The sequence below is a fragment of the Melozone crissalis genome, unplaced genomic scaffold (genome assembly GCF_028551555.1).
Source record: "Melozone crissalis strain CALT ecotype California unplaced genomic scaffold, PUWL_Pcris_2 ptg000081l_1, whole genome shotgun sequence".
In the NCBI taxonomy this organism is placed as follows: Eukaryota; Metazoa; Chordata; class Aves; order Passeriformes; family Passerellidae; genus Melozone; species Melozone crissalis.
Window position 1 is genome coordinate 13132182 of NW_026535858.1, and position 144179 is coordinate 13276360.

The window sequence follows — 144179 nt, forward strand, 5'->3', positions numbered from 1 at the left end:
ACAGATTTGTTTCCTAAATGGAAAAAAACCAACATCCTTTCTGGATGGTGCTGTCCTAAAAGAAAAACATGGTTTTGTAATGTCTTTATTTACATTGTTTCAAAACATATTTTCCTTTCCCTGAAAGGAAATGTTTATGAGGTTTGGCTTTTCTCTCTATATTTCCTAGGCAGCTGCTGGTGCTTTGCTCTGCCTGCCTAAGCCCAGCATTAACTCCAAATCTTTAGTATTATTTTATTCAGCAGGAAAAAAAATAATCTGAATTTTCTAGCTCATCTACAGCTCCACAGAGGGGGCGTGAAGCCCTGATATTTCATTTGGGCAACATTTAGAAAACTTTCTAACAACTTTGCAAAGTTATAAATAATTGTACAAAAGGTGCAAGGACTTGCAGAGACAAGCCAAGTGTATGAGGCCCAGAAACTGAGGGAATTAGAAATTTTTCCATCTGCTTGGATGAGTTTTGGTTTAAACACTAGAAAGTCAGATCCATCTGAACATGCTGGATGAATGGAAAAGTTACAGAGCTGTGGACAACACCATGCATTTCACTCCACAGAGGCTGGTGAATAAGGCAGAGAGAAGGAAGAAACATGAGCAGATTCTCTACCAATCTTTTCAGCAAAAGCACAAAACAAGCAAGAGCAGAAGGAGCTCAGCCACCTTGTGAACCCCTGTAGAAGGGATAAATTCATGGTGAGGATGAAGGAGAAGCTGTGCCTGTGCTCACAGCACCTGGAGCAGGAGAGAGCAGGGAGCACAACCTGGAGAGCACAGAGTACATGGAGAACATGGAAATCTCCTGCATCCAACATGCAGCCTGCAAGGTTTGGGTTTATTTTGTGGTTTGTTTTTTTTGTTGGTTTTTTTTTTTTTTTTTCCCCAAGGCCATGCAGCTGTAAAGGGGAAAGAACTGAAGGCCTGGAAAATTCAGGAAGTGAAAGGACCAGTTTCAATATTTCTTAAGTGTAGAATTAATAGAAGGCAGAGATACACTGCTTAACCACTAAGATGCAACTAAAAATGAAACATTAAAGGTTAATTCTTGATTATTTTCAACAACTGGAATTAGTGAATGAAATTGCTGATCACAATGCATCTGCCTTTAAATTTTAACGAGGATCTCACAGGATAAATTTTAGTGACACTCACAGGATAAAGCCATGGGACTGTCAGCACATGGTGGCTCTAGGAAGAGATGGAATCCAATCACTTGTGTGTGTAATATTTTTTTTTAACATTTCAAACCAAGTAAAGAAAAATGACATTTATTCATTAAAAAGGATAAATTTTTGGGAGCCTGATACAAGCCTCTGGACCACCAATAAGAAGGGAACTTGTGTGTGCAGAGCAACTATCATCTTCAAACAGACTTGCTGAACCTGGGCCCAGAAATTATGAATAATTGGGCAGTCTTATTTGCAAAGGAAGACTGGCATTAGCACACAGAAAGTGTTAAAGTGGTGAAATAAAGGAAAGGGACATTGGAATAAAAGGGAGGAATTGGCAAGGACAAGGTTCTGTGGCACTGGGATCTGGCTGCAATAAGGCAGAGGGAGGAGGGGATATCTCCTGTATAGGAAGAAAAGAAGTTAAGTCTGCAGGTTACAAATGGATGTAATATGAGATGGAAGCCATATGTTGTCATTTCCACTCCCCCTGCAAAAGACATCCTCCCTAAAGTCTTGATCAAGGAGTGGGCTGTAAATCACAGAAGAGGCAGGATGCAAAGTTCAGTAATTTCCATTAACTGACACCAGGCTAGCACTGTAATTGGTAAAAAAGTGGTTTGGGGCAGTCTATTAACTTCTACTTTGCTGCTCATCATTCCCACCAGTTCACAAGAGAGTAAAAGGCAGTCAGATACCCAGCTGTCTATTAATAATTGATTTCATGTAATTCATGAAGTGTGAGTAATCTGTTTCCTTGTTTCTCTGTTTAATATAATCCATGAATCATGGTGACCAGTAAAGAGGCTGATTGACCACTCAATGCTAAGTTTTTTTGCTAATTCCAACAATTGACTTGCATTTAAGAAAGTTAAATGGCTGCTAAATACTTTGTGGTTATTACAGGAATGCTGTGGAAGAGGGAGACAATTAGGCCGTTCATTAGATAGTGTTCATTTTTGGATAAGACCTTGTAACTCTGCCTTGTGCTGCTTCCAGTAGTCCCAAGTCTGCCCAACATTAGATACTACAATAATTGTTGTCAAACACAGACCTCTCTCTTTTTGGCCCAGTGTCTTGTCTCTCCCAGACCCAAGTAAAGGTTTAACTTGCAGAAGTCACTTTTATCCTCACCATATTGCTACAGGTATCAGCATCATGGTATCTATTTACCCCACAGTAATCACAAAAGATCTCCTATTTTCAATACCTTTTCAAGGTGAGGAACTGCTACTCTTCCTCTTTTACTCATAGGGAAACAAGGAGCTGGGAGTGTGTCAAGAACCTGGCTTTGCTAATTGTGCTATTTCAGGCACTTCTGCTTGTGAGCATATGTGTGTTTTCCACCAATGCCAAGGTTTTCACTCACTGAGTGTCACTTCCTTTGTTAGCTCCAAATGTGCAGAGGCTGAAAGGGCATCTTTACTAGTGAAAAATCTCTCAAGAACTCTTATAAATCATTCAAGCTTCTGGTTGAAAATGTTTCCTTTCACACACTTCTTAGTGCCAAATACAGGCCCATCTGGAATCATTATTAATTGTGTTGAACTGTTTAATTCCAAATGGTTCTCTTTTTTGTTTCTTTTTTCTTTTTTTTTAAGAAAGACTTGATTCAGTATTTTATAACCATAATTGGAATAGCACATTAAGACTCAACAGCTCATTTTTTTATTCCAGGAAATGGCAAGCAACACATCTTGTACTCAATCAGTCACATTAATAGAGCAATGCTAAAAAATCTTGTAACATGCAGCTACCCACTAGTTTAATTCCTCTTACATATTTGTTTGCCATACAAACAGATTAGAATGAAAGCTTCTTAAACAATTTGGAGCACTCCTCTGTGTATGCTTTGTTGAGCACATCAGCCAGAGAACTGGAAGAATAGGTGCTCTGCTACTGAAATGGCTGAGCAAAGTGCAGAGCGTGCTCCTCCAGATACAAACTCACATCAAGACAGTTATTTCTGGTTCATCATCAGGACTGAAAAATTAAATTCAGTTTGCAAGCAAAGACCCATTCACATTTCAAAGAGAAAAGCACCAAAAAAAAAAAAAAAAGCAGTGGTTTTGTGCAAACCTGCTTATTTAACCTGTTTTTGCGTTAAACATTGCTTCTGGGGTTTGAATGTTCGTGTTGAAGGGAAGGGAACTGTGAAAACCTTGGTGTCATTTATGTCAGCAGCACAATTCCTGATGAGTAACACTCAGGACAGCTGGGAAGTTCTCTGCACAGTTCTCCACATGCAGCTGATGTGGTGGGAGACGCTTGGGCTGCACTTTTGGCTCCCCACACTTGCTCTGAAGAGCAGTCACAGACCCCCAGAGCTCCGTGGGGCTGCTCAGTGCAGCAGGCAGGCTGCAAACACACAGCCAGGCACCCTGGCTGCCCACTGCAGGGCACAGCTGGCATCCCCCACGAGCTGGGCATGAGAGCTCAGGAAGGTTTTCATCCCTGGAAGCTGGTGATTAATGTTCGTAGGTATGGAACCAGCCAGGGCTCAGAGAGATGCAATTAGAAATTCATAGCCAGACTGTCATGATACAAATTAGCCTCAGCACTCATTTTCTTTGGCAAAACTCCCATTCTTTGGATGCCTTTCTGGTGAAATTTACTGTGACATGAAAGATATCCAAAATACAGATAAAAGGAGTAGTTTTCCAAGTGCAAAATCCACTGGAAGTGTTCGCTTTAAACTCCCCATAAAATAAGCTGGAAGGCAGCTTTCATGTCTGGTCCATACTCCTGCTCAAAACAGGGTCAGCTTTGAAGTGAGATGGAGGTACTCAGGGCCTCATCCAGATAGGTTTTGAGTATACCCAAGAATGGAGAGCTTACAACCTCTCTGAGCACTTATTCTAGCACCAGATCTTCTTTACCATGAAGTTTTTCTCCTTTTTTCCTACTGGGATCCACCTTGCTGGGGTTCACTGCCCCTTGCCTTTCATAGTGCACCCCCAAGAGGAGTCAGGCTCCATCTGGTCTATAATCATTTAATAGGTAGTTACAGGGAGCAATTAGATACTCCCTGAGCCATCTCTTCCCCAGATGAACCACCAGCTCTCCCAGCCTGTCCTTGTACTCCATGCAAGGAGTACTCCATGCACTCCATGTGCCCCTGCAACCTGAGCATCTTGGTGCTTTTTGCTGAACTTGACCCAGCACAGGATCATACAATGGTTTGATTTGGAAGGGACCTTAAAGATCACATCGTTCCAATCTTTGAGCAGCCTGGTCTAATGGACATCTTCCATTAGATCACTCAAAGCATCACCCAACCTGGCCTAGAGCACTCCCAGGGATGGGGCAGCCACAATGGCCCTAGGCAACCTCACCACCAAACTGTTGTCCACCAGGAGCCCTGGGTCTTGCCCCGAAAGCTGCTTTCTAGCAAGCCCTGCCTGAGTTGTTGCAGGACATTATTCCTTACTGGGTGCAGGACTTTGCCTTTATTGGACTTGGTGAAGTTTCTCTCAACCCATTTCTCCAGCCAGCTGTCATCCCTCTTCAATGTCCTGGCCTTCAGTGCATCCACTCTTCCACCAGTTTTGGGTCATCAGTGAACTTGGAGAGGTTCCATCCCACTCCATTGTCCAGCTTTAATGAAGAACATCCAACTCTGCAGTGAACCCTGATGAACACCACCAGTAACCAGTCTCTACTTCAGCTCTGATCTGCTCCATGGAATACCTGGAGCCCTGTGGTCCAGTCAATTTTCCACTCCTCCTGTTACCCTCCTGCCCAGTGCTGGAATCCAAAATGCAGGGAACTCTCAGAACTTTGGGCCTGCAAGCCAAAGCTTAGAATTAAACACAGGATTTGATCTGAGACCTTGGAAAGGGCTTCCAAACTGAGGTGCTAGAAATGAGAATGTGGATTTATAGTTTAAAGCAGACATGTTAAGCTAAGTAGAGGAAAGTTTAGAGTTTTAGAGTACACTATTCTAAGGTTGTGTGTGATAGTGTGATTGGCTAAGAAAGTTTACACTGTAGCATGAGTCCATAAGATGAAATATTTAAGGATTGGGTCAAAACCATCATATCCTTGTTAGCAATGTTTTATTGCTTAATAAATCCTTAAAAACTCTTGTAACTAGAGGTCTTGTGGCCTTCTGAGCCATGTGGTGAAGCTGTGAGCCAAATTCACCCTTCCTGCCTATGCAGAAGATAATAAAAACAAATCACACAATCTAAAGCAACTCAGAGGTCCAGTCTCTAACTCATCCAAAATTCCTTCACAAATCCTCACTCTCAGTCCCCTTGTCTCCAGCTCAGCACCCAGGAGGCTGCAGGAGGCTGTCAAAAGCCTGGTTGAAGTTCAGATAAACTTCAGAAGTTCTCCCCAGTGCCTGCTGAGATGGCCATGGCCCTCTGGCACTGCCCTTTCAGTGCCCATTGGCATCACTGCCCACAGTGCTGTCCCCAGGTTTTGTCACAGTGGCCATGTGAAAGGATTCTAATGCCCTTGGTCTCCTGGTACAGCTGATACAGCCATGAGGACCTGGTTGAATACCAATGCCAAGAGACAGCAGCAAAGTAAATTCTGTTTGGAAATACTGCTGCAAAATCATCACATCCATAGAGAGGGGTTTGATGTATTAGTAATCAGCTTCTCTGGAATATTCCTGGAATTGTTATGGTTCCTTAGGCATAAGGAAACAGTTTTCTGGATTTGGATCACTGTGTTAGTTAGTCTGACAAGCCCAAAATACAGTAAATTTTCACACATCAATCATTAGCATATTTGCCTAAGAAACAGTGTGCAGAATCCATGCAAAATCAACAGCTTATTCAAGTAAATACATATTCATAATTATTCCATGTGAAATATTGCTTTCTGAGTTTATTCAGAGAATGCCAACTACATTCCTAACAAACATACAGAAATAACAGTTCCCCTGTTACTATGGAGAGGGAGAGGAGAAGGTATTGTGCTGGAGGACTAATTGTAAAATTAGTAAGAGTAAGAACAAGGGAGTGTGGTTCGCTCAGATACAGTAATAATAATTCAGCAGCCCAAGGTTTTACATTCAAGGGTTTTACATTCAAGGGTTTGGAGGGAGCTGCTGAGGAGCTGGTCGGGAGACGCACCAAAGGGGTGTTTCGTGGGAGGGACATTTTCCATCACTCCGAGGTACAAGAAGGGAAGGTGAAGCGAAACAAACACAGGAACAGGTTTGCCATGAGCATCTGAAAAAAAATGCATCCCGAACAGGTTTGCATCACGAACAGGTTTGCATCACAAACCTGCGCTGCATCTGGAATTGCTTCGAGCTCGCCGGACACTGAGACCCCATCCCCGCGACATCCCCTGCAGCCCAGGCGGCACAGCCGGGCCAGAATACATTATATCCTTATATCCGTGCAGGAATCAGCGTGCCCATGTGGCCCCTGCGGCCGCTCGGATCCCCCATCCCCACAATGGCATTTGCTGCGCTCCGCCCTGCGCTGCATGGCTGCATTCCCTGCTCCCGTGCATTTCCCTGGCTGTGGGAAAGCCAGGCTGCAGAGCCATTGCTCACAGAGGCAGGAGGAGTTACCCTGCACTGTGGAGCAGTGAAACACGGGATTTGATGTGAGACCTCGGGAAAGGGTTGCTTTTTCCGAGCATCACCAGGGAGGGAGCGCAGCGCTGCCCGGTGTCACTGCAGCCAGGCACGGACAGCGCTCAGCGCTGCACCAAAGCAAGGATGGACACGCTGCATTTACTGCAAACACCTTGCAAATTCACTAATTTACACCTTTCCCCCAAAGATTTCCAAGCATTCCGCCCATATTCCTGACGTGCAGGCTCCCAGAGCCAGCGTGTGGCAGTTTTCCATATGGCAGAGGGGCTCTTTCATCCCGAACAGGGCGCTGCACTCATTATTATGCAGCAGATCTTTTTTGTTTCGCTGTACGCCAGGCCTGGGATCTTACAAGGAGGTGATTATACTTGCCTAAATAGAGATTCTGGTGACAAGATAATTTACAACGCTCTGTTGCATAATCATTGAGGCAAGGTCAGGGGAAGCATTGATGCAGCACAGGCAGGGCAGCTGTAAATAAACCCCACATCAGGAAAGGGGCTGCAGTCAGTGGGAACAGACGGACAAGAAAGGACAGAGAAGAAAGAGCCTCCAGCTCTCTCACCGTGGTAAATTCTTACACCCCTCCCTTATCTCCACAGATCCCATGGTTGGCTAATTAAAGAAGGAGGTGTAACTATCAATCTAATCTCACTTGTTCTCAAATTTACCATAATTTCTACACTTGAGAGGCTGGTGGAATGAAACAGCACTACTAGAATTTCCCATTCATCAGCAGGAAGCAGAACAACTCTGGGAATTGGGCTAAAAATAATTAAGAAGCAGGATCAGGTGCTGTGCACATGCTGTACATGGGCATGCAAGCACACAAGCATTTACTGGAGGTAGAAGCAGAGGCACAGGGGGAGATGAGCACCACCAGTAATTTTATCTTAACATATGAATGCTTGCAGATGTACTCACAGCATACTTATTAGAGCAGCAAAAACGCCCAAGAAAGCTGCCATCAAATTATGCCACAAACAAAATCAGCTTTTTAAGCAGCTAAAACCACCAGCAGCACTTCAGGAAACACTGGGGAGCTGCTGGGGTGGCCAGAGCACGCAGGGTGCTCAGCACATGGCCCCTACCCCAGCACACTGTGGGCACAGAGCAGGTACACCCCCTCTGAGCAGGAAGGTTGATATATTCTGGAAGCATCCATGTTATTTCACATGCTTTGCTGTGTTTTGCCCTTGTGCAGTAACACTGGAGCTGTTCAGAAAGGGCTGGGAGGGAGGTGCTGCTGGGGCCGTGCTCTGCCCAGCACAGGGAGGGTGCAGCTGGCCCAGGAGCTCCTCCAAAAGAGAGGCTGACCAGGCACACAGATATCCTGGATCACCAAAGATGCTCTCCAAAATCCACTTTGATTTCAAAGGGATAGCTGACAAGGAAGATGTACCTGAGAGGCAGGGCTAGGATGGAGGATTTAACTAAATAAGAGGCTCCTACCTGAGGAATCAGCTGTCCAGCAGAATTGATTTTTGAGAAAGATTCCCCAGCTTTACTACCAGTCAGCCTAAACACACAGTTACAGGAAAAGCCTTTATCTAGTTTGCAGCTCCTCCAAGAAGGGTACAAGGAGATGGTGATGGGCCAAATCCTCAAGCCAGTGCAAATCAATGCTATTTGTCTGCCTCTGCTGGAAGCCCACTCTCTATTACAGCTAAGAGCTAACACACAGCAACTTAACATCCATTTGTGTTGATATTTGCACTTTGCAGGGTTTGGTAGATTGCGTGGCTGGCACATGTCTGGCTGAATGTCACTTCCAAAAGCTGGGGGATGTCACTTCCAAAAGCTAGGGGATATCACTTCCAAAACTAGATGTCACTTCCAAAAGCCAGGGGATGTCACCTGCAAAAGCCAGGGGACCTACTGGAAATTGCCTTTAAGAGTGACTAGCTGACCACATGTTGCACCTCTCTTAGAAAAGCCTTCCCACCTCAAGCACCTCCTTGTGATTAATCTTTCAACTAGACAGTACACATGACTGTCTTAAAAAACTCAGTTTCTAAGGACAGAATGCATTAATGAACAGAGGAAAATGTGAACAAATTAGTGCCTTCAAGACACAGGGAAAGACACACGGACAGAGTGGCTGGGTCCCTTCAGAGAGCTCAGCAGTGGCTGTGGTGCCTCCTGGCAGCATTCCTGCATCCAGCCCTGGAACCCAGACCCCATGCCAATCACTCCAGAGCATTGTTAAGATGTTCCAGAGCATTGTTAAGAATTGCATCTTGGTGCAATTCCAATCAAAGCTTCTGTCCTGCACATTGGAGTGGGATAGGTAGCAAAGGTTGATGTAAAAAAGTGAGCAAGCAGCAATGATGGGGGTTTGCACCACACAAGCTTAATAAGAAGCTAAAATAAAAAAATGTGTGCATTATTGCCTTTGACACTTAATCTGATCTTGCACTACCAGACAACTCAAACTAGGAGTATCTGGCAGAATTCAAGATCATTTTGCAAAGATTTTTCCTTCTCCTTCACCAGATCTCTCTCAGTAAGACCTGATGGAGAGGGAGTTGGAATACATCATATTAGAATGGATATAAATGGTAATGATCATGCTCCTCCACAGCACTTGCACTTTAAGGAATCACTTAATTAACCCTGAATTGAACAGGCTTGCCAGTCAGGAATAGAGCAGTTCAATTGATAAGAGCTTCCTGACCCCTCCTTCTCAAGGGCAAGACTCACTAACCCTTATTTATGTTAAACATTAGCTTACCCTGTGAGGAACCTCCAGAAATCAATAGGAATTGCACCACATGAGTAAGACTGGCAGAGTCTGATACCAATTATAAACTCAGATTGGCCCTCAGCTGGGTATTTCTGTCTGCTCTTTTCTTTTTCATTTTTTTCCTTCCATATTCCTCCTCCCCCATGTCTGCATCCAGGAAAATACAGAACGTTCCCTCTTATAAAAGGCACTTGAATGGCTGCTTCTCCTCTTTCCCTTTAATCCAAAAAGTATGACTATTTCTTGTTAAAGGAAGGTAATGTTTGACAAAACTTGGCAGATTTAAGTGTATTTCTAAACCTGGAAGGAGCTCAGCCTTTTTGACAAAATGGAAGCCACAGTTTGTGACTTTTAAATGTGAAGTGGTTTATTTCTTTGTGAAGGAAAAAGTCTAGCTGGAACCACTAGAGAAAGCATTAAGGGAAGCAATCTGGACTTTAAAAAAAAAGATATATAAGAGCTACACTTTTTTCTTTTACCAAAGCATGTGAGGGAAGAGGTGGATAGAAACAAGGAGACGTATTTTCTATTTGCAGCTCCTTTCCCCAAATTTTCCCAGAAGCAGAACAGGCTGTAGCTGGGTAGAGGAACTGAAAGCCTGAAGACACTGCTGAAGAGAAAAATACCCATGTGATGCAAAAGCGAGGTGGGAGAGAAAAATCCTCCAGCCTTTTATTTTGAGTCAGCTCAAAGTTAAATTACATCTTGCTGCACAGGGAAACCACATCTCCTGAGAGCTGCAGCCTGGGTTTCTGTGTCTCCTCTCTGCTCTGGCCTCCCACACTGGACTCCCTCTCCCAAAATGTCACTGCCACACACCACCTACAGCAATCTCCTTGACTCAGCCAAGAACAGCCTGCTTTGCTGCTGGAGCAGTCATTGGGAATGGGGGGACTGCAGAATGGCAATCCAGCCTTTAACCTTCTAGCTCAACAGGCTGAAGGACAGTAAGGTTGGGCAGCCCTAAACACAGGACTTTTTTTTATATGGCCTTATGAAAGAGTTGTTAGTGCCTTAGAGTTGCTCATGTGGCAGAAACTGCATTTTTGATCAAAAACATGGTTTTAATGGGAAATTTAGAAGCAGGTCTATTCTTACTGAAAAAGGAATAGCAAAAAGCCCCAGTGGAATCTCAGGAATGAAATCATGCAGAAATCATCCTTCCAATACTGATGTGCAGGCACAATAGATGTTGGTGTTTTCTTCTTCTCAATGGCTGTTACTCATGCTGCCTTTTCCCAAGCCCAGTGACAGATTGTGCTGGGATTAGATGGGAGGCATTGCTACCTTGGAGCTGTGTGTCTCTGACTTTACAGCACAGCTTCAAGTTTCTATTTTCCCCCAGTTTAGTAGGTACTTTTCTGCATGAATTAGATGCTTCCAGATTTTTGGAAGCTTGTTTTTTTGCATCAGACAGTGTCTGATTGCCTGAAACTATTGGATACCTAGCAAGCTGGGGAAAGAAAAGAAAAAAAAAAGACAAAAAAAAAAAAGAGCTGTGTCTGGCTCTGGTATTGTTTTCTGCTCATGTCCTAAAGCCATGTCAGGTTGAAATAAGGTACACAGCATCCCTCCCATCCTCCTTCATTGGCAGTATCCCAGCTTCTGTGGAAAGGAAAACCTGGAACGTGCACTGACAGGGAATTGCAGCATGGTCAGATAGGTTTCTGTTGGAGAAGAGTGGGGCAGCAAGCCTGCAGGCTCCTCCCTGGCTGCAGACAGAGCCTGCAAGCCAGGAGCTCCTTATTTGCTCTGTAGGCACAGACAAGGAGATTTACTGCTTGGTGCAGCATTGCCTCTGGGGCTGCAATTGGATTTCTCCCCAAACTGTTACTTCCTTTCAAGCTCCTCTTCTGTGCAGAAAATTTTAGGAGGAAATGCCACTGGATTACACAGCTGCTGTCTGCCTGGGCTTTACATATGCCAATTTGCATCAGTCTGTAGGCAGTGCTGAGAACAGGCTGGAAGGGACTGCAGCCTCCCTATGCTACTAGTGGCATCTTACTTGCAAATCTGAAACAATTGAAGGGAAAAGGTGAAGCAGGACTAGAGACAGCCGGCTCTGAGATACTACAAGAACCCCAAATTCTTCTTTTCTTCTGAGAAAAGCATGTGTGAAACACAGCATTCTTGAGGGATGTCCTGCTAGACATCAGGACGAAGCCTCAGTAACTGATGGAAGCAAAATGAAGTACAAAACGTCCCCATGAAGTAAAAATGTGAAACTGATCATGCTGGGAATGAAAATCGTTGAGAACAAACCTGTCACTAAACACATTGAAAAAAATTTAAAGATAAATTGTAACAGTAACAGTGCACTATGAGAAAGCTGATTCCTACTTGTTTTGGAGAAAAAAAATTACTAGGATAAGAGCTCAAGTGCAGAAATGCTGGCCAGAAGTGAAGTGCTAAAGGTTTGCAATTCCCTTTTCTGTTAACAGATAAGCAGGGACACTGCCATGGGAAGCATCCCCATGCAGCACCACCACAAAGCCCTCAAATGTTACCTTTAAATGTGCAAGCGGGTTCCCATCTCTTAGAGAGACCTGCTCCTTGCTGCTCAGAGCTTGGGTTATGCAAGGACTTTGTACCTTGGCAGGCTCAGGAGAAGAGGAGGCAATGTGCGCAGCCTGGAATCTGGCTGCCTGCCCTGCTTCTCACTGAAGCAATTCTGCTGCTGGGAGCTGTCACTGGGGAAGCAGACAGAGATGTTGGGCTGGGACTCCTACACGAAGGAGCTGCCTCAGATGCTGGCTGTACATCCTCGCTTCGGGACTGGGATGTATGAGTCAAGTGACTCAAATTTAGAACTCCCTCAGACTTCTTCTGTGCCCAAAGGAAGGCATGAGCATCTGCTAGTGGTGCACAAGACACCCAGATGTTAGAAGAGAACTTCAATTTACTGTCACCTGCCCTGCTTTGTAGGAGAGACTTTTAAAGGGTAGAGCACATGAAAACCCCTGCATGTGCTCAGTGCTTCCTCAGAGGAGGGTAAATAAACCCTTTAGGCCTTGTTGAACCAAAAACAGCATAAAATATTTAGTAATCACCATTCTAGGGGTGCCAACCTTTGCTGAATGGTAACATTATTTCAAGACATTTCTAAATATTTATATCAACACTGTCATGACTGCAATATGAGCTGCTTGAGTGCCTCTCTCCTCAATGGCACGTGCTCCAGTTCAGCTGGCACGTTTGAGGAGCTGTGTTCAGTGTCTTGGGTGAAGAAGCACTTAAAAAGGCATTAACTAGTAAATTAACATCTCTGTTTTCAAAGGGACGTGTGAGAGGAAGAAAAAGGCAAACTCTCGAGTTAGCACTTAAAAACATAAGTGAAATCATACAGAATTTTTTAAAGAAACTAACTTGGACAGCTGCTGTTATGATTATCTTATGAGATTCATTAAAGCCCTGTTTGACGTTCAAATAAGTTCTTGTTTCTGGTGGTAGGAAAGAAGGAGAGTATGTACTTTAAAGAAATTACAGGATTTAGAAATGAAGATGAAAGATTCAGAACTACCTTGTAGTTACTTTCTGCTCCCTCTGCCCTCTTATAAACTGGAAATATTATGACAAGAGGCACAGTGACCTCTGATGTACTGCACAGGAAGAAATGAGAAAGTTAATAGGGGAAGCACCAAATTAGACACCTGAAAGAACAGGATTAAAAGATGAATAAGAATATTATATCACTTGTCAGCATGGCATTACAGAGTCCAACTTCATCTTTTTTTCAGCTTTCATTAAGGAAATGAGTGGATGGGGCTGCTTCTTTCCCAGCCTTGCACAGCCTAGTGAAAAGGCAGGATACATCCACTCAGCAACTGCATTCCAACAATGCGCAAAAAGAAATTATTCCATGATGGTCCTATGGATTTGCACTGCACCTCTCTCCCCCATTTTTACTGGGCACAAGTGCTCCATGCAGCTCGTTCTGGGAGTGCGACTGAGCTTCCCAGAGCTGCTCACAGGCACAGATGCTCCTGGTGCTCCCTTCATTAAACACACACAGCAGAGGGGTTTGTATCACCTGAGCTACCCACCTCCCTCTCTGGCTCTGCCCCACTCACCCTTCCCATGGCAGCTCAGAAGATCAGCCACAAGTTCCCACCACAGCTTTAGAGACACACAACTAAAAAATGTGGGTGCATTCTGCTCCTCATTTCTTCTCCAGCAGCACCCAGGCTTCAGGTGTGCATCTGCCTGAAGCAAGATCAGAACTTTAATAGTTCCTTGTAAGTATTAAAGATGTCATTAGCCACCCAGGCTTATTCCTTTTGGACTCCCATTTGTTCCTGAATATCCACCAGCCATATACCAGAGCATTTCTTTCCATATGTGGTCCGTAGGTGGTAATGATCAAATACTATGATGATGAAGATGCTCTAAAAATATACAAAATCTAATCCAGTTTAGATTTGACTAAAATAAACATGGACAAGGATATGCTGGGAGATGATCCTTTTACTTGGAACTTTCACCTTAGCGTGGTAAGAATCAGATTTTTTTCTTTCCTGGTGTATTATAAATCTTGTGTTTTTCCCTAGGCAAAAAGATGTCTTGAGAACAGAGTAAGTGGGTGAAAAATATAAGAATTGGCAGACTGAAGTGTCATGGATGATGTTCTGCTTTTTATCAGCTTATTATATTTGATTTTGTGCTGGTTGTAAGCCTGCGAAAAACACATTTTATAAATTAAAAAATCAGAAAAAACCTAGCTGTTGCAATATGTCCTCACCTGTTATAGGCATGCAAAATCTTCTTAGAAATGGATTCTCACATTCTGAGTGGCTTCTAAGAAGATGAGTTTGACCTTTACAAGAAATTTTAGTTATATAGAAGTTTGGAAGTGACACACATTAAAGATTGAGATGTTCAGATATTGTAGTAGCTGGACTGACTGGCTCAATATCAGAAACCATTAGGGTTTTCCTCTTTCTTTTCAGCTTGTACAGGTTTGTATTGCGTGGCACCTTGCATTAGAATTTAGCTGAAAATAAAGCTGAGTCCAAAACCCCTCTTATCAGAGTGAATTCCAAATGGTTTGGAGGATGATTTGGTATTCAAGTACCTCCATTCCCACAAGCACTCCTTTCTAGAAATAAGAGGCTGAGTTTTAAGTTAATTAAACATGAGACAAGATTCTAATTGGTTTGATTTTCTTTCAGAAGGCTTGATGTGCCCTTCACAATTTCTGGCACGTGCCCCTAAGTAAGCAATATGTCACATCCCTGCTGCCATGCTGCCTCTGTGGGGCTGAACCAGCAAAGCTTTTACAAAGGGATGCTCAGCCCAGGCCACTGAACTCCTGTTCTACATGTGTGATCCCACTTGGATTTACCAAAGGCTGCTTCCTTAGATATCTGCTTAACCTGTCTGAAGTGACTCACTGGAAATATTCTTAGCATTTGCCTTAGGGAAAAAATGAAAAGAAGCAGAAGAGTGGAAGGAAAATAAAGAGAGAAAAGGCAAAATATCTGTTCTGTGTTAGTTAATCTCTCAGAGCTTCATTTCATCTTTCATTTTGTCACTGTAAACCTCTCAAGTATTTAACTACTCATTTTTTTTCTGGTTTTGTTATTTTTATAGGGACTGTGCAGATTGATCTGGAGGATTTCTATTTTGGATGCCATTAAGTAAGTATTATCTGTTCATTCTGACAGCTGATCTCTGACAAGAAATCTGCTGTTATCATTCCTCTGTCTTTTTCCTGGGTTCAGATGGAAACATTTCACTTGAAATATTCTCACTGCAAATATAAGAATTTTTCTTTACACCTGACATTATCTCATGTATACTGGCTCTCTGAGAAAAATCCCAGGGTCTTTTTAAACATCTTTCTTACAGCCTGCACTTCAATAAAGATGAAATGTTTATCTGGGACACATCCATGCAACAGGGGAGTGCAGTTGCAATGCTGCAGCAAGGATGTTTAATGCCCACATGACTGTCATAAAGATTGATTTAGTTTGGTCAATGTATTTGATGCTTCCTTTTTATGTGGGGATGTTCCTAAAAGAGTGTTCTGAACTTTGGGAACACCCTTATGTGCCATGTGATCTGAATTCATCCTCTCCCATATCACAACCTCTAATTTGCCTTTCCATACTTTCTATTTCTTCTGCTGAAAGTTTCAGAGGAAGAAAGAATCACAGCAAGCCTTGTTTCTTTGCTTCTTATCAAGGCTACTGTGTCTCTTGGAATCAAAATGCCATAGTGGAAATTTTCAGCTCCTTTTATTTTAGATTCAAGAAACACATGGGCATCCACATGTATTTATCCAAAGATAAAACCCCTTTCCCCATTAAAGCAGGTTTCTTAATCTGCTGCCATGACACCAGGAAATTGTACCCCGCCCCTCACACCCTCCTGGCTTCTCCCCTGCTTCCAGCTGCAATTTGCGCTTCCAGGGGCTCCAGAGCAGCCCCATTTCTATGCAGAGTCACCTTCCTGCCCATCTCCAGCCCTGTGCAGCAAGCCCTCCCCAGCAGGTCCCTGCTCACTGAAGGGTCACATCCCTCCTAGGGCATTTTGGTACCTCCAGCTTCATCTTTGTCTGTCAGGGAGGACTTCAAAGCATTGCTGGGGTCAGGGTTCAGATCCTTCTCTGGAAAAACAAAGGAAGGTTCTAACTGTAGCTTATGAGGAATGATGCAAAGCAGCTGATTGCATTTTGTCAAAGAGAATGAGCTAAGCCCGGGCTACCCAATAAACAAATCAGTTAAAACAATTTGCAAGTCATATTAACTCCACATTCTTTCAGGGGGTATCCTGAAGGACTTCAGAGAGACATTTACAAAGGAGTTGTACCTACCAGGAGACAAAGCATTGACTGAAATACTAAAAGACTACCAATGAAATCTAAGTAGTTCCATACTGGACGGAATTTTCTTCCTTTTCTTGAAATGCAGAAATTTCAAAGTGCTAAAGTGCAAGCAAAGGCAACGGGAGCAGAATAGCATAAATCACTCCTTCAGGAATTCCAGACACAATCTATCATGCAAGTAGGTACCCCTACTAAACTGCAGAAAAGAAAAATGTTGCAGAAAAGGAAGGGAAATGCTAGCCATGTACACTTGTCCATTGTTGAGTTATAATTTATTCACCAGAAAAAAAATATTAATCTATAACCAATCTTGAAAATATGAGGAGAGCTGACCAAGTTTCCAGTTAACAACCAGACCACCCAATTGTTCCTTGTGCCTGGATAAGATTGAGCAAAGGGAGTATAAAATATCCTGAAGGATGCTGAGATGTTTCAGGGGGTGTTTACCACTAAGCAGAATGGAAAGCAGCAGAGGCAAAAAGGTTGGTGACACAAGCTGGACCTGAGACAGCTGGGAAGAAAGGTTGGTTTGGGTAAGTTTCTCAGTGATCCTTCTGATGCCATATGCTTAGAAAAAACAAGTAAAGACAACCTGAGTTCCTTGGACAAAATCCCTTGCCTTAAAGCCAATTTGCTCTAATGACATTAAATCTTGTTTTGAAACTGATGAGGTTATACAGGGTGAGGGCAGAAACTGGATCCCTGTCCAGGGAGATGCTTACAGCTCTCCAGAGGATGATCAGTAATGACACAAGAGCAGTTCTTACTCTCTAAACCTGACATCAGTAATGGCAAGCTATTCCCCTTCCCACACTCTGTTGCAGCTCCTTGTTTTTGTGTTGCTGATAACAGCTGCTCTGGGTGCAGCAGCCTGGAGATGTTCATCAGGCTCAGCCCCATGTGCTGAGGGCTTCACACACACCCAATAAATGGAACTTGCAGCCTCCCCCTGCCCAGGAGCTCAACTTCAACAGCACAAAGCAACCAAATGGCAGCAGGAGACCAGAGAAATACGGGAAGGGAATCAGGCAAAGGTCACTCTTGGTGTCAGGAGGACAAGCAAAGCCAGGCTGTGCTGGCTGCAGTCCCTGGAGCCCTGGCTGATCTGCACTGGTGCCGCTTTCCCAGAGAGCTGACTCTGACCAGGCTGGCTCTTCCAAAACAGAACCCACACAAATCCCCAGATTTCTTGCCCATCACTTGCATTTTGTGATGCAGATGTTCATTTGCCCCTCACAGCTGAGCCAGGTTACCCAAACAAGTTGATTGATTGTTTTTCCTCGCTGATACTTGGTAAACCACTGCTGAGCCATCTGGGCCCTTGGTGCCACTGAGCAGGACAGCTTTGGCTCTGTCTCTGATCCATCTCTTTCTCTGCTCTCTCCTGCTATTAGCTGGCCACTGACACAGGCAAACCACTGCTGCTCCCAGCTCCAGCTGAAGGCAGCAATGCCCAGCAAGAGATCCAAAAGAATTTTGATACAGCCTGAACATCAGCCTCTGCTGGAAGGGAAGGGTCAGCAAAGCACTTTCCAGGGCTGATTAAAAGAAAAGCCCTGCTCAGCTGCAGGAGGGTGGGAAATGGCAGCCAGGCTGACAGCTGGCACATCCTCACTGCAGAGGGATGGGGAGGTGGAGGTTTCTGTCAAGGGTAGGAACACAAATCCTTCTCGAAACCAGGAGTCGTAAAATCTGTAACAGTGAATTAGGAGAGAACAAACCGGTTTTGTGCCTTTTTAAAATCCCTTTTAAGAGAATTTCAGCTGTTTGTCGTGCATAAAATACACAGATATAAACTTGGACAGCCTGGAAAAACTTAAAATAAATATATTTCAGGGAACTGAAGTGCTACAACATTTGTAATCCACCCCTCCTCTCCCCCTCCTGCTCCCAAAAAAAATACCAAAACAGAAAAATAATGAAATTTTAAGAGGAGTCAATTCTATTTCTTTGGGGATTTTTTTTTGCATACTCCACTCACGTTTTCCAACTCCTCAACTGCAGATGCCAGAACTTACTTTTTTTTTTTCTAGAAAGTGGTATTTGAACATTACTAAATTATAGCTGAAGTGGGAACCGACACAACACTAAATAAGAACACCAACAGGCACAAATGCCAATGCTGGTGATGCAGAAAACCACTAAGCCATTTCATCTGACTGAACAGCATCAGAAACAAAAGCCTTGGAATTGCTAACAAGTTAAATCACAAATTGTAGGGTTTGCCATTAAGTATGATATACCACAAGAAACTTTATCACAAACTATTAGAGCTGGCATTAATTTGTGCTTGGCTTCCACTGCATAAAGCCCAAGTGCACCCCTGAGAGGGGAAATCCTTGTGCCTGTGGAAAATAGCTGTGAACTTTGCCCTATGGCAAGTTTGTAAGAGGCTGACACAGGAAAAAAGAAGTGAGTGGAAAGGATCTGACTGGAAACACAATAGCAGACTTAAAAGGCTCTGATAAATGAAAAGTCATTCCGAGATTAGGGTCTCATTCAAAAAAATAACAAAGACATTTTCTGGTATGTGGCTGAAAATAGGTTCCATATGAAAATGCTTAGTAGAGCTTATCAATACTCTTCATTCTCAGCAGTCTCTGAATAAATGCAGCAATTTTAAAAACTAAAATGGCATTTTCAAAACGTTCTGTAATTTAGACTCGGAAGCTACACAACTAATGCCTTTATTTTTCCAAACCAATAATGCAGTTTTAAAGATTTTGATCTTACAATTCCTTCACACTTTTTCCCCCCTTCCATCTGCCTGATCTTGTCCTCACTTCTTGTAAAAACACTACCAGCCAGGAAAAAAGAAAACAACTTTCCTTGCCTGAAAACTGAACCAGCTTAGAGTCAGTTGATGCAAATGTTTGAGAAGCTTTGTGGAAAATTTAGAGAAAGCACTGAGAAATGTTTATCATTTTTGTACAACCTCTAGTATCCAATGAAACTTTGAATCTCCATTTGCAGGGTGTATGTAATATTCCAAACTCTGTAAAGGAGACTGCTGTGGACAGAATTTGTTTTTCTTTTCTGTTAAAAAAAAAAAAAAAAAAAAAAAAAAAAAATCCCAAAACCAAAAACCCAAAACCAAACCAAACCAAAAAAAAACCCCCAAAAGCAAACTGATGGAATATTTAAAGCAAAATTAAAGCAAATTTTGCTTTGCATCTGGAGCAAGTAGATGGCTCCCACCAGCAAGCTAGCTGAGAATGGGAATTGTATTTGAAAATCCTATGAAGCAGAGAGGCATCATTCTGAAGAAATTTGTTTCCAAGATTTTACTGTAAAATTAAAAATGCTTTCTGGAAAATCAGATGACAAAAGAACTATTACTAGTGCTGCAATTCATCTTCTTGTTCTGTTTCAACTAACTAGACCGGATAGCAACTTTCTTATTTTTCTACACTTCTGGTAACTCAGTGCTGATTGATAGTGTAAGTAAAATCTGAGATTCCATTTTTGTAGGGCTTTTGGAATAGATTTGGAATAATCTATTGGTGAAGCTGTGTGACAATAACTTCTTTCTAGCAACATTTAAAATTTTTAAAGCAAATTAAAGTTTTCTCAGGTTGTCTAACATTTGTTCATGGTGCAGCAAGTAATAATGATTAATTTAACAGCAGGAGCACACTGGGGGAGGAGGTAAAAATCCATTATTCCATTGATACACTAGATATCAAAGCAGTACAGAGGAACTGTATTTGAAAATCCTATGAAGCAGAGAGGCATCATTCTGAAGAAATTTGTTTCCAAGATTTGACTGTAAAATTAAAAATAATTTCTGGAAAATCAGATGACAAAAGAACTGATACTAATGCTGCAATTCATCTTCTTGCTTTGTTTCAACTAACTTGACTGGATAGCAACTTTCTTATTTTTCTACACTTGTGATAACTCACAGTGTAACACAGTGCAGATTGATAGCGTAAGTAAAATCTGAGATTCCATTTTTGTATGGGTTTTGGAACAGATTTAGAATAATCTATTGTTGAAGCTGTGTAACAATAACTTCTTTCGAGCAACATTTAAAAGAATTTTTAAAGCAAATTAAAATTGTGCTCAGGTTGTAAAGTAAGTAAGTAAAGTAAGTAAGTAAAGTAAGTAAAGTAAGTAAGTAAGTAAAGTAAGTAAAGTAAGTAAGGAAGTAAAGTAAGTAAAGTAAGTAAAGTAAGTAAAGTAAGCAAGTAAGTAAAGTAAGTAAAGTAAGTAAAGTAAGTAAGTAAGTAAGTAAAGTAAGTAAAGTAAGTAAGTAAAGTAAGTAAGCAAGTAAAGTAAGTAAAGTAAGTAAAGTAAGTAAGTAAAGTAAGTAAAGTAAGTAAAGTAAGTAAGTAAGTAAAGTAAGTAAAGTAAGTAAAGTAAGTAAGCAAGTAAAGTAAGTAAAGTAAGTAAAGTAAGTAAGTAAGTAAAGTAAGTAAAGTAAGTAAAGTAAGTAAGTAAAGTAAGTAAAGTAAGTAAAGTAAGTAAGTAAGTAAGTAAAGTAAGTAAGCAAGTAAAGTAAGTAAGTAAAGTAAGTAAGTAAAGTAAGTAAAGTAAGTAAAATAAGTAAAGTAAGTAAGCAAGTAAAGTAAGTAAAGTAAGTAAGTAAGTAAAGTAAGTAAAGTAAGTAAAGTAAGTAAGTAAGTAAAGTAAGTAAGTAAAGTAAGCAAGTAAAGTTTTTTTTCTCAGTCTGTCTAACATTTGTTCATGGTGCAGCAGGTAACAATCATTTATTTACCAGCAGGAGCACAGCAGGAGGAATTTACTCTGTGGCTACAGCGGATATTAAAGCGCACAGAGCTGGGCAGGGGCTCGGAGCTCCCACGTTTCTCCCGGAGCACCGGGCAGCGGAGCCGCGCAGCGATGGCACACGGGCGGTGCTGCCCCGCTCCTGCAACCTCCGCCAAGGAAACATCACCCAGCAGCGGTTTCGCTCTGGAAATCCCGGATTTGCTGCTGTCCAGCCCTGTGGCTGCCACGCTCCCTCCCCGGAGCGCAGGGAGCCGCTGCCAGCGCCACCTGGTGCCGCGGGAATGTCCCCAAGGAGCGACACCGGCACCCGCCCGCGGCTCCATCCCACCGAACAGCGGGCCGAGTTTGCGGTGGGAGCGCTGGGTTCGGGTTAAACGCATCCTCTCTGTGTTTGCAGCCGGGCAGGTCTGCAGTTTGAAGGGAAGAACAGCCCCAAGACAATTACAAACACAGTCAAAACCTCCTTCTTAATCAGCCTGACCCCAATAACAATCCGCATCCACTCTGGAGCAGAAAGCCTCGCCTCCTTCTGAGAATGAAAATTCATTACAAACTTCAAAATCCCCATCAGCCTAAAAATAGACTTCTAGTCCCTTACCTTCTTCCCCATTGCACTGTTCGTATCACAGTTTATCCTACAATTTCCAATATATGGCCTCAGACCCCTACATTACAAAATTTTTCACCTACCTGCTATTCTTCCTAATCGCCATTCTCATCCTAATCATTGCCAACAACCTATTTGTCCTACTCATTGGCTGAAAGGGAGTTGGAATCATGTCCTTCCTATTAATCAGCTGATCAGTAGGAAGGACACCTAAACTAAACACCTTCGGAGTTTGCGCTTCTGCTAAACGCGCGGTGTAGGAAATCTGGGAATCCAAACCTCCAAAAAGTCAGCTCTGCGGCCATGACTCAAGTGAATAATCATGAGGCATCTGTGGGACTGCTTCCAGGAGTGGGAAAAGCAGCATATGTCTCCAAAAGTGCTTAGAGCAGTGCAATTCTGCCAATTCTGTCGTGCATCTCCTAGCTGCTGGTTGAGGACGCAGCTCTGGGAGTCAAGTGCTTCCATCTGAATCTGAATTCTAGCCTAAAAAGAAAAACAAACGTTTAACTCTGTCAGATAAAAAAGCTTGGGGAGGTATGAGACATGTGAGCCCGCAAAACTAGATAACACCACAAGTAATAAAGCAGTATATTGTTAAATTTTTGTGAATATCACCCAGAGACTGTGGGCATGGGTGCCTGGAGATGACAAAACTGAGCAAACTCTGGAATTTGCTCTTGGATGCAGCAGCTCAGTACATCAGCCTGCCAGAAGAGACCACCACCACCACCCCCAGACACCCCAGGCTTGCACTTCACCTTCTGCCCTTGCTGAGCAACCCTGTGCAAGAGGCTGGAAAACAGCTCTGAATCACTTAGGGGAGGAAGGGGAAGAAGAGGGGATACTGACAAATCCTATTTATTTTCACAGATCAAATATGGCAACGGTGGGTAATTACAATTGTATTAACTTACATAAATGGTAACTACAATGTACCTCCTTCACCAGAAAAATAGCCTAAATGCAGATACAGCCACAAAACCACCATGTACTGTCTTACTCCTCTTTGTGCTTTTATGAAAAATTATAAACCAAAACACAAATCTAATTTATGGTTTGTTTCTTCTCCTTTCCAAAATGATCCCAGGTTTTCTGCAAGAATAGAACGAAGCAACCTGAAGTAGCAAATGTTCTCTCTTTGTTGTCTGAAATTGGGCAGCTCATAGGGTTCCTGTGTGATGCTACAGGAAACTTATTTTACAGTTCTTCTCTTGTGGTTTTCACCCTTATGAGATATTTCTTTTTTTTTTTCTTTTTTCCTTGCTGTTCAGGCCATCTTGTATCTTCTAGCAGGAAGTCAGAGCAGCATCTCGACTGCATCTTCAAACAGGACTTTTGCAAGCTGATGCTCACAAGGGGCTCTGTTTAGAGGTTTGTTCCTGTGGGGAAGCAGGCAGCTCCTCCTGGTTCCTTCTGAAAGCATCTCTTCACTGCAATTTCCATCTGCACTGGCTTCTGTTTTAACCACTAAGGTCAAGTCTGTGTGGTTTTCCCACTCTGCCTGTTGCCTGAGTGGCACTCTGGAAGTGAGACTTGCACTGGATGGGAAGTGTTTGGTGAATTTTTAAATACCATTATTGATTTCACATTAATTTTCTTTATGAACCAGAGAAAGCTCTTATTCGAGGGTATAACAGCCAAGAAATATTTGACAAGTTGTTTAAAATCTATTGCCTGGAAGAAGCCTGATAGATCAATTAATTTATTTCCCTGCTATTTCAGTATATCCTTTAAACATATTTTCACTGATTGTTATTATCCATCCTGAAGTATACAGCACAAAAGCAATCATATATTACCTGCAGCAGAGGTGGCTGCCTCCTGGATCTCTGCCACAAGAGATATGGATATTTTGCCCAAAGCTGGTTTTTTCCTTGCCTTCAATGAAACATGATTAGAACATAATGATTTTGCCTCTGCACCAGTCCACACCAACTCTATGGCTTATGTTTTAGGGCATCAAACCTGTAAAAAGGGCAGATTCTTTTATATATGCAAACTTCTCTACCTGTTACATCAGTTTATTTCACATTCCACCAGTGCTCCTTTGGATACAGATTATTGATTGCTCCCTAGTGAATAACTTTTTAGTCATTCTTTGGCCTCAGAAAATTACCTTTGAATGTTTTATGCAAGAGTATTCATTATGAACAATTAATGTACTGAAAATGTCAGCACCTCAAGAAGGCATTTTATAAAAGATGAGTAAATTTATGGTAATGCATCATTCAAACTTCCTGCACTTTTCATTCTTTTAAAATTTATGTCTTACATTGTAGTTCAATAGCTTGTAACAATTTGATGACCTGAGCGGAATAATGTCAAAAATGTCTGTGTATTTTAGAAAAATTTTAGAAATTAAGATTTTTCTTTTTGCTACCACTATTTTTAGGTATGGCACAGCTTTATAGTAACACGAAGTATTTGCTTTATGACAGCTCTTCACATGCTTTTTAATCAGAAGTGAAAAAAACTTGGTTCAGAGGAAGCTTCAGTCTACACAGATCCATTCATAGAAAGTGAGGAAAGTCTTTTGTATCAACTGGAGGGTGGAAGGATTACTTGTACCCATTTATATTGATATTTAAGTTTTATAATGTAGAGCACCCTGAATTTAAACCTCTTAAACTTTTCCCTTTGACATGTGGAACGACCTCAGATTGTTTCACTTATAGTAAGCTTTAAGCCTTGAAAACGAAGCACGTTTCACATCACTGTCCAAATGCTCTAAAAAAGTATTTTTAAGGTACTGCCAGCTAATTACCCAAATCCAGGAGCAGCAGATTTTAGTCTAATTTCCAGCACCACTTGGAGTAACAGTCTCAGAGCAGCTGTTTGCAGTGCTGGGAGGGAGAGGCCACTCCAGGCGATGAGGGCAGCACACACCCCTCTCCTGAGTCACAGCACCACGCCTGGGAGAGCGTGAGCAGGGCAGCTCAGGGGCTGGTTCCTCCTCGGCAAGAACAAAGCTCCCCCCAAAACCAAAAGAACATTCAGCTCTGAGCTTTGCAAGTATCAGCTTCCTGCTCTGATTTACACAGTCACTCTTCTAGGTCATGGTGCCAGTGCCATCTTTGTACCTTTGTGAGGGGACAGGCACAAGAAACCTTTGGTTTATGAAAGAAAGTTTTGGGTTTTGAGCTTTATTCATCTTTTAGCTGACAGAGGTAATTGCTAAGTTTAATACTGAGTCAGTACCGAAGTACTTTGGATTTTAGACAAAAGTCATCAGTTGCAGAAAGATTAGGAATAAACACAACGCCAGATGACTCTCACTCATACACTACAATAAGGGAAATACTGTTGGAATGGGATCTTTATTTCAATTCAATTATACTTGGCAGCTCAATTAGAATTGCTCACTATAATACAGATATTTCCTCTGTCAGTGTACTGTAGTAATGGATATTCTTCCCTTTTTATCTCACATATGAGTGATGAACAGGATGTTTCTAATTAAAACCAACGCCAAACATTCCATTCCCCAATCTTCACCTTTTTATGTTCCTTCACTGACTGCTCTTCCACACCTCCAAAAATTGACTCATAGATTGGACTGCCACCTCCTTTTTCCACACCTCACAGGCTGAGTATGGAAACCCTGCACACACACACCACACCAGAGTGTGGTGCAACAGAACCAGTCACCTCTTGAGATGCTCACGCAGGCTGTGGAAATTCTGGGATTGTGAGAGCTGGAGCTCCCTTTTCCACCCAAACGTGTTCAGAGCTATGCAAAATTGCAGCACTGAGCAGCCACAGCCCAGTACTGCCCAACAGTGACTACTGCACCCAATGTTATGTTGAAACAAAGCATAGAGAGAGAAAATTTGATTTCATGCTTTTCCTTCTTCTCAGTTCGTTTCTGCCTCACTAAAAAAAAAAAAGTAAAATACCTGAGTACATTTTTTGTTGTGAACAACTATTAATTACTCCATACCCAAAGTGGTTCACAGAAGAAATGCCATCTACACAGATGTAAATCTGAAAAAACCCAACTTGCATCAAAATATACCTGGCTTTGCCAAGCAGCTTACAAGACAAAGTCATCCATTTAATCACACACAGTAATAAGATGACCAGTTTGATAAAAACAAAGACAAGGATCAGCTATTAAGAAATGAAGATTACAAAACAAACAATAAAGGTTAAACATTTATAAACTTCTAGAGTAACAGCTTCTCTACTGATGTTGAACATGAACTTAGAATGACAGCCAGTAATCTGTTTCCATAAAACAGCATAGAGATATCACTTCCCTTTATCCAATTTCCAAAAGGAAAATTCTTTATAATATTACACTAGCCTTACTCAAGTTTTCCTTCTCATCTTTAGCTGAGACTTGAAAATATATGATAATCTTGATTTCCCATTTTTCTTTTCTGATTTGCTGTGTAAGAAACATAAAAACTTAAGCAACAAGATTTAAGACTGAGGAACTCAGTGACTCAGTAAATCTGAGTTTGTAGTACTGGACACAGCCAAGTGGAAGAAAACCAGATTTTATTTAACATATTTAAATCAGTTGTTCTGTAAGCTGCCCTTACAGCGAATGTGCATTTACATATACTATATAAATTTTGTTAAGGCCTAGATCACACTCATGCTCATCACCAAGAGTTGGTGGAGAGGATTTTACAGTGCCATTGATCTCATTTATAAACACATGCTTCTGAATGGATGATCTATCCTCTGTGTCTGCTTATCAGCATAAAATAAGATAATGATAAGAACCTGACACATTAGGGATTCACCACAGAAACAGGGTCATCGGGGAATCAAAATGATCACAACCAAGCCTTTGGTGAGATAAAGATGGGATAGGAAAACCTTCTAGATCTGGAATAACCTAAGATGACAACTGAGTAGACTCAAAAAGGGATACCTGCAGCATGCTACCCTTGAAATCTATTCTATTTTGTCAGTTGCTCCTAGGAAACATATTCTGCTGTTGCTTAGCTGACCCTGCTGAGGTGTAGGAATGTGTACATTGAAAATGGAGGATAAACAGAAGCAAACATATCTTCACCATGTGGATAACTGCACAAACCATGCAGCACTGGAGAAAGTCACCTATAGATACTGGCCTGTAAGACATTTCTTGCCAATTTATCTGTCATGTGCCCTCAGCAGCAGAAGTCCAAAGCTCCTTGAAGGCAACAACAAACATCACCACCACGTGGCAACAGAGAGAAATGAACTGCTTAAAGTCATTGCACAGGTTAAAGTCTCTGTGTGCTCCAGAGCTGGTCATCCCTGGAGCGTGCTGCCTCCTGCCTGGATGCACTGCTCAAGCACAGAGCAGAACGTGGGGCTCCAGCAGCAGCCCAGACAGCTCCTACAGCAGCACAGCCATGGCTCAGAGCATTCCAATAAAACAGATCCGGTTAGGAATGACTTTCCCAGGCCCAGGGAAATACTAAAGGCATGCTTCCAATCTGTCTGCAAGCTTCCTTCATGGAAGGGCCATCCTTTCCCACCCTTTTCTGCACTAGCATTGTGCATGTCTGTAAAACAGCTGTGCCTTAGCTGGATTAGTTTGCAGTCATTTTCCCTCCTTGACCTGCCTAACTGTGCTGCTGCAGAAATGCTGGTGGACAGAACAGGGTACAGGGTAGGGGCAGCAAAAATGTGACTGTGAAAAGCAGGATTGCTTCTTTAGGGCAACAGCAATTTGGACTCCAATTGCCAAACACTCTTCAGGGCATCCAAAAATGCTTTCTGATGAAATATCTCTCGGTTGTAAGAATAATTAGACCTTACCCCCACTTATCAGATAGGGCACAACCAAGAGGTCCACCTGAGGCAGCAAGATGGAGAAAAAGGACCTAATTTCATCTTTTCTACCTGCTCCAACTAGAGGAGCAAGCTGGCAAGACATATGTACACAATATGCTACACACTTTTTTTTCTGGCCAGGTCCAATCTTTATATACTGAGAGAACTCTAATGGTAGGAAAGGATACAGCTTTGGAGCAGGACATTTAAAATGGCATATGTCTACCAGGCAGCAAAGTGAAAAACTGTAATCTCTCTCTTTTTACCATGAAGAACTTGTTCCCACCAGTTAACAACAGCAGTTGCTGTTGGGGTTAAAACTGTCAGTACCAATAAAACCCACACCCAGCTGCTCTCCAGATTGGAAGTGAAGGCAGTTGTATTCACGTGCTGATGGTGAGACCACTTCTGTCTTCCTGTCTTCAGGACTGAAACAGCATCCATTCCCACTGCTGACCCCTTTCTGTATGGAGATACCAAATCCCATTCAAGCACCCACCTCTGGATGCTCTACAATGCTGCCAACTGTTTGACACATTGAAAATGAAGACTGGCATTCCTCATAATTTCATATTAGCTGTTCATAACAAAGGTGAAGCAAAATGTCCCCAACTGCTCCTGCCCCTCTAGGCCTGTGATAGACCAGCTTCAGGAAACTTAAGGACTTTGTAAAAATGAGGAGCTCAGAATCCCACTGAAATGTTTCTAGGGAAGGACTACCCCCTAAACAAACAAAAAATTTCATAAAGAAGCCATTATTTTCCTTTCCTACATCTAAATCTGGAGCCAGGCCCTCATATTACTCCAGCCTCCTGGTATTAAATGATTGATTTTTCCAGTTGGGAGTATTGGATGTACTTCTTGTAAACACTTCTCATTTGGGACCTGACTCAATTCATTATGTTGAAAGATCTCTTCAGGCTGCATCCTCTCCAAGGCAATATAAACACCCACACCAGCCTTATTTGGGGGGCAGAAAACCCCAGCTCTAAAGACAGAACTCAGCATATGGACACACTGCTGATGCAATGTGCAAAACAAAAGTAGGCTCCAAGGAATAAAAACTGAGTGTAGCCCATGCTTGATCTCTGTGCATGCATGTCTGAAAATGAACAGTGAGAAGCAAACCTTGAGTGAATGAGACCCACCAAGTCAAAATAATACATCATCACCCATAAAAGTATGTGATTTATCCCAAATATATTTTAATTAATTTTAAAAATCAAGCCTTGTATCAGGCTTGCCTTGTATTCAGACTATGTGAAGCATCTAAACTCAGTACAATCCAGAGGACCAAGTTTGGGGGTTTCATTGCATACTGTCAGGAAAAATGGGCTGAAAATATAGTATGGATACTTGAAACAGCTCCATACTCCCACTCCCTCTCCCTCCCTGAACATACAAAAAAATCCAGAAGGCAGATGTGTAGATATTATCTAGCCATGAAAATTCTACCAAGACAGCAAATAATGCTTTAAAACTCAGACACAACCCCTCCAGGACTTTATTTAGAAGTTATTTTTATTTAAAAAAAAAAATAATGAGAACTGAAGTACCACTCTCTGCTTCCAGAGAGCTTTTGTTAGGGCAGAATTAGAATTAATATGTTAGATAAACATGTTGCAACAGTCATATGAGCTTATAGGAAACAACACACATTCCCCACCCCGAGGTCTTTATTTTTAGTGCAGAAACCAGGTTGGTATAGCAACAGAAAACATCCCAGCCACAGACATTCACCCAGAAGGCAGCCCAGGAAGGTCAGCTAACATCAAGCTGGATTTCAGGAGACAAGAATTCCAGGTAAAAGCAGGAGAGATTTAAGTCTTTTTCTGCTAGAGTGGGAAGATTCTAGATGCAAGAGATGGGCTGTAAAACACAATTAAGAGGAACTGAGGGTCAGAGACATTGCAACAAAATGACATTGGAATTTTTGAGCTGCACAGCAAGCACGTTCAACCAGTTCTAGGCATCCTGAGCTATTTCTGAAAGGCCCACATCTCCCCATCTCAGCAGAAACATCCCTCTAAGTTTAAAGAGCTACAAGTCAGAAATTCACACTGGGTCAGTCCCAAGTCTTCAATGCAGTAATTTTAGTCCAGGGACATATTAGCAGCATATGAGATGGCTCAAAATAATAGACAAAATTGTTATCCTTCTGAAAGCAGTAACATGACACCATGGAGAAAGCCTTAGGTAAGGACTCCTGTACCCTGAGTTCTGTTCACACCCTGTTAATGCTCTTGGACAAGTCATTTCTACCCTTTCTGCTTCACTTTCATCCATACAGAGAGGGAGAGACATGTGGCTCCTTTGCAAAACCACCTGAATCGATTAAAAAGTACAATTAAAAAAAAAAGACTCCTTGAATTTCTTGTTCAAATCCACAAGCTGTAGGTAAAGGCTCTGTGGTGGGTTTTGTATAATTAACTATAACCATGCTCTCAAAACATTTCTTGTTCTCCCACAAATATTAGGAAGCAAAAGCTAGGGAGAATACTGTCCATTTGTACTTAATTAAAAGTCACCAATTAATTTGGGGGGGTGTTGGGTTTTTTTTCAATTTTCAAAATTTTTGTTTCTGAATAATTTTGAAGTAGAGCTTTAGGCCATCATACACAAGTTGAAGGCTGTCCTTACTTGCATTTTGTGAACCCCTTAGAAGTAATTCACAGATCACAGATTCATTGACATCTGTTATCCTAGATTTGTTTTGATCAACTGTTAAAGCAATACCCACATCTTCAGGGTAAGGATGGGTCATGACAACTTAAATGAATCTGTCCCATAAAAAGCATTTCTAATAAGCTCTGAAGCAAGGCTTTTCAGGTTGCTAGCAGACATATACATTAAATAGAATAAAATAGTGGTGATTCCTGCAGATCACCTCAATCAGCCTTGTTGCTTTACCACTTTGCACTGTCCCAGAGTAATTTCCCAATCCTGCTTATTCTGTGATCCCCACCACCTCTAATCTCACAGCAATACTCTGAGATTATAGAAAAGAAACAGTGATTCACTATCTTGATATTTGTTTTAACTTTCTTCACTTTAGAGAAAGTCAGCCGACTCAAAGTGGCTCTTCTGTCCCTGCACATCACCCTCACAAACGGGAATCCCCTCCATGACAACCTGCACTAGATCCCTCTGTGAAGCTGCCTCATCTCCAACTATTCTATGCTAACACATAATTAACAAGTTACTGTTATCACTAAGCACTCTGTGGCATCTCTCCCTTCATGCAGGAAGGAAGGTGATCCCTTCAAAGCAGCAGCCAACTCTTCAAGAAACAGAGAACCAGTTATCATTAACATTTAAATACACACTCATTTGAAGTTCAGTGCAGCTCAGAAGATGGCCTGAATATGATGAGCTAGCACTTGACAGCTCTGTCCAAATTGCTTATGCTATAAATGCTCCAAGCAAGCTCCTCACCCGGGTCTTGCACCTTTCTGTTCACAATGTGAGGCTGTTCAGGGGTCACCAAAGGGTGATTTGTGGCCAACATAACCAGCCCAGCAAGCATTTCTATTGCTGACAATTATGCAAAAAGATCACTGTACAGTTTAGCTCCACTTCCCATTCCCTCTCTTCCCAATTTAAATAAAGAAAAAGCTGTCTTGACAAAGGCAAAATTATCTTGCCAGTATAAATCACACCCACATTCAGGAATGGCTTATTAGCACATCATACAGGATGGCTTAAAGCACCTCCACAGTGGTCAACACAATGAAGTCCAAATTATTAATTTGGGCTTTCAGTGCCATTTCCATCACAGAATGGTGCTTTCCTTCTCAGAGGCTTTCCAGCAGCAAGGGAGTCACAGGATGGCTAAGGAGAGCATTTTGAAGACTGACAAACAAACCTGAAATTATGGCCAAGTCCCAGACAGGATACATTTAACAGCTATGAGAACAGATACAGAGATTTAGTCAATAATGTTTTGATGAGTTTTCAGGCTTTCTACAGTTTGGCCTTCTAGTACAGCCAAGAATGTCAGACAAGAGCACTGCAAGTATTTCTTTATTCCGTGCCTTGTAAGCAAACACTGAATACTTAGAGGAATCACTTTTTCTGCACCAGTAATTTATTGAGTTACTGAATCAAGTCTGTATAATTCAGCATGAAGTTTTCATTGTATCAACTCAGAGCATTTATCCCAAACTTCTGCATAACTTCTATAGATTGCCCTCAATGTATTCTGGTTGTCAGTGAGAGTACACCTTGGACCTTAAGAAGCTAATTACAGAAAGTTTTTGTAGGCCAAGAGACCATTCAGTTTCAAACTACTGCAAGACTTCTTAAGGAATTTTAGAGTTTGCTTCAATTAAATAAAGTTTTATTCTAGTATCAGAACCTTTAGATTCTTGAAGGCTCTCTGTGAAAATCAGCTGGTCATCCAGCCTTGAACAAGCTCTCAAAGACTCAGAGTACTAAAAATTTGAGTATACCTACATCGAGTAATTTCACGTAATCTTGTGACACCAAGAATTAATTTGCTTGGTGAAGAGAGCACAACTAGAACAGCTGAACAGAAATGGATTCAATCAGTTGAAACACTCCAGTTTAAAATTAGAAGTTTCCAGTGAGGGGAAAAAACCCCCTAACCATGACACAGTAAGTTCAGCACAATACCTGGGTATGATTATTCTTCCCATTCAAGAGTTAAAGCAGAGTTTCACAACGCCACTACCAAAAATAAAAATACTTTATTGATATTTACATATAATTATGTAGCTCTACAGAATGTTCAATACAGTAGCCTAGTAATCACTATGACAGAAACTGGTCCCAAACAGATTGATTTTTTATATTCTTTTTTTCCCTACGAAGTTCTTCTCACAGGAGCTCAACTTCATTACCTCTTCCCCTAATATCAGGGAAGTTGGCAAGAATTATTTCTCTTGGACATGGAAAAACATCCTCTCCAGAAACATCCTCATGTTTCTCCAGTCATTCTTTAGGGCAACAAAATGTTAAGTCTAAAAGGTGCTCCTTAACAACTACTGAGATTTCTCACACATTTATATTTGGTCTAATGTGAACTGAGAATTAGAATTTCACTGTCATTTCCTTTGGAATCACAAGTGTAAGTGTTTTTAAAGCTTTGTTCTTTTTAAAAGCTGTCATTTCCTTTAGCTATATTATACCTTCATTTGTCAGCTTGAAACGAGCTCCTACCTAATGTGTTTTTAATTACCATCATTTATTTACATTTTATACCAGATAACACTCTTGCTTTTCAGGCATAGACAAGGGCCCTGGTTCCAGAAGCTCCCAGAGCTCCGTTTAAGTAGGACTCCACACAAACCCACCTTCACAACATTAGAAGCAGATTCCTGAGTAACCCCACAAAGAGATGATCTCCTCCTTACTGCCTGGGTTATGCCATCCATTTTATTAAGTGACTCCTGAAAAGGAAGAAGACCACAGCTAGCTTCGCTTACTTCTTTTCCCTGCTCTGCGGCCATCAGTTGAGCACCAACACAACAAATATAATAAAGGAGGAAAAGCCTCATACACTTGTCTGAAGCCCAAACTAAAGAGCGTTATCGTTGTATTGGGAAAAGACAGCACAAACAAGACCAGGCAGGCCGGCCAAGGAATATACACAAATCCAGAGGGGAAAAAATGGTTAACAAGCAGCCAGGAAGCCGAGACGAGCCGGCACCCACAGCACGGCTAATCCCAGCCCAGGCAGGGTTACCAAGGCGCACGGCACCACAACAAGGCATCGCTGCCAGACGCCCGCCCTCTCTCCTTCGCCACACACGGCCTGAGCGGAGCCTGCCGGACCCCTCCGCTGCCCGTGTGCTGCCGGTGGATTTCGGGCTGCCGTGGGCCCGGCTCCCGCGCCGGTTCCTCACGGGCGGCGCCGCGGCCACAGCCGGGCCCGGGCGCCGCCATTGCCGCCCCACACGCGCGGCCCCGGCCTTTTATAGGCACCGCGCCGCCCCACCCCGCGCCGTGCCGCCCGCCCGCCCCTCCCCAACCCGCGCACCGATAGTACGGCAGCGCCCATTGGCCGCGCCGGCGCCGGCCGTTTGTGTGGGGCGCGCCGATTGGCGGAGCGCGGCCGCCCAACGGCCGCCCGCTCGCGAGCGCGTCCCTGGCGGTGTCAATGGCTCCTCCTGCCACGGAGCAGCGACGGGCCTGAGCCGGGCAGGACCGCGGGATCGCCGGGGGCCGGGACGGGGGGGCGCGGCGCCATCGTCCCCCACAGCACCGCTGAGAGAGCCGGCGGCTCCTTTGCCTTCGAGCGAGCCGGCAGCGGCGGCGGGACCCGCGCTCGGAGATTTCCCCCCCGCCCTTCCCTGCTGCCCGCGCCTGCGAGGCGGCCGCCCCGGGGCTCCCTCCGAGCACCCCCGTCCCCGCCGAGGCACCGGTTGCCGGAGGATTCCCCCCCTCCCCTCCCGCCGCCCACACGAGCCGGCAAATGAACTCGGTCCGAGCCGCCAACAGGAGACCCAGGCGAGTGTCCAGGCCGCGCCCGGTGCAGCAGCAGCAGCAGGAGAGGAACAACGCCGCCGCCGCCGCCGCCGGGGATCGGGGTAAGCCGGGCTCGGGGCCCGCCCTGCGCGGGGACCGGCAGGAAAAGCCCAGGCTGCTTCACCCTTGGCTCCCGCTCAGGCCGCGCTTTGTTTGGCTCGGGCTCTGCCCCGGCTCGGGGGGAGGCGGGGGCTCGGCCCCTTCCCGGGCCGGGGAGGGGGGAGCGGATCGCCCGCGGCCCCTCGGGACAGGACACCCCCCCGAGCCCCCGCCCCGTCTCCGGAGACGGCGAGCGGGCGAGCCGCCCTCTCCCCCCGGGAACACCGGAGCCTCCCCGCGGGGAGCGGCGGGCCTGGCCCCGAGGGCCGCGGGGGGAAGAGCGCCCGGGGGGCTGTGGGGCGGGGGGGAAGCGATGGTGTCGGGCCGCTCTCGGCGGCACCTTCCCCGAAATGGTGTCCGGGGGCGGCGGCCCCTGGTCTGGCCGAGGCTCCGCGGGGCCGGGCCCGCTGCGCCGCGCCTGCTGCGCAGTTCGGGCTCCGGCTCCAGCGCCGGCGGGGGGGCCGCGGCCCATCGGCCATTGATCCCCCCCGGCCACGCCGCCCCCGCCGCCCCGAGCGGAGCGGGGGCTCGGGCCGCCCGCAGCCCGGCCCTGCCCGGCCGGGGCCTAGCGAGAAAATGTTGACAATTGGGAGCTAGCGGGGGAAAGCACCATTGTGTGAGGGCATGAGGAAGCGGCGAGGTGGGATTGGCCCCTCATGGAGCCCGGAGCGGGGTGCGGGGGGGCTCGGGGGTGGCGGCCCCTCGGGCCTGGCGCTGTCGCCTCGGTGGTGGCTCTGGGGGTGCCGCTGTGCTTGTGCTCCGAATGTGCAGGGCTGATGGTGGCTGGGCTTTTTTTTTTTTTTTTTTTTTTTTTTTTTGAAGGCGAGATGGGGGTGGGATTGGAGGAGACATTTTGCATGTCTTATCTGGTGGATTGGATTTTAATTTTTTATGCATTACCTGTCACAACTCCGGCATGATAAAGAAGACTGATCCGTGGTGCGGTCTTAGGTGTACAAATGCCTTTTTAAAATTAAAAAAAAAAAAAAAAAGCTTCATTGTCAGCTGAATGTCTTTTGTTTGAATATCTAGGATATCGCATTGAGAACAAGGTGTTTTAACTACGGAGATGCGTCGCGATAAATATTTTAGTGCATTTTCTGCAATCAGAACATTTTAAGTAAATGAAGTAAAGAAAATTTAATCTGAGGAAGTATTTTTAATTCTCCATTCCTCTCCCTCCCCTCCCTCCCCTTCCTTCCCCCGCCCCCCCTCGCACACATTGGTCAGAGCAAAGAATGTTACCCAGACCAGATTGCTGTGTATATGACCAGAGGATGTGATGTCTTATGCCCAATTATGGGTCTTGTGTAAACCTTCCAAAATCTTCAGTAATTATATGATTAAAATGACTTCTCTGGTATACTGACATTTAAAAGAAAAACAACAACACAGAAAATAAAGCAAAACAACAACAAAAAAAAGAACTTCCTCTCAAAGACATGCACTGAAGGTTTTCATCGTCGATGTTCCATATGCAGAATATAGGCATTTTTCCAACCCCATGGCTTACTTTGCCTTTTAAACAGATGAAAATACAACTTATAAAAGACATCCAGAATGATGTGCTTATGGATTAAATGCAGTGATTATTCAGTTTTACGTTGGACTGCCACTGTTCATATGTTACTAATTTGGTAAAGATACAGGCAGAAACTTTCTCCATTAAAATGTGAGGCTGCAGTGTATTTGTATTTCTCTGACATTTCTGGAACTCTGGACTCACCTATTTATTTTTTTTTTTCACATTGTTCTTCTGATTCACATGGCTGACCACTCAGTGGTGATGAAATTATAACAAAATCAGATTCCATGGTTGTGGAAATTACCGTTCCATGTGGATCACTGCTAGCTTTTTCCTTGCATTTTTGAAGGTCAGTTGTGCTAGGTCTCACTTGGCTAAAAATGTATCAACAGCATGAAGGTTTTTTGTCATTAGTGTTCCATCTGCATTTGGGGGTGTCTGTAGTGCAGTTTCTGTTCTGTCTCAGGATTTGCAAGGTCTTATCCACCATATCTGGAAGGTAATTTCGGTTTTACCTCTGACTTTGATGGCTTTGTGCAGGGCTATTGCAGTAAAGGCTGATGAATAATGCTACTAAATTAAAAGCCAATATGCTGGGGTTAGACTGTGCCATGCAAATCAGTGTTGACTTTTTTCACCTTTATTCCCAAGCAATGTAGGTCATCCTAAAAAAGGCTGTACAAAAGAATCAGTATAAATTATTAGGAAAGGGTTTCTATTGAACTCAGATTTAAATTTGTTAATAAAACCCTCTTACTGGATACTGTGAGTGCAGCTGTGACTGAACAAAAATTATTTTTTGTTACTGTTAATTTCTTTCCTCCTTCATATTACAGCTCTGTGCTTATAGGCACAGATATCATGGGACAGAGTTGATAATACAGCTTACAGTTAATCTTTGGAACTTCTTGTTTCATATCATTAAATTGCTTAGTAAAACATGTACTAGGTCTTGAGCTTTATTTATTATTTAATGCTGCGTAAGTAGACAGTGTTTTACAACTGAGTAACAGCTGTTACATGTTCACTGCTGGGTTAAAATCAAGTTATGATGCCTATTGTTAATAAATAGACCACTGAGAAAAAATACTTTTCTAAAAATCCTTCCTCAGAGGCTCCTTATAAGAATTCAAAAATCATACAAAGCTGTTCTTTATACTGAAGTAATTTTCGTTTTATGTGTGTAGTAGGAACAAATCTAATGAATATATAACCATGCTGTCTATAATATGCATTGATGAACAATACCTGTGTCCCTGTGTTCTGCTTAGTGGGGAAGGGAGATCATAAATGATTGCAGATAAAAATGTTTTCTCCCCCAGACTCCCTGTGTTGTTCAGCCAAGATAAGATGTCATCAGGATACACTTCCCAAGATGTTTTGCCTTATGCTCTGCTGTTCACACCTCCCTCCATCTAAGTTAGCCACTCTGGCTGCACCATGGCACTTCTGTTCTGCCTTCTCCCTCCTGATCTCTCCTCGGTTACCAGTGGTTTATTCAGTGGTTTTGCTATTCTGCATGAATGATACAGAATAGATGTGTCCTTTTATTTTCTTTAGGACAAAGGTCTACCCAAAAGGAAATCTGGGCTCAGTAATGTTTATGATTAAATATTCCCATGTTTGCTTATAGTGCTGTTTTTTTCTTCCTTGATTGCATAGGTTTGGCTAGTTTTGCTAGGAAGAAGACAAGGTTATACACTTATTTTAAAAGACCAAAAGATCTTGTCCAGAATGCAGCTGAAATTGTCAACCTCAGAGCTATCATATGAATATTTTTTTTCTTGTTTCTGTTCTTCTCAAAATAATAACTCCATTAGTGCATATGTACCTGTGTAAAAGCAGCACATCATTGGCTGTAGTGCTAATGAGGTTCTGAGCTGCATGTCCAGAATTAAGTGCTCTTAGGCTGGGCTCCTGTGTGCTGATAAGTCCCCAGCTGCATCTGCCACGGTGCTGCTGTTCCTGCTGCCGGCGTCCATGTGACACGGCAGGGGCTGGCTCTGAGCTGCCTGCACCAAATGCTAACTGCCTTTTTTTTTTCCCAGGTTGATTTTTGGCACGAGTGCTGCTACAGGGAAGGGATAACACTGAACGCCTGTGGGTGTGGTGGGACTGTGGCAGCTCCATTTTAGATTGGGTTAAGCTGGGCCGATACTTTTGGAGCTGAGGCGAATTTAATACGTGCGTGCTGTAAACCTACCTTGCAAGTTTGCTTCCCCTCCTAGCCCCAATCTATTTTCCAGTAAAAGCAAGATAGATACACCCATACAGTCTGTGTGTCACTCTGCAGCTTCTGAACTTGTTAGCTCATTTAAACCAAAGTTGACAAAGGGGCGTGAAGTTAAGTTTTGTGGCTGGGCAGAGGACGAAGACAATGAGGGAAAGACATTTATAACTCACCCTCTTCTACCCATGCCAAGAAGCAACAACCAGCTGGCCTGTCAGCACACAAGGTAATTGAATTAGTCATTTGTCTTACAGGGGACACGAGGGCTTGACGGACTGGGAAAAAGAGTGGGGCAGGCTGTGTAAGACAGACATGTAGAAACTAAACTCCAGTAGAGTTCTTGCTCACAACGTTTGAATTTTGTAATGTTGAGATAAATATCTTAGGAAAGGTAAGGAGTCTTTATTTGGCTCTGTTTCAAGTGTGTGTGTGAAAGCATGTGCATTATTATATATGATTTTTTTTTAGTATGTGCTAAAGGCTTATTTGGTGAGTGCAGGGCAGTAACAGTAACTGAATTAAATTATTCTTATTCTGAAGCAAGTGCACAGACTTGCATCAAAGCATCTAAATGGGTTTCAGTTTTTGTAGGGTCATCCCTTAAGGCAAGAAGTCAAGTCAGGCATCAGTTGCTCCACATGGAAAGAAATCTAGTTAAGGCTTTTCTCTTATTTCTTGAAAGTGAGTCATGGGCTGGGAAAAGATATGGAAATAAAATTCTTGGTTTTGCAATGAAAAGTTTCCAAAGTCTGCCTTACAGATAAAAGTTTGGAGTCTATAAACTTGGTTCTTCAAGTACAATTTCTGTTTCCCAAAGCCTCATTCTGAATTAGGAGTACAAAGGAGTATCCGTGTACCTTTGTTGTCCTTCATATAGGACAAGTGCCTAAACCTATGCTAAAGCTTTCTATTTCAGTTGGAGAGATCAAAATCAAGTGTATTTGTTCTTGGCATACACAGTAGTGTTCATTGCCTATAGTCATGGTATATTTTAGTCAATCTATTAACATTAACATCAGTTATAGTTTCCCAGAAATACCAAATCTTTTTTTACTTTCTGTGTGACAAAAACTTGGAGCCCAGTGGTTTAAGAGATAATGAAGCCTCCTCCATGGGTCTATTTTATATCTTTGTGCTTTGGGGGAAGGTTATGCTCTGTGCCCTCTCCTTGCTCTGGTGCTTCCTGGCACAATCACAGCTGCAGAGTAGACCAAAGCTTGCAGTGTATGTCAGGCTTTTACTGCAGGTGTGCAGGCATGAAGCATCTCATTTGTTGAGCATAAATAAACATTCCATGCACTGGCTCTGAGGCTTTGATGCATATGCATGGAAGTGGAGCCCTAGGAAGGCTCTGTCAGGCCAGCAGCTGCCTGGGAGGGTCAGGCTGGCAGCCTGCTTCCATGGCAGCTCCCTCAGCAGCGTGTGAGCCCCGTGTGCCTCAGCAGTGCTGAATGTGCAGAGCCACTGCTGGGCTGGGTGTTGGCTCAGCACACTGAGCACACACACACACAGACTGACAGACAGACACACACACACACAGACAGACACACACACACACAGACACACAGAGACACACAGACACAGACACACAGAGACACAGACACACAGAGACACACACAGACACACAAACACACAGAGACACAGAGACACACAGAGACACACACAGACACACACACAGAGACGCACACAGACTCGCACAGACACACACAGAGACGCACAGACACACACAGACAGACACAGACAGACACACACAGACACAGACACACACAGACACACAGAGACACACACAGACACACACACAGAGACACGCACAGACACGCACAGACACAGACACAGACACACAGACACACACACACACACAGACACACAGACAGACACACACACACACACACACACACACACACACACACACACACACGGGCATCCCAGGGCTGCCACTGCAGCCAGGACAGCTCTGGCCCACGCTCTCCTCTGGTCCCTGGGTAATTGGAAGGAGGATGCACCAGGTGCGTTGTTAACCTCCATCACCTGTGGCAACACTTAAACTTCCCCTTGCAGGCCTTGCCTCTAAACTCTTTGGTCTGCTAGGAAGAGGAGGTAGTGTGCTTTTGTAAGGTTTTTAAGTTGCATTGATTAGTGATTAAAGGTATTTAGTCTTACACGTTACAACAGATGCAATAGGAAAATTAACCCAGAGCTGCACAACATATGGATAAAAAAAGAAGCAGAGGTGAGCTGACTGAACTAACAGGAATTGAGAAAATGGAAGGTTTGTCAGTTGAATTTGTCATTGCCTAATCTTTTCATGGTTTCAGATTATTAGGTATTTCTTTCTGTTTCTTACTTGTGTGATGTTTCTGCATTCAGCACTTGGATTGGGAGGGGAGTAAAACTTGGTGATTCTTGCTCATGATGCTAAGCTGTAGTATCTGAATATAATCTAGCTTTTAGTCAGAGTCCTGCAGTTCTTGTGAAATGGGGGCCAAGGAGGGGGAAGGGAAAGAGAGCAAATTAAAAGCATGCAGTGAAATTACAGAGTATCAAAATTCTGCTTTTGTAGTACATTATTGCTTTTAAATTTTTGTAGAAGAAAAGAATGAGTTCTAGATGTGGGTTCCTAAGTAAAGAAGATGCTCTAGAGGCATCCTCTATTATGTGCCTTGTACTTCTTGTTAGAAAGTTTAATTAACTTTTCTTGAGGTGATTAAAATATATGAATCTGAAATCCTTCATAAAAGATAGCCTGAATAGTAGTTGTTGTGGTTCCTCTCAATAACAGTTTTCCTGATTATAAAAATCAGGAAATTCCCTGTTCTTAAAATTATTATTCATTTGTGGGTAGAAGCTAGGCTAAACAGGCAATGAGCACTTATAAAACCTGGAGTTCTTTCAGTAGGCTTTTGGGGCCTATTTTTTGTGCTCTCCTCTGAGAGACTTCCTTTTCTTGCATTTTTCCAAGAGAGCTAAGTAATGGTAGAGCCTGTTTGTTAGAGAATGAGGTTGTCCTGGTTCTCCTGCTTCTAACTTGATGCTCAGCCTTTGCCTTGCTTTGTCACCCTTAGCTCCCTGAACCATATCACCACAGAAACCAAGCCTCCAAAACACTGGGAGCAGTTGCTGCTGCTTTAGCTGTTGGAGCTCTCTCCCTGCAGGGCTGGGTGAGTAAGAGACCTGCCCATCAGTGGGACTGGCCCTTGCCTTCCCAGGTCACCCCTAGATCAGCTTGGCTGAGCCTGCCCCCGTGCCTGGTGCCAGTGCTGTGTTTGAGAGGAGCTGTGCAGTGCTGCTGGGGCTCTGTGCTGTGGGACATACAATGAAACCTTCTGTTCCTTGTAACAGAAACCTGCAGTTTCCATTCCGTTGCCAGGTTTGTCAGGTCCCTCTGATGTCTTATATGTGAGAGTTCAGGCACTGCTTTGTTCTGGGAGCTCAGACTGCTGCATGGTTGAGCTCTGCCTGGAAACCTTGTCACTCAGGCTGCTGGGTTTGTTTCTGTTGAGCTCTGTACCTTGGCTCTATGTAGGTTGTTCCACAGAAGCCTGTGGAGATATGCTTCCCATACATACCGGATATCTCTGGTATTCCAGTATCAAAATAATAGCGGTGTTTATCTTCTTGCACAACCAGTTCTGTGTTCCAAAAATCTGATTCAGCTGTACCATGTGAGTGCCAGTCTAGTGCTGGTAGAGCCTATAGAGCTTTCCCTCACTTTTTCTGTGCTGATTGACTGCATTGAGCTTGGTAGGTACACACAGCATGGAGAGATGAGCACTCCTGAGAATGAGATTGGAAAACAAAAGTTTGGGTTTTATCCTACTTTGAATTGCCACTACATGGCAACAAGGCCAAATCAACAACTGTACTTGAAATTCCTATACTTATTTTAAATAACCACTGTCCACACCAGCAGAAGAGCTGAATTTGCAGTCTCATGGTCATCATACTGTGTGTATGGTTTTATACTGAAGGGCTGGTTAACATTAATAGGTCATGTTACAGTAACTATTTCCTTTTGGTAATCCCAGTTTGTAGTATTTGGAAACAGCCTGTTTACCTTAAGGGCTCTCATCTGTGGGTTCTCTTCTGTTGCTTGTTTTCAGTTTATGCCTCCAGAAGCAAAGGTTCCAGGGTTTAGTGTCTTGCTTTCTGAGTAGGGATGAGCTGTAGCTCTACAGCAGGTCTACATTTCAAGCTATCTTTGTGTTTGGATAGGTATTGTAGGATGACAGGTACCATGTGTCAGCTGATCTGGGGTGTCTGATTCACAGTAATTGTTCATGTGTATGCTCTTAGCCTGTGGCAAATGCAAGGTAATTTGAGTTAGCTTGACCCTCTTTCATTATGCTCTTGCAAGGCACTCCCTTCTCCACATGGATTGTTAGACCTGCTGAAGAGCCTTGGCTAAAACAATAATGCAGTTTCTGTCTCTCAGATAGTTTGGCCGTAGAACAGCCGGATGAGGACTTCACCAATTTCCTGTGTTGTTGTGGTTTTGAGGCCATACCTTGCTGAAGAAATAAATCCTACAGAGATGCTTTCCTGAAAACCAGTCAGATGTTACAATTGCCAGGTGTGTTTTTCTTTAGCAGAATATACAGAGCTTTATTAGTGCATTTATAAACATATAAAACAAGTTGTTTATTTCACAGTATCTTGGTATACTTCTTTCTTGTTTTTGAAGAAGTACATTTTACCTTGATTTCTCTCAGATGATGCTTGGTAATTGAAATAATTCTAACGCTGCAGTAACAATTTTCGATGTTCTCATTCAAAGCCTATTGAAATCCCAGCTAACTGAAAAATTCCCATTTGCTTCAAATGGCACTTAAATTTGATCTGAAATGACATGAAAGGTAAAACAATTGATTTTCTTTTTAGTGCCTAGTTCTTATTTGAAATTTGATTTTGCAACAGCAAATCCAGTCCAGTCTGGTTCATCAATAATTGTTAAAAATCTAAAATACTACTTAAATGTTTATGGGAAAATATTTTTCAGTAGTGTGATACTGCCATCCTCTCTTGCTGCCTTAGTGAATTCTTAAGGCTCCCAGAGAAACTCAGAACTGTCTCTTGAATCTATTCCATTTCCTCTTCTTACACAGATTAATCTCTTTACTTAATTACTGCATTACTGATCCTGTGTGTATATAAAGTATCCTTCCTATTTTTTCTTTCTTATTTGGTCAATAAATGTTTTTTTCTAGGAGATAATTGGGTAAAATTTACAGTTCCCAAGCTTCTTGTACTTGGAAAAGTCAGAGGAAATGTGTAAATTTCTTCTTTAATTGAAATTTGAGACGTAAGCCTTGGTGCAGACTTGTTGTAGTCCTGTGAGAAATAAATAGTTGGGGAGTTTATCAGCATACCTTTGGAAAGTTAAGTTTGTCAACATACCTTTAGAAAGAAAATTATGCTGCAGAAGCATGGGAAAACCTCAGATTTTAGTCATTGTTTCTATGAGCTGAGGACAGAATTGAATGCTTTGTCTAAATAAGCCTTTCCTGACAATTGGGAAAGCAGGAGCCCAGAAAGGTGACCCAAATGCTGTTGGGTCATCAATGTAAATTGTGTGTAGTGGTTGCTCAAATTAATGTTTACCATTTCCTTCAGTTGTTGCTGTCTTGACCAAGGACTACAGCCCTTGGATGGTTGTTACATTAATCCTTGTCAAGGTGTGATGCCTCACCTTTCTCTGCAGGTGGTAGGATCTGTGACCATGTCCTTGGACATTCATCCACAGTCTTTGAAGAGCAGTTATTCAAAATAAACCAGTTACTCTGAAGTTTTGTTTGCTCTGTTTGGGCCTGTGTTGGCTGCAGCTGTCCAGGATGAGACCATGGGTGGGGACAAGAGGTAGCTGAGCTCCATCTGTTATGACCTTGGAAGAGCCAAAGTCTGGGGCAGTTGCCATGTATGAGGGTGTGTAGTGGTTTTTCCTTCACAGAAGAATCGCTTTTCATGGAACCACACGCTGGTTTGGGTTGGAAGAGACCTTAAAAATAATTTAATTTCAATTTCTTATTTCCCTCTTGTATTAAGATCCATTTGGAGCTTCCTCTGGTTCCATTTTTAAGTCTCCCTAAAGCTCTACAATAATTGGGCCTCTAAGGTACGTGCCTTGGATTGCTGTTGAGAGAACCTCCTTCAGCACAAGAGTTGTTGGGCCAGCCAGGCATCAGTGGGAGGAGAGAGGATCAGTGCTTTGGGCTACTGTTGCTGTCAGGATGACTAGAAGAGGAATGGGTGTGATTGTGATAATGGGTGGTACCTGAGCAGCTTCAAGTGGCCTTTGATAACAAGTTTAGAACCTTTCATATCTTGCCAAATATCTTCTCATTGGTCAGCAGCTTGTGATCAATAATCTACTTGACAGTATCAGTATGGTTGTTAGTCATTGTCAAATTTTACCTTGGTTTGAAAGGTTTAAGTAACTGAAAAAGGCATATCCCAGTAGGTTCAGTGGGTGTCTAATGAAGCTCAGTTCTGAAGATCAGTTCATCACAGTACTTGTCAGTGTGATGTTGGATCTCCCATTTTGTCTAAATAATGCTTGAACCTCTGAGCTTGTTAACTTTAAACAGGAAATAATGTTTACTAACACCCCCATCCCTCTAAAACTGTTTTTTAAATGTCAGAAAAGAAAGAGGAGGTGAAATTATTTTGATTTTTCGGTTACAGACAACCTAAATTTAGTATGTAAGTTTAACAGAAAATGTATTGATCATACTAAAATTGAAACCTGTAAATTTGTAAAAATGTGGGGAAAAGAGAGACAACAGAAAATCAGTTTCAAACAAATTTTTATTTTAAAATTTCAGTCTCAATAGTATGTGGTGTTCCAGTTCAAGATCAGTTTTCATTAATTCATTTCAAAAATTCATTAATTTTTCTGGATAACTTTTTTTAGAAACAGAAGCTTTGAGTTTTCTCTCTGCTGTGGGTTGCTCGTATGCTGATTAATGCAGTGGAAGTTAAAAGTAGGTAGTGTGTGGAAAAAGCATGATTTTTAACTCCTCTTTTTCAAAGGCCTGCCAAACAATACCTGTTATCCATTGGTGCTGAGAGTGAATTCATTGCCATGTTCTTGGGTAAATCCCAGCAGACTGAGTGCCTAGTTGTTCATTAATTTCAGTATCAGAGAGTGCAAGAAGCTGCCAGTATATTTTTGTGTGTAAGATCTAGAAGTGTTGCACAATTGTGTGGCATCAAGAACGTTACCTGAATCATAGTGAGTTGGGCACAGAGATTTTTCAGACTAAATACACTTCAGTTGTTATCCCAATGTTTCTTCCCTATCAGCAGCCTTGGCCCTGAGCGTTCCTCTGGGCTACCACTATTAGCAACCAGGTAGTCTGGTGAAGTGGTGCTGTAATGGCTGTGAAAGGCAGAAATTTTCAACTCTTTATGTCACTTGCATGGTAGAAATAATTGCCACTTTCATAATGAGCAAATTTTAAATAGTAGAACAGACAGTTTCTTTTTCTTATTATCTTTATGATGTTTTGCTGCAGATGTAGTCAGTAAAATTATGTATATATACTGAGTACTAAACATTAACTAAGATTTATTTCTTGTAACGTGTAGGGTCCTGTTGGCAGAAAGATTGTTTTGCATTGATATAAATGCTGTGTGCATTATGGTGGCTGGGGTAACTGCTTGAGCCTGGTTAAGATTTCCTTATGATTTCTGGGACATATTTTCTTCTTCCCAAATTTAAAAGTACTACAGAAATGGCCAAGTACATTACAGAAAATGAATTTTAATTGGTCTAGCTTTTGAAATCTGTGTATGGCTTGAGAAAGGGCAAAGGCATCAGAAGAGCAGGGTTTAAGAATGTGTTATCCTGCTTGTGTTGAGTTTTTTTCTCAGTTAAAAACAAAAATCAACCTGCTCTTTTTTTAGTAAAACAGAGAAGTGATATATTTCCTCCCAAGCCTTGCCTCTTCCTCCCCTCTGTCAGGTACTTTTCACCATATATATGGAGACAATTCATAAGTATCCCATTCTGCAAACCCAGCTGGCAAAAGTCTCCCCATCTAGATAAAATTTCTTAGAGACAATCACTGTAGTAGACTTACTGACCTTAAGAGTTTAAATTAAATAAGAATTTCTTTTAAGAGTGGATTTGCATGCATGTGTGCATATTTAATTTTTAAAGTGAGAGGAAAAAATCAGTAGTTCTTTGTTTCCTCTTTTAGTATTTCTAGTAACAGCCCTGCAGTGGGTGGAGTAAGACTAATGAGCAGTTTCTAGTCCAGAAGGTTCCTGACTTACTGATCTTTTCACAGAAATCCTTACTCTTGTATATGCTCAGAGTTTACTTGGGAAAGAGCTGTTTAAGCATCCAGTGATGTAAAAAGAATACTAATCAGTGCACTCAACTTTAATCCTTCCCTTCTGCCTGAAGGTCTTGTGTTGGAGTTGCAATAAACATGGGGAAATATCTGTTATCCTGCCACTAGTGATTGCCTAGAGTAATTTCAGCTGCTGGTAAAGGATCCCCTTTGTTTTACTAATTTGGATATTTGTATTGCAGAGCTCGTGTGTGTTGCAGGCCTTCAGTGGAGTCTGTGCTGTCATTGCACACCTGGGATGTTGTGATGTGCCATTGTTCTGACATCAGCACTGGGAAACGAAAGCATGAGGAAATGGCAGAGCTTGCCCAAAGTCACCAGGGAAGCCTGTAGGCACAGTTTCACTGATATTTTAAGGAGTGTGATTGCAAATGGCTACCAGAAGGGATTTTCTCAGTGATTTGCTTCTTCCTTCCTTTGTTTTAATGACTGTGTACCTGTACAGTCACTCCCACTGTGTGTGGGAGCTGGTGGGAAAAGGTCTGCACCCTCCTTTCGGGCAGTATTATACACGCTAAATTGTTTTATCTTTATCATGGAACCACATCTGTGGCAAAGCACACAATTGAATGTGATGTCCTTGGGTTCCTGTGGTTGGTACTTCAGTTGTGAACCATGTTGGTGTCTCTTAGTACACAATACCTGTTTTCTTTCTGGACTTGCTAGTGCTCATCTTGTCCCAGGCTAAAATCTGGATGGGTGTGCTGGGAGTTGTTGCTCTCAGTTGCCCTTTGTTCTGTGCTCCCAGCTGATCCTTGTTCAAGGCAGGGATCACTGAATGGCTCAGGATATGGCTGTGGTGGTGCTTTAATCTGTCAGGGCAGCATATGAAGGTAAAGGAGAGTTGCAGTTGGTTGGATTAATTATGCTGGGCTGAAAACTGGAGCTGCTCTTGCAGTGCCACGTGAGCTGTATGGCCATCTGTCATTGGGGCACCAACTTACATTCTAAGGGGCAGCTGTCAGGGGTGAGGCTTGCTTTGCCTGGCAGACTTTTTTTCTTTATTTGCCAGTGTGTGTCAGTCAAAGCCCTTATTTGTGGGTAAGGCAGAGAGCAAGGCTTGTTTTAACTGTTTGTGCAATTAACTTTAAAAAAATCCCAGGAGGAACAGTGGGCATTTCTGTGAGTATAAATAATGTTCTTATAACTTGCATTCTGTGTCCTTATAGACTCTTTTTTGTGCTTTTGAGATACAACATTGTGACAGTTGTGAAGCCATAGGTGTGCCTGTGGGTGCACTGAACCATACGGATGGCACAAGAAAATGACACATTTATACTGAAATGCAGTGTGACATTGGGAAAGCACAAATACCAAAGGAAGTGCATTGAGAGATACCTGCAGCTCATGTGGAAGATTTAAACTCTGAGATTTTGCTCTGGTTCTTGAGGAACTCCAGCATAGGCTCTGAGTAGTGATGTGGGAACTCCTAATGGTATTGATCAGATTAGCACATTGCTGTGACAGAAAGAGAAAAAAACACTGATAACATTTTATCTGAGGAAGACTATGTGAGTTTATAAAAGGTAATGGTTGGGAAAATAAGTAGCTGGAGAAAACACTGCAGTTGGCAATCAAACAGTATATGGCTTTTAATTTGAAAAGCTTTGAATATTTTTATCAGAAAGGGAAGTACTGCTCCCTCTCTTTTTGTTTGGTGGTTGGCTCTTTTGTTTTTTCAAGACTAGGCATGAGTTAATAGTTGAGTGATTCTGGAAACTCTTAGCAAGTTCAGCATTTACCTTGGCTTTACCTGCTGTAACTTGGTCATGCCCACAGCCCTTTGATGTGCTGGGGGGAGAGGCTAGGAAGCAACAGAATTTAAATAATGGATTCCTGGTACTCAGAGGTAATCTGGACTGCTACAGATGATGTTCTGCTCCAACTTGAACCTGCTACTGGCTGCCCTGAAAGGACCTTTATAAAGATGGTACCTGGCATATGGGCGCTCTATCCACTTCTGTCCACTTCTCCATCCATTGGGCCAGAGATTTTTAAAGGGAATATGTGCAACATGCATTGCTCTGGTATGAATCCATAGTTTGGTCTCAGAATCTGTCACAGTGTTGATTGTGCCTTTCTCAATCATTTCTAGGAGTAAATGGTAGGGCTTCCAGGCTGTTAGGGTTGAAGTTTTATGAATGTGCAATAGAACATGTCTGAGACATCCCCTCATTGCTACATGTAGCTCAGCGAACAGTCTGGAATTCAAATTTTCCTTATATCTGTCCTACTAAATTATGTTGTTTGCTAGGGGAAAGCAATTTTTTTTCTTGTACATGTGATGGAAACATTTGACTTTAATAATTGCTTCAGATTTGCAGGAAATTATATTTAGTTCTCTGTACTTTTCAAAGTTGATTTAAAAAATAAAGCTGTAATGACTTGGAATAAAATGTTACAACTGTCCAGAAAGGGCACTGACAAAATATTGTACTCATTTGTACTGGCAAATTGAAGTTCAGTGACACTTTTACAATTACTCCCAGTGTAATTATTTCTGATAAGGAACTTGACTGATACTGTCTGTATTTTGAGATGTTCAAGTCCATGACTTAGTTGCCTTGCTTTTGATCTTTCCTTGGGCACCATGCTCCCCAGTGGGAACACATCAGAGATAACTTCATGTAGGGACCTCCTGTCTGAGCCTGTCCCATTGCAGGGGGGACTCCTGCTATTAGTATTTTTTTAGTATTTTTAACTTGTGTTTTAATGCATATGTGCCTCCAGTATCATTTGTGACCGAGGGGGGAGGAATGTGGTGGTGGGACCTGGTCCCTCCTTTATATCTCAAGTCTGTTCTATGCTGGGAAACCAGAGATCTTCTGTGTTTACAGTGAGCCAAGTTGACAATAAGGTTTGGCTTTATTAAAAAAAAGGAAAATTAATTTTGAGCTGCTCTGTAGTGAAGATGATTGCACCTCTGTATTTGTCCACTACAGGCACAAAACAGATATTTTTGCCACTTGTGTTGTTGACAGTTTTATTCCTGTGTTTGTTCTAGAAGTTTTCACTTTTTAAGATTTTCTTCCCAACACTGTCATAGCTGAAGGTTTTCAGGACTTCAGCCACAGTTGATAACTTTTCATTAAGGGAAATCTCTCCTTTTCCATTTGTTTCCTGAAGAACATAAAATATTAAAATAAGGGTTTACTTTTGGCTTAAAATCTAAGCTTAAATAGCCAAACTGGGTTTTGATTTTGAGATGCACATGACTTCTTTTATTGTTCTTCTTAAGTTTGAAGGCTCTGGTTCTCAAGTGTGAAAGGTTATTAACAAATTTTTCAGAACTTGTTATGTCATAGCTTTTCACTTTGTTCCCAGGGACATTTTCTGCCTAATAGATGGCATTATGTGTAGCAGAGATGGTTCTTGCTCTTGGAATGCAGAAGACTCATCTGCTGTGAAAGATAGTTTTAGTCTTTCCACCTAAGTGCTGCTCTTAAAGTCTTGTTAGCATAATACTGATTTTGTGTCCTTAATCACATGCATTCAGCAGTTTACTGCCTGGTAACAAATCTAGCCTGAGCTCTAAATATGACTTTTACTCTCTCAGCCTAGGTTGTTATAAATGTTTAATATTTTTTCATTCTGATAACTGCATTTGACTAGTGCACTTGATCAGAAAGTATCTAATTTGTTATTTCTGTGCACTGTATTTCTACCAGGGCTCAATCTGGTCCTGCACAACTTACTCCTCTGCATATTTAATTAAAGGAGCAGGTATATGTTGCTTATAGGAGCCACCAGCCTCTTGCCTGGAGGCATTGCCTGGAGCTGCTTGTGGACTGTTCTCCTGGAGAGTGCCTCTGTTTTTTGAGGAGTATGGATTGGTAGATTGCCCATGTCAATGAAGGTAAAAGTTCTCAGAAGCAGCATTTGTTCCTGCCAAAATACTGGTTTGTGAAGCTGTGAACTAAACCTCAGTAATCAACTAAACCTCAGAAAGTGAACCCAGCATCTGGATGTAGGATGGGTGGTTGGATATGTGGAGGAAAATAAATAAAGGTTGCTGTAGGTAACTTCTTGATTAAATTCAGAATGGTGAGACATAATGCAGTATTTTAAAGAATCGTTCTTAAAATACATACTTTGTGTAAAACAATCATAAAATTACATGTGAACAAATTATTCAAATAAATACAGTACCATTTATTGTATGTTTATTCATTCAACCTATAGAATATGAACAGTTTGTTTTTCAAATTAGCCATAGTTTGAGAATAAACATGTCAAAAATTCAATCTGACAGTTGCTTAGAATACATCTTAAGACAATTTTTTTAGCTATGTTGAGCATGAATATAACAAAGATGACTAATACTCCATGGGCTCAACCAAAATAAAAGGGGAACATGGCAAAGCTCAATGCACTTATAAACTGTCTTTGATATATATTAGAATGTGGAGAACACCCCAGTTTTGCCTCTAGAACAGAGATGTAAGAATGCTGTACTTGATGCAGTGTAATTAATATTTGACAAGTATTGTATGTTTTAGTTCAGTGAGGGAAAATACCCATTTATTTAGTAGGCTGATTTTAACTGTGTTCATGACCCTTGTGGCATACTTGAAGTTGAGTGCACAAAATATATTTCACTTGCTAGAAATGTTTTGAATGCTTGTGATTTAAGAACAACTCACAAAGGATTCTTTTCTTTTGAGTCTCTAGTGATGCTGAATCTGCTTGTGTCTGTGCTGGCACTTCAAATCTGACAGACTACATAAATGTAGTTGTGTAATGGGGGGCTTTTTGTGCTTGCAAATGGACAGGGTCTTGCACATTCTACATGTGTAGGATTTGAACCTCACTGTGATTTGTTGTTCTGAGTTTGCATCTGTGGTCTTGCCGTCCCATGGTGGGTGTTGGTCTGTGGAGAAGGTGGATGTGGAGTGGCTGTATAAAGACAGGATCATCAGCCTGTAGATGCTTTGCATGCAAGGTTTTCCTCTAGGAACACTTAGACACTTCAGAGGCTCCCTTCAAGGTAAAGATGCTAGGTAGTCAATAAAAAACCTCTTGTGTTTAGAGGTGATGTTTAGTACTAGATTGGTGCTGAGTTGTTGGCATTGACCCGTGTTCCCTGAAGCACTGCAGTTCTCCAGGATTAAATTATACAGGAAATGTGAAAAGACAGGAGCAGAATGAAGTGATTCTGACTCTTGATTCTTCTAAGAATTTAAGGTTGGTTCTTATTTTGTTTTTAATTAGCTAGCATATGTATGCAGACATGTGTAGCTCTTGCTATGTGACAAGAATCTTGAACTTTGCCTCCACCAAAGACAGGACCTCCTGTGAGTCCTTTGAGAGTCTGAGATATAAAGTAGAATATCTTTTTCTGGAGATATTTTTCTACATGTGGCAAATGAGAGCCATGTGTTGAGGGAAGGTCATCTCTGCAGCGGTGCCTCAGCTTTGTTTACTTGTTGATTTCTGGTTATAACTGGATATTCCAACTGCCATAATATTTTCCCAGAATATCACTGTAGATAGTGCAGTGCATCCATCCATGAGTGTCTATTGTCTATCATATGGAAGTAAAAATTATTTCCACCATAGTTCAGTCACTGGCCTGTTTCTCATCTTGTGCCAGTATCAGAAATGCACACAGCACTGGCGTGAAATAATTCCCTGACTGTTAAGTGCTACACTTCAAAGACAGCAGCCTGATTTGATGTCAGGCCTCATAGTTTTTCAACCATGGTTTGACTGATGCACCAAAATTTCTTTGTGTTCCTTACTTGTTAGTCATCAGTGGTGGCATATGCTCTGACATCTAAAGAAAAAAATATTGTCAAGCAGCTCCTGTACAGTGACAGGAGTTCTTCCAGGTGTATTTCTCTGTTACCTGCCTTCTAGCTGTGCTGGCTGCAAGCTTTTGGATTCACAGGGTTTGGATAACACCCACTTCTCCAGCCCTTAGCTGGGAGTATAGACTCCATGGGCTGTGTGTTTTCTTGCCCAGTTTAACTGCTGCCCAAAGCCCTTCTGGGAGTGGTGTTTCAGAAGCACAGGAGTGGCATTGAGATGGTTTTGGTAGCTTTGGGTTGGAGGGAGGAGGTGGCTGCTCTATGAAAATTTCAGCTGCACAGTAATGAGTGTGACTGTGTAGTTGTCCAGTTCAGTAAAGAAAAATGTGGGATAAGTGTGATTAATGGAATTAAGGACTTTTGGTACTGAATTGATCTCCTCCTAAGTGCTAACACAAGGTAAAGTAATTCAGATCAAACATTGGAAAGTGGTTCACTAGATTCTCCTTTGTTTTCACAGTCATTTTTAGTAATATTTAAATTCAAATGAGTTAATGGAAAATACTTTTTCTACCCTTGCTTTACAGTAATGATGTCTGAAAGAAGCAGCAGGTGAAAGAATATGTGCAGCAATGTCTTTTAAATCCTCCCCACCTACTTTTAAAGATGTTAATCCTTTAACTCATGAATCAGGCAGAGCGTGCCAAGATGGCAGCAGCCAGCTCTGGTTTGGCTCCAGCAGTTCCAAGCAAGTTTGTGAGTGCTGAGTTCTTAAACAATGTGCCTCATCTCATCCCAGATTATCAATCAGGAGAAGGAATGGCTGCAAGCAAACCAGCAGGGAAAGAGCAGTGAGTGTTGTTCATGTAACCCCAAAGCACTGCACAGACAACACACCAGTCTAAGCCTGCGTGAAAACAAACTCACTGTGCCTGTGTTGCCTTACTTTCTCCTGTTCTGGCCTTATTGCAGCTGTGTCCATGAGCTCTTCAGGGTAAGTTTGAGTTTTTCCCCTCTGCCCTAAGTGCTTGAAGTGACTGACTTGGCTGAGTCTCTAGGTGCTCCTGTGCATTAATAACAGTGGAACAATTGAGTAGTTTGCAGGTGTGTCAGATTGGTAAATTCAGAACAGGTGAAACTGTGACAGGATGATTTGATGAAGGAAGCTGAAACTGAGGTGATGATTACAAAGACTGACAGAAAATAGGGCCTGGAAAATAAATTCAATTTGCTGATGTTATATAACCATCTTAGTGCAGCCTGTAGATTCATTAGTTTGGGAACATACTTTGTAAGGGAGAGTGATTGTGTGTGGCTTTGCTTTTAGCAAATTGACAGTAATTTAGAGTGAAGGTGTAGGAGGTAGAATATATTAATACTCTGACTTTCTAGCTGGTGTGATCTTGTCTAGCAGGTGAGTTTTTCAGCGTGTTCAGCCAGCATGTGTTCCAGCATACTTCAATTTACAGCTGCAAAGGTCCTTGAAACCTTGAATTGGCACAGTAGCACTTCTTGATTTTTTTTTTTTTAATTTTATTTTTATAACTGCTGAGAGCTTAATAATATGGAGAAAGAATGGTTGATCTCTTTCTGTACCAGTGACATTCACAGGATTGTCAAAGATGGTGCACAGTAATAGTGTAAGTATTACCTCATTCCAGGTGGAAGACCTGGGGGTGGGGGTCGACGCTGTTTTGAAGGTCACCCTTAAGTAGGTGGTGCTTGTATGTCATTCCTCCTGGTGTGAGCAGAAATGACTGGAAGAAGCTGAGATGGGGAGAGGAGGAGCAGGAAGCGAGCGTAGCTTGCTGCAGAGAGCCCAGAGTCCTTTCTGAGCCTCGGGAGAGCCCAGCAGGCACAGCCCAGGGGTTCCTGCCATGGCCTCTGCTCAGCTCACTGTGCCTGGGGGGCTTCACTTCTGAAGAGAGCTGGGGGTTACCCCTGCTCTGCTGCCACCCTAGCAGTGCAGATTTTGAAATCTTCATTCTCTTAAACAAAGGTCTGGTGGGTGTCTTGGAGTTTGTCTTCCCTTCTTTGTCAGCTCTAGCAGTGAGGGATTAATCTTCTCCTGTAGCTCTGTAATCAAAGCTTTTATTTTGGTTATAACCACGTTTGAGCAGTGTAAACAAGATCACACAGTCAGGCAGGGGTTTGTTTACTTCATGCTGGTCTTCCAGGTAAACACTAATACTCATTACCTTTGGGTCTTTAATGTGGAAAGATGAGGAGAGAAGCAGCTTGAGTCCTCATCTTTACAATTTCTGCACATTGGCTTTGAGACTGACCTCTTAGATTTTTTTTTTTTGTACATATAATTAAAGAAATTGAAAAGGAAGGATGTTTCTGTTAGTTAATCATCAGCATTCAACTTCATAGGAACGTTGCTGTTTCTCTAAAACATCTTTTTGTTACTAATATTTTATCAGTTGCTGTCCCTTTACAAAAACACTGTTTATTTAAAAACAAATGGATAAAGACTTGGTGATGTTCCACTTGCCTGGTCAAGTGTACAGAAGGGCCCTGGGATGTTTTACAGCCTAACTCTGGGTCAAAATGCACAGCACTGGTATTTTTCTGCTCTCAAGTCTTTGGACCAGGGTGATGATGAAATGAAACTGAGTCTGACAGTTGGGAAGGAATGATGTAATGTGTGTATTATGGAAATGTAAGAGAAGGACACAGTTTCTATTACTTTAACAAGTTATATTTTAGCACTTCTAATCAAATCTTTAAATTGCAGTGCTGAGGATGCTTTGATTTAATTTAACATAGTATTTCTTCATAATAGATTTTTTTGCTGACAAAATACATTCTGATACAGATTATTTGACAACTTAACATAGTAACACTGGTGTGGAAAATATCCACATTTATGTAGCAGTGTAGTTTTACATGTGGTCGAAAATACTGAGGTCTGTATTCCTGTCCTAATGTCACCATGTCTGGGATTTTTAGAAGTGTGGAGTACTCAGCAGAATTAATATGGGCTGAGGTTTTTGAGATGCTGAAATACTACAAATTTATGTTTTATAGCAAAACAGTTGGATTGGAGCTAAAGTGAAGGAAAATGGTAAGGCCTTCTGAAATCTGAAGAGTAAATACTTCAGGTGTTAAGCAGGAGTGGGACAGCATTTACCTGATGAGAATGCTGGAGTCAAGCAGTGATTGAATTGCTCTCCCATGGTGCCTTCTGCCTTTGCCACATTAACAAAGCCATGGTCATCTTGGAGAGGGCTCACATAGTTTGGAGACTCCACAAACTCCAGGCAACCTGTGCTGCTGCTTAGTCACCCTCACAGTCAAAAAAAGAAAAAAAGTCTCCTTATGGAAATCTTTTTCTTATGTACTTCCAGTGCTTTAATGCTTTTTTACCTTATTTGTGTACAGCTGTAAACTCTGTGAACTTCTTCCATGCTTTGGGCCAAGCAAGTCTTTGTTTTTAGTTTGAATATTTGAGCAGTTTGTCCTGCAGAAGAGATAATTATCTATAAGATTATTTGTCATACAGAACTTATCTGGAGGTTTGTTGACCATCTGTCTTGTTTGTAATACGATGTTCCTTCTTAATGTTAATACTCTTTATACCTGCAGCTTTTTAAGGATATAGGCAGATGACCTAAAAACCACAATAAATTAGTACTGTGAAATGGCAGCCCTCCTCAACCAAGGTATTGTGACTCATGTAGCCTGTTGATGCACTAAGTAAAATTAGTTTGGCTGAACAAGGGATGTTTTGTGTTCTGGTGGATCGGTGTGTTCAGAGCTGTATCAGGTCTGCACACCCCTGACTCTTCTCTCACACTGTGTTTTTGTGTATATATCAAATTAGGCTCCAGAAGATTGCCTTGACAGCTCTGTGTACACACAAAGCTACATTTTTTGTACATGTTTGACTTCTCATCAACACTAAAAATTATTGAAAGAGACAAGATCAAACTGTGTAGGCTCCTTGGGAATGTGGGGGTGACAGGATAGTCAGCACTAGTCAAGGCATGAAGGGGAGCCTCACCATGGGGCAGCTGTCAGGCCACATCTTGACATCTTTGAATACTTTCTAATCACTCTTTAAATTTTTAAAAATCTTTCTTTGGATAAAAAATAATTGGGAAATGTAGGTAAAATAACCATAAAAGAAGTTTATTTATTCTGTTTTTTTCTGCATGTGTTTTGTCCATGGACTCTCCAGAGTGCCCTGGTCTGTAAATACACTGCTTGGTGTAGATATCTGAGACAAAACATTAGAGGTCAGTGGGTAATGACAGAACTGTGGAGACATGAAAAGAGAAAATTGACCATCTTAATGTGCAATTTCTAGATTATCTTTGATTTTTTGGCACAGTGAGAAAGAACATTCCTCTTAAAACCTCTTTAGGTCCTTGTGGCCTTTTAGCATAGGGTTTATTTTTTGGTGGCTGTTTCAGTGTCTTTCAGTGGCTCACAACACAGGATTGCTGTGTGTAGTGAAGGGCTGTGAGTCTGCATGGAAGGGGCTGTTACTGGGCTTTCTTCAACCATGCTGTTTCCCTATTGCTTTTGCTGCATGTGTTCAAACACCTTTTACAGGTTAATGCACATGATTTAAAAACACTTTTTTGAATAGAAATTTACCATACTGAGGCATAACAAATTTGCAGGAGGTGTGGTGGCTCAGACCTTCAAAATGGAGACAGAATAAATGGCAAAACCCCCTTCTGTCTGAATATCCAGAATTTGGGAAACTAAAAATGGGAGTTCAGGTGTGTGAGGAGGACCTGTTTAAGGAATTAAAAGTTCAGGATTCTGCTCTAAGTATACAAAAAGACCAGACATAAAAAGACTGTGGAGGAAGAAAAACAGCCCTATTGAAATCTGTCAGTATTTCTGGACAATTTTGACAAAACCAAAAAAATTAGTAGTTTCTTTCCATTTTGTGACCTATGCTTGCCCTCAGGTGACTAAGCTTACTCTTCCTGCTTGAACTTTATTTCCTCTTAATGTTGTTAAGAATAAATTTGAAATGGAAGTAATAAGCATCTGTTTTTGGCAAGGAGGAATCTATAAGGTCTTTTTTTTTAATATGGGCATTTCGATATTGTTTAATGTAACACATCTTTAGTCAAAAGACCCTAAGAAAAACAGTTGGGAGATACTAAGAAAAGAAGCTAGATTTATTTTTAGATGAAATTGTCAGTAATTGAAAATAGTTCATCAGTTACAGGGCATCATCTGTGGTTTTAAACTTGAGAGTGTTCACTGCAAAAAGTCTCATTCTGGAAACTCCTAAATTCTGCAGCCATTACATTTAACTTCAGAATTTATCAGGAAAAATGTATCTGCAAATAGTGTAATTAATTACCAAAAGATATAATTAACAGCCAAATACAGATTTTTTTGCCCTCTACCACCACCCACACACCTTGACAGTTTGTGGGTGTTTTAGTCACTGAAATTTTACCAAAAGCAGAAATCAAATTCAGTATCAGAATCAGTTGTTATTCATTAAATACATGTTTCTGAAATTTGAATATATATCTATACAACTGTTAGATATATATATATATAGATAGATAGATATCTAACAGCTCCTCATGATGTGGAATGACAGTGTTAATAGAAAATACTAATGGAAATTTAATAGCTACTTAAAAAAGGCTTTGAGAAGTTCATTGATGCAGCATTTCATGCATGATCCTGCTTTTAATGGCAAAGATACATCTTTAGTCAGCCTCTGACAGCCTGTTTTTCCTTGCAGTTGAAAACAGGAAAGTTAAAACCAGCTGAGTGTTGAGGGGTGGTTGCTCATGCAGTGCTGTGGAATGGGCTGGAAAACTTAATGTGTGCAGAATTTACACAGTGAAAAAAGAAGTGTATGTCTGTAAAAATAAACCTGGTTTTTAAAAAGTTATATTTAAAGGCAGAGAAAGCAAACAAACAAAAAAGGTTAAAAGTTGATTTATGTATCAAAATGATGCCATTTGGTTTTCTAATAAAATCAGGATGTAATTTTATTATTTTTTCCTCTCCAGATATCCAAGAGCAGTAACTTCTGGATTGGCGTGTTTAAGACATCCTTAGTCTACAGGGCAAGGAGGAACAGAGTGTTCTCCCTGTGCTGCAATTTCCTTGAATATATAATACAAAACCTTCTTTCCAGCTTTCCTCACGTTTGTTTTGCAACACATGTTGGCAGTGGAAAACAGATGATCCTGTTCTCCCAACTTGTATTTAAATCATGCATTAATACAGCAAAACTTGGTAGAAAACCTATTTAGCCTTTGTCACCCAGAATAGGTTTGAAAAATTATAGTTATTCTCTGTGTAGGATTTACTTTTTCTCAAAGCAGCTCGAGTTTAGGTAGGCCCTTAGTCCTGCAGTCTTTGGTGTTGTCAGCAGTTTCTTATTTTTACTGTAGCTCTTAACAAATTTAGTTTTGAATCAGATGTTGACTACTGCAGTGGTGTTTTATAGTTTGATGACAGATTTCTTCACCCATCTTAATAACATATATGCTGACAAATGAGTATTTCCCTCCTGCACCCTGACGATACTTGGCACTTGCTGTGGTTCCACACTTTGTTTTCTCAGTTATTTCCCTGAAGCTAAACAGAACCATGCCTTCCTGCTCTTGACAGGCACCTCAGAGTTGGTAATTTAAGGAACAGAATAATAGGAGCAGTCATGGAGAAGTTTTCAGAGTGAGGATCAGATGAGAGACTGCATGTAAAACCTTGCCACAGTTAGGCTTGTAAAATTCAGCCTTACTATGACATATGGTAGATACAACATATTTTTGACTAATTCAAGGATAAGAAATGCTTGCTTTTCTTTTTTTATGTGTGCATGTTTTTGGCATAATAACACACACACGTGTATATATATATGTATGTATATATACATATATATAATATATATATATATAAATATATATATAATTTTCATTAAATAGTCTTTCTTGAAAAGTTAAAAATAACTGTCTTATGACAAGGGGTCTCTTTGGTGAATTAAAGAGCAATAATTTGGTAGGAACTAATGATTTTCAATTTTTTTTTTCCTCTCCAGTGTAATGTATTTATATTTTCAGGATACTGTTGTTAGTTATGGTGCTCTTATAGTGCTATTTCACAGTTTCTTTTGGGGGGTGTATGTGCTGGAGTTTCTTTTGGATTTTGTTTGTTTTTTTCATTTCAGGTGTGACATTTCAAATTTGTGTTGATTGTAGTACTAGGGCAGCAGGAGAATGCAGTGTGCTTGTTGAATATCAGTGTAATAGTAAGGGGAGATAGCCAAAAAAGGTAGCAGAATTAATAGTTTTTTCCTTTTGCAGTTTGCACAGTTGTCTTTTTCTAGACATGCTCTTGAACATCCAAAGTTGTGAGGAGTGTTAACACAAGGTGTGTTTTCCTCCCAGCTATCTGTCAAGGTTACAGGGTCCATATTTGTTCCTCTGGACTGTTTGCTGTTTCTCTGCTTCTTCACAGACTAGTGGTCAGCTTGGAAACTTTGCTTGGTACAGAAGGGAAGAAAGACAGCCAAACCCAGTAAGCTGTAAAGTATTATTAATATAGCTTTCCTCCTTTTGTTTCTTTCTTAGAGGAAATGATACTGACTGTACCCCTTGGAACCCAGCACACAAAATGCTGTCTGGCCTTTCATCTTGGTTGGTTTTTTCCTTAGGCTTTTTGCCACTGCCAGGCAGATCCATGACTGCCTTTCCTTGTCATGCTGGGCATTTCAGAAGCTCTTTTATTTCTGAAGCCCTAAACCAGGAATTTCCTACAGTTCATCAAAACTGCTCTTTGACGTAATGAGGTTTCAGCTGGGCCAATGTATTGATAGATGTCAGTCACTTCTCATGGAGGGGCCACAGGAGGCAGATGGCTTTGCTTGGCAAGTATCTCCAAATCTGCTACTACACTTAGTAGCAGGAGATATGTATTTTTTTTTCTGCCTGTGTTACAACAGTGTTGTGCAGATGTGGCTCATGACAGCGAAATCTGTGGGAGGCTTTCATTTCCTGAAAATTGGGTGAAATGATTGTGCCCTGAGATGGTGTTTTACAGGGGTTATGCTTGAATAGCTGCAGTAGTGATAATTCATAATGAGACTTGTGAATTGCTTTATTGCTCTTTCAAGAGGAGCCATGTTTCTCTTGGTTTCCCATGGATCACAGAAAATTTCTGTAAATGGATCAGTTATGGAGTGTAGAAAACTTGAAGTGTAAATTGAGGGTGCTTTAAGTGAAATCTCTGCATTCTCATTGAATCTACTCATTCATAGACTGTGGGCTTGCCCCAAATTTTTTCAAAGGTATCAGAAACTCAACTACAGAAAAAATGAATCCTGTCCTGCTCCTTCTTCAGTTCAGCAGTGCTAAAGGAGGTGAGGCTGAAAATAATTGCTGCCAGAAGTTAATACAAAGAGGAAATCACAAACTTCTAATTATTTTTCTGTAGTTATTGGTATCAAGAATATCCAGACTTAGTCTAATTAAAGAAGGCAAGGCTTCTACTTCATAGTTAGGTATTCTCTGCTTATTAGAAATAATCTGTCCTCACAAATAACTTCTCTCTTATTAATTTTACATGTGCTTGTTAGAACATTTACCTCCTGAGTTTTGGAGGCTGGTTTTCATCCTGTTCATGTCCAGTAATTTGACTGACATCATTGTTCATAGAAGTGAGTTCTCTGGGTTTGGTAATTTTTTTTTTGGATGGTTTGTTAGTTTGGTGTGTGTGATTTGGTGGGGGTTATTTGCCTTTTTTTATAAGTACCGATGACTGGTTCCACAATTCCTCTGTTTAGACCTTCTGGTGACTTTGGTGTTCCTATTGGAGAATCTGTAATTCCTTCCTGTCTGAGACACTTTACTTCCTGGTAAAATGGGAATTTGGAATTTTTTGTAGGCCCCAAGGGTATGGTCACAGGGTTCCATTCTCACCTCTTTATTCAGGCACCTGAAGTACTGCCTGAAGCTGAAGCTTGAGGATTGATCAGAAACATATTTTTGGTCAGAATCAAGTGGCAATACTTGAACCTATTTCAGTGTTTTTTATTGTTCTCACTGGCTGTGCTTTTCTAATGAGATGAAAGTTGCTGTATTCCAACCAGAGAGGGAGATTGACCTTTGAGACTGCTAATCTGACTGCCCTATCAAATGAAGTGATATGGCCAGGTAGAAATTTTAATTGGTCCTACTTGGAATCTTGAGTATAATCATTACAATAGACAAAAAAAAAAAATCAGCTTGTAGTAATAGTCTATTTTATTTAGTGTCATTCAGAAATGTAACAGTGAAAGGCTCTTAGCAGTGTATTTCTGAACCTTAAAATCTCCTTGGTCAGCTTTTTCACTGTAGCACCAAGGAGCCATGCAGCAAGGCCACAGTGTTGAAAGTGTTGCTTTCTTACTGAGGAATGCACCCAGAAAGGGTTCCTTGTCCCTGCTCAATGAAAGCTTGTCAGAGCACAAGTCAAGCTGCCTATTAAGCAGGGAGGGAAGTTCCCTTAGTACTTGCACAGCAGCCACCTGGAGAGTTGTTTATTGCTTTGCTAGATGTTATAGATAGTGCTGTGGTACAGTTATCAATCTGGGAAAACAATGTAATTTAAAAAAAATACCAGAAAATTAAATCTGTCTTCTAATTCTAGTTTATCAGTTCTATATTCTAGGGCTCATCATTAGAGCTGCTTGTTTGAAGAAAAAGGTATTTTTCTTCCCTCTCTAAAATTAGTTATTTAACAAGTAGCTCAACTATGCAGGTACTTGCACAATTATTTTTTGTGTCTTAATAAAAATGTGCATGTTAGTGATTTTTATTTTTTTTTTAGAAATTCAGTATTTAACTTGATGTTAAATATCTCTTTTGATGGCATGGTTGTGGAAAGAAACCAGAATTTTTCATCAAATCCTCGTTATCACTTTTTTATTCTGGCTTTTGAAAAGGAATATATTCTTCAAAGTAGCTGGAGGGGTTTTTAACTGGTGTTAACACATGTTTTTTGTGCTAGGTGGTTTTGGACTGTGAGCTCCCTAGGGAATGAAGTGTAAAGATGTGAATAGCTATTTGTGACTGTTGATAATTTTTTAAGAAATATAGATGAGGACAAGTTTTGGGCTTGCAGCCAGTGTATCTTTCCCATTTGTCTCCTTTTCTATTAGTCTGTTTTGTGCCAGCTCTAAGAACTGAAGTTTTTACCTTGCTGTGTGAACCATGCTTTCCTGTGCAGCATTTTGGGGGTGCCAGCTGCCCCAGCAGACCTTTGAGGGGGTGATGTCTCTGTCTGGTTTGAGTGACCTGTGTGAGGATTGTTGCAGTGGGCTTCACAATGTGATGAGAAAGAGAAAAGATCAGATTATTGAGAATTTCTTGTGGAAATTAACTTTTATCTAAGAATAACACTGAGAAATAATGTCAGCTTTAAGAAGTTCTGTGTAGCTAGAAGTAGTTGCTTTTCTTCTTTTAGAAAATACTTCTAAATATGTTGTAAAAATAACATGAGCTTCTGGATAAATACAGATAGAGTTTGAGTGTCTGATCTATTCTTATTCTTTTTAGGCCATCATGACTGCACGACCTATTTCCAGAGAGAGTAATAAGATGTCTTATTTAGGTATTGATGTTTAAAAGCTTTACATGTAAATGCAAAAAAAAAAATACTGTTTGATTCTTTGGGTAGAGGGTGGTGAGGTGTATGTGTTTTTCTTAAATTTTGCTCTGTACAAGTTATGGTTTAAGTATAATTTTTTTTCCCCCTCTTTAAATTTAAGAAATAAATCTCATACAGGAAAATTTCAAAGCATTCCACACAATTTTTGTTTATTTGATAAACTGTTACAAGCTACAGTGTGCTTTGCATATTGTTATATATCTTTGGTTTATTGCCAGTAAGAAATTGTATGTATATTTAAAATATTCTAGTAGTCAGTAATGGTTATTGTGTCTGGTTGTTGCTTCCCAGAAGGCAGAATCTCTTTATTCCATATGGTGTTCAGGAAGTCTGATCTTTCTGTAGTCTTTAAGAAAACATACATTTTTAATGTTAGCTCTGTCCCCTTTCCAATCTGAGAGCTTGTTACTCTGAGTAGCAGTTCTGACTCAGAATCTTTTTCTTGCATGGTCTCTTCAGTTCCAAACAGCTTTGTCTGCAGTCAGAGGTTAATCCTTCTCCTTGAGCAGTGCCACCAGAACCTGACACAAAATACTGCCTTGTAGATTTTACCTTTCTGTGATCTGAGCTGCTCCAGATAATGCTTGAAAATACTGTGGGGTTTCTTTCTATAATAATTAAAAAATATATCACTGTATTTATTAAAGTCTCTGATAATAGTAGCAAATGAGTTTGCAGCATTTTTAATACCATGTTTTTGACATTCAGCATAAAATGGACTAGCTGGATACATGCCTCCTGTTCCTTATAGACTTTTTTTTTTCAAGTCCACTGTGAAATTTGACTGTGAAGGATCACCACAATGCTCCTGCCTTTAGGATGTGTTGGATCTGAGCTCTGTGAACTTTGCATGTCATCTTTCTCAGTTTTGTAGGGGTTTTGTTAGCTTTGGATGGGGGTTTCTGGGGGTGTACTTGCTTTTTTTTGTAGTATTCCTAGCTAGTGTTTTGTTTTTTTTCTCTTCAGAGAGGTCCTCAGATAGCTCTCAAAAGAAAATGGTCTCCATTTCAAAAGCAACCTTAAGCCATCCATAATTTAAACTAATCCTTAAATGCTGCCTGGAATCAACGTGTAAGCCTCCACTGGTGTGAGAAACCTTTGCTCTGAGATACAGAGTAGTATGTGCAAATTCCATATTCAGTGTCTTTCATGTTTTGGTGCTGTATCTGCTTTCAGGTGTCAGCCACTTGTTAGGAATGTTTTCAAGGACACAGGATGAGTGTCAGTCACACCACTGATACATGCATTTATTTAACAGCTCACTCCCAGAGACTTGCTCCTTAAGGAAAATGGTGAGTGGGTGTGCTTGCTTGGCTTTTTTGGGCAGCAGTTTGTTGCAGAGATGTTGCTGGAAGTGCAAATACAGAACTGCCTTGAATCTCTGCTCTGCAAGTTATTTGCCTTCATTGTTAGCTCTGTTGGGGGTTCCTTCCTCTCTACTCCCTTAAATTTGTGTCATCCTCTCTTCTCTGTTGGAATTTTGAGCTAATCCAAAAGTGGATCCAATCAAGTAGTTGGGGCTGTCATCTCACAGGCTGGCAGGATGCTTGATATGGGTTTTGCCAGATTTATGGCAAGATGAGCTCAATCCAGAGCAAATGAGTTGTATCAGTTAACATTTTAGTTGCTTAGATTGTGTTTTCTTCTAGTTATGAAGATGGACAGTTTTGGAATTTTTTTTGTTTTAAGAATTTATTATTCCATTCTGAAGTTGTACTGGTTCTACTTAAAATACTGTATAATGACATCATCCTATTAAAATTTGTTTGATAGGCAAGATGAATCATGGCTTCATTCATATAGGTTCAGTATGAATTAACTTCATATATCAGAGCTGCTCTTCTAGATCTACTCTCAGTTTGATATGGATTTTCCTGTCTGAAAATGGGTTGGTTGGATTTCTCACCAGACTTTCCCCCAGCCTGCAGGAGCAATTTCAGTGCTGTGTCTGTTTGGAAATACCTACCACCCCCAGGACTCTTCTTCTCCTTACTACAAATCTTTTTGGTTGGTTGGTTTTGCTCCTCCCTGCCCCGTTTGGGGAAGGTGGAGAAAAGCAGCACAAAAATGTGATGTTGCAGAGTAAAAACTTAAGTGGTCAAACACTCCAGGTTAGTGTATGAGCTGCCATCTTTGGGATCCTCTCCCCACTTTTTTCATTGTATGATGAGTCTATTGGGGGAATTTAAAGCTTTTTTCTTTGTATTTTGAAGAATTTATCAACCTTACAGCTGTCAATTTTATTAACAATGTTTTTTGGAGATATTATCTGAACGCATAAAAGGTAGAAACAAAAGCCCATGCACGTGTTTTGGAACATGATACATTTCTTCTAGAAGTGACCTAGGTGTGTATATTTCTAATAGATAGCTCTTGACAACACTTTGTTACTTCTCTATAGCTTATGTCCTCATGAAACAAAAGAAATCAGTTGTATAATTTTATTTTTCTCTATTTTAATGTACTCACTTCCACAGCATCTGTGGAAATACAAAGCACTCTTGACAGTAGTTGCTAGAATGGCAGATTTTTCTTTTTCTCCTGGAAGTATTTGTTATTTTTGGTCTTTTGTGGATCTTAAAGCTTATAGTGTTAGAGTTCAGGTTCATGAGTCATTTTGAACTACCAGATGAGATAGTTCTTAATTTAAATTTAGGTTTTGACCTGTCAGAATCACAAAGTTCAGTAAAGATGATTTTATTTGAAATTATTTTATCTTACTATACAATATAATTGGTGTGAAATATTCGGGTAAATATTTTTATTTGAGAGCAGACTCAGCTTAATTTAATCTCTTAAAAACTGCAAACATACTGACTTAGTTGAAACTGTGACAGCATCTGGCAGTCATTTCAGCAGGTGTTTATATGATGATATTAATATTACACACACACTCTTCCAAATTTGTTTATTGACTTTTATGTTTCTATCATCAACAAATGTGATTATAATGCTTTTTATGTGTGTTACTGCCTGATACTGTTACATTTTAAAATAGGGTTTTTCAAAATATTTTGGAGGCACTGTATTTTAAAACAGATATTTCTGCTCTAAAGCAGATGTATGTTAAAGTGTTTTTTAGGGAAGGATTTTCAAAAGAGAGTTCTGGCACTCTGGTTTAAGAGTTTTCTGCTCGGGGAAGGGCAGTGTGCAGTGTTGAAGGATTACTTTGTGAGCAGCATCTCTCTGAAGGCTCCCAGTGGAGCTGCTCAGGCTTACAGGGAGCATCTGGAAGGCTAAAACCAAGCACCAAGGCTACTGCTCAAAGAGGTCACTCAAGGCCTTCAGGTTCCCTGTTTCACTTGACAGTAACTGCACAGGCTGCATTTGGAAAAATAGGATCAGTTGTTATTCCTGAAGTGTCAGAAATCCCTGCAGAAGCCCCTCAGAAGTGTGGCAAAAAGTGCCAGTGAGAGACATCATGGTACCCTTCCCTTGTCCTCCTTGTTCAGATGGAAAAAGGAAGATTTTAATTCTTCTGGTACCTGCTGTGAATGTGTGCATTATCCCTTATTGTCATCTGTGCTGGAAGAGCAATCTTTTAGTAGGAAACACTGCAGAAAATAAATATACTTCTGTTCTGCTTAGCCAGTCCTTCAGTGTTTCAGCCAAACTGACCTTTCCTTCCATTTTACCCCACAGGCTTCTGCTGTCTCTTTCCAGCAGTAATGTGTTCTGTCCTTTGTGGCCTCCATGGGTGGTGTTCTGAAGACCTGACTGGATTTTATCTGTGCCCTTTCCATCACCTACTGAGAGATGAAAATCCTCTGCTTTGCTTTCTATTTTTTTCCCCTGTTATTTTTGCTTATTATACTGTTGGGGTGTTTTCTGTGGCAATTTTGAACCATTGTACTGACCATCCAGAGCTGGGGGAAAATCCCAGCTGTTCTGACAGTCATCTTGTGTCTTCAATGCAAAATAGGGGAGCAGGGGGGGCTTGAGATACCATGCTTGAAGTCCCCAGGTAGTTTCTGGGGGATATTAGTGCCAGTAATCATAGTTACTGTATCAAATCTAAAATAGAAAGCAGGGCTGCAGAATGAGTCCCTGCTGCAGTGTCTGAGTACATTTGGGTGTTTTGCTGTGGGGCTGCTGGTGGTGCCTGAATTCCTGCTGGCAGAGCTGCTTCACACCCACGGCTGCTTTTCTGCTCTGGTGTGCCAGGGAGGGCTGGGAGCTCTCCTGTAGCAGCTTCTGTCTTCTGCCTGCCTTGTTAAATTGAGAGGGTGTTTTCCATCGGAGCTGCACAGACACGGGTAAAACCAAGTGACTGAGCCATGAGTGTGCTCTGAGTGTGCTCTCAGGTCACTGCCCTCCCACAGGCAGTGATCCCCACGCTGGGCCAGACACACCTTCACAGGAGAATTCACTGCAGTTCATCTATCAGTGTCCTTTAGGCTTTTTGCATAATTCATAAATACTTATCCTTCCTAGGTAGTGGAGTGGTCAGATGTGAGGTGTGCCTGGGAAGCAGCAGACAGGGAGTGTGAGCCAGCTTCCAGCTGAAGTTTTGGAGGTGGCTCTCTTTTAAAAAGTGGTGGGTCTTGATAGAAATTTCACAGTTCACTTCTGCCCTTAAGACCTGTGCTGTGTTGGTGGTTCTTCCCGAATATGTGCTGGGCTGGCTGAAGGCTGATCATGGAGTTACTTGCAGGCTAATTTTCAGGTGGATTAATGAGCTGATGAATATCTCCTCTCTGGCTCTGAGAGCCTGTGTGGAGGTGTACACACCACCAGTGAATTTCATCTTTGCACACCTTCTGTCCTCTATTTGGATGTTGTGATCTCTAATGGTTCATGGCAAAGTTGCCATTTATAAATACCTGCTAAGGAAGGGGAAAAACAGTTTGGGGTTTTGGTGGTTTTTTCACTGATGTAGCAGCTCAGGCTGCATGGTATGTATAATCCAATATAAGCACAATGTTTTGTAATTTATGATCAAAAACCCCAAACCAAAAACCCTTAGGAAAATCATGAGATTAAGATTTTGAAATGCGAATGAGTCACTTCAGAATTGCGTTGCTTTGTTTTTTAAACAGACTGCTGTAGTATTGGGAGTTTTATTGGTGGCATATTGGGTTCTTTTTTGTGTTGTGTTGTTTTGGTTTTTTACATTAGTCTCTTCAACCTAATGTATTCAGGAAAACTGCTGGCTCTGTGGCATTGCTTTTATGGATATTATTTTCACATCTCATTTTGCCCAGTTTAAGAAGAAAAAAGCAATTAAAATGGAAAGGAAATGCAGAATTGTTTTTTCACAGTTAAGCATCTGCAGAAAGTATATATTTTTCTTAAGTGGAGTTGGTTTAATTTATTTTCTAGATGCTTTTTGTTCTGGCCTTTTTAAAATTCTTGCAGCTTTATAATGTAATGTTAGTTATAGGGCATGCAGTGATGAGTAATTATTTCTTGCTTGTTTCAACTATGTTCCATAAATATATGAACAGGGAAAATTGAAACTAATGAATCAAAGCCTTTAGAATTATACTCATGACACTTTCTGCACTTCTTATTTAAAGGGCATGGAGAAAATATGCTCTTACTTTTTCAAGTGTAATTTAGGTGAAGAGAATGTATGTATTTAAAGCTACCTCCATTTTACAGAAGGTTTTGTGTGCTGGCCTGGGCTATTCCCAAAATGTTTGAGGAAAACTCAGTCTTGAGTTTTGTACTAAGTGCTATGTTTACTAAAGGATTTCTTGATAACATTTGGTTAATAATTGACACTTCAGTATTCCTCATTCTGCTGATTGTGTTAGGTAAAAAATTTGAAGTAATGAGGTGATTGAATTGACATAGTGAATTAAATGCTTGCAGGGAAACCAAAAGCCTCAGTTTTTGCTTTTTGTTAATTTGCTTTTGGTGTAGCCGCTGTGTGTGTATGGAGAAAGTACACATGAAGGAACTTAGATTTGTATGCTGTGATATTCTGACCTTTTTTTTACTAGAAGTATTCTGCTCTCTAGCACTTCTTCCCCACCCTTCTGATTATGTACTTAACTAAAAATTTCTGTAGCATTTTCCTGGTATAAAGCAAAACTACAGTTCCAATTATCAAATTTCTCTTTTTGTTTGCAGATGATGATGTACCTGCAGATATGGTTGCAGAAGAATCAGGTCCTGGTGCACAAAACAGCCCGTACCAACTTCGCAGAAAAACTCTTCTACCTAAGAGAACAGCTTGTCCTACAAAGAGCAGTATGGAGGTAATTTCTTTGGGTTTAATTGTCCAGGAAATGTTACTGTTTCAAGAATATGAAACTAGTTAGTATTTTTCTTAAGTTACCTAATGACTGCACTAATTCTAATTTATTTTATCAAAGGGTGCCTCTACTTCGGCTACTGAAAACTTTGGTCACCGAGCAAAACGTGCTAGAGTATCTGGGAAATCCCAGGATTTATCAGGTAATAACTTTTGTACAAGAAAAGGGCAGGGGAGATGGAGTTCAGAGACATTTTAATGTCACACATTCTCTCACGCAGATTGTCCCTAAACTGTTTTTCTGTGTATTCTCCAACTAAGAAACAGTAGTGGGGAAAAAATACCAAAACAAGACTCCAAACTTGTTCTGATCTTCAAATTTGGTAGCATGGTTTTAATCAGAACTTTTTTAATCTGATCCTTTGTTCTGTCTGCTTCACTGCAGGTATGTTTTGGTTTGGTTTTTTAATCTCATAGTGCTGTGTACTTGTATCTAAGCTGCTGTTAAGAGCAATAATACTGCAGTGCTTAATTACCATTTCTCATATTGATGGCATTGTTCCATTGCATTTTTAGGGGTAGTCTGGGTATGTCACCATAGCACTTCATTGTGGAGAGAGGGAGAGACTTGGTGTGTTTGTAAATAAAAACCAGATACACCTGCATACATAATGTATGGGGATTTTTGCACACATCTACAGTAAATGCACATTGTATAATAAACACACATCCAGTGCATGTGTATGTAACTGCATTGTGTGTATTTTATTTGTGTGCACACACTTTGTAGGTATATTCAGGCACACACCCCCTTCTTGTTCTCTTTTCTGTGTAGTTTTTCAGTCTCTCTGCTTCTATTATTTTTGTCTCCTGACACACTCTTCAGTTCCAGGAGATGTGCTGTCACTTTTGCCTGGAAAATCAACACCAGCGCTTGCCAACTCCCTTCCATGTGGTTTCTCCTGCTTTTCTTGCTTCTGTTTTTTTTAGTCCACATCTCCCTTAATATTGTGAATTAAAGCTGAGCAGCTGGGACAAGACTTGGGGTCTTCTGTTGAGGTCTGCTCTTTCTGGCTTCTCAATTTCTCCATTGCATAGTTTGTTGTCTTTTTTTGTCCTTTTCCCCCTTTGTTTTATTCTCCCCCTCTTTGATCAACTCTCTAATTTCAGCAGCTGTTCAAGAACCATTTAACTTCAGATTTATATTTTTGAAATAGCCAGAACCAATTAGACATAACCCTGTGTCATTTTGCATTGATTCATTTCCTGATTTGCTCTCTGGAGCCTTGTGCAGAATTGTCTTGTCACAGACTCTGTTTCTCTTGACAGTTCTTAGTTTTTCTTCCATTTCTTTCACTCTTTGCTGTGTTAGTCATTGTGCTTTTACTCTCCTCCTTTCTTTAGTGATAAGTGTGTAACTTTCCAACATGAATGACACTGATTTCCTGAGGAATTCTCCATGCTTTCACTGTGCATTCCATTTGTTAGCTTCTTGAGCTCATGTGAGGATTGTGGAGGCTTCTCCAGCATAGAATTGACAGGGGAATCACTGTAAACAGTGACTTTACAATTTTACTTTTAAGACTGTGTTCAAATCAGTTGCAATGTAAGAGTGTCCTCCTCAAACCATTTTCTGTTAATCTCTTTCCTAGTATGGGTGACAGATTTTTTTTTATTCTTCCTGTTGAATTTCTAAGAGATTCCTCTGAATTTGTACAAATGTTGATTCTGGTGAGATTTATTTTAACTCACAGTCCCCTTCACCTCACGTGTTTTGTTGGCATAGGTAATGATAGCTGTTGTAACTGAGTTGTAGATGTGAGACCTCTTGGATTGTCATGAGTGGTGACTGTGTATTGTCATCTGGGCTGTACAGGGGTTTATTTTAGAACTGTAGATGAAATGATAGCAAAGGACTAGAAATACAGGAAAATTTCTTGGTGGAAAACCATTCCTTGTTGCACAGACTCTGAGTGGAGGAAAATTCAGTAAAGTTGAAAGGAGAAATGCCAGTCAACTAGAGTTTCCAACTGGAGTGGAGCCAGGAGTCAGAAAAACATGTATTTTAATACAGATTTCAGAGTTAGTTCTGCTGGGAGTGTTGCTATTTTAAATTTCTTTTTTCACTGAACTATAGATTTGCAGTACATTCTGAGACTTGAGGTTACTGGCTCACTCACTGATTGTTCTGTACACTAGGAACATGCATGAGTTTACAGAACTTACTGACTTTTTAAATTGATTTTTTTCTTTTCCTATTGATTTCCTAGGATCCTTTCCCAAGAACAATACATGCTATGTTTCTGACATATTTCTGCTTCTTAACAAGAAAAGATTTTTACTAAATACATCCCTGTGGAGCAAAAGCTATTTGTCCCCATCTTCTCCACTAAAATGGACAAAAAAGGCAACCATATAAGACATAATTCACAATTTTGGATTCTTGGGATGACGGTCTTTGTACAAAGAAGGAAATTCACTTTCAGGCAGCTTTCCCTGCTCTTTGTCTTGGTATTACTTTGCTAGTCCCTATCAGCTAAATGATCAAAACTGAAACTGAATTAGCTTTGTGAATATCCTGTGGAAACTGAATGACATAACTAGCTGTGTTTCTAACTTTCAGGTGTGCAGTATAGTAATACTTACTAAATTATAAATAGTTCAACTGTCAGCTTACAGTAGGGCAAAGATAAAGATTGATGATGACCTCTCACAATTCATTTTTATTTTTATTCTTGCCTGGTTTTGACACTTATTTGGAAAACTGGTTGGGGTTCTTTTAATATGAGTATCCATTTTGTCCATTACCTTGACTTCATCGATGGGCATGAAACTATCAGGAGTAGAACATATAAATGCTTCTGATCTGGTGGCCAGACAAGCCTTTTAAAACTGTTTTGGCTCATTTTTGTAAACTGAGAGGAAGAGCACATTGATTACATCCTTGCTTTGACACATTGCTAAAAGATATCCAAGATGTGAAGTGTGGATTTATAGAACAAAAGCATGTTGGTCTCTCTTGGATACAGAGAAGTCTTCACATTAAGAAGCAAATTAGCTTTTTCAAATTATACTGGAGAATTTCACCTGGTAATCACTGTATCAGTGATTTGAGTGGAGAAATCTTAAATCAACCCCTGCTTAATTGAGCAGAAGGGCAATTTAAATTAAATTGCTCACTTCTACAGGATTTTGAATAAAGCTGAGTGAGGATAGCAAACACCTGTAAAATCATCATCTTCATTTTGAATGCAGTGCCTAGGTTTCCAAGTAAGTGCAACTTGAAAAATTGCAGGGGCAAGAAGGTTAATTGAGGCTTTAAAACTTTTATTATTATTTTTATTTCAAGTGTTTTGACACTTTCTCTAAGTTGCTCCTTGTCCCTTGCAATAAGGAAACACATCTGGATTTCAATTTTGATTTTGAAATCGAGCATAGGGAGAAAAACAGGACCATGAAGTTTGGAGCAGTGGGAAGGCACTGTGTTAATGATTTTCTCCATTCAATAAAAAATTATTCAAGGTCCTAACATAGATAAAGGAAGAAAAAAACCTGCAGTTTGTTTCTGGAAGTAACTGTATGCCTCAGGGATTTGTGTTAAAAGGAGAAGACAGGTCATGGAAAACGTGGGAAGATTTACTGTTTTGCATCTGCAGTATAAGATTTCAGCTTTCAGTAAGGCAGTAGAAGACTACATCTAACTGGAAAGCTACCAGAAGAATATTAATTCAGAAGCAATGTCCAATTATCCTGTGATGCATTTCAAGAGTAATTAGGACTGTAGAACAAACTGCTCCTGCCTGTTTGACCCTTTACACTTCCAGTGGAAAAAAACCTTTTTAAAAACCATTGATAATTTTTTTTTTAAACCAGCATTGATAATGCATGTAACATTTTTTTGGTGATGTACAGCCATGTTCCCTTACTGGCTGCTGTTAAGCTCTTCAGCCCTCCCCAAGTGACTCTTGAGCAGAAGGCCTTTCCAGACTACTTGCATTTCATAAGTTTTACCAACTTACTGGATTCAGCTTAGCTCATAAGGCTTGTTTTGTTTTGTTTTTTCTTGAATAAAAATAATTTTGTAGTCTGCCATCAGTGCTGTTGCAGAGAACTGTCTTGGCCAACTTCTGGGCATTCATTCCTGTTTCTTTCCTTGTGTCCCATGCTAGCAGTTCTGCAGCTTGCAATGGACTAAAGCAAGGAGCTGATCATAAAAAATCTGGGGGAGGAATAGGATACTGTGGGAGCACATAGCTGTGGGCATGTGGAGTGGTGGCACTTACCACTTTGGCACAGCACAGATTTTTGTTGGGTTGAAGTGGCACATACCTATAGTTCATGGCTGTGAACTGTGATACTGCTGTGAGCAGCTGTCAACTGCATAAATACATCAATACATAAAGTGCATCTCTGGCATCTGAGATGAAATTGGCACTCTGGAATCACTAAGGGGACATTCATAGGATGGCACAATAAGGAGCACTTTCAGGGAAGGTGCTGCAATCTCAGGAATATTTCAGAATTTCTTCTACCTGGTCTGATCAGAGGTGTAAGCATGACACCCTGGAAAAATCACTTCTGTCACAGCACACAGGTTCTGGTGATATGGTCTGCAGACCCCATTTTAGGGTGGGGTTAAAAAGTCGCAGTTTGGTGCCTGCAGTTGCTATCCTCTCCATCTTAGAGCTGAAAATAACACATTTCTTTGTGCTGTCTTGCCCAGGGGAATCCTGGGGCAGTTTGTTTTGTTTATATGTGAAATATCGCATGGATATTATTTTTCAGAACGTTATTCCCTCCTATTTAGTAGGTCATCTTCCTTAAGGTCACTTCAGTAGGCTTCTTGTAGTAGCCAAAATGACAGTCCTGCTGCTCCTTAGGCTCAGGTGTGCTAAGAAAATCTGATGTGGGGGACATTGCATGGATGTAATTGTGCTGTGAATTTAGCAAGCACAAACCTTGAGTGCCTTGCACACAAATGTTCTAAACTTTGGAAGCTGCTCTGTGTGGTTGTGCCTGTAGGATCATAGAGAGGATGCTGAAGGCATTAGCCAGAGAAGTGACCTTTGCAAGCAGAACTCACCTGCTCTGAGGGTTCCTGCCCCGGGAGGGTCTGGTGAGAACACAAACTGCAGACAGGGCTTTCCCAAAGGAACTGTGGTTTGTGGAGTGTCCTTGAGCAGGGTTTAACAAAGTGCACACAATGGCATGGGAATACAACTTTCTCCAGCCTCTCTGAAGAAATGCATCTGGCAAGACTAATACTTCTGCTTTAGATTTTTCATTTTAAAAGGAAGAGCATAAATGGGAGTAAGGGGAAGGAGGAGACTTGGGAGTTATTGATGGCTGCTGATTTCCTACATCCCAGATGTCCTCTTTCTCTAATGTGTTCATTGTGGGAGAACAAGGAAGTCTTCCTAGTAGTTTTTCCAGAGAGTGACTATTTCTGATTAAATTCTTTTGTGTTTGGAAATGTTTGCAAACATTTTGGCTTTGGGACTGCATTAATATTATTGTATAGATAATGTGGGTTAATTGAACCACAATGAAGCTAATAGCAGTGAGAAGCCAGCATTTCTGGAACATGCACAGTAGCCTGCTTAACATCTGCACTTCTTTGCAGAATGATTTCTCCAATAGAAAAGGTGAAATTAGAAGTTTGGAAAGAGGACTTGAAGTCTGTAACTTCAAGTTACAGATTCTTCTTTGGTTTTAGAAGAAATGAGCTTTAAAAAAAGACTGCCTTGAGATAATTGACATTTTAAGTGGGAACCTTTCAAGTGACAGGTTGGTAATCTTTTGCAGTCAGAATTTGAACTCACTAGATGTGTCAATAACCTTGTATTGATTACTGTTTAATAGCAGCACCTGCAGAGCAGTATCTTCAGGAGAAGTTGCCAGATGAAGTGGTTCTAAAGATCTTCTCCTACCTGCTGGAGCAGGATCTCTGTAGAGCAGCTTGTGTGTGTAAACGCTTCAGTGAGCTGGCTAATGATCCAATTTTGTGGTAAGTGAAAAGCTATTCCTCATTATCTTGAGAAATACTAGATGTGCTGCTCAAGATGCCAGTACAATAGAAAAATTGAAATGCTGGTTACAATTAGTTGAAGGAAAACCAGTTGTATTTTATTATGTCTGATTTAGTTAAGCATTATTTTTGTATTATATGTTTTAAACAGTAAAACTTGATTTTCTAGTAGTGTAGATACTAGTTAAACAATGCCTGTTTAAAAAAAATCAGTTCCTTCTGCCATTCCTTCTTCTCCCTTTAACCTTTTTTAGGCTACTGTGGGGATTGTGTTACTTCACACAGAAGGAACAAAACATTTCTTCAGCTTAGATGCGAGCTTTGTCTAGTGTTACTTAAATGGGGTTTTTGTTTGGTTGGAGTTTTGTTTGTTCTGTTTAATGGTTGGATACTTGGGTTGTTTTCTCACGTGAGTCTGGTTTACGCCTGGATTATTGAGAGTTTTAATAAATGGGAACTAAATTTGTACTTCTCTGTAAGGGAAAAAACCCAACATATTTCTTAAGCTGCTTTGGTTTAAAAGTAAAGATTAAGACTAAAATAAGAATAATAAAATAACATCACAGATCTACCCCCTTTTCCTGTCCTAAAGACAGCTTTGGGGATGCCTTGTCAGATGAATTACAACTTCTGTGATTCAGTGTCATCCTGTAAGTCTGGGCTTAGTATCAGCAGGCTCAGACACTGCAATTATTTGCATTCTGGCACTAATGAAAAGAATCCAACTGCTGTGTGCTGTTTTCTTCTTTTTAAACCACTGTAATTTGTTCACTGATGAACTCTTTTTGGAATACAGTGCATCACTTGTTCTCACTGAATGCATTTCTCAGTCTTTTTTTGGCAAGGTGAGGAAGAGGTGGTGGCATGCTTGGTCTTAAGTTTTGTTATCCTTGTGCTACTAGCTTTTGTAAGTGTTAATGCTGTAGTTAATGTACAGTTTGATTCACAAATAGTGTATGTAACTGCTTAAGTTTCTTCATGAAAATTGCATGTTGAGAACTTTTTCTCTTGGCTTATAAAACACATACAAATTTTAGTCAGAAAAACAAAAGTAAGTACAGCAAAAAAATTGGTTTTAAGTGATACATGCTGATCTTGGTCGTATTCACAGTCACTGGCAAATTCTTCTCAAAAAACCCCCAGGTTTTAGCCTTTAGTTTTATATTAAAATGGAAGATTAAAATGAAAAATTAAAATTAATTTTCTCTTCTGCTCAGGAAAAGATTGTATATGGAAGTATTTGAGTACACTCGTCCAATGATGCATCCTGAACCTGGTAAATTTTATCAGATTAATCCAGAAGAATATGAACATCCAAATCCCTGGAAAGAAAGCTTCCAGCAGCTGGTAAGAGTTTTATTAATTTATATTCAAATTCATGGGTATTTCTACAAGTAAAAACACAAACTTCTGAAATGTGGCTGACAAACAGTAATTGCCTTGGGTTTAGACTTTAAAATCCTTGTGGTATTGTGCAGTAGGGGGAATTCAGAAGTTATTTCCCGTTTTGAGGCATACTTTAGGGAGACACCACATGGTAAAGTGGAGTCCTTGAGTATCCAGCTCTGCTGTGTTGGGTTTTGCATCACTGAAATTTTGTGTACAAGATTGTTGTGGTCTGAGACTCACAGTGTGAAAGATGCTGTTGTATATCTTACTAAACCAATGTGTATGGTGAACCAGACACATCTTGGTAATGCCACTTGGGCTAAATAGTGATTTACAGCTGGCCTGACTGGAGGTAAACAACTTTCCTTTAAGGAATGTGATTGCACCTCTAATCCAAAATTTCAAAGGTACTGAACAAATGGCTGGGCATGATGGTAGGAAAACATAAGTAAGGGAAATAAACATTAATGTGAGTGTACCACACAATGCCATGTGTTGTTGGTTAATGAATTTCTGAAGTGCATTGAGGACAAATGCTTGACTTGGCTTCTTTGTTTAATATTCAGTCACTACTGAAGGTATGGGATTCTCTTTTCCTCACCATATAAATGCAGTTTTTTTGGCAAGCTGCTAGAGAATCAAGAGATGGAAGTGAGGACAGCTCTTGTATAATGATTCAGGTGTATGAGGCTTTTCAGTCAGTTTTGAGGCTTATGGCTGTGTAAGTAGTTGGACTCTTGGCTTAGTTGATCATTCCCTTAGGCTCAGACATTTTTTGGTGTTGCCATTTCAAATTGTGTGCCTAGAGTGGGAGGTCAGTATATGATCCTTACTTCCTGGGGCAAACTGATGTCAGCAAAAGGCTTGTTAATTAGGGAATTAGTAGATCTCCTGTCAGTGCATTCAGGCCCACCTGTCTCCAAGCTTCTCACAAACTCTCTTCCTTCTTTTAGTACAAAGGAGCACATGTAAAGCCAGGCTTTGCTGAACACTTCTACAGTAATCCTGCAAGATACAAAGGAAGAGAAAATATGCTGGTATGTTCATAAAGTGTTTCTTAAAACTATTTATATATCCTCATAAATGGAAATGGACATTACTCTAAATTTGTTCCTTTTCTTCTAGTATTATGACACCATTGAGGATGCTCTTGGTGGAGTTCAAGAAGCTCATTTTGATGGACTTATCTTTGTTCACTCTGGTATATATACTGATGAATGGATATATATAGAATCTCCAATCACCATGATTGGTGCAGGTATGTAAACTGGGAGCAGCACTGTCTCCAACCCATATTAATTACCATGTTAATTAACATGATACTCAGGTATATTAAATATCCAGTATAAATGGCCACCTTCCTTCATCTGCCTAGCAAACATGTAGCTTTTGTACAGGCATCACTAACTCAAAAGTAGCTGAGGATTCAGACTGAAGTGCTGTTGTCTGCTTGCTAGCTCTCAGAATAACTTCATTTATCTTTTTATTTCATTATGAGAAAAAAAATGGAATTTGTCACAAAGATAATTCAGTAATAGGACTGCAGTTGAAAATTACATTCATACATACATATATATATATAAAACCCATCTCCAGAGTAGAATCCAGCAGTGACAACAAGCCCAAATTAGTATCTGTCCCATTTTCTTCAGTATCATAATTCCATCTTGAGGAAGGAAATGAGAGCATCCAGCAGAAAGATTCTGAGACTGGAGGTTCTTCCTCTGTTCTCTGCCAACTGTTCCTCTGAACAGGAACCTTTATGGAGAAGGAAATAAGACTTGGAGAATAGGAAGGGTTTAGGAAGTTAATATAATATACCAGGCTGCACACTGTGATACTTGTGGAACTGCTTGCTTTTCATGTCACTGCTAGGAGCATGCCAATTCCCAGTGGCATGTCACTGGTAGTAATTCAGGCTGTATTACTATCTGGTAGAGATTTTGGTTAAGGGGTCTCAGACCCCTTGTTCCTGTGGTGATCTAGAAGGGAATTACCTGCAGTTTTGTGTTTTTGAGATGCTGTCTCTCTGGGTTGGGTTTACTGGGTTGTGGGTTTTATTAAGAGTGGTGGGTTTGGGATTTTTGTTTGTTTGTAAGGGTGGGGGTTTTTGTTTGCTTTGGTGGGTGTATTTCCTATGGATATGTTCTTTGTTTTGCAAAGTCTCTCTTTTTGGGTATTTACCGGTTCTCCGTACCAACTGTTTTGTTCTTGAGTGAGACTGTTCTGGCACTTCTTGCCTGGGTTTTGCAGCCTTGGCAGGGAGAATGGTTTTGAGCAATGCAGGCAGATTGTTCCAGTGTTATTCTGAAAAATTGTCCCCACAGATCTGCAAGATGTGGCTGTGTTAGTATGTGAGTTTGTCAGTTTGGGACTGCATTTCTGGAGCTAACATTCTGAACATGCCCACTTAGAGTGCTTTGGTCTGTGTTGTGGAGAGCTTTTGGAGGACAGACTGGATTCCTTTTGGATGAGACTGATTTACAAGACATGTTCCTGGAATACTCCTAGTGCCCTTCTGTAGGCAGTGTGTGTTCAGTCAGAGGGACCTGGGGAGGACTAGAGCAGAGTCAGTCCCTTCTCCCCTCCCTGCCTGCAGCGTGTGCTGGGGTGCCTGATCCTCAGCTCTGGTTCCCTCTGTGGTACCACTCCTGTGTTAGGCTGCAGTGCTTGCTAATGGAGATGTGGCCACAGACAAATAACCCCTGGCTTCTGTTTCACAGAAGAGAGGATTACAGTAAAAATAGGGCAGGTCATATTCATGAAGTGTTTAAAATCCAGAGAAATTGGATCAGCACTGTCCTAAGATATAAAATTTCCCAGTCACTTCATGACACTTGAAATGATATCTTGAATATCTGGGTAAACTTCTGCATGTTCTCTGTCTCCTTTTAAGTTTTGAAAAGCCATCTGCTTTCCCTTCCTTTGGAATTAACCTAAGTTATTCAGAAAAACAGTTTTCTTAAGTACAGCCCTTTAAAAGCCAGGGATCTTTATTGTGTATTTTTGTAACAGAATAGCTGTCTTGGGGAACAAAACCTCCAAGAGGAATCCAGCAATGCTAGATGTATTTATATTTCAGTTTTTGGCATTGCTGACTTCACTTCCTCAGACTTTCTCTTCTGAATGGTGAGTGACATTGTAGAGAGAGTCAATTTTCATTTGACTGGAAAAGAAAACAAATTAAAGTGAACCGCTAAGCCTTGGAGAACTACCTCTTCTCTGTTCAGTCTGGCATGCTTTTCAGAATGGTGGAATTAAGGCAGCACCAAATCTCTCTGCATTTCTACTCAAATTTCTTTAATAGTTTATTCTTCTGGCTTCAGAAGAAGCACAACATTATTAGAAAGGCAGCTTAACATACCTTGAGCTTGGAAGAAGCTTCTGCTTGGTCACATAAGCAAAATGTGCTTACAGAATAATGCCCATTTTTTTTTGGTGGGTGGGGTTTTTTTCAATTTTTTTGGGCTACTTTTTGTTCTGTTTAATTTTGGGGTTATTTCTTCCCCTAAATCTGAGGGAAGGAGTTGGTTGAAAAGGAAGGCTTTGAAAGTATTCCTAGTACTGTGGCATGTCTGAATTGCCAAAAAAGAAACTAGAGGAGAGGTTCTTTAAGAAAATTGTTGCATCTGATTCAGCAGACAAAAATACCTTTGGATTTTTAAAAAGGATTCTGTTTTTCAGGGTTGGAGAGGGGGGTGTTTGCTGCAGGAATAGGACCCTTCCATGAAGTGTTCATCTCACTCAAGACACAAAATCTCACAATTGCTGAGTTTCAGCAGTTGTACAGACGTGTCCTGATCTGAGAATCTTCACTTAATGTGTATTTTCAGAGATACAGCTTTCATTTTTTCCCTTCATTTTCCATTTGACTTAAATAATATGCAAGTAAATGAAAATGGATTATCAAAAGATCCTTCAGTCAAGAAAAAAAATTACTAAAACCAATAGGAATGGTCATTGTCATTTTAAGGGTGGAAAAATCTAAAATTGTGAGACAACTATTATAATTGGGTATTGTTCTATTTTAGAGTGCAAGAGTATTTTCACATGCCTGAGTTCTTCTTCAGGTACCTGTTCTGCATTTTGAATTGAAAGCTTTCTTTGAACTGGTTTAGACCTTTGTGGTTTACATCTTGTAGACTGTAAGATCTAAAAGAGTATCTGGTTTTTGCTTGGTACAGTTGGACAGGGTCACAGTTAATGCCTGCAGAAGGTAGTGATTTTTTTGTCTTCTAATGCAAGGAAAAGGGAAATTGTTTTATTCCTTATGAGGAATTAAGTAATTCTGAGGCAATATCCAGTTAATGTATATTTCTTTAGACAGTCCCTTACTGTAGGCCTTCTGTTCCATTATTTCTAAATGGTCTATCCATGGTCCTTAAGCTGAGCATGAATTCTGATCCTGGGGAACATGACTCCCTTAGGTTCCAGCAAACTGAATTCTTGGGAGCTGTGTTTTGCTTGATTACAAAATTAATGATCCTTTTCTTCCGTTTCCAATTCTAACACTGATTTCTTTATTCTAAAGTGGTCTAAGCCAAAAGCTGAAATGGAGATATTTCTCTGAATGATGATTTCACAAAGATTAAGCAGAATGTTGCAGAGAATTTCATTGGTGCATTTGGAATGAAACTAATGCTTAAGGAAGTCTTCACTATTTTCCTAGGGAGACCTAAGTGCAGTGATCTTACTAACTGGCCTGTTCTGTGATGGGCATTCTGGGACCTTCCCAACTCAGAAGTTACTCCTTGTGTAGGAACTCATGAGATGAGAGGAAGGTGTCTGTAGAGAACATGATCCAAGTGCTTTGCAAACAATTCCACAAAATCTGTTAGATAGTGTTTCAGGGCATCTGATGTGAAGTGCAATTTTTCTGTGCCACCCTGAAAGTTCTGATACTGATTTATGGCTCTTATATCCTCCTTGGGGCTCTGTTTATTTCCTCGGTTGGTTCACATGCAGTCCTGTGGTGCTGTTCCTTTCCGTGTGCTGAAACACACAGATTTGTTTATGCCACTGCATTTGCACCATGGTGAATATATAGAAATGTCACCAAACCACAGAAATATGTTTTGTATGATGACACAACTCCTCATCAAAGCCTCTTTTAGTTGTTATCTGGTACTAAGTGAATAGTGGTGTAGAGGAGAGCCAGACTACCTTAAAATATGTGCAGTTCTGCAGTAATGAAAGCAGAGATTGAGCTTTCAGATAGTGAGAACAAGCTGGATAATAATGTAAATGTTGCTTCATTCTGACTGACATCTTTCTGCCAGAGTGATAAAGAACAGGACATACTGCTTGTCTGTACTAATGTCAATAAACAGAAAAGGATCTGCTCATGAGGAATCCTGTGCATAGACTTTTCAATAAAATACAGAATTTAGGATAAATACCTGCTCACATTTGTGTTGAGTTGGGAATGGTTTAAAATGCTATCAGATAAGTTATCTGCTATAGTATGTGAAACATCCACGTTTATATTTGGTGTGTTGAGGGAGGGCTGCTTCTGGCTTGCATGTTTAATGTGCAGGTTTGAATCAGACAAACGATCTTGCTTGTGAATGAGCATCAGTGAATTTATTGCAGTGAGTGGCTGAGGTTAACTGGTGCTCCCTCTGCTGGCTTGTGCCATCCCCACGTAAATGTCACCTGCCTTTGGATTAAGGGTAAAGAATGGAGCAGAGCCTCACTGGTCACACAGGAAATGGCACATTGCAGCATTTTGCAAGTGAACCACTTCATAACCTTTTATACCTGCTGCCAGTAGTATAGTTCAATCTAATTCAATAAGTTGTTTTTGTTTTGGTTTTTTTTTCATAAAGAATAATGAGGATATCAGTTCAAAACTCTGAATTTGAGAAGTGTGGGGAGGTCACTTGTAGGTCATAAGTAGATTAGTAAATAGTGGTTCATGTCAGTGATGGAATGAATGTTTTTAGCATTAATAAAAGGGTTTGGAATACCAGAAGAAATCATACTTGGACAGAGTTAAACTGCCTCTAGCCTGGTACCCATGTCTAAGCTGTTCATTGTAAGTAGTGTCAAAAACCAGCTCTGTAACAGAGGAGGTTTTTCTCACAGTACTAGATATTACTAAATTGGTGCCACATTGTCTTAGTTAAAGACTAGTTTCTTCGTTGTCTTTGAAACTTCCTTTTTTAAGATCCTTTTGTCAGGAGGACTATTTATGTATCAACAGTAGTGTTAATTTTCCTTTGTTGTTTCAAACAGAATTCTGTAAGTATTTTGAGGAATTTTTTTTTCAGCAGCATAAACTAAGACTTTTAAATTGTTCTCTTTGCAGCACCTGGAAAAGTAGCAGATAAAGTTATAATAGAAAACACTAGAGATTCCACCTTCGTTTTTATGGAGGGTTCTGAAGATGCCTATGTTGGATATATGACAATCAGGGTAAGAATCTCACCTGAAAGCAGATCTTTTAAAAAAAATTATTTTAATGTCTGAGCAGTTAAATACAACATTTGTTTTCTTCCTTTTCAGTTCAACCCTGATGACAAATCTGCTCAGCACCACAATGCACACCACTGCTTAGAGATTACCGTGAACTGCAGTCCAATTATCGATCACTGTATTATCCGAAGTACTTGTACAGGTTAGTGGGCTTTTTATTGGTTGAGAAACTCTACAAATTGAGTATGATTACAATTGGCATATCTTTATTTTTTGATGCAGGTATTCAATACAGGTCTGCAAGCCTTAATTGCCTTGGAGCATCACTGTTAGAGTGACTTCTTTGTGTCCAAAACCTCTGTGATAATGTGTACTTGGTTTTCTGTTTGAATCTGTTCGGACTCGTTGGACAGTTGGTTTGAAATTGAGAAGTGACAGTTAAATAAACATACCTGGGTTTGGTGTGTAGTTGTAGCTGGCAGGATGGGGCATTTGAAAGGGTTACACATGGGAGTTGTTCATGGGTTTGTTCTGATGTTCTGTGTTGGGATCAATGGCATTAAACAGTCACAAGATGTAACTGCTGAGCTCAGCTCTCTCTGAGTGGAGTGATTTGACATGTTCAGAGGATGAGTAGTAGCTCTACAGGCAGAAGTGTTGAAAGACTCATTTTGCCATCAGAGACAATGAGGAATTTATACCACCTGATTTGGGAAAAATCAGTAGTCTAGGTTGAGGAAAGAAGGAGTCAGTGTCTGGAAATGAGGAGCTGGATGGCAGTTTAGTCACCAGCAGGAAGACATGGCAGTTTGTAATCCCTGGACACAAGATATGGCAACTTGAACATCTTTGAACACAGCCAGATGGAGCTGGAGTGTCAGAAAGAAGAGGTTCAGGAGAATTAAGATATTGAGTCTTCGTGTGGAAGTGGCCATGTGTGAGGTTCCCCAAGGTCAGCTAGGGAGAGGGAATGAATCTGTGCAGCAGGCTGTGCATGGAGGTTGCTCAGCTCAACATAAAGGCAAGGAAAAAGAAGAGTTCTTCCAACTAGGTATAAAACCAACATTTTCCTGGTACTGCCTGTGAAGAATACTGCAGGGAACCATGATGAGAACGGTGGAAGGATTCCTGGTGTGTGCCTTCTAGAGGAAGATGAGCTTTCTTGAAGGTTTTGGGCTATAAACCACGGCACTTGGTCAAGGCAGTTCTCTGCTTTGCAGCTCTGTGCTTTGCATCACCATCTCTTTTATTGGAGACACATCAGTGAATACTTGGAGGTTTTAAAAGTGGCAGAAGAGGAGCAAAGGACAGTGAGCTGCTCCCAGTATCCCAGTTATCCCAGTGTTAATGCTAACACTAGGAAATTGAAATATACAGAGGAAAAGTATTCTGGAACTTACCATATACCAATACTGGGAACCCTGACAACCAGTGAGTGGAATTAGATAAGACCACATTCAACCTGAGTATTAAAGTAGTTTGAAGAGCTGCATGATTTCAGATGGAAACATGCTTATAGATAAGCTACTAGATCCTGATATTTTTGTGAAAGTTGTTTATGAAAATTAAGTTTAGATTTTTTTTTTCATGACCGCTTTCCATTTCTGAGAATTTTGAAGTTTTGCTCGCTCCAAAACTCTGGATTTCTGAATCTTTACTGTATTGAATTGTTGATTCTCTTTTCCAAAATTAAATTCTTCTCTCTGAAATTCTGTTCAGTTTTGGAGGCTCTGTGTAGGCTGTACTATCATCACTTACCAATTATCAAGTTTTACTGGCTTTTTAATCCTACCAAGCCTTGCTATTACATACTCAGGAAGTACTGAGCTTGTGTAAAAAGGGAGGAGGAATGGCAGTCTGCCAGAAAAGGCATTTACTGTTTGCAGATAATTGACATCTCTGAAGTATTGATCCATAGGCATTCAAAACCTCTTTCCTAGCCCATGCTTGATATCCTTTCTGTAGATCTCCAAGTTGCATTAAAGCATATTTCCGCATTATGTCATATGTAAAGTTCTTAATGTATGTCATATGTAAAGATGGGAGCTATGTAAGTGCAAATGCATTAAGCTGAAGGTTCCTGCTGCCAGTCCCAAGCATCTTTTGAAATATTTTCAAATAAAGTTTAAATGGCAAGATCCTGAGTCTAGAGGTTCTGTTGCATCCATTGTGGAAAAAATCTGTGTTAGCCCTCACCTTGATGGATAAAAGTAGTAGTGGATGGCAATGTTCCTTTTTTCAAAAAATTTAGTATTGCTGAAGTGTGTGCAATCATTTATTCTGAGTAAACAAAATAAAGCTTAAACCTGTACTATAAGTGCTTTGTACTCCAAAAGGACCCATTTCACACAATCAGTACTCAAGTCCAGTGAAGAGTCAGAATAAAGATTGCTTTCATTTAAATAAGCAAAATGTGATAGAGGTATGCTTTTACAACATCACACCAGGTTCCAAAAATCCATAGCTCCTCAGTGTCAGAATGAGATAGGAGGGAGTGAAAGCAGTTATGAAATGCAAGAAAGAATAAATTATTAACAGTTAATGCAAATAGGAAATTAGCAATTGAAGGAAACTGTGGGGACCTCCCTCTAAAATAAAAACACACCACTTTACTGCCACAAAGAACTTGATAAACAAGACAAGATGCAGCCTCTGTGTAGAAGAGACAGTGCTTGTGTCTTAATTTGGGGAACAAAGGGAGTTTTAGCAGTGATGCTGATCCATCATAGAATGGAAAAATTTGAATGGCAAAGTGTTGTGTAATTTTTGTTCCATATTTAATGAGAATAGGCAGGAATGATAAATGCCCTCATCCCCTAGAGGGATAATGAAACACGTTCCACTCTTGACAGTAACTGTGGATGAGGTTAAACAGCTGACAAAGTAGACATTCTAAAATCATTCAGGAGTTTAGAAAGAACTGGCCAAGAAATTCTCTGGGTTCCTGTTGTGTATCAATGGTAACTTGAAACCTCGATGAGATGGTTTTGTCCCTGGGGGAGGTGGGAGGGGAGAGACTACCCAGGGTGAAGAATGGCAGGAGTACTGCCTGTTGATCCTGGCTAAAATGATGAGGTATAAATGCAGGGGTTTGGTCAATCAAGAATATAAAATTTATTATGAATCAATTTAGTGCATATACAGAAAGTTATAATGGTTGCAGTACACTGTTGGTATTTTTGATTACTTTATTTGATGAAAAGAATGCAGCAGTCCCAGTATAATTACACAGATCCTTGAAAGATATTGACATCAACACTTAGCGCCTGAAAATATTAGAGTTCTACAGAATGCCCAGAGTCTACACCAAATAGATGAAAAATAACCTTCAGGGTAACTGTATTGGCTTTTTTGGTGGTTATTTCAAAGATGACTTCTTGACTTGAAGAGAAGAAATAAGACCCATATTAATGAGACCTGTAGACTTTATTATAGAGTATTATAGATACAATATGAGTGTAATATAATTATGGTATTAAAAATAACCAGGAGGATGGGTTGCTATGACCTTCCTGGTAGGTGGACAGTCAAACACCACTCGCATCAGTCTGACCAAGTGCAGAGTTACACACACGCAACTTGCTATTTCTAAGTGCTAAAACCCTCTCCTGGAAAGCTGGGCAAAGCTTACAGAGTCACTGTGCATAAACTGCTGAATGTGAGCCCCCATGTAGTCAAATGGCCCAAAGAACTGGTGTGGTCCTTAGTAACACCTGTGGGAACACCAGGTAGAAGTAGAGAGACTCTGTTAATGCCTCTGCTTAGTCCTGCCTCTGAATAAAGTGCTCTTTTCTGGTGTCCATAGCAACATGTTGGAAAATTTAGAAACTGTTCAATGAAAAGTCATATAAGGTAAAGCAGAAAACTTTGGTTGTAGTGACTGTAATTTGTCACTTTATCAAGGAGAAGGCTGAAGGAGCAAATTGCTTGCACTGAATGTGTGTGTGCATTGGATACAGCATACACTGGTATAAAGAGAACTGGATGCCAAAGCTGGAGCAATTCAGATGAGCAATTAAAGTGTAAATTAAAAGGACAACAGCCCTCTAGCCAGCTAATAAGCTTTGTGCTAGTTTCTCAGTTGCTGGAAGTCAAAGTTATCAAAATTTAAATATGTTTCTACAAGATATGTGCTGAAGTTCCTGCTGCTAGAATTGAAGCAGGACTTAATTCAGGGAATTAGTATAGCCTGTATTATTCATAAGGTCAGACTAGACAATCAAAATAATTTCTTTAGGAATTAAAAAAGAATAAGCTCTCTGTAAATGAGTCTGTGAATTATTTAAGCATAGTCTTTGTGGTGCTTTGCTAGAAGGATGTATGAAAACTGACTAATAGAGCAGGTACTGGCTTGCTTATGTAGTGGTGTTTAATTGTGGGGAACATGTGTTACGTAGGCCAGGTTCCCTGAGATGAGCTCTTACCTTTCAGAAATCACTGTTGATCGTAGTGCCTGCAGAATTTTACGTTGTCACACTTCATGGAGTTCAGGGAATTGAGTGGTATGCTGAAGTCCTGAGCAGTTTGAGTCCTAGTTTCCTGGAAAATACATATTTTCTGGGTTTTGGTATGGTAGCTGAAATCATTCAAGGAGTTTTGTAATTCAGCTGGGGAGAGACCTGTTGGTTTATGATGTTTATTCTGTACTCAAGATTGTGTGTCTGTGTCCTGCTGAGTACTGGGCAGACAGTGTGTCTTTGTACGCTCTGAAATTATTGTTTGGCCTCTTTGATGTACTGAGTTGTGAAAATTTCAAGGGAAGCACAACAAGGCAGTAATTAGAGAATTTTGTTAGATTTCTGTTGTGCTCTGCTGTGAACGGTCAGTATACAGTGGGCCTAACACATGCAAATAAATGAGCGAGGACTTTCATAAGCATGAATTATTATATAAACCATTGTCCTGGCAGCTGTTTAACCTTGGCAAGATGATTTTAAAATGACTCCTACCGTGGTTTTTTGCATCTGCAAAATGATGACATTGGTGTTTTTCTGCCAGTGGCTTGCAACGCTTTGGCTCTGTGAACACCAAATCTTTTTAAAATATCAGTTCACACTAACTTTTCTTGCTCTGCCAGACTATTTATAAATGCACTATGCTTTGAAGCTATGGTAACTGTACTGTTTTCTTCCAGTTGGCTCTGCAGTATGTGTTAGTGGCCAGGGAGCTTGTCCTACTATTAAACACTGTAACATCAGCGACTGTGAAAATGTTGGACTTTATATTACAGACCACGCACAGGTAATTTTCCACATTTATTTCTTTACTTTGATAAAGTTGTTCACTGTTCTGGATTCCTGTCTTAATTTACATTTTTCTTTCCCAGGGAATATATGAGGACAATGAGATCTCCAATAATGCATTAGCAGGGATTTGGGTTAAAAACCACGGGAATCCCATTATCAGACGGAATCACATTCACCACGGACGCGACGTTGGCGTTTTCACTTTTGACCATGGAATGGTAACCTATATGTTTTCTTTTGAAGGAAAAAATGCACATGTTGTAGAACTGAAATCTTCCATTTTGCCTGTTATTGGAGAAATGTTGGTTTTTTTTTTTTAAGTGCATTTAGTTATGAACAGGTAGTTTAAAATATGCCTGCTGTTGTTCTCTTGCCCTTAAGTGGGAGACTTCATTTTAAAGACAATTTTAGCTGAAAGAGGTTTAAGCAAGCTTTTGCAGTTGATTGGCAGCCTGTTACATTGTATTATGTTGCAGTGACAAAATACCTCTTGAAACAGGATGTAAACTGTAGGCTTACATTTATACTTCATTCTTTTCCCTTTGAAAAAGAACAAAAATAAGGTGCTGTATGATTTAGAAATGAAAAAAAATGCTTTGTGAAGACTTAGCCTTATTTTAATGCTAAAACTCTGAAATAGGGTATGTACACCTCCTCTGGGAAGAGGGCTTTTGTAGCAGGGAATTAGTTGTGGAATTTTAGCACAGAATTTCATATCAGAGTTCAGGCCTTCTTTCATAGATGTTTATTTGTGTGGGGTGAAGCTCATCACTTCCAAATATATGCACAGTAGTGAGAAATGGCATTCATAGCCCTTGAAATAGAAGAGATTTTTGTCTCTAAAATAAAAGATGATTGCTGACTTGTTTTAGGAAAATATTCTGCATGTCTTCCAAAGAGTGCCAAATCATTGTTTTTCCTGCTTGAATGACAAAGCCCCAATTCCCCACGCCCAGCTGGCAAAACAAGCAGTTTTCTTTCAGTCACTCTTAAAATGGCAGATCTCTAAGGATGCTTTCCACAGAGTGCAAACGCTCTTGATCCCCAGGTGTAAGGAATCAGGAAAGGAAGGGAAGAGACCTGCTGGGTTGAGACTAAAGGGCAGGATGGAAATGCACAGGCAGTGGAAGCAGGGGCAGGTGTATTACAGCGACCTGAGTGGGTCGCTGGGGTGGTGAGAGAAGGACAAGCATCATGTTTCCTGATCAGAAGGCTGGATTTATTGATATATGATATATAATACATTATAACTATACTAAATAGAAATAAAGAGAGAAGTTGCAGAGGCTGCTAAGCTAAGAATAGAAAGAAAGAATCTATAACAAAGTTCTGTGTCCCGGGAATCTTTCCCGAGCTTGCTCCTGTGATTGGCCCTTAACGGTACACATGGAACAAGAACCAATCACAGGTGCATCCTATTGCATTCCACAGCAGCTGATAACAATTGTTTACATTCTCTTCTGGGGCCCTTGCTTCCCAGAAGATGCACGAATCTGAAGGAAAGGATTTCTATGAAAAAATGTCTGCGACACAGGTGATCTGGGAAGAGTCCAGAGACACTGTCCAGTTGTGTAGGGTCAGGAAGGCCAGGGCATAGATGGAGCTGAACTTGGCAAGGCATGCAAGGAAGGACAGGGAAGACTTCCACAGGTATCTTTCAGAAAAGGAATGGCAGGAAAAAAGCACAACATCCCACCCCTCCCCACCCCATGAGTAACAGCAGTGACAAGAGATGAGGAGAAGGCTGAGGCACTCAACATTTTCCCTCAGTTTTTACTGGCAGTCTTCCCACACTTCTTTATTGGGTGGACCTCAAGGCAGGGACAGTGGGAGCAAAGTCACTCCCACTGTAATATAAGATCACATTTGTGACTGCCTGAGGAACCTGAATGTACAGAAGTCTTTGGAACCCAGGGAACTGCATCCCAGAGTTCTGAGGGAATTGGCTGATGTAGAGTCCAAGCCACTCTCCATGACACTGGAAAAGCCATGGCAGTCAGGTGACTGGGAAAAGGGAAACATTGCACCTATTTTCAATAAAGGGCAGAAAGGACCCTGGCAGGGACTGACCTGTCAGCCTCACCTCTGTGCCTGGGAAGGTCATGGAGCAGCTCCTCCTGGAAGCTGTGCTGAGGATCACAGAGCACAGGGAGGTGACTGGGGACAGCCAGCACAGCTTCACCAAGGACAAGTCCTGCCTGACCAGCCTCAGTGGGGAAAGGAAGGGCTGTGGATGTCATTTATGTGGACTCCTGTAGGGCCTGGACATATGCACAGAATTCACAGAATGACCAGTTTGGAAGAGACCTTACAGATCATTGAGTCCAGCCCATGCCCCAACACCTCAACTAAACCCTGGCACCTAGTGCCACATCCAGTCTTTTTTTTAAACACATCCATGGATGGTGACTCCACCACCTCCCCAGGCATTCCCTTACAACATCCTTCTCCCTAAGTGGCAAAGCTGTGGATTTGATGGATAGACTGTTCAGTGGATGAGGAATTGTTTGGATAGCTGCATCCAGAGGGTAGATGGTAGTTGCTAAATCATGTCCCTCAGTGGTCTGTACTGGGACCAGTACCATTCATCAGTGATACAGATGGGATCAAGTGCAAGTTCTAATCCTGACCTACTCAGGTTTTTGGTGAGAGTTGGCAGCCTGTAAATAGCATTGACAGGAAATGCACTGTGGGTACAATCCAGTGAGGCCTTTCTCCTCTTTGCCCAGGTTGCTGAGGGGCAGAGATAAAGGATTGAGGCAGTGCTAGTTGTAGCTGTTGGATTTGTGGTTTTCTGGGTTCAGTAGAAGGCAGACAGGTCACAGGGCTGCTACTTTTGCTGCCAGCATAAAATCTTGCCAGTGGAGGTGGAACACCCCACATGTTGGAATTCTGCTGGTAGGTGCATCTTCTCCACTCTGATAGTTCCATCCTAAGGACTGTACTTGTTCTGTTTTGGGGAAGACTGCAGCAGCTGAGAATGCCCTGCTGGCAGCCCTCTTCTGATGGATGGCTTTACATCATTTTCTGTCCTCTAGAGATGATGTTGCTGGGCTCGTTTGCAAAGAGTTGTGGCAGATGTCTTTGGTGAATATTATCTCATTGTTTGGACTGCTTTAAGCTGTGTTTAACATACTGTACAAGCACTTCTGGTCCACTTCAGTGGGTACATCCATCCCTTCAAGACTTAAACAGGCTTGGAAACATGGAATGAAGTGATTTCAGCTATAGGAAAACTGATAAAGGAAAGTGCTTCAGCAACTCCTGCAGGGGAGGTGTCTGTGTGTAGGCTTGAGGGTTAATTGGAAAGTCTGGGTAGAAGCTGCTTCTTGTTTAAGTACTGAAGTATAAATATTAAATATATGGGTGCTGAAATATTAAAAAAAATAAAAGCCAGGCTGAATTCACTTGATTAATTTTAAATAATAGTGCATTTGATCTTTATTCTTACCAATGAAATGTCTGTTTCAGAGCTGTGATCAGTGTGGTATCACAAGCAAAATGGAGTAGAAATAAATGTTTCCCTTTTGTTTAAGGGAATCAGAAGCACATTAAAGAGAATGTGTGAATAATATTTATCTCAGCTGTAAATATTATTGAAATATTTCATAGTCATAAACTCCTTTGAAAGACTCAGTCCCCCCCTGTCTCAAAGTCTGCTTTGGCAGCATCTTCTGCTTTTCCATCATGGCTAGTGATGGAGGCAATGAAATTAGATCATTGGCAATGTTTATATGCTCCTTAAGTGACAAAGTGACGTGGAATCCTTCAGATACAAATCCTGTATTCCTAAACAAATCAATGGATTTTGTATTTTTTCTTCTCTCACCTCTGTTGCTTTCTGTAAGTTTTTTTTTTTGCTTGTGCCTATGAAGTGGGATAAGTGCATTCCAGTGCTGAATTCCTACCCTACACATTCTTTTCCTGTGGGTTTCTGTGCTGGAGTGCTCTCTCCAAAGGGTTCAAGAATGCTTTGTTTTTCAGTTTCATGTTTTCAAACTGTTCTTTGTGTTTTGATTCTTGTAGAAACTTAACCTCTTATTTCTAAACTGGCAATATCCTGAGGTTTGCCTTGGTCTTGTGACAAATATGTAACAAGCTGGCATTAAAAATGCAGTGTGGCATTGGCAACCCTGACTGCCTTACCCTGACCTCTCAGGTGCCTGAGATGAGTTACCAGGCATCTGTTATAAATTGTATTCTGTAGTTGAATGTACACAATGGAGAAGTTCCAGTTTAATGTAAAAATAAGCCTAATTTTACAGTTTAAAGCTGAGCTCTAGGCAAAACAGTTTTCATTTTCATTGCTCCTAAATGAGAAGCTTGGGGTTTTTTTTTTCTGATGAAATAAAAGTGTAGCAGCATGTGTCTAAGTTGGGTGATCATGCCTAGTTTACTTCTCTGTCTTCTAAATACTACAAATCAGATCACTTTAAAGAAATGTGTACATAAAGTCCAAAAAAAAAAATTAAGCATATGCCAGATTCTATACAGACTGCATTAAAAACTCAACTGCCTTTTGCTGTGCATAAAAGTAAAGGGTTAGTTTTGCATCTTGGATGTGATTTTCTTTATGTTGCATTTGAATTTTCATGAAATGCACTAACTCTCAAATAAGGACCCTTCCAGGGTTTGGAAGGCAAATTTTTATAAGCATAGGCAGTTACTCTTTTTCATTATTGGTTTCCTGTTGTCTTTTTTTTTTTTTTTTCTTTTTCCTACCCTATTGGGAATACTTGAGTCTATAAATATTTAGGAAATGTTAGATCTTACACAATTATATTTCTTTTCTTGGAATACATGTGTTGTTCAAACAGTAATACTAAATGCCTCTGCGTTTCTGCAATGTAATCTTCAAGACAGAGAAAGAAGAAAAAGTCCTTTTAGAAATAAAGGAGGGAGAAATCCTCTGAGAAGAAAAGCAGCAACAAAGTCTCATCAGTTAAGAGTTTTAACTCTAAAGCATTTCAGGGCCATGTTTGTTAGACTGGACAAGATGCAGAAAGAAAAAAGCACCCAGGTTCAATCACTGAATTAGTCTTGATGTAAAAAGTCTTCTGAATTGTTTCAGCTGTGCAGGATCCCATCTTTGTGATCACATCTTTTCTGTGCAGTGTGTGCCTGGTGGGAATATCAATATTATCCTTGCTGTAGTGTTTGTTTCTGATTCCTTCACCTGCTCAGAGCTTACCAGGCTGCAGCAGTGTTCTTGCCCACACATGCTGTCAGTGTAGCTGTCATTTTGTGTCCACAGCTAATGCTCTGCCTGGGATTGTAAATAAATTTGATGTACAGACCTGCCTGTTAATATTTAGGATTTTCAAGCAGAAAGCTACTTGGTAGTCTTTGTAAGATTGTAATACTTTTTCCACATGCATACTCTATTCCTTCTTACTAATCATTGGGGCCTCTTTTCCTTAGTCTGGTGCTGTCCCCTCCAGGTTCTTCTTCCATTAGCTGCTGCATTATAACCAGAAACCCCCACAAAGCCCAAGTCAAACACCCAGCACACTTGAAAACCATTCTTTGAAGGAAGTGGAGGCAATATAAGGCTTGCAGTCCCTCTGTGCAGACTTCCTGACCTCAGTAGCTTGAGCTGCCCAACATCTGGACAGAGCATAAGGGTTGTGCAGCAGGAGGGTGCTGAGAGGAGGAGCAGCTGTGCCTGATGGTGATACCTGGTGGTACTGGAGCTGACAGTGAGCTTTGTGTTAGCAGTGTTGCTGGACCCTGTGGATAATAGGTCATGGAACTCCATACTTGGAAACACAATTTCCATTTTTAAAAAATAGTCCATAATGTTCCAAAGAAAAACTGTTGCCTGAAGCCATATGTGATTTTTTGGGATCCACAAGTTCATCACCAGACCTTTTTGACAGGCTGGAGTTCAAAGGCACAGTAATGCCTTTTGAATGAGTGTGGCTAAAAAGGTACCAGGGATTGCTGAGGACATCTTAAAGACTGAAGTCAGTATTAGCCCTTTCTAGGGGGTGAATTTGGGCCAAAAAAGTTGTTGGTATCAACAGAGAATGTCCTAGGAAACAGAGGCATGGGAAATAGGAAGTCTGGGATGAGGTGGTTGCTCAGAATGTGTTTCTGACAAACAGCAGCTCTGTTGGTCTAGCTGACTGGAGTTTAACAGTGATGCACACAGGTGATGGTCAGACTTGGTCTCAACAGATGAGGAAATCCACTGGGTTTAACTGCATCAACTCAAAGCCAGCCCTTCAGCTTAAGCTGGCACTGATTAAGGTGGGCTGGGCTCTTTAATGCAATTTTTCTTCATGGACATTGAATGTTACAGGATCTTGCTCAGCAAAAAGTCTTGACTTTGCAACCCATTAGTCAGGCTTATAAAGGAATCTGAGATACAGATTTATTTTGCTTTATTCCCCCCCTTTGAAGGAGCATTTCCCTCACAGAGTCTTACAGCAAATTCCCACTTTCTTCTGAATCAGAAGTCAGATTTCCAAGTTAAATACTGGTGCTTGCTGAAGCTTGTGGAGATCCTGCAGCCACATGAGAAAGGCTCTGTTTGTTTGCAGCTTCTACCTGGAATCCAAAATGACTGTGATGAAGCGCACCTGAAATACCCCTCTTCTTTCATCATGGTGCTGTAGTCAAAAACATTTGGCACTCAGAGGAAGAATAGTGTGTAAAGTAATTAAAAATATGTCAGACCACGTTTAGTAATATTTTAATTAAAATTGTGTATTCTATCAGGAGAATCATGCTTGCCTTTATATAACAAATTGTCATTTTAGATAAGTTTCTCTTAAAGCTTCATTTTAAATAAAAATTAGGAGGAAAAGAAGTGATTCCTTTCAGGATGAGAAGTCAAAAGACTTCCTGTTGGCATGAAGGCATATTTCTGAGGAGATCTTTGGATTTCCCTGTCTGTTAGTGTGTTGCTTCCTTGAGAACTCTGAAACCATCTTGACTCACTTAGGATTGGATTTCTTCAAAGTTCTTGAAAAAAACATAATTCTGCTCTGAATATCTACAGAATGTGTAAGCATCTTCCACTTGACTTCCTTTGTTACCCAGAGGAGTCTGAGGAGCCAGGCTGTACACATGGCTGGCACTTTTTAGGAGAATCTTTAATCCATGCACTGCCTTTCCTGACTGCAATCCTCAGAGCAGGGAGAAGAGCATCCTGCCGTGATTTCCTTGTTAAGCTGGATGTATTTCTGATTTTTTTTGTAATCAGTGTTTGATGGAGTCCCACAGCAATTCACAGCTCAGTGAAACAGGGTGCTGACTGCCTAGGCTGGCAGTGAATTGAGTAATTTCCACGTGATAGGTAGTAGCAACTCCAGGCCTGAGGCATTCCTGGTAGTAGATCATGTGAGCGTGGAATCCAGTTACTCTGAGCAGTAGCAGGAATTTGAAGGGGGGGGGTGTTTGCTTTGGTTTTGGGTTTTTTTATTGATTTGTTTTTGGGGTTTGTTTGTTGTTTGGGGTTTTTTTAGTGCACAAGTATAACAAGTCTCATGCTGAGCAGGTCTAAATAACTAATTTAGGTGGCTACAGGAAATATGGTGCTGCTGGAGACAGGCTTGGGTTAGAGCTTTCAGGAACTTGCATCTAAGCCATCCACAAATTACAGCACATCACTTGGTGCTTGTCTACCCTCTCCAATGAGAAATGCTTCCTGTCTTCCAGTTTAGTTTCTATTCTTCTGCTTGGGCAAAATGGGCATGAAATACCATTGAGGTTCACCTTAAGAATAGGTTGAATTTGAATTTAAAAATGTTCCAGGACCATGTCAGGAAAATGCTGTGAAAGGGCTGACACAGTTACTTAGCAAGGCCCTGGAAGTAGAATTGGAGAGATCATCAGGCAGGAAACAATTCTTTTGCCAGATGAATTTTCAGGTGGGCCAGTTCATGGTGCTGCTCTGTGGTTGGCATGGAAGGAGGATGCCTGGCATGGCTTTGTGCAGTGACCTTTTTTTTTCCCTGCCCACAGCAATACTGTTTATAATGCTCTTGTTTAAATACAGTTGTCTTGTAAGTCTGCTGCTACTGTCAGTGTCTCAGTGTACACCATTTTAAAAAAGAGAAAAAGGAAAAAATTGTACCACTTGGCCACTCAGACCAATCCAACCCTGGAAAAATTACTGACTTCCCACATTCATATTATTTATTTTGATCAGTTGTTTCAAAGAAATTTAACACACTTTTTCCTAAAGGAACCAAATTTTTGCCAAATGTCTACAGTTCCTGGCCTGTAAACAAGCAGGTAGTTTTCTCCATAGCACTGTCCTTTCTGTGTTGGGCCTTTGGACTTTCTGGCCTTTGAAAGGAGTCTGATCCTTGTAGCTGCTGAGGAAACCTGATACTGAGTCCTATTCAATGTGCTATATCTAGAGTTGCCATTTTTTCTTGGTATTCCATAAGCAGTCAGAAATAGCAGTGCAAACACAGTGTCTTTGAAACAGTATTTTATTTTTGGAAAAATGAAATTATATAGTGTCAGTAGTTGTTTTAATTAGCTATATAAGTACTTACATGTTGTCAGTTTTGGAACTGTTTCCTTTTAAATGAGGATTGAATTTAAAGGGAAGGGAATAACCTTCATTTAAAAAAGGACTTTTACAGAAAACTGCATGTTTTGTGTCTTAAGGGTTATTTTGAAAGCTGCAACATCCATAGAAACAGGATAGCAGGCTTTGAAGTGAAAGCATATGCCAACCCAACGGTGGTGCGGTGTGAAATCCATCACGGCCAGACTGGAGGAATCTATGTGCATGAAAAAGGAAGAGGACAATTCATAGAGAACAAAATCTATGCAAACAATTTTGCAGGTGTTTGGATTACCTCAAACAGTGACCCAACAATAAGGTATTGTTTTCCTCATTATTATTTCACTATGTAGAAGAAGGAGAGATTTGATAGGGATGGGATTAAGTGCATGTTAATTTATTTTATTATGGGGAGCTGTAAATATTCCTGTATCTGTAGAAATGAAATTTCTGTCTGTGCTCAGTTGAACTGCATTTTTAATTTGTGTGTGCACTCAGAGGTGGGTCTTTCTCAAAGCAACAGAACATAAGTTCTTTATTTTAAATCTGAATGGGGTACAGTCCTGGCCACTACATACATATCTAATATTGTACAATATATAAGAATAATGTCATAATGTTGATTTTTTTTCTTAGGGGGAATGCAATTTTTAATGGGAATCAAGGTGGTGTTTATATCTTTGGTGATGGAAGAGGCCTTATTGAAGGAAATGACATTTATGGTAAGCTGATTTGCTTGCTGCATATTGATTTCTGAGAAAAATGAATGTGTAAGTTGTATTAAATACCACTTTTGTTGGCAGGTAATGCATTAGCAGGAATACAGATCCGAACAAACAGCTGTCCCATCGTTCGACACAACAAGATTCATGATGGTCAACATGGAGGAATTTATGTTGTAAGTGCAGCACAGACTTGTGTTCTGTTTTAGAAATATAAAGGGGAAAGTACCCTATGTGAATGTTTGTGCTGAGAATGCTTGAGCTTCTTATGTTAGAAACCAGGTTCATGGTAAGCAACTGAAGCTGGTGCTGCTATTTAAAAGACTAAGGTTTTTATAAATGCCACTAAATTTTTCTTATTACAGAGTAAAATATTTAAAATGGGATAGATTACAGAATTTTATCGTTGCACGGTTGAAAGCTTTTTGAAAAGATTTAGTTTTTATAGTAATATGTCATCATTTTAAAAAAAAAGTCTGTTCAGCTCTTTTGGACTGTAATGTGTTTACCACTAAGCTCAGAGAAGATTTTTTTTTTACTGCCTTCAGGATGATAGAAATTGGAATTGCTGTATTGAAAAAGTGGGAAATAAAGCCCAATTCCCAATGTGTGCAAAGCTCTGCTAACTGAACTGAAAGAGCTGTCAGGTTCCCTTAAGCAATAGCAGATTTTCAGAAATATGTGTCTGTCTTTCTGCCAGAGGTTACCTAAGGTCCAGCTAACGCTGCAAGTGTGCAGCTTCATCTCTTCATTGAGTAAATTTACCCAGAACAGCTTCTTGCCCTGACTGAGAAAACTGTTGTTTGACCTCTGAGCCCAGACACGTGGTGACTTTGAGAGCCATGCCAGCTTTTTGTCCATCTTGGGGACAGAGCTGGGTGTAGGTTTAAGAACCACAAGCCAGGGCCTTCATGTGAGTGCACAGCACTGGGGAGGCGCTTCTCCTACCAACAGCCAGCAGACATTCACAAATACCACTGCAGAGCCTTGAAACAGAATGATTTACATGCAGGCTGTTCTTTGTTTCATGGCAAATATTCAAAATCATGATATGCTGTTATTTTTTTTAATGTTGAAAAAGCTTACTCAAATAGAAAGGAATTATTTTGCTGCAGTAAAGAAACCAGGGGTGGGAGGGATGGGTAGAGCAGGAAAAAGAGTATTGGTGTGTAGCAGGTTTTCTGAACTCTTAAACCATCTTGTGTTTAGCATGAAAAAGGACAAGGTGTGATTGAGGAAAATGAAGTTTACAGCAATACATTGGCTGGAGTCTGGGTGACAACAGGGAGCACTCCAGTCTTGAGGAGAAACAGAATACACAGTGGGAAACAAGTGAGTTTTGCTCTGTGGTTACAAGGGGGCCACAGAAAAGGAAGTCCTGTGGTTTTATGCCTCATTAATTTGGAACTAATAATATAATTCTTGATGTGTTAGGTTGGAGTTTATTTTTATGACAATGGACATGGCGTGTTAGAAGACAATGACATCTATAATCACATGTACTCAGGGGTTCAGATAAGGTAACATTTATTCTGATTTTCTGCCAAAACAGACATAGCTTGTTATGTGCTCTATTGTGTCTTTTTAGCTGTTCTTGTCATTTTGTTTATAAAAATAACTTTTTTGAAATCCAGTATGTCTGAATACCCTCTGCTTTAACCTACAAGAAAGTTACCAAAAATACAGCCTGGGTATTGACTGGAATGTGTGGCCCTTGAAGTCTGTAAAGATAAATGATGTTTGCATGTTTGGAAAGAACTATATTTTACTAAGATTGTTAAGCAGTGAGATCCATGGGGCACTTCTTTAGAAGTATTTGAGATGTTTGGCCTTGGGATATAGTAAATGACTATAAATGATTTATTTTTGGTGACTTTTAAATTACTTCTTTGCTTACATTTCACTCTAGAACTGGAAGCAACCCCAAAATCAGACGCAACAAAATCTGGGGTGGTCAGAATGGTGGTATTCTTGTCTATAATTCTGGTAGGTTTGTTTTTCATGTTTATCCAGAATTATTTGTGGTCTGTGGTGTTATATTATCTTCTCATTTATGATACTTTTTGATTTTAATTTTTTTTCCACTCTTCCTTCAATTTTAGGGCTTGGATTTATAGAAGACAATGAAATTTTTGATAATGCAATGGCTGGTGTATGGATTAAAACAGACAGTAATCCTACACTAAGGAGAAATAAAATCCATGATGGAAGAGATGGAGGCATCTGTATATTTAATGGGGGAAGAGGTAACTTTTTCCCTTACTGTTTTTCACTGAATGTTCTGGATAAGAGTTAAATTTCAGTTTAAGCAGTGTTCTTTTTAAAGTGCTCTTTAGAAACACAGCTCTTGTCTTCTGGAGTGATAAAATAGTTATAGCGAACATACCCTAATGCTTTTTAGCCTTAATTACATTAGTAATACTGAAATCTGTGGGAGGCAGAGAGGTAATTAATCTCATCCAAGATAACTCTTAGATTGCTGCTTAAGGACAGTCCTTTTATCCCAATTGCTTTTCTAAGCTTTGCCATTTGACTGAAACACAGTGTTGGATTCAAGTCACGTAGCCAAAATCATGCACCTGAGCAGTTTAGGTTCTGCCAGAGTGTACAGGATTCAGGGGAAAAAAACCCCACAGATCTTTAAGGAATCTTTTGTACACTTGTAAATTGAGAAGTGGTCCCTGTCTGAAATCCCCTGACTGCTGTGTGTCCTGATACCAACTTCTGATATTCTGTAGATAATCACTTGCTCTAAGTGAGCTTTAATTTTAACTCAGCATTTTAAAGTAATCCTGTCCTATAACAAAAAAATGCTTGGCTTTTGGCAGCCTGTTCATTTTAGAAGACAAGAAGAGAGAGGTGTTAGAAAAATTAAAGAAAAATTTGGAAAGCAGAAAGATTTAGTTTTCTGCAGTGGTGCCTATGATCACAAATCCCATGCTGTGTACTGAAAAAATACACTTCCAAAATTATACACTGAGAACTATTTTAAACTGGTATCACTGATGTCAGTGCTACTGGTGCATATTCTCCAAATGAAAGGAGTTATTAACAGGATTGTGACACATAAGATCCTTTGAAAATATTTCACAGAAAGGTTACAGATCAGGAAACGCTCCCAAGCTCAAATGTAACATCTGTTGGTCTGTCATAGGTCTTCTGGAAGAGAATGATATCTTCAGGAATGCTCAAGCTGGTGTTCTTATCAGCACCAACAGCCACCCTGTGCTAAGGAAAAACCGAATATTCGATGGTTTTGCTGCAGGTTTGTGCTGTTTAAATCAAATTTGGAAGCTTGGAGTGAGCTCTTCACAAAACTTACACAGAGTTTCTTTACCCCATGGTATTTAGATGTTTTAAAAGATACTGGGATATCCTTCAGTGTATTCTAAAAGTCATTTGAGAATTGTAGTCAAGGTATATTTACAGCATGTTGGGAAATGGCACATATTCTGTCTTGTCGTTTTTTGTGAAATACTTTTCATTATTTTATTTTAGAAGCAATTGGTAAAGTTGTCTAGGATATATTCATAGTTGATGTGCTGGATGCTGGTATGAATATCTTATCACTGCTTTAAAACCTAGGAAACTGTGCAAATACACATTTTAAAGAGATTTGAATTGCATCTCAAGTTCAACTTTCTCACTCCTCAAAGTTGAAAAATTGTAAAAATGAGCATTTCTTTCTCCAAAAGAGATGAAGAATGTTTAACAGTGATTTTTTGCGATTTTACTGTTTAATCATCACAGTTTCATCCGTCTTGCATTCCATTCCATTTCAACTAAAATTGCATTCTTGAGTTTTCTCCCATCTTTCTTTCAGAAGAAGCAAGTTTTCTGAGAAGAGCCTCTAAAGGTGTTGTTTCAGTGTGGTGGGGGGGAAGGATAGGTTGCTGTCAAGAGCAGTCCTGGACAAATGACTTGGAAGACACGGGTTACTGATAAAAGCTGAGAATTAAAGAAATGAATTTTAGGTGCCCATCTTGAGAACTTTTTTAAAAAGATATTTTAAAAAGGGTAAGGTATGTGCACAAGAACTTTCAAATGTACATGAAGATGACAGCTCTAAGCGCCCAAAAATAATATCCCCTTTAAAAATGAACATGATCATAGTACCATTTTATTATCAGATAAACTAGTAGTGTGTTGTTCCTCCCAGAGATCATGCATGCCAGCTGTAGCTCTTTGAAAGGATTCAACAGCAGCATTTGAACAGTTTTATAACAAATTACAGTGCAGTTTTGTAGCTATTTTCCTTTTTTCCCCTTGAGTTTATGATGGCTTAAAAAAAACCAAGCAAGCAAGCTGTAGATGACAAGAGAAGTATAAATGCACAAACACCAGGGATTTAACTTTGCCACTCTTTTCTCTCCTTTGTTTCCCTGACCCACTCAAGGTATTGAAATAACAAATCATGCGACTGCAACATTAGAAGGCAATCAGATTTTCAACAACCGCTTTGGAGGTTTATTTCTAGCATCTGGTGTCAATGTCACGATGAAAGGTGAGCCCAAGTCCTCCTGGCTTGTGTTTGGTCACTTGTTTGGTGCTGCTGGCTCGTGGGTTTATGGTAGCCTTTGTACAGCTGGTACCACCTAAAGCAGAGTTGTGACTCAGTTTCAGCTGAAGGTTATGAGCCACATTAAGCTGTGTTAAGATTTTTAGACAAACAGATGGGTTCAAAGGTAACTTTAGGTTTTGCTGTTACCTTAAAACTGTGATCAGCTCTTCTGTCTCAAAGTCACTTCTTGAACCAGTTCCTGATCTCTGGCCCATCTCAGACTCCAGTTCTGATTCAGTGTAATGGAAAGTCTTTTTCTCACATAATTAAAAACAAGTGTCCAGTAAAGAAATACACCTCCTTGCCTTTTAGGATCTAAAAGCATGAGCATTTTCAATCCCAAACATGATTTTCAGAAAATATGAACAGCTCACATACATAAAATTACCTTGTATAGTGGGGAAGTGTGCATGAGACAGGATCCTCTGGGATGAGATGGGAATGATGGTTTGAATGCCAGATAGCTCAGGGAGGTTATTTAAGAAAAAGGTTCAGTTTGCAGGAGTTTTATGTACTTGCTGTACATAAAGCTGTTGAACCCTTTCCTGTGGAAGATTTGTGCCTCTTAAAACACAGACTCTGGCTCCCTGCTTCCCAATGACATCACTCAGTGCTCTGATGCTGCTGGGAGTGGGCAAAACTTTTTGAGGTGCACTTTGGGACTAGACAGAAGATCAGGTAGTTGAGTAACAGAGGGGATTATGAAATTTGCTGTACCTTGGACACATCTTTGAAGTACTGGAGCTGGTCAGACCTAATTTCCACTTCCATTGTGTTGGAAAGTACTTTATTCCTAAACTTTCCTGGAGAAAGAGCTGTCCTTTTCCTCTTTCTAAGGGATGTGTAAATGGCCTTATGGTAAATGAGAGGCTTTCAAACATTGGGTTTCAGGCTCCTTAGCAGCAAACTTACACTTGCTAGGAGGCCTTGTGTTTCTCTAAGCATTTATTAACAGCCAAGTTCAAAAGAAGTATTTAAGAGGAGGCTATCAGGTATTTTGTGCCATGTGTGCAAAGAGGAACAGTGTTACTTGCTTCAGGAGTGCATGGCACTCTGGGCACGTGGGCATTGAGGATTTTATATTCTTAAATGCCAGAGCTGAAATGTAGGTATAGAACTAATTGTTCCTAATAGGCCCTTGGCTTCAGTGCATCAAGGAAAAAAGTCATTGATGCAGATGTGATTAGTCTGGTTTTTCCCCCAACAGATAACAAAATAATGAACAATCAAGATGCCATAGAGAAAGCTGTCAGTAGAGGCCAGTGTTTATATAAGATCTCAAGCTACACCAGCTACCCGATGCATGACTTCTACAGGTAACAGGTTCCTTCCCCTCACCTACAGAAAGGGGGTTCACTGGAAAGCCTTTCTCTTCCTGCAAGGCCCCTAGAACAGTTGCTGGGTCTGGGTGAACACACAAATGTGTGCTCTTCCTCAGCTGCAACAGAAGAGGATTTAAATAAGCTCCCATTTTCTGGAATTGACTTTGGGCTTGAGGAAAGCAGATTGTTTCTGTAACCTGAGCCCAGGGTGTTGCACAGCACGACTCTGTTTGTGACACAAGTAACAAAAAGTGTGCTGTGAAATCCAAGTTTGTGTAAAATTCTCAAACTTCACAGTCCTGTGCCACCTCTTCAGTGCATTTCTGGCCCTCCAGCCTCCTGGAGCCCTTCCCTTGAGAGCTGGTCAGGTTTTGGTTCCTGCCTAACGTGCTGCTTTTCCCTCCAGGTGTCACACCTGCAACACCACAGACCGTAACGCCATCTGTGTGAACTGCATCAAGAAGTGCCATCAAGGACACGACGTAGAATTCATTAGACATGATAGGTAAGTTCCCAGGCAGGGTGGGGCTGCTCCCAGAGCAGGAGGGCATGGGCACTAAGAGCTGTCTCTCTGTGTTGTAGGTTTTTCTGTGACTGTGGTGCTGGAACACTGTCCAATCCCTGTACGCTCGCCGGAGAGCCTACACACGATACAGATACACTATATGACTCTGCTCCACCTATAGAATCTAATACATTGCAGCACAACTGAATTCCTTTTCAGAAAGAAAGTCCTGCCATTCTAATATCATAACTATTAAAACTTTTTTTTTGGAGGAAGTTACACTTGCCCATTTCTGCAGAAAGAGACTGTATTAAAGCGGATGTGTGAGGTGTTGACACTATGGAGCTCAACCTACCAAAAAAGAAAGTGGCAATATGTTGACTCAGGATAACAGAACTGGGCGTTTTAGCATTACTGTGTAAACAAAGACTTTGAAGGGACAGAAGTGAAGAAAAATAAGCTGCAATTTTGTACAGATACCAACTTCTGAGAGCTGGTGTTTTTACAAGTAGCATTGAAACGCAGTCCAATTTGCAGTAGTACTATTCTGTAGACAAGCAGCATTCTTTGTTGCTGCCTTTATGGACATGGGTACCAATCGCTTTTGTAACATGGTAAAAATGTGAGCTAGCACTTCTGCATTTCTTTTGATTTTTTAACATTTATTCAGATTGAGAAATATGATTTTAATGCTTTAATCTCATGTAGTTTGTTTCTAATTTCAAGCAAAAAAACTTATTGTACTTGAATGTGTCCTGTTTTGTTAGCACACCTAGACTTGCTGTAACTGTACTCATGTCCCAGTATGTACGTTCTTTCTATGAAAGAGAAAACACTAATCTTAAATTATATCCAGCAATTTTTCTGGTGTCCTCTGAAGTTAGAATAATCTCCTCCCCTGCCCCAGCAATAGTCTGTACTCAAACCACCCTAACAAAAGAAAGAAAAGCGAGTGTTTTAATGAGACTTCCTAGACTATAATGCACTATAAAACAAAGTACCCATGTAACTAAGTTTTGTGAAAGAAATTTTACTATGTTTTAAAGTACACAGTAGAAAGTCTCCTCAAAACAGTCTTGTACTTTACTCTGTTCATAGTTTTTTTTGAACAGTCTGGACATTACTTACATAACCTGCTGGAAATCACAGCAATTTCCTGCTCTAATGAAGCTGAGACAAGTATATATACAGCCCTATACAGTTTCATAGCTTTTTTCCATTTATGTGTATTGGTGACAGTGGGTAATCAACAGCCTGAAAGTGTATGCATGTACCATAACATCTAGACTTAATATATTGTGGAGTACTCAATAACCATTATGTAGAGGGTAGGTATGAATTAAAGGGTTTAATTTCCTAGGAAAGACAATGGAAAAATGGTCATTTTTAAAAAATAAAGTTTATTAGATCATAATGTTGTCTGCTCCCACCTTCTTGAGAAACCCGTGCGAGTTCCTAAAGCCGGTCGATCATCGCCGTGAGTTTCCGAACCGCGTTTGCGTCACAGGTTGCTCCATCCACCACCTGGCACAGGTACCTGGGGGAACAACCACCTTTAGTGACAGGGACACTGAGGGCCAGAGCTTGAGATTGCCATCCCTGCAACAGCTTTAGGAGACATGGATGCTGGGCCTGGTGTAAAGGCTGCCAGCACGCCCCCCTACAGCACCTCTGTGTGCAAATTCAGACTGGCACAGTGACCCAAGGCTTAAAATACTGCTCAGCATCTCTGCCCTCCCATAGTACCTCCCTCCCTCCCTGTGAACATTTGATGTTCACAAAAGTAGTTCTAACTGCCCCTTGTGCTGTGACTGAGCAAAAGCCACTGCCCAAATATTAAAATAGGTTCCTATAAGCCATTTGTAACTTAGATACAGAAACCCTAGGCCTTACCTAAATATTCTCAGTGAGATGGTTGCTTTTTCAAACTCTTTGGCTTTTCTGTGCCCCTTCTGAATGACTTCCTCTGGAATATCTGCAAGTCTTGCTGCATTGAAGCCATAGCTCTTTGGGCAGGCTCCTTCAATGAACTTGTACAGGAACGTAATTGTTTCCTGGCTTGGATCCTCACTCTCATTTTCAACCATGCATGCCTGGGAAGAACAAGCCACAAGTTAAGAGTTTGCAAAATTGACCTGCAGCCTAAGAAAGGCATGGGACACCATGTCCTGTTCCCAAACCAGCCATTTCTCAGGGCAGAAGAGCACAGAAGAGCAGGAAAGTCCCAGCAGGGAGAAGCCCATGCTCCCAGGCATACATACCATGTGTCCCAGGCGCACGGCCCGGCTGTGGGCATGGTCCTCCACCAGGGAGTGGTAGTGAGTGGAGAAGAGCGTCCGGCAGCGGATCCTCTGCGCCAGCTCCTCCACCACCGCGCTCGCTATGGCCGTGCCGTCAAACGTGGCCGTGCCTCTGCCTGCGGACACAACGGGACACCCGTGGCACACTCGTAAAGCCAACCCACAGCTCACCTGCTGCTGGACAGACAGACACCCCACAGTGTGTGTTTGACACCCGTGGCACACTCGTAAAGTCAGCCCACAGCTCGCGTGCTGCTGGACAGACAGACACACAGACAGACACCCCACAGTGTGTGTTTGTTCCCCTCCCCGCTGTGTGCAAGGCAAACAGCAGTGAGGGGTGAGAGCCACCAGCAGCAGGGGAAGGGGACCTGGGTGCTGGCCCCATAACAATCAGCCTCTTCTGCACTGCAGAAAGAAGATGTTTCTGCTCTCCTGAGGTTTGCAGCAAGTAATTATGCAAAGCAAAAGCAGGAAACCACAGCTGGAAATAGGGTAATAATGACTGGGGGTGGGAGGTGGTGATGAGTTCCCAGGGCACCCAAGATGTGTTCATGTTAGAGAGGCTGACACACCAGTTAAACACCAGCATCATTATGGTGAAACTGGCCCTGTGTACTTGGCTGCCTTTCAGACAGCCCAAAAACCTTGCAGCCAGTCTTTCATCCCACAGATTTAGCTTCCATCTATTACAAAACAGTCTAATTACCCAGCTCATCCACGAGAACAAGGGAATGCTCTGTTGCATGCTGCAGAATGCTGGAAGTCTCACTCAATTCAACAAAGAAGGTACTTTCACCTTTAAAGGAAATGACCAAAAAAGAAAGCCACGAAGTAAGTCAAAGATCTGAGAACCACAACTAAAACCTCATTTAATCTGTGCTAGAATTTGGTTAAACTAAAGTGAAACTCAGTAGCTAACTGAAGATGAACAAAAACATGACACACATTTTCCACTGTGAAAACAGCAGGTTCCCATTTGCCAGAAAACACAAGTTTTGGTTCCTTTAGAGTACAGGAATAAGCACAAGCACAATTACTTAAGTTTTCAGGCCAACACACCTGCTTACTTTTAATAGCACCAGTCAAAAGTAATAGCTGGACAAAAAGAGGGGCACATGCTACAATGGGGAGAATTTTTGTCCCTTTCTTGCTCTGAATGCACAGGACAGGCTGAAGGTGTGTGTGGCTTTCAATCAGAAAAAAAAACAAGCAGAAAATCAAAGACTGAGAGACTGGAATTACTGGTTTGGTTGTGATGTCAGGAGGGAACTATCTGGATAATAAAGGCTTTATTTGTATGTTCTCTCCTTGAATGAAGTATGACAAAAGGAATATTCTGCTGCTAAGGCTCAAGCATCTCACGGGAGTTTCAGCAACCCAGATAATACAAAGCCTGAAAGTTACACCTGAAATTGGTTTTAGCAGATTATGAGCAGAATTACACAATTATTCACACCCTTCCACGTGAAAAACCCACACTTACAAAGTCAGGATTTACTTGTTCTTTGTGGAGATCATTACAAATAATTACAAGTAGCAGCAATTAATGCAATTTATTCCATTAAAGGCAAGCATTTCTTTACTGTACTCATGCTGCATGAGCACTGCTTTGCTCTAACATAAGTTTTCTAACATTAATTACTAAGCAGCATCCACCAATCCTGATTTTCTGCATTTATTTAAAGAAATTACCAGGATTTAATGGTTTCAACAATATTTAAGAATGGCCATTTATTCTCTTCAGAAAATAAAGCCCTAAAATTTTATTACTGAAAAAAATAACTTCATAAAAGTCCTGCTGACATCCATTACAAAGTGACTGCCGTGGAACAACTTTTCCTGTGCTTTCCTGTCTACACAGTGTGCAAACAAATGCATCAAGAACAGATTTCACAGCTCGTTCTTTGCAGTGCTTATCCTCACAATTGAAATGTCAAATCAGAAGTATAGTCCTCAGTTAACTGAAAAAAAATTGAAAACGCCACATTTTGCTAGACTATGTGTCATGAAGGAAGGGCCCTACTCATCTCTACCATAAACATTTAAGTATTCTTTCACACTTTTGATTCCTTCTTGTACTGAAATTAAACAAAATGGAGACGAGCTGGGCAAAGAAAGCCTTAATAACATTCTCTAGCTGAGAAGAAAAGCCTTGATTTGGGGAAGTGTCAATGTTTTTTTTAATTAAGAACTTGGAATGACTCATTTCCAAATTCCTTCTGGGCAACAAGTTCAGTGGGCTTAACTCTTTTCATATTCACTGACCCACATTTTTCAGCAGAGAGATCACAGAAAACCTGTGCCCTCCTTAATGAGCAGTGATACTACTCTTAGCACAACAATCATTTTATTTTTCTAGCCCAGTGGCACTTTGCCCATCACCACTGGCAGACTTTACCATTCCACTTGTCATGTCATCCTCCACTTGTGTCTTCCTCTCCATTAAAGGAACAAAATACCCCAAGAACTGTCAACTACTGCTTCCAAGAAGGACATCTGCCCTCTCTTGCTCATCAGAAGAAATCAGATTTCAAACATAATGATTGAAACAAGGGACTTCTGTAGTCCTTGCAGGAAGGTACAAAAACAACTCCTGTGCAACAGCTGCCCCAACATCACTGTCCTATTTCAGAACACTTACAAAAAGGTATCAGTGAGAGCAGAATATAATCAATTCTAAACAAAGATATTCCTCAGACTTGCATCCAGCTGGGAGTTAGGCTTTTAATATTAAAATTCATTCGGAAGTGATCCCATGAGTCTGTCAAAAATCGAACGAACGCACACATGAAAAAATAAACCCTAAGTACAATCCTGTCTCCACTCTGAACAACAACAGAGAAGAATGCACAGCTCTCCCAGCAAAATGCTGTTCCCTTTCCAGCTTGCCACTGGAAGCAGGAGCAGGAAGCTGGAGCCCCCAGTGCAGGCAGCTGTGTGTGAGGCACTCACCGGCCATGATCCTGTCGGAGGCGCCGAGGCGCGTGAACACGCGGTCGATGGGCGTGAGCCTGCAGGACTCCGCGGGCACGTAGCACCCCAGCTGGGCCATGACCACCAGGAGGCCAGCCTGCACAGCAAACAGGGACAGCAACATTTGCAGTGGTGTTTGCAGCTTCAGTTCCACACACACAACCAGGGCACGAAGCTGTGTTTCCCCTAAAACAGGAACTGGAGTACGTAAAGCTTCCCGCTGCTTTAACAGCTCCAGGCTGCAGCAGCATCAGCTCTGGCAGGACTGAACTACTCTGAAAGCCTTCAAAACACAAATTATCACAGCAAGCAGTGTTTATAAAGCAACCTCCCTGCTGATCTCTAGTTTCAGCTTGTTCAACCTGCAGAAGCATCTTTTGCCAGCTGATGCCAAGTCCTGGGTAAGTCACTTGAAAAAGATAAACCGTACTCTATCACTTCTTCCCAACCAACTCTCCTAGGCCAAATAAAACTTATCCCTCCCTAAAGCAGAAAATCTCCCTGAACATGAGCACTTTCTGGGACCTCCTGTGACCCCATGACAGCCAGGCCCTGTAATTCCCTCTCCCAAACGCCAGAGGAAGCCTGGGACACATGACAATCACCTGTCTCATGAGCGTAGATTTGCCACCCATGTTGGGGCCAGTTACCAGCACACAGGAGGCCTCACTGCTGCTGCCTTCATCCTTGATGCCTATCACGATGTCATTGGGAATAAAATCATCCCCAAAGAAAGTTTTTGTGATGCAAGGATGGCGGGAATTTCTAAGTTCCAGAAAGGGAGGAGCATTATCCGTAGGCAGCAGGATTACAGGTCGGCACAGAGGTCCATCACCACCTTGACTGTAGTGAGCAAGGGACATCAAGACATCTAGAAAATGAAGAGAAATTCCAGTCAGTCACACTTTCAAATTTCTTCATACACAGGAATTAATTTACTCATTGAACAGCAATTTTGTAGAAACACTTTTCTATTTTATTCCATTTTCCTCATAAGGGAAACACCCACGATGGACTCCAGAACAAGTAAAAGGTGGGAATATTTACAGTGTCTTTCCTCATTCCTTCCAGATTTCTATAGATGTCATGATAAAAACACTCCCCCTATAGTTATTTTTGTTCAAAAGTCTTTAAAATCCACATCATTTAATTTCAAAAATTCACGAATAAAACAATAATTTATTGCACTGGTTTTTCATTTAGAACTAGGAGGAAATCAGCTTCTGTGACAGTGAATTACTTTGTGAAGAATCCTAATTCTGCTTGAAAGTTGCCAGTGGAAAACTGTATAAATATTAAAACTCTGTGTGTCCAGCAGGAAGCAGCAGCACAAGATCCCTCAGTTAGCTGAGCCCTGAGGTTCTAAAAGCTATCACCCACACAATGAGACTGTTCATGATTTTAGAGGCTTTATGTACACACATTACAGCTGAGCCTGGACACTGAATTCCTCCCTGCTGGGAACCAATTCAGCACTTGCCCTGAGCTGTGGTGTGGTTGATGTGACTGCTTCCCAGCTCTCCCAGCAAATCCATTCCCAGCCAACACTCCCTGCCTGCCTGCCCTCCCCTTTTCTGCTCTAGTGGCATTCAGAGACTGCTTTCATTTCTCCCTGGAACAAAGACATCCCAGAGTGCCTCATCCTAGCAGAAAATCCACAGGACAGAAGTATGCCAGTCCTGAGAAGGGAATACAGGAGATTGTTCTATCCCAGAAATTTAAGGAGGATTTGGGGAAGCCTTCTTAGTAGACTACCTTCTTCAAGGTTCAACATTGAGCACTTCTATTTTTAAAGGATGGCCAGAAATCATCCTGCTCAGATAAAAAAAACTTACCAGCAGGTTAGATTTTTATAGCTCCATTTAATAAGAAGCTACTAATCCACACACGAGGCTCTGGAAGCAGTGAGGCCCACCAGGCTACACTGAACTGGGAGAAACACTTGGCTGCACATCTACAACCACATAACAGGAATGAAGAAATAGCTTGCAAACATCACAAGGCCCAGCAACTGTCCTGCTATTTAGCAACAGGAATGAAACAGGGAATCACTGCTAATTCTCAAAGCCTTTACCACAATCAGGAGCTTTCAAACAAGTGAAGAGTTGGCAACGAGCTTCCCTAGATCAGATTTCAGCAGCCCAGGGGTACCTTTACTGTGTCAGAAGGAGGCAAAGCTCTTACCCAGCACAGCAATGCACTCCACAGCTGTCTGCCAGTCCTTGCTGTTCTTGTCGAAGTTGTAGAAGAGGCGCCTCATGCAGTCCTTGAGGGCGGCGTCGCGGCGCTCCTCGGCGTTCACCATGGCGGCCAGCATCCTCTCGATCTCCTTGGTCCAGTAGCGCTTGTAGCCCTTCCTGCTGGACCTCAGCTCGTACTCCTCGGGCAGGCTTCGGGAGATGACACTTTCTGGGATCTCCATCTGGTACCGGTTCTTGCCCGTCCCCCAGTACTGCACGGACTTGGACCCGAGCAGCTTGCGCTGCTTATCCAGGTACTTGCGCAGGTCCTCCTCGAGAGCTCTGATATCCTCCAGCGCTCCGTCGTAATCGGGGTCAAAGCCCAGCTTGGGGGTGATCACTCCTGTCTTCCGAGCCTGGTTGTGATCAAAGGCCGTGTCCCACCTGGTGAGCTCTGCGCTCAGGTCTGGGAAGCGGCCATCGGGATTTTGGGCTTTGCGGGTGACCAGCTGCCTCAGGACTCTGGATTTGAAGTCGCCGGCGAACTCCTCCATGAACTCGACAATTTCATTCATTATTTTGAAGCCCTCCAGGGTAGACAGAAAGTCAGCGATTTTTTTCTTGCTGTACTTGAGTTCTTCATAGAAGATGGCCCTGCTGTCAGGATGGTTCTGACTTTTGAGTGGTGACCCAATGCTGTGAATTTTGCTGAGCAGCCTCTCAAGGTCAGGCAGTTTCTTGAGGTACTCAGTGACTTCAGACATTTTATCTGGCACTGCCAGGAGGTCCTCGACAGCATCCAAACGATCATTGATGGATTTAGGATTACAGAGAGGAGCGCAGAGCCACTGTTTCAGGAGTCGCTTCCCAAATGGTGTACAGCAAGAATCAATCCTTTCCAACAAAGTACCTTCAGTGCTTCCATTGGTTCCATTCTGCAGGACTTCCAAGTTCATCAGGGTGACTCCATCCAGCACCATCCGCTGGCCAGTTCTGCCAAACAAACTACTTGAACTCGTGGTTTTTGCAGTAGCAATATCCACAGGGACATATTCCTCAAAGTTTGCCTGTGATAACAGCTCCTGATCGATCAGACATTTTTTGAGATAGAAGACACATCCCCCAAGAGCTGACAAAGCTAACTCACTGTTTTCACCAGGAGTTAATCCCAGGGAGTCACTCTCTGAAGTCAGAGATTTGATTACAGAGGGCAGAGAACATCCATTTTCAGAATTCTGCTTCTCCTTGAAATATCCTTCTTCAAGAAGGACTTTTAGTGTTTTAGACGCATTCCAGAACTGGGAACCCGAGGTCAGCCCTTCCTGAATGCAAGAAACCAGCGAGCCCTTCAGTATCTTCTGTGTGTCCACAGACAGGTTGCCCTTCTCAAACAGCACCTGCACAGGGGTGTAGTGAGCTACCAAAGTCCTGAACCTGGAGCAGTGGCGGTCGTCAGGGAACTGCCCGACGTGGAACTTCCCCATGGAGGTGTCGACGAAGCAGACGCCGTAGAGGCGCGTCCCGGCCGCGTCCTCGTTCTCCTTCACGCTCAGCAGGAACCGGCTGTGGTTCTCGGAGGGGTCGCAGTCCATGACGCTGTAGGTCTGCGTCCCCTTGGTGATGATCCTGCAGATCTCCCGCCGCACCACCTTGTCAGACCTGCTGGAGTGGCCCGCGGCCCTGCAGCGCGCCTCCATCATTTCGGGCGTTTCCGTCTGCTCCACGCGCGCCACCTTGTAGCCCTTCTGCACCAGCACGTCGGAGAAGCGGCCGAACGCGGTCTCCGGAAAGCCCGAGTGCGCCCAGGTGCCCTTCATGAAGATGAGGCCCAGCTCGTTGACGCCGGTGACCGCGTCCATGTGGTACAGCTCGTAGAACTTCCCCACCTTGTAGCAAATCACGGCGTCGAAGTTCTGGCTCTTGAGCTGCCACCACCTGCGCACGCCCGGCGTGCACTTATTGAGGTAATCCTCGGGCACGTGCAGAGTGCAGGGGTCGTAGTCAGGGTCACCCTGACGCCGCCTGTGCGCATCCCTCCTCTTCCCCTCCTGCAGCCACTCCAGCTTCTCGTGCTCCCACGCCGAGAAGCCGCCAGCGCCGCCGCTGCAAGCATTTGCTTGAGATTCAAAACTTTCAGGTGCTGCAAAGGATGTCAGCTTAGACTTGGCATCTGAAGAGACTGCTGCTGCTCTTTTGGGTGTTTCAGAACAGTCATTTCCCAGGCTACTCCTCTTAGCAGGCTTTTTCACCTCTCTCCTCTTGCGTTTAGAAGGGACTTTTACAGGGCTCTCTGCAACACTCTCTGCCTCTGTCTCTGTGTCAGAAGACTCATTTTCATCCACTCCACTACTGGCTTCCTCACTGCTGGCTGCTTCTTTCCCATCAGGCTTGAACTCCACATCAGAGCCATCGTGGTCACTGTCAGAATCCAACACTCTCCTTCTCTTGGCTTTTACAGCTCTTTCCCTGCTTATCACCCGCTTATTGCTTTTCACATCCTCCTCACTGTTGCAGTCTTCACTGTTGCCTGATGCATTTTCACTCATCTCCTGGAAAAATAAATTATTTTGTCTGTAGATAATTCTGGCTACAAATACTGCTGCATAAAGAAGTGCAAAAATGTGCAGTAACGCAGTACCTATGATGCTTCAAGCAAGAGACAGCAGAGCCACAGCCAATTCCAAGTACCTTAACAGAACCCAGATTTTTTCTGGACAACTAACTTCTACTGGCCAGTGGCATAATCACTCTTATTTCTGTTCTTTAGAGACTCATTCATTACTGTGCATATGTGATGCTGATGAACAAAGCATTTAAACTGCACAAAAAAAGAATATGGCACATGTAGGAGAAAGAAAAGCAACTCTATTATTTGCCTTTTCAGCCTCAAACTTTAAGGGAAAACCAGCAGCAGAGGGACTGCAGTGAGTACAAAGTGCCACTGCACACAACACAATGTCTGGAGTGGCACCTGTCCCTCGGGGCACTGTCACACTGGAGACTGAGTAGATGAGCTAAGGGAAGCCACCATCCCACTGACAGTGTCCCCATACCATTCCTCTCCAAAGAAATCTATTTCAAGGCACATGGTGCTTCTGAAATAATAGCTGAATCAACACAACATGAATACAATACAATAAAACATCACTTTTTAGTTACTCCATCAAGACTGCTGTTAGCAGTGCAAGAACTGGTATTTTAGTGCTACTCCACAAGATGAGGGTGGGCTCCAAAAATGCAATTTGATGCCTTAGATGAAGAGTCAATAAGCTATAAATTTATATACTAAGATACACTTAAACTCCAGATCAAACTTAGGGCAACTTGGACTATGAATAGCAGATAGAGAAGATAAAATGATGCATCAGAAAAAAAGCATTTCTGGGTGAAAAAGTAGATCACCAGGGAGTGATGAGTGAAGAGAGTCAGAGAAGTTGAGTAGATTCTGAGGTCAGTCCTTACCATACAGAACACCAAAGAGACTTGTCTTTCCAACTAGAAAAGATGAGAGACCAGCATATGACCTGACAACACAGAAGCAGTACAAAAAAAAAAGACAAATGGATACATATGTGTGCAAGATTAACGAGGAGATAAGCTGTGATTACTGTACCAGAGAACTGCAGGATATTCCATGCTCAGCTCCAAGTCACAGCTTCTAAGTTCTAGCAATATTTCTGCAAGTGACAGCAATTAAGAAACATTTTACCTCCACTTCTTCCTCTTCCTCCTCTGTGTCTGAAGGCTCATTGCATACTGCCAGTTCAAGCCTCTTGGTTTTATCTTTGCTCATGGCATCGTCTGCCAGCACCATGGCTCTCTTAATTTCAGGCTTTGTGCTGTAAAACATACCTCCCTTCATCGTCTCCTTGTCTGATGAACCTGTAAAAAACACAGATTTGTTAAGAACAAATGCTAAATGCTAGACTTAACATTTGTTAAGTCTAGTGATCATAGCTCACTTTTAAATGCATTCAGGCAACTAGCATTCATATTCAGATAACTAAACTCCTGTGCTGCTACCACTCATTCCCACCACATCTTAAATACAGCAATCTATCACTCCTTCATTCTGCTGAACCACCCCTGGGGAAAGGACAGAGACTCACAAATGAAATGCCTACCTCCATGAACACTTGAAGAATTGCTTCTATTTCTGTAACTCATTAGCACATGTGAGCACTCCTAGGCTGAGCTCTGACTCACTCTCACTGTAGTTAGTACTGAGTTTAACACTGGCAGAGCAGCAGACAGACTGACTGAGACCACAGGGCTGTTTTGGCAGTGACCACGTAAGCTCAGCCAGAGTTATCTTCACTTTCTAGGCACAAGCCACCTGTGGCACAGCCCTGAGAGCTCTGCTGGCCTGCAAAGTGCTGCTGTGAGCGCAGCCAGGCACCAGCCCAGCCCATCAGCCAGATTAGCTGATGGCCAATCACGCTGGGCACCCAGGCTGCCACTGCAGGGCAGGGAACAAAGCCTGCTATTAATAACTGCTGCATTCCCTCCTCCTCCTGCCACCACCTGCACACACACTAACCCAGAGCCAGAGACTGATCTCAGGCCCTTTTCCCCACTCTTGTGAACCCCTCCATCCACCACTGCTGACTGCAGCTTCAGCTCTAACCCAGTGGCACACAAGGACAGAGGACTTGGAGGACACCAAACACCCCAGAAACAAATCAAACAAAATTCTGGCTCACAATCAACCCCCAGTTTGCAGTAACAAAGCAGGGAGTTACAAGTAGCTGCTTCAACAGCACAAAGGCAACACATTAGCAATCCAGACCTCCCTTTTGGATTTCCAAATGCAATGAGGCAGTCTAAAAATATTCTGCATTAATATTAAATGCGACTGAACAACGTCAGAAGAAAAATCTTCTCATATAATTGAGCTGCACATTTAAGGGTGCAACACCTGCATATTCACTTAACCAACTGCTGTGCAGCTTCACTTCTTCCTGTCCACCTGTTACAGGTCTGGCCCTGTGCTCTCTGCACTTACTCAGGTACAAAAAAATAACACAACCCAAGAAATTTATCCATTTTCTTACCCAAAGACTCTAACACTTTTCCTTTGTATATAAAAAATGCTTTTTGTTTGTATTTAAAGCAAATAGATATTTTAAATATTTTTAATCTGTTCTGCATTCAACACTTCTCCTGTGATAAATCTGTATATCTGTGTTTAAACTTCATTTTGGCAATTTTCTTTTGGCAAATAGATTAATTTCCCTTACCTGCATTTGCTTCTAAGTACAGCTGTAAGTTCTCAGAATATTTTGATTGTTTTCAAATACTTTGGGGAAAGACACATATAACCATGGACCAATTTACTTGCAATAAATTATGCTAACACTCATAGCAATAACATTACCATTGTAATTTAAAACTATGGCTGAAGTGCAGCACACTGAAGTACAGAGGAGACAAAGATGTGGCTACATGATCACAAGATGGAACTCTGACTGTATAAAGGAAGAAACTATTTAAATTCAGTGACAGGTTTTTTTCAGTGACACAAGCAAATCCTACAGAGCATCAGAAATACTGTACTACATATGAAGTATTTGACTAACAAGACAGTTTACAGCCAATGATTTAGTTTTCAGTAACTGTAAAATCATGAAAAAAGGGGAAAACAGATTATGTTTACTAAAAAGGTGAGATTTATTATACAAAATGTTAACTCATTACATTTGATTTTCACTAGTTAGCCATGTAATTTCTTCAGTATCACAAACACCAACTCTGATCTGTAACTACCAGCACTGCCCCTCACCAATACTCAATTCTGAAGTTATATATTTTATTTACAGAACTGCTGCACTGCTGAGAACAAACACTGCAGCAGAATTAATTATATTTACCCAATATCCTGGGCCTAGCCTTTTAATTCTGGACATACTACAGTTCCTAAATAGCTGCTTAAAAACTGGGTTTGACACTCCTAATACTTTAGGGATTTCAGGGCTAAAAGTGGAAATACTGGGTTTATCTTTCACATCATTTTTATACTGAAAAAAGAAAATATCTCCAAACATCAGCAAGCTTTAAGTTTGCTTAATTAGTTGTTCTAATATAATAAATGAAAGGGCATGGTGTTTTATGTTTCAAGAACTGTATAAACACAAATGTATCTGTAACCCTCAAAAACTTGTAGCTTACAAAGCACAAAACATGTTCAATTCTACTCTTGGTTTTGCTGCTCTTCTCTATGGAGAATAATATATCCTATATTCCAAGCCTGTAATTCCAAAACAAGTGGCATGTTTCCATTCCAAACAGTTTTGTTCCTATCTCTTACCTTTATATGGCTTCAGGTACTTAACACTGATCCAGCCCCTCGTAGGGCTGTCATCAAAGAACTGCACGTGCACACGAGTGGATTTTCCTTTTCCTCTGACTATTGTCCCTTCAGTGGGGTGGTTGTAAATGAGACATGGCCACCAGGGATAGCCTTCCATCTTGGCCCACACCATGTCCCCAGGAGAATATTCACAGGAGGCACTGCAGAGAAAACAAATGTGTCATGTAAGGAACACAGGCATCTGGAACAGCTCTCTTCACAAATGTCACTGCACACTGCTGCTGAGCATTTTGCCCTCCAACCTGGATTACACAGTTCTTCCATACCACCACCAACGCTTCTCCTAAACTTTGATTTGCTCCTCCAGGTTCTGCAGGATTCCCACAGAGACAGAGCTTTATCACAGAATGGTTTGGGTTCAAAAGGACCCTAAAGGTCACCTGGTCCCAGCCCCCTGCCATGCACAGGGACACCTCCCACTATCCCAGGTTACTCAGAGCCCCCATCCAGCCTGGCCTTGAACACTTGAACACGGGTGGAGCACTCACATCCAACCTGTGCCAATTCCTCACCAAGCTCACAGTGAGCAATTTCTTCCCTAAATCTAATTAGACCTACTCTCTTTCAGCTGAAACCATTCCCACTCGCCTTGTCACTACATGCCCTTTTCCTGTAGAAACTAATTTTCAACCAGGCACCTAAAGAAAAGAGCAAGACTTCAAAAACCCCTCAGGCTACAAAAAAGTGAATAAATAAAAAACTCTACCTGCACTCCAAAGCACCTGGGGCAGCTTTTATTTGCTCTCTCCTCCTTCCCACAGATTTCACTGCCACACTTGCACAGATGATGGCTGGGACACTCCTGCAGGCTGTGGCCCAACCACCAGTGACACTCAGTGCGCTGACACGGGGGACACTTGTGGTGTTCAGCACAAGGGAGACATGGAGCTCCTGGAGCGGCTCCAGCAGAGGGCAACAAACATGACAATGGGAAAGGAGCATCTCTCTTAAGAGGAAAGGCTCAGGGAGCCGGGCCTGTTCGGCCCTGAGGAGAGATGACTGAGGGGGACTTCATCAATATGCATAAATACCTAAATGAGGTATTCATCAATATGTATAAATACCTAAATGAGGGGCTGCCAAGAAGATGGAGCCAGGCTTTCCTTGTTAATACCAAGCATGAGGACACGAAACAAAGAGCACAAAGCTCCACCAGACCACAAGGAAGAGTTTCTTGACTGTGCGTGACTGTGCGCTGGAACTGATTGGGCGGAGAGGCGGAGCCGCCCTCCCTGGAGGTACTAAAAACTGAACACAGCCCTGTGCCATGTGCTCTGGGATGTCCCTACTCGAGCGGGATGTCCCTATTCGAGCGGATTAACCCTGCTCGAGTGGGGAGGTTGGGCCAGATGTCCCTCTGTGCTCCCCTCCAGCCTGACCCACTGTGCCCCTCTGTGACACAGCACGGAAAGCAAATTTAAACAGGCGTGCAGCGCTACATCCAAACAGCACAGCCCGTCCCGCAGGTGTCCCATTGTCCCGCCGGGAGCCCAGGCCGCTGCGGGCCCGGCCGGGCAGCGTATCCAGGGAATGGCGGGCACTGCGCCAGCCACGGGGCGACAGCGACACACGGACACCCCGCGGGTCCCGCTCCCACTGCCGGCCGCTGCAGCTCCATCCCGCCTCCCATTCCCGCTCTCCCTTCCCGCGTCCCCGCCGGTACCTGGCGGCCTTGGGGGCCTTGGCGGCCGCGCCGCCCCCCGCGCCCTTCTCGCCGTTCTCGCCGCGCCGCGCCGCCGCTCGGCCCGCCCCGCCCGGGGGGCTGCCGGCGGCCTGCAGGCCATTCCGCTCCCCCGAGGCGCGGCGGGGCTCGCTGCGGGGCTCGGTGCCGGCCGGCGGGGCCTTGGAGAAGAAGCGGAGCAGGGTGCTCTGGCGAGACATGGCCGCGGCGGGAAGCGCGGGCCGCCCTGCGCGCCAAACCCGCGCGCCCGGCCCCGCCCCGGCCCCGCCCCGCTCGCGGCTTTGGCGGGAAACGCTGAGGGAGCGGCCGGGCCCGTGCGTCCCTGTTGGCCTCAATTGGTGCAAAACGCGGAATATCTGGAAATTCCCGTGAGAAAGGAGGTGGGGTGATGTGTGATCTTCGTGTGCTTCCAACCCTAGTCAACAGGAAAGGGGATTTAACCCCTGAAATAGCGGCTGACGAGCAATCCCTGAGTGACGTCCCAAATTACTTGTGGGTAGGGCTACCTTGTTAAGGTTTAGGGCTCGAGGTGATCTCCCACCTCGGGGGAGGTTAACAAGGCCTGGGGAGAAGGATGTGCAGCTGATAGTGGATACAAAGAATGCAGAATTTATGGGCCACAAGGACATTTGGCAGGACCCCAAAGATAAGGAAGAAACTAATAAAGACAACTCAGCAACTGTGCTGAACCAGCTCCAGTTGGGTAAAATGTAATTCTGGCAGGGGGAGATGGTGACCACCAACTCATGGACCCAAGAAACTCACACAAAAGAGGGGAAAGACTGAGTATGGGACTAATTAGCAGGAGAAGCAAGAGAATCATTAATAAGCAGAAGACAGAATACTAATTAATAAGAGAACTATGTAACTTTTAGCCAGTCAACATTAATGCCTTTGTTTGCTAAAATGTATAAATATTTAAAGGTTTTGTCATGCTGGCATTAAGGCTTTGCCACCTAGCTCCCTTTTCTGTGCAGAACTGTGAATAAATCAAATATCTCAGCTCTCTGTGTGGATTGGCCTCTGGCATACCAAGTCAAAGAACCCATTTTGGGACAACAGCTACTGCCCTCTGTGAAAAACACCACTCACTCTTTAAAATTTTAAAAGTTTAATAGTAATAAAATGGTTATAAAAATAGCAATTTAATTAGAGTAATAAAATTTTTGGACAATTTGAGTTAGGACAATATGAGACAACAGAAACAAAGAGTTACAGACGTCCGGGTGCCTTTTTCTGGGCAACATAAGCCCGAAAAAGGACACACGTTAACAGAGGATTAACCCTTAAAAACAATAACCTGTTGCATATTCATACACTTCATATACGATGCATAAATTTAATTCAAGCAAAGGATTCTCTCTGGTCCTCGTCAGCTTCTTCCTCCTAATCCTAATGGCATCGAGGCAGGAAGAAGTACATTTCCCCTGATAATGGGGCAATAAATTCTCTTTCTCTGAAAGATTTAGGTAAAGTAGTCCTGTGGCTGCTATCTCAGTGCAAGTCCTTTCTTTTAAAAAAAGTATCCTACATAACATAGTTTCTATTTTAACATTTTGTTTTAACATAAATCTATATTTAACACAGTACTTAAGAGAATTAATACAGCATTACTTTCTAACACAACACATATAATATTCATTTTAATATTTGCAAAAAGCCAATCATAAAATACGCATTTTTCACACCTCCAAACCCCATGCCCTGCCTGCCATGGGGCCACAGTGCTTGTTATGGTCGATGGTGTGATGGCATGAGCTTTTTGTGGAGCCTTCCCACAAAAACACCCTCAGGGAAGGAGCAGTTGTGGCACTGGTGTTGGGCAGCTTCCTCCCTGCCCTGCAGCGCTGTGGTGGCAAGAGGAGAAGCTGGTACATGGCTGGAGGAGAAGCTTGGGCAGCTGCCAGCCCCACTTCTCAGCTGGTTTCACTGGCAGAGTTAAGAAGTGGCAGCTAAAATAACAGGATCTCTTCCCATGGTTTTGTTTTGGTTTTTTAGGTTTTTTTTTTTATAATTAATTGGTGAGGCTACATCCTTTAAAAGCAATTTTCTCATGCATTATAACACGTGGTGCACTTGGTGTGACTCTTGGGGCTGTCCTGTGCAGGGCCAGGAGCTGGAATTCGATGATCCATGTGGGTCCCTTCCAACCCTGGGTATTCTGTGCTTCTGTGACTTTGTCAGACAACTCCATTTCATGGTTCTTGACTGGTATGCTTGAGATACAGCAAAAGAACAACTTACTTTTATAAGCTTAAATCCACACAAAAATTATTTGCTTATTATTATTTTGCAAATATCATCATAAAAATTGTGTTACCCCCAAATAATATTTGCAGATATTATAATAAAAATTATTATTTGCTTATTATTATTTTGCAAATTATTGTTATTTGTCGCCAGATGCCAGTTAGCACAGCTTTTCCTTTCACTAATATTGCTGCTTGACATTTCAAGTCAGTCTCTCTTTCCCTTCTGCACAGCTGCGGGAGAAAAAGCCTCAGGTGCGCTCCCGCCTCCAGCAAAAAACGTGGAACTGCAAGTCCGGGCTTTAACCACAAGAGGTCCTGCAAACCCGGCCGATGGGAAAGGATTTTGAAAGCCTGGTCCTTCTAAAAGAACTGCTTCCTTTTAACATCAGAATTTACATTTAACTTGTAATCTATTGCATTCAGGAACATTCTTGTGTGGTCTCTCAAACTGAAGCACAAAAGCAAAGGTATTTATTTTCCTGAGAAAAGTGCAGCAGATTCCACTGCATGTGAAGTGCTTGGAAGTGGAACACACTGCAGGATGACCCCTCAGCAGGTGTTGCTGGTCCCATCAAAAACACTCACCAGGACCAGCACCTGCACAAGAGTTTGGGTGGCTCATTTTTGTCATTTTTTTTTTTGTCGTAAATAGGCAACACAATTTAATCACAATTTTTCTGGAAAATGACATTGATCATCCATCTGGCAGGTAGAAGCAGGGAGATGGGATGAGGCAGGACGGGGGAAAGTTTGGGTGAATGATGAGAGTAGACCAGTTTTGAAAATAAAGGCTGTTTTGAGCAGACTCCCGATAGATTCTCCCTGGAGATGACTCTTGTCTGATCATATGAGCAATGGAGATGACAGGAGAACATGAAGGGCCATCTGAATTTGGTGGCCTCTGGAGCCAAGGTGGTGTGTCACAGAAGTCATTTTATTGTTGGCGTCTGTCTAGCTGCTCAGAGTGACCCCAAGAAGAGTTCCAAAGTCTCTTTTCCCAGCCCAGCACTCGAAGAAGGAGTCAGGGCTCTTCATTTCTCAGTCTCAAGGTTGTTTATTGTGTCTTATCTATAAAAAATTTTCTCCTGCCCTGCCGAGGTCCATCCAGCAGGACAGTTCCAGGCACTCTGCCTGCCCCCAGGGCGGTGTTATGTCTTTATACTGCAAACTACTTATACAATATTTGCAATTACTTTTCAATACCTCTCACCTATGTTAGACAGTGAGCTTCTACTCTAAACCAATCTGTAGGTGCCAACATCACAGCAGAAAATGGAGACCAAGAAGGAGAAGGAGAAAGGCTGGACACACCCAGTTCCCTCCATCTTGCCCCCTGAGTCCCCATTCTAAAACCCCCAAAATCTACTTTTCCACCCCGTGATAACTTCACTATTACTCTACCTAAACTGTTGTGGTTTGCAGATATTCATCTAAGGTTGGTAATTTGCTCCACGGGTTGTAATCAAAACCACAGGGGCATTCTGGGCTCTGTGCCAGGGTCTCTGAGCCCCCTGGCAGGGGTCTGGGCTGCTCAGGACAGCCAGAGGGATGTCCTGGGTCCTGACAGGGGTCCAGTTTGGTGGCTCTGGGGTTTTTCCAGGCTGGGAGGAGCAGGAGTCAGCCCTGGTGGCTCTTCTAGGAGAGGGACAGGTTACTGATTTGGCAGCACTGTGAATGTCTCAAGAAGAGGCTGTGATCCTCACAGAGCACAGGGTCCAAAAGTTTGGGTGAGGAGCCAGGCAACTTTGTAATTTGTCCCATTCCACCATACCAGTTCTCCAGGTCTGGGGTGTCCCTGTGTCTGCGTCTGGGCATGCCTCTAATATGGTGACAGCCACTTGAAAAATGTCACACTGGAAACTTACCCAAGTCTGTCATTTAGAAAGTCTGGATCCAGCATCAGACACCCTTGTTGAGGTGATATCCACAAAAACAGAAATTCAACTTTGCAATAAGGGGTTGTTGTATATCCCCTTTACTCAGGGATCAGGCTGGGGGAAGCACAGAGCACAACAGCATTTATTAGATACCTTTTGTCATGCTGTTATTAATAGCAAGGGACTCATTGCACACTGCATTCCTTTATTCCCTCGTGCAGCTCACAGACATCTGCACTGATGGGTGGAGCAGGAGCTGGGAGACCAACCCCAGCTGGTTACTCAAAAGCAGAGGTGTGTGTTGATGTGTCAGGATGCTCAGGAAGTCCCTCCAGATCATTTTATTTCATCATTAATATATGTGTGTGTGTGTGTTTTATATATATTCATATCCACAGATAGATAGACAAACCTGTAGTTTTGCATATACCAGCCTTCAAGGATGTTGGCTGCATTGTGCAACACCCATGGCTGATGCCAGTGGGTTTGGACAGATTTGGCAGAGTGTCTGTGCTCAGTTTATCAGTTTTTGCAGACTCAGCAGGACTGTGAAGTCTCTGGAGCTTATCAGGTCTTGGCAGACACTCGGATGCTGCTGCTTGGCACACACGTCCCCTCTCCTCAGCCTGCTTGCTCCTGGTGCCAATTTCTGCATCCACACTCGTGCCTGGTGGAGCCATTCACACTAACTCAAGCTGAGGGGGTTTTTAGGACGGGGTCTTCATCTTCTCCCAAGTAAAATTCATAATTCTACTTGTTTTTCTGCCAGTCTCAACAGGGTAGGTTCTAGAATAATTAAAGCATGAGAGTCTGAAGTTGTTTGGTAGGAGATTACAAAAGGTGTTATTACTGAAAACTCTACAAACTACTCTGTCCTCCTCCTCCCTTTTTAAAAATTTCCTGTTTTTGAAGAGAAAGCCATTGGGAATTATAAAGTTGCTGAAGTGCAGACTTCACATGAAACTTGTCTGAACACCAAAAAATGCTGTATTTATCATAATTCTTTTCCTCTCTTTCCCCTTGACAATGCACACACATATACTCCCACACAGCCCTCAACCAAGCTTTTTAGCTCCTGAAGTGGTTCTGAACATTTTCCATTCCAGAAAGAGTGGCAATGGCAAGGATTTGTCTTTTTCAAGATCATACCTCAAAATTTTTGAAATTAAACAACTTTGGCTATACCTAGCCTTTATCCAGAGTCTTTAGGCCTTAATCCAGAGTCTAGAATAATTCATTTCTATATTGCTAATTGCTGGAATAAGGAAAAGGCTACAAGGTAATTCTGAGGTCTTTCTGGAAAAAAAATGAAGTCATGTATACCAAGAAGGATACTTAAAACCATAACTACAGCAGAAAACCAAAGTGCCCCTGAAGCCAGAAGCCTGGTTGTTTATCTTCTGTACTGTTTGCTACCACTCAATATTCTTTGGAAGATACATTTAACAGGAAGGAAAGGTCATTCCTTGGGCGAGGGCTCTTGCTCTTGAAGTTGCCAGGTGCAGTCACCAAGAGCAAATTGTTGAGGCTGAGGGAGCAGCAGGAGCAAGGCTGCTCCTGGCAGAGGCAGAGCCTTTGCTCACCCAGCTGATACAGACCCCCAGCATCTGAATCTCAGAATGGCCTGGGCTGGAAGGGGCAACATTCAATTTTTCATCCACCGGAATCCCCAGGTCCTTCATGGCAGGGCTGCTTTCAACCCCTTCATCCCTCAGCCTGTGTTGAGCGCATCCAGAGGAGGCAACAAGGCTTGGAACACAAGCCCTATGAGGAACATTTGAAGGAACTGGGGTTGTTTATCCTGGAGAAGAGGAGGCTCAGAGATGACCTCATTGCTCTCTACAACTTCTTGAAGGGAGGTTGTACACAGGTGGGGTTGATCTCTCCCGTCCGGCAGCACTGGCAGAACCAGAGGACACAGTCTCAAGCTATGTCAGGAAAGGTACAGGTTGGATATCAGGAAAAAGTTTTTCACCAAAAGAATAATAAAGTACTGGAATGCTCTTCCCAGGAGGTGGTAGAATCACCATCTCTGGATGTGTTTAAAAAAAGACTGGACATGGCACTTGGTGCTCTGGTTTAGTTGAGGTGTTAGGGCATGGGTTGGACTCGATGATCTTAGAGGTCTCTTCCAGCCTCATTATTCTGTGATTCTGTGATTCTCTGATTCTCTGATTCTGTGATTCTCTGATTCTCTGATTCTCTGATTCTGTGTGATTCTGTGAGTCTGTGATTCTGTGAGTCTGTGTTGAGTTTGCCCTGGCCTCTGTGCAGGACCTTGCACTTGGTCTTGTTGAACTTCCTGTGACCCTCATGGGCCTCAGGCCAGTCTAGGCCTCCCTGGATGCCGCCCTGTCCCTCAGGTACATCAGCTGCACCACCTGGCTTAGTGTCACCTGCAAATTTGCTGCTGCTGCACTTGATCTCACTGCCCATGTCACTGTGAAGGCATTAAATACTGCTGATGGCGCTCTGGGGACACCACCCACTCCTGGCTCCCACATGGACACTGAGCTGCATGGGCAGTGCAGGGGGCTGGTCACCACAGCAGCCCCAGACAAGGGGAGTGTTGCCCCGTTCTTCTAAAGTTCTTCTAAGCCTTCTTTACACTTTTGTAATGGAGTTTCTCACTCACTTTTCTTGTAAATAATGATTGTTTTGCATTCCTTCCTGGAAGAAGAGAAAATTGATAGACTGTTGGTTTGACCAGTGTGGTTGGAAAGGGAGCAATTTCATCCTCCAGTACCATGCTCTTTGTCCACAGTCATTTCTTGTGCCAAAAATGAAAACAAAAGATACACAAATTTTTTGAGAAAATGTGTTTAAAATAAAGAAGAAAAGTGAAAATTGTTACATTTGTCACGGTGGGACAACTGCAAAATATTGGGATAATAAAATCTTAACAGCGTAGTTTAAAATGAGAAAATTCTACCTCTAATAGATAGGTCTTTTGGATTTTTTCCTCACTTTTTAGAATTCTATAAATATCAAAGTCAGGAAATAAACATCCCCCTTTTTTGCCTTGGACATCTCAGAGTGTGTCATTCATTTTGTGTCCTATTAGGACAGGGAGGGCGTGGATCAGATCCAGGGTCATTCCAGGGGATCACATCCAGGGTCAATCCAGGGGGAACAGCTGCAGCCAGGCACAGCAGCAGGGAGCATCACTCAGGCAGGGGCTGGGTCCTCAAGGCAAGCAAAAAACGTTGCTATTAAACTTTTGAAAGCACTTCAGATGAAATTTGCTAAGAGAGCGTTGTCTGTGAGAGTTAGTGTCAAGAGCAGTCTAGGAAATTTGACTTTGGTGGTGTTTGAAGCACCAGCTATGTGCACTACCCCTCTTTATGTGTCTGCTGAGCTGAGTGACAAATTTGCTTCCAGAGCTAACAGAAAGCTCTTAAAGTGAGGGGAAAAAATCCCAAAGGCCTAGCTATTATAGGTAGAATTTTCTCATTTTGAACTGAACTGTTAAGATTTTATTATCCCAATATTTTGCAGCTGTCCCACTGTGACAAATGTAACAATTTTCACTTTTCTCCTTTATTTTAAACACATTTTCTCAAAAATTTTTTGTATCTTTTGTTTTCATTTTTGGCACAAGAAATGACTGTGGACGGAGATCATGGGATTTAACTGCAAACACCTAGTAACTATTAAAAAAAAAAAAAAAGTGAAATAACTCTGGCATACAAATAGCTTCTGGGGAGTGGGAAGTGGAGTCCACTGCTTCATTTGATTAATGTGTGTCCACTGCTTCATTTGATTAATGTGTGTCCTTTCTCTGAGGCTGACTTGAGCTGCTTTGGTCTCCAAAGAGGTGAGATGATCAGAGGTAACCTGAGCATTTTGCAGGGCTTACCTTGGTGACAGAGGCTGCCAGGCCAGCCTCAGACTATGAGGTGGAGCAATTCACAGGCACAGTTTCATCATGCTGGTACAGACAGGTCTGAAGGCAATGCTGACTTTCCCCAGAAGTTGCCCCAAAGGAGAATTTAAGCGTGAGGTGAATGCTGCAAATAAGGCAACCAGGGGAAATGTTAAGTTTTAGAAAAATACGACCATGACAAAATGTTTATGAGTACTGACGTCATTCTGACCTAAATATAATCAGTCTGGTAGGCTGCTAAAAATCACACATTCTAATGCACTCATTTTGTACAGGCCTGGGAAAATGCAGGGTGTTTCAAAAGGGCATTTTCCCCCCAGCACTAAGTTTACCATTTGTCAGCATCTAGCATACATAAATCAGAAACTGTTCATGCAGTAACTCATTGTCCTGTAATTGGGCTGAGAAACCAGCTTTATTTTAGTAGCAGAGATGATTAATTTCCTCTTTGCTTGCTTTTTTACATATCTGCAGACAGACAGATTCCTTGTACTAGTTTAGGAAGAGCTTGTACACCAGTGAGAAATGAAGCAAGAACTGCATGTTTATTTAGGGTCCCTTTAATGTCACTGTATGACTAAAACCTTTCAAATGTATTTTTTTTACATGACAAAGCATCAAAAAGAAGAGATGGAACTGTAAGATTTCAGAATAAATGACATTTTAGGATGCTTTGCTTATATTGTGCCTTCTCATAGATGCAGATCTGAAGTGAGATAAGAGCTGTTGGAACAGCATGCAGCAGAAGTACCAGAAACAGGAGTTCAAAATCCAAGAAGAGTCTAAACATAACCTGTGAAAATAATTCTCAACCAGAACTGCAGACAGACTGCATCTCCAATTCGGATGTTTTTCATGTAGTATGGTATAGATCTGTGCATAATAATAGAATGTCCTAAAAAAAAATTAGAAAGGGGGAAAAAAAAAAGGCAGGAATCAAAATAAAAATGGGCCAGGGCTGAAGATGATCAAGCTCTTCTCCATGATTCCATGCTGCTCCCACAGAACAGGAACATTCATCTGCTGATTTTGTTGGGTTCAAGATGCTTCTGCTATTTCAAAGTGTAGTAGCCACCCACAGTTATCCTGTTTCCTGCCTTCTGTTTTATTGTGCTTCTATTAACAGTATGAACACTTGTGGATTTTTCACTGATACAGTTTGATAATTTCAATTTGCAAAGAAAAAATATCTTGCAAATCCAGAGGAAAAAACCAGCTGTAATCAAACAGTCTGACCTGTTTAGCACCTGACATTGAATTTCCCTGAGTCAATCCCTGTTTAAATCAGATGACCTGTTGTGGAAAACAAAGAGTTTTGATTTAAAGGTTTGCAAAGACTGGTAATAGCAGTGGTCTGTTAATAAAGTACCATGAGGTATTTGCAGCCATCAGGGCAGGGGACATAAATTTGAGCTGGATGGGTAGGGTTAAACAAGTTCCAAGCTTTTTCCCAGCACTGAATCAGTAAATCAGTGTTGCAAAAAGAAATTATTTGTGTTTTGCATTCCTGATGTCCTCTTGCTTCAGAGTTGTCACCTGTCAGCATTGGTGATGCATGAGAGAGGCAACTGGGGAGCAGCCCGGTGATGAGGAACCAGAATGCTCACATGAAATGCTTCACTCCTGCATCCCTGCCAGATCCTGCTCAGAGAGCCTAAGGGAGACTGGTTCCCACTAATTAAAACATGGCAAAAAAACAAGAAGAGGCTTCTTTATTTCCTTTTAAAATATATAACTTTGTTCCTTATGTGGAGCTGATCTATTGCCAAGTGACTTTGGCACTAGATCTGGAGAAATCTGTTCCAGAAGTTGTTTTTCTGGTGTGGGTGCAGGCTGGGACAAGGGTGAGGTGACACAGGGAGAGGTGGCCTGTCCTGCTGGCACCTGATGCTCTGAGTTTCACACTGGAGGAGTGCTGTGCCCAGGGAGCCCTGTCCACACCAGATTCATCCTCTGGCTCAGGCCTCAGGTGATAACTGGCTTTCCTAGCAAGAGAGAGAGTTTAACTGTGAGCCTTTTCTGAATGAGGATGCTTTTAGAAGGAAGTGGTAACCAGTCATCCTACTGGAAATGAATAGCTCCTTAGAACTACTGCTCTGAGCCCTTTATTGCAGACTTCTTTGTGCAGATGCTCTGAGAGGTCTCTTTCCTTAAATTTCTGTTTTGTTAGCAGCTTTGTATTCATGTAACTTCATTTTTAAGCACGCATTCACTGAGCTTGTGACAGTCAAGGGCTCACTGACTGAAGTCTAGAAATGAATTTTCCCCACAATGGCCAGGTTAGAGCATGTAAAGCAGCACAGACGGCAGAAGGGCAGAGGTGCTCAAAACATGATTTCAAAGGCTTAATAGGAGTTTGTTTTCATGAAATTCACTGTGCTTGCAGGTGCACTGGGGAGCTGGTTCAATACTCATTTCTCTAACCTGCAGTTCACTCTGTTTTATAACTCTGCTATTTTAATGCAGCTTGGTTCTCACCATCACCTTATCTTTCAGCAGATGGGCTCAGGAGCCACATAACACAGATCTTCCAGGGAGACAGGGCTTGAGATCTCTGAGGTGGCACTAATGGCCTGTCCTTGAAACAACTCATGCTTGGCCCGAGGCAGAGCAGGGATCCTTCCCTGGTGTGTGTGGTAGAATATAAAAAATATATAAACAATATAATATAAACCAGGGGAAAGGAAGAGGCTGAGAGCTCACCATGGAATCACCAGGGCTTTCCTCCTGCTCATCCCCATGATGGTAAATCTGCTCTCCTTCCTGTACATGGCAGTGTGTTGCTATAGGACATGAAAAAACATAAGTGCACACACCACTGCTCTCAAGGTGAAGAAAAGGGAAGTTTATTTTCTGATTCCAACATTTATAGTTTTCCAAAATTCTCAGTGGATTGGAGGGTGACAGTGCTGCCTCTCCAATGACACTGGACAAACCAGCAGCCCATCAAATTTCTCCTCCTCCATAAAAGAATGCAAAACAATAAGTTTTTTACAGAAAGTGTGTGAGGAAGTTTGCTACAAGAATGTAAACATCAGGAGGCTTAGGAAATCTTAAAATATCAGGATGAGAGCAGTGCTCGGTGTGTCACTTCACTTGCTCCTGTCCATGCCATTTTTTCCACCCTTCACAAGTGCAGGATTCCCTCTGTGGTTGCCCCTTTTATTTGCTGCATACACCATATCTCTCTTCACATGCTACAGACACAAGGTTTCCCATGATTTTATTTTTCCTGTAACTCTTTTCTCTACAGGCTTCTCCAGTCCCTGCCAAGAGCTCCAGTTGGAGCTGCTTTTCTTTTCTTTCTCATTGAGAAGGAAGCCAAGCAGGGGGATAATATTACATTCTCCACCAAGCTGCTGTTCACAGACGTGAGGACAATGTTATGCTGCAAGGTGTTGATCTGTAGGTGGTTGTCAATCTGTCTTCATCCCGCTCCTACTTTTCACAAAGTTTTGACCACCATAACTGAACAGAAACAGCAGCAAGCCCTGCAGACAAGTACCACCACATTTGACTTTAAAGTCCAGCTCATTATTTTTTAATACTGCTTTAACATTTGGAAAGATATCACAGCATCAAATGCTAAAGCTGACACTTCTAGTGGGCCCCTAATAATTATTATTGAAAACAGTTGCTGGTGTGATTGTTTTGGTACATAGTAAGTTCTATTACAACCGGCAATCAGTTTTGTAATCTCCTACTGTAGTGGTAAAAAGAAAATAAAATTACATGAGGTGTACCTGGATGGCAGCTGTTTCATGATATGGCAATTAAGCAGGCTGGGGAAGCAGTGAAGCAAGGAGTGACATGGGGACAATTTGCCTACAGCATAGAATTGCTGGATCTATTTGTGCAGCTGGCATCCACACCTTGGAGAGGCAGAGAATTTAAAACTGAATTCATTTCGCTTAAGGACAAATTAGGGACAGTGCCAAACACAAATCCTTTCTCAGGATAGGTCAGCTCTAAAAATTATTTTCTTTCCCAAGCAAGTTTCTATTTTAATTAAAAACTCTAAGATTGATTGATATTTAAAATAAGCTATTATGAAAAGGTGTCCTCCTCCACCCCTTCCTTTAACTGCCTGATAAATCCAACAATCCAGTCATGATCCAGTGGCATCTGTACTACCATGGAACTCTGCACTGACAGGTGCAGCCCTGGTGGTCTGCACTGAGCAAAAAGGTTGTTTGAAGCTTCATTTTTAGGATCACTGCAGTATTTTCTTGTCTGTTTTGCTGTGGAAGATTTGGAAGAGACACATGCCAGTCTTTTTGCCTGGACAGAGCAGGTATCCTGCTGTGTGAAATCTTGGGAAGGATGTGCAGGCAGTCCTCATGTGCTCCCCTTGAGGCTGGCACTCAGGCAGCCCCTGGGGGTGACCCAGACCCCACACAGGCTGCTCAGCCCTCAAACACTGCATAGATGACCCTGCTGGAACTGTTCCTCACCAAGGAGCAGTCCCCATAGCTCCCATGGGCTTCCTGCACTGCTCTGCAGAACCCACTCCAGCCAACTCTGGTGGCACAGCATGGCTGGATGCTACAAAATGATGGGCACCACCTCTGCTCATTGTATGTATAACACAGGCACCAAAAACATACAAAGTATATAGTTCTGGAAATAACATTGCAGGGTTTTAGATGTTTTTGCTGAATTGTAGTGGGATAATTATCTCTCTGTGAGCAGTACTGCTGCAGCCATGAATGACAAGTGTCTTGTCTATGGGGCTCCATAACCTGTGAACTGTGATTTTCATCAGAAATGGGAGTTCATGTGTCTGTGCCAGACAGCAAATATCTATATTTGTCCTTTTCACAAATTTGAGGTTACGCTACTTGCATGGGAAGTCTGCTGCTGTCAGTGCTGCCTGAACTTCAGCAGTTAAAGCTCATAGCTGTGACATTAATTCATGCATAATTTAAGGTACAATCTCTATCACTACATTTGACTTTTCCACAGGGTTACCAGGAAACAAGGCCTCATTTTTACACACTTCCTTTTCATTACTTAATTTTTTTCAGCTTCACATTTAATGGTTTTCTGTTTGACACATTCTCCTTTATTCCTGGTTTCAGGAAGGCAGCTTCAGCCGGAAGACTCCCACATCATTGCTTGACTTGTCTGTTACCACGTGGCTGGAACATCCTGTGTTCATAGTAATAATTCAGTGCAGGTTTTGTATTAATAGAAGTACACCTAAATCCTTTTCACTTGTCTCTGAGCATCTGCTGTCTCCTCCTACATTCTTCCTTAAATCTTAACACAGGGTCCCTTAGAGAAAATCCTGTTTCACACTTAAACGAGCTCATTGAATTGGTACTTTTTAATGCATATATTTTTACATGTCTATTTCCTGTGCATGGAAAATGCATTTCATGAGTTTGAAGCATTTTGTGTTGGAAAAATGGCTAACTAGATGCAGTAAAATCTGATCATTTTCTGTGTGAAGTTTTAGTTCACTGTCTTTTTCTCTGCCCTCAGGTGGTGGCTTACTCACCTCACAGCCAATTACAGCTGGGCAGCACTTGCAATGGAGATTTGTCATTTTAGAAGAAACTCTTTGGTAACAGATGGCCCCTTTTTTTTTTTTTTTTTTTTTTTTTTTTGTAAGGACTGCTGAAGTCCTTTAGTATCTAATTTAGGTAAAATCTGTGAGCTGACTACATTGCCAACTCCAGGCATTAAAAAACAACAAGTCTTTAAAATATAATGAACTTTTAAATTTGCCTGGTGTTTTTTCAGTCCAAGGCTCTGAGTGGTCTAATTTTCAAATATTTCCCTGGAAGAATGAAAGCCAAGAACTTGCTTTCCTTTCACATAAATTCTCCTGTAATCCTGGAGATTTTAAAACCAAGATTTCACAGAAGGTATCATCTGTTGTGAATTGTGAAATGGAAAAAAAAAAAACAAAGTGAGACTTGCAACTATGCAGCTGGCAGTGTTCACCAGGGCAGTCTTTCACCCTCCTGGGGTATGGGTTAGTTTCTGTGCACACAGACACGTGGAGGTAAATTCAGAAAGTTCTCTTTCCCAAAAAGGGATCAGCTTTCCAGGAGTGGACAAAGGACAGCCTGTTTCCATTAACTCTCCACTGATCCATGGAAAGTGCCTGAAGGCAGGGGGAGCCTCAGGGGGCAGCTGTGCATCTTCTTATGGGGCTGCCTGGGGGGCTGGGAAGGGCACAGGAGCTCAGTGCTCACAGCCATGCACCAGCTGGATGGTTGTTACCTTCTGCACCTGCTTCACGTGGAGGTGAGCAGCTCCACTGCCAGTTATTTCCATCCCACAGACAGATGTCTGCTCAAATCACAGATGTTCACTGGCAGTGCCAAGATCAGAGCAGCAGCACCTGCACAGCATCACTGCTGCAGCAGAGACACCAAGCACTGAGCTCCTGTGCAAGCACTGCAGCCACTCCAGAGGCCTGCAGAGCAGATCTGGATTTACTGCTTCATTTCAAGCAGGTCTGCCTAAAATGAGTGCCAGCTGCCATTCATCCATTCCCTACATCAGTTCTAAATGCAGCCCTCAATCCTCAGCCTCCTGCTTCCACCTGACTGACTGAGAGCAGCCCAGCTTTGTGCAGGACAGGGAGGTGACACCGGGGATGTCACACTGATGTCACACCACACTGAGATGGGGCACATGGAGAAGCACAGATCTGCCCCAGCATCCTTCCTCCCATGCTTGTGTGGGTGGAAGAATGTGGTTAATGCTCAATTTTCATGGTGTTGGTGCGCTGTAACAATGCAGCATCAGGATGGTGGACCTGTTTCTTTTTGGGCTGCCAGTGCATTTTTCTCCACTTTAAGGATTTTGTGGCAATGGTCTATGCTATTGTCAGAAAAAGACAACAACTCCTTTCCAATCATTTTGCCATATAAAGAAGTGGTGAGATAAAAAGATCAAAAAGAATAAACCCAAAATAATAAAGCGAGGAGGGGAAAAAAACCCCAACACACAACATATGTCCTGATTCTTCAGAAGCATCAGGACATATGAGAGAAAAATAAAATTAGTTGAACAAAGAGAAGAGTAATCAGTGGAAGCAGGAGGGGAAGGAATCTTAAGACATGATTCTGGAGGAATACCCCATCTCTCCTTAAGGTACCTCCCTGCCTCAAAAGGAGCTGCAAAGCTCCAGCTGCACCTGAATCTCTTTTAAGCAGAGTGTCTGTGTGTTCCTGCCTGAAATGAGTCTTTGTGATTGTTCCAGAGAATCATAAAGCTGTTTCTGCGTGAGCAAAAATCTGTTGGTGTAGTCTTTGGTCGGTTTGGTTTTATTTAGAAGGATTGCTTCTGTTCTCTCACAGCCAAGCCAGGGACCAGCAACACCATCCAGGATACTGCAGCAGAGGGAGCCACACCATCACCATCCCCAACTCATCCTGTAAGTCTTCAGTGATATTTTTTATTACTATTATGATTATTGCCCAAGAGCTGGACTTCTAAAGACATTTAAGAATCAAAAAATACTAAAAAAATGAAAGAATTTGGAAAAAATATAGACTTTTCCCATCCTTTGCCTGATATTATAAACTGTGTTTTCTCATATCCCTGTATAACACATTGAGACTACTGATTAGCCTGATTGCTCAATATTCTCCCTCTTCCAGAGTTTTGTTAATAAAGGAAGATTTCATGAGTCAAACCAAAACAGTAATATTGCAGATTTTTATAATATTTTTTCGGAATATTCCAAGTTTACATAGTACTGTAAAGAAGTTCACAGGGGGAGCATCCCTCTTGTGGTGTTTTCAAATCCTGCCAGTAAGCATAGTCAGTAGTGGGTTCTTCTAAATGCCTTTCAGATTTTTTATGCTGAAATGGTCTTTTTCCCCCTGCTTAGACATTTTGACACCCTTAACTTTTTGTCCCCACTTTCCCCAGTCTTTTTGCTGTTGGTAAAAGGTAAGCCAGTTAATATCTGTACTGTTCAATATATCCCCAAATTGCTGTGTGATGAACAAGAGCTCCCCTACCAACACTAAAAATGTTTTTAAATGAATTTTTATTAAGTAAAAATGTTAGATGATTGTTCTTTTTGGGTTGTAGTTTGAGGTAACAGGAAAAATGAAGCTAAGAAAAATTCTACCTGACTGAGAAATTATATCCCCTAGGTTTGCTAAGTAGCACATTAATGATGCATATGGATTATTAAATTCTGGAGAGTACATCACTGGCATGTAAATTTCCCTTAGGCATGTGGTTAGATCACTAAGTACCTGCATTTGTCTTCTGAAAGAGTGATTCATACATAGTTGATTGGGATTTCATACCACACTTACACCCTCTGCAAATGCCTCTTTCTGATTGACTTTTTGATTTGAGTATCAATGGTAACCTCTTGAAACTTGGGTTTCCAAGATGGTAGAAGTAAAAATTTTCAAAATTTAGATGTAGTATGAGGTGACACTTCAGGGATTTTCAGATTTAAGGACAGGAAAAGAGTTATGGCACAAAACAGGTCTGGCTTTTGAGAGGATTGATGTTACGCTGGTAGTTTATAGATTCCCACAGACTGACATCTAAAAATTAATTACTTCAAATCCATAGAATGATAGAGTGGTTTGGGTTGGAAGGAACCTTCAAGATCACCCATTTCCACCTCCCTGCCATGGACAGGGGCACCTTCCACCAGGTTGCTCAGACCCCCACCCAACCTGGCCCTGAACCCTTCCAGGGAAGGAACATCCACAGCTTCCCTGGGCACCCAGTGCCTCACCACCCTGAAAGTAAAGAATTTCCCCTCATATCTAACCCAAACCTACTCTCTTTCACTTTGAAGCCATTCCCCTTGTCCTGTCACCCATGTCCTTGTGAAAAGTCCCTCTCCAGCTCTCTTGTAGCCCCCTTTAGGTACTGGAATGTGCTCTGAGGTCCCCCCAGAGCTTCTCCTCCGCAGGCTGAACAAGCCCAGCTCTCTCAGTCTGGCTCCACAGGAGAGGGGCTCCAGCCCCCTGAGCATCAAATCGCCCCCCAAATCACTCCCCAAATCACTCCCCAAATCACTCCCAAATCACCACCTTGGTTCAGTTTTGTGCCATGGATCAGCATCAGCACGGGGTCAGTGAGGGTGTGAGAGGAGCACTTTGAAAGTCTGACTTCATGCAATCTGGAGAGGAAGAAGTGTGCATTGCTTTCAAACTGGGCTTCTCTGTGCATGAATTGCAACTTTGATATTCAGTCAGAACACATGGTACTGTGGTTTTGTTTGTGATTTTGTTTGTGATTACGAACAGGGAGATCTGTGTATAAAGTTTGCTGAAATTCTTCATACAAAAAATTCATTTGCTGATAATGCACTTTTGGATCAACTGGAATTATTTGTAAATCCAGACCAGAATTTGGCCAGTAAGCTTCATCAACAAATACAGAAAACTTCCTAAAATTTTTAAATTTTATTTTAATAAAATATATTTTAATGAAGTGTGTGATTTTTCATTTTAAAATAATGCTTTGCCTTGAAGTAAACTATTTAAGATGGTATGAAAGTGTATTAAAATCTAACAAAATTATAGTATTTGATTTCAAAACAATTTTGTTTGACCTCAAATCATTGTTACTTTCTCTTTTGATCAGGATAGACTTTTTTGATCAGGATAGACTTTCAGGATAGAAACCCCAGACTTTTCTTTTGAAGACTAGACTTTAAATAATCACCCCTTAAACCCCATACATTTATATATTTATATTTAATATATTTATATTTATATATTTTGTTACACTTCTTTATTTAAAAAATAATGTCTTTGCCTCTTAAGGTCTCATTTTAGAAAATCTCTGAGCTGCCAATATACAAATGAGGCTCTGTCACTCACCTTCTGCTTGCAGGTGCATCACGTGGTAGCAGAACCTGGAGTATTCCTTGCACAGTTGAACAGAGAAATTAAAATATACAACTTAATTGTAATTAATTTGTATTGTAATTGTGTAATTCTGAAACCAAGTGGACTTAGTTCTCCTGTGGTAACCCTGTGTGCTGATAACTTACAAGGACAAGGAGGATTTTGTGAATTACAGGAAAGATTGTGAGTAGACATTATATGCTTGGGTTTTCAAAAAGCCTTTGACAAGGCTCCTCGTGAAAAGGTATTAAAAAAATTAGGTTTCCATGGGGTTGGAAGAGAGGTGCTTTTATGGTTTGAAGTCTGATAATGGGCTAGGAAGCAAAAAGGAAAAGCAAAACTGTCATTTTCAGGACAGAGAAGGGTCAATGCCAGTTCTGTCAGAAACTGGATGTGAGGCAGGCTTTATTCAACATCTCACCCAGGGGAGGCTGGTGGGATGAATATCCCCAAATTTATGGAGATTAGCAACCAAATAAGGCCCTGAAGGTCAAGAAGGTGGCAGAAGATGAGGGTCAAAAAGGTGGCAGATTGTCCCAGATTGCAAGGCAAGATGTATTCTATTTGCTGTCTGTATGGCAGTTGTCTCCTGTTAAGTGGGCAGTTTGCCTTATCTCTTCCACAACCACTCCTCCCTCCAGGGAGACATCTGCTGATAACAGACTGTTGAATGTCACTGCATGACTGATAAGAACTACAGCATCCCATTGGGAGATGTGAGCCCAGAGGGAGGAGCCAAGCATTCCTACCTGGATATAATCTGGAGATTCTGGAAATACGACACAGCATCTCCACTGGATTTCCCAGAAGAACAGCAGCTGCCTCTTCTTCTGCTGGATCCTCTGAAGAAGAATACATCCTTCTACAGGATCCCTGCTCCAGCAGAACCATGCCTGGCACTCCAGGAGCACTGCAGCCACAATTCCAACTGGACTGCTGCCAGCACCCTGACCCACAGGGTGTCAGTTTGTGTTCTGACTCTGTCAGTGTTGGTTTTGTTTACTGCATTGTTTATTTTATCTTTTTATTTTCTTCCCTATTAAAGAACTTTTATTCCTGCTCCCATATCTTTGCCTGAGAGCCCCTTAATTTAAAATTTATAGCAATTCAGAGGGAGGGGGTTTACATTTTCCATTTCAGGGGAGGCTCCTGCCTTCCTTAGCAGACTCCTGTCTTTCCAAACCGAGACACAGGTGATGAAGGTCAAAAAGGTGGCAGATATGCTCCAGAGCAGATAAAAGTCTATTTTGTGTATTGAAGTCACTGTCACATAAAATTGAGCTCCAAAGAGGCATTTAGAGCCCTTGGAAAAGGCTCCTGCAGCCAGCACTGGCAGGTCACTGAAATCCTTGGCTCAGAACAGAGCAACAAAACTTGCTTTTCTGAGCAACAAAACACCATCAGAAAGGGTCCTGGAAACAGAGCTGATGGCACCTGGGTGCCTTCACAAAGGAGCAGGGCAAACCCACAACTTGTGCTCTGCCTGCTGGTAGATCCGGTCACAACACCTCAACGTGGGCAGGGGGACACAGACACAGCAATGAGAGTTTCAAAGGAGCCACTGCCTTGCATGGAAAGGACAAAATGGCCCCATTTTGGGGGCCCATGGCCCCATATTTATCTCCTTTCCACACCCATTTGTTTGGTGTGGAAAGGAGAAGGAGGAGTGGGATGTAGCTGAGGTTTACAAAGTCACTCCAGGCTGGATGGGGAGCTGTTACTCAGCAAGTTGTGCAATGTGGGGGCTGAGGGACACTAATGGAAAATAACAGGAGATGGGTTTAAAGGAGATGAAAGATGTACTGCTCTCCATAGCAAGGTCTGAACTCAAAAGTAAAATTTTAGCCTGAGATAAGAACAGTTTAATAATTGAAAACAAATTAAAATATAATAAAAATAGTAAATAATAATGATTTAAAGATTGAAGAAATAAGGAAACAAGTGATGCACAATAAAATTGCTCACCACTCACTGACTGATGCCACATCCCGTTCCTGATCTCAGATCATTCCCTTTTCTGGATAACTCCCCTAGTTTATATTCCGGGCATGATGTTTGCTGTGGAATATCCCTTTGGCCAGTCTGGATCTCCTATCCCAGCAATGCCCCCTCACAGGTTTTTTCTTTTCCATCATTCCTCCTTTGCAGAGCATGGGGAAAAAAAAAAGGCTAGGGTAAACATGACTTAGCAAAAACCAAAACATCAGTGTGTCATCATCATTATTCTACTTCTGCATCCAAAACAGTGCCCTGCACCAGTCATTGAGAAGAAGTTAATTCTATCCTAATGCAAAAAGTGCCCAAGCTCAGGTATTTCCTCTCAGGGTCTCTCCTGTTGCCACTGCTGGACACAGCATTTGGTCTGGACCCAGCCAGGATGTTCTTCTCTTCTTGTATTCCACATTTTCAGTGAAATCTGGGCTGGTTAATCCCTACAGTACTAAATGTAGCTCATTAGAGCTGTCACCCCAGTGCAGGTGGGCTCAGTACCAAACTAAGGGGTTTTTAAAGTGGGGAGAATTGTGGTTGCTCATCTTCACAGGTTTCCTGGGCACAGTCTAAAGTTTCCTCATGTTACCTTTATTTTATAGAGGTGAGAACACGCTTTTTACTTGTGTGCGAAAGTCATGAAATGACAGCAAGTAGTCACTTCTCAGAAGTCTCTTCTCACAGACAGTGACAGCCCCTTCTGTGGAGCTTTTTAAAATACAGAATAAACTGTGAATTAGCAAAGACACACTTCTGTCTGAGTCACCAGCCTGGTCCAAATGACATCTCAAAGCTGTGTTGTGCTGGAAAGGCTCATAACTGTGGAAGCCAATTTGAAAAGTACTTATTCTTAATAAATGACAAGGAGTAACTCCAGCAGAAAGGAGCTGAGCTGGCACAAGACTCCTTCCCTCTTAGTGTAAAAGTCAGCCCACAATGTCAAATGCTTTGAGTGCCTATGGGGTGCCAATACTCTGTGTAGGAGATAAAAAGCAAGTATGCATCGAGGGCACAATAATATGGAGGACTGAGAATGTCTTTATGTAAGACATTCAAAACTAATCCACAAGCCTGCAAAAAAGGACAAAACCCCCTAGGGTTGTGATGAGAAATACATGTTAAAGGCTTAGGGATCTAATGTGCCTCTCTTTTCCACCATAAAGATTTTTTTGTGAGATTTTTGGAACATGAAGTCAGATGCTGCTGCCAAATCTGCAGCCACAGGGGGCTCTCTAGTCATGAAAAACAGCTCTTTATTCCCTTAACTTATTTGGATTTATAGGATTACTGTGCTGAGGGCTGGCTCGATGCTGAGCACCCTCCCACATTTCAACTGGCTCTTGAGAGAGCTCTCAGCAGTTATTTTTCCCACTGAAGCAGGGATCCTGAGAGCATCACAACTGGAGGGCTTCATGCTCAAGTGGTCTCTCAGTGTCTCACCCCAGCACCTCCATTCACACTCCTCTGTGCAGGGTGAGCTGAGGGATTTCATGGTTTATTGACAAAATTGTGAGATCCACACTCAGGCAGGAAAAAAAGCCAGGATTGCTTTGCAAAATTGTGCTGCATCTGAGAGAGGAAATATTTATCTGGCAACAATAGTGTTTCTTATAGCTTTAAAGGTCAAAAAAAGTCTCTCTAAACCTGAGTTGCATGTGAAGACTCACTGGCAACCTACACAGAGCACTGCCAAAGACTCCTCTGGAAGACTGAAACCTTTTGAACCCCTGGGGACGGTCTTGGTTATAAACAAACCACTTCATTTTTTTAGTCTCTTCATCTTCCATGTGGCCTTGAAGTTTGTACTGTTGTAGGTCTCCCCTCTCTGGTGACAGTGACAGAACCTGGGGCCTGAAGTTGTGTCAGGGGAGGCTGAGGTTGGATATCAGGAAAAGTTTTTCACCCAGAGGGTGTTTGGGCCCTGCAACAGGCTCCCCAGGGCAGTGCTCACAGCACCAAACCTGGCAGAGTTCAAGAAGCATTTGGACAAAGCTGTGCAGGGCCAGGAGCTGGACTCACTGATCCTGATGGGTCCCTTCCAACTCAGCATATTCTGTGATTCTGTGCTTCTGTGATCTTTGTTGCTACACTGATACACACTACAGATGGTTTGTACATCTGAGCCAGATTCTGTCTCATTTCACTTTTTTTTCTCTTAACGTTTTCTCCTTCATTTCCTATTCCTCCAAACGGATGCACTTTCGCTCCCGCTCTGTTTGCAGCTTTCATGTGTCACGTTCTGCTCTTGCTGCAGGGGTAAAAACCCGGTGGGTTTGGCATGGCACCAGTGTAGCTGGCCAGAAGGGCTGTCCTGGCAGCTGAGCTGGGTTTTGGGGTCACCAGCATGCCAAGGGTGGATCCTTGGGTGGGTGCTCCTGCCCCTGCAGCAGGGCTGCCTTTGGAGCTGCTGGCTGGGCTGCACACTCAACGACTCCCTAAAGTCAGGGAACAAAACTCAAATCTGCATGTTCAGAGACGCCTGCAGCTCTTGGAGAGGCACAAGCACCGAGGGGGAGGTGCTGAGCAGAGCTCCAGCAGTAACCTCTTACCTAACTGAAGTCACAGCAGCAAATCTGGCTGAAGCCTACGCTGCTGTCCCCATTCTCTCTGCTTCTATTGTTTGTCAATTTATTTCCCTTACTTCCTAAAGAAAATAAAGCCTGAGCATCTCTTCATTTCAGCTTCTTTTCCCCAGAAATGTAGCCAGATAAATGGGGCTTCTGAGAGAGAAGTAAGAAGTAGAAATGCATTCACATCTAGTTACATTAATAGTTATATTTCTGTTTCTATTTGTACTCCAGATGCTTTACTATGACTCCCTCCTTCAGTTCTATTTCCTTTTAACTCCCTGTTAGTGTTTTCTTTATTCTACAAGCCAGTAGCATACCAAAGGTTATATTGAGTTCATGGTGGGATAGAGACCTCAGTTAAATGTCATGATTTCTTCTAGTAAACCAGAAATAAGCGTATTTTCAGTCCCTTGAGATTACACTGTCAGATTACAAATATCCAAGCCAACTACTGTTAGCTGATTAGAACATGAGCAATTACAACAGCTTTGGCCAAAAATGCCCCCCTCCACCCCAGCCTTAAAACCCACTTAAAAGCCTTTATTAATTACAAAAATACTTCAATGATTTAACAGATGAAAATAGTAACAAGTACCAAAAGACCAGATGATGCTTTCGGTTATATCACATAATTGAGTTTAAAAAATGGAGAGGAGCCAATTCTATAAAGTAGGAGTAAAGCAGGCTGATAACAGTATGGCTCAAAGGGAAGAATGGCTTTCATCAATTCTACTTTTCTGCAGAGTTCTGGCTTTTTTCTGCTGCTAGCCTTAAGTGCCTAATTGTTCAACATGGTTTCCTGACAGATTCAGCTTTCCCTATCCCCATGTGGACTTCCAGGGCTCTTTACACAGAAAAAATAACAGTTTACCAAGCTATGCAACGTTCATGAACTTTCAACATTACTTTTCATTAGACCCTTTTATTAAATGATATTCCCAATATGTGGTGGCTGGAATAAAATAATTCAGGGCCCATAAGTATTGCCAATGAGCCTTCCATGACTCTGTACTCAGGAGCCTTCTGTTCCTGGTTGTACTTAATCAGTGCAAGTAAAAAATAAAAACCTTTTATTTTTTTGCAAGAGGAGAAGGAAGAGCAGCAGGATAACCTGTAATGCCTACACTGATTTGCAGGGCACAATGAGTAGGCAGGGCTTGCCACAATTATCTGTTCCTTCCTTTTCACTGCCCTTTGCAGGGCTGGTTGTCTCTAGCTTTGCTGGGACCATGGATTCAGGAATAAATATGAAATGAAGTTGCATACAGGAGTTCACATTCCTTGGAGCACATTTCAGGCTCTCAAGCATATCACATTGCATCAGTTTCTCTGGAGCTCTTGTTTCAGGCCCTCAGGCAGATAACATTGCATCAATTTCATATTTTAAAGCTTAAAGCTTTCTGTAAGGGCAAGAAACTTGGCATTTCTTTTTCATGAAAATGCAGAACCTGATGTAATTGTATGGCACTGTGAGCTGGAGCCCAAAATAACTGCATTGTAATGCCTGGACCATAAAATTACTGAAGGATTTGCAGTATTCCCTGAAAGTTCCTGCAGAGCAACAGCTCTACCAGTGCAAGAGGACTGTAAGTCATTTAAACAGTGCAGGGCTGCAAAAAACTGGGCAGTGTGTCCTGTGTGCATCTCACTGTGCAGCTCAGAGGCTCCTGAAGCTGCATGGGAATGTCAGCCATGGGAATGTCCCATCTTCACAGGGGACATTGCTTGGGGGTCCTGGGTTGTGACGGTGCTCACAGGGGTTTTTGGATTGGGGAAGAGATGAGGATCTGACTCCGTGTTTCAGAAGGCTTGAGTTATTATTTTATAATATATATTACATTAAAACTATACTAAAAGAATAGAAGAAAAGGTTTCATCAGAAGGCCAGCTAAGAATAGAATAGCAAAGAATGATAACAAAGGTTTGTGGCTCAGCTCTCTGTCTGAGCCAGCTGGGCTGTGATTGGCCATTAATTACAAACATCCAAGATGGGCCAATCCCAGATGCACCTGTTGCATTCCACAGCAGCAGATAATCAATATTTACATTTTGTTCCTGAGGCCTCTCAGCTTCTCAGGAGGAAAAATCCTAAGGAAAGGATTTTCCATAAAAGATGTCTGCGACACTGGGTGGTTTTGTCCTGTCACGCTCTGTGACAGCACTGAGGATAAAAGGAGAGCCACACCATCCTATAGAGCCCAAGCCTCCCTCTGCAATATTCCTGTGGAAACTTGGAATGCCTGGATGCTGTTCTGGGCACACCCAGAGGTTCAAGCTGCCTGGCATGGTCAGTGAGGCAAGAGATGAAAGGTTTCCAGGAACACAATTTTCCCTCTCCTTTGTCTTCATGTGATGCTGACAAATTTTCTTTCTATTTAGAAACTCTCTAGTTCTTTCAGATTCCAGCCTGCTCTTAATGAGTGCTGACAGCTTGACTTTGCCAAAACTGATATTCAGATTCTTAAACTATTATCTTTGTTTGACTCTGCACAGAGTAATTTCAGTTTAATTATTTCCAGGATGTGGATTAAAGAAATTGTAAGGGGTAATGTGTCCAACACAAGGTAGATTCTTCATCACCTAAAAAAAGAAATATCAATTTTATGGGTGGGAATAGTAATTTGATTTAATATTTTGCCAAACAGGTCTAATTCTCTTAATATTTTACTTCTATAGAATAAGTTTTGGAACAATAATATTCCTCTGCAGTAAATATCTGATGCTTATTTCTATTTTGTTATTTGCTAAGAAGGAATTACTTGTTAGATCTTCCAGCATTTTAGTTCATAATATGATTCAAAC

General features: G+C 41.7%; 2 protein-coding genes and 1 long non-coding RNA gene across 4 annotated transcripts; 1 reads left to right on the forward strand and 2 right to left on the reverse strand.

Moving 5' to 3' along the window:
- Positions 1 to 28965: 28965 nt before the first annotated feature.
- LOC128946626 (uncharacterized) lies at positions 28966 to 33220 on the reverse strand. Its single transcript, XR_008483978.1, has 3 exons — positions 32951 to 33220; positions 32745 to 32840; positions 28966 to 29298 (listed from the first exon to the last, which is right to left on the reverse strand). It is a non-coding gene; the product is annotated as an uncharacterized LOC128946626 (long non-coding RNA).
- A 365-nt stretch (positions 33221 to 33585) lies between these two features.
- FBXO11 (F-box protein 11) lies at positions 33586 to 104856 on the forward strand. Of its 2 annotated transcripts, none has more exons than XM_054290155.1 (23): positions 33586 to 33980; positions 68602 to 68729; positions 68847 to 68928; positions 74588 to 74732; positions 75971 to 76100; positions 77096 to 77179; positions 77268 to 77400; positions 82453 to 82559; positions 82650 to 82761; positions 87694 to 87800; positions 87886 to 88023; positions 96434 to 96651; positions 96969 to 97054; positions 97136 to 97230; positions 98264 to 98386; positions 98489 to 98574; positions 98964 to 99040; positions 99157 to 99300; positions 100209 to 100319; positions 101451 to 101558; positions 102823 to 102931; positions 103344 to 103442; positions 103520 to 104856. In XM_054290155.1, exons 1-23 carry the CDS (start codon positions 33866 to 33868, stop codon positions 103647 to 103649), a joined length of 2667 nt encoding a protein of 888 aa, XP_054146130.1. In that variant the 5' UTR covers positions 33586 to 33865; the 3' UTR covers positions 103650 to 104856. The 2 variants fall into 2 exon arrangements, with proteins under 2 accessions (XP_054146130.1, XP_054146131.1); XM_054290156.1 differs by having other exon boundaries at positions 74591 to 74732.
- Positions 103655 to 119027, reverse strand: MSH6 (mutS homolog 6). Its single transcript, XM_054290154.1, has 10 exons — positions 118932 to 119027; positions 117206 to 117408; positions 114608 to 114780; positions 110903 to 113447; positions 109324 to 109589; positions 108698 to 108815; positions 106452 to 106541; positions 105704 to 105858; positions 105336 to 105535; positions 103655 to 104979 (listed from the first exon to the last, which is right to left on the reverse strand). The coding sequence occupies exons 2-10, from the start codon at positions 117378 to 117380 to the stop codon at positions 104898 to 104900; spliced, it is 3804 nt and encodes a 1267-aa protein (XP_054146129.1). The 5' UTR covers positions 117381 to 117408; positions 118932 to 119027; the 3' UTR covers positions 103655 to 104897.
- Positions 119028 to 144179: the final 25152 nt, after the last annotated feature.

Excerpts from the sequence above, each read along its gene's own strand:
- FBXO11 (XM_054290155.1), top strand. The coding sequence starts at position 33,866 with ATGAACTCGGTCCGAGCCGCCAACAGGAGACCCAGGCGAGTGTCCAGG. Across the intron at positions 74,733-75,970 it reads GCTAATGATCCAATTTTGTG|GAAAAGATTGTATATGGAAG; the intron begins GTAAGTGAAAAG and ends TCTTCTGCTCAG. Across the intron at positions 87,801-87,885 it reads ATATTACAGACCACGCACAG|GGAATATATGAGGACAATGA; the intron begins GTAATTTTCCAC and ends TTTCTTTCCCAG.
- MSH6 (XM_054290154.1), bottom strand. The coding sequence starts at position 117,380 with ATGGTGTGGGCCAAGATGGAAGGCTATCCCTGGTGGCCATGTCTCATT. Across the intron at positions 109,590-110,902 it reads GGAGTGCATTGCTGTGCTGG|ATGTCTTGATGTCCCTTGCT; the intron begins GTAAGAGCTTTG and ends TTCATTTTCTAG. Across the intron at positions 105,536-105,703 it reads CCGTGCGCCTGGGACACATG|GCATGCATGGTTGAAAATGA; the intron begins GTATGTATGCCT and ends TGTTCTTCCCAG.